This window comes from Thermobia domestica, chromosome 11 (genome assembly GCF_964235325.1).
Source record: "Thermobia domestica chromosome 11, izTheDome1.hap1.1, whole genome shotgun sequence".
Taxonomy (NCBI): Eukaryota; Metazoa; Arthropoda; class Insecta; order Zygentoma; family Lepismatidae; genus Thermobia; species Thermobia domestica.
In genome coordinates this window covers 243387143-243523214 of record NC_137464.1, presented here as the reverse complement: position 1 = coordinate 243523214, position 136072 = coordinate 243387143, and the positions used below count along the sequence as shown (strand labels likewise).

Sequence of the window (136072 nt, the reverse complement as noted above, 5' to 3'; positions counted from 1 at the left end):
CAGAGGTGATTTCTGAGCAGCGGAAAGAGGCTGAAGAGCTTGCAAAATAATATATTTGTAGTTGTCAGGCCATTAGAAGCAGGAATATATGTAGGTTGATCTACCTTCTGGTTGGAAATCTCTTACCAGAAGTGGTCGCAGGGCAGCCGGATTCATATATTCTTGGTCCTTAGGCTATAAGAACGAGGATATATAATTTGACCCAACGTCCTAGTGGTCACTTTCAACCGGAAATGTTCAACATGTATCTCCTGTTAATCTCCGAAACCGGAAGTGAGATCGGAAAATGGATTCCATATATGAAATCCTAATTGGAGAGAGACAACAACGAATGAATTTTGATCTCGATTTGGCCACTTCCGACCGGACGTGACCTCTCGAAATCCAACTGGAAGTGCCCAATCGGGAAGAATTATATTCGTTGTCGTCTCCGTCCGATCAGACTTTCAAGTATGCAATCCGTTTAACGACCTCGTGTCCGGTTCCGGAGATGAATGAGATGTTACGCAACAGGTGAAAACAATAGGTGACCTTTACTCACTTTCCTCGGACCCTTAGCGGTCGAACAGGCCTACGCTGTATCACGCTACTTCCAGCAAAGGTCACTGCCATACATGAACGCCATCTACCAGGTATATGCCTTACCACCCATGAACCATGAACTTCATCACTTCCAATTTAGATTATGACCTGTACAAATTACTGTACTTAGCAGTGAATTACAGTACTACTACTAGTACTCCGACTACTACTAATAGTAATAATCCTATACCAGTGATTCTCAACATAATTCCGATCATGACCCCCCGTACTGCGAAACCCCATGCCAGCGACCCCTTTATAATTTCTGGGTTGTAATAAGTTTACGTGGGATATTTAATATACCTATTACGGATATCTCACTATATACATCTATTTCTATAATAGTATTAAAGCGCATTGTCACACAGAACCGTCGCGCCACTGCGGAGAAAGTGACGGAGGAATTCAATCAGCACCTTCCCCACACTGTTTCGACAATCACAGTCCGCCGCGAATTACATGACATGAAATTACGGGGTCGTGTTGCACGGGCCAAACTTCTCATCAGGGACCATAACGCTTTCGCACGCCGCAAATGGTGCCGCGACCATGCAACTTGGACCGTTGAGGACTGGAAACGTGTGATATGGTCGAATGAGCCTTCCTAACCTGCTTTTGTGTGGAGAACGCCCAAAGAAGCTTATGATCTGCAGTGTCTCCGCCCAACTGTGAAACATGGCGGCGGCTCGGTGATGCTGTGGGCCGCCATATCACGGTTTTCATTGGGTCCTGTGGTCACACTTAGCAGACGAATCACTGGCAACGATTATGTCACGATTTTAGGAGACCACTGGCATCCTATGGTCCGGATGTTGTTCCCGGACAATGACGCCATCTACCAGGATGATAATGCACCCATTCAGACAGCTGGCGTTGTTGCAGCGTGGTTTGAGTAACATCGGGAAGAAGTTCAACACCTCCCCTGGCACGCGAAATCCCCAGATCTCAACATAATTGAACATTTGTGGTCCGTCTTGGAAACACGACTCCGGCGACGATTTTCAACTCTATCCTCTCTCACAGAACTGGCCGATGCCCTGCACGAGGAATGGTGTAAAATTCCACTTGCTACCATTCACGACCTCTATGCCTCCATCCCACGTCGCATCAAGGTTGTTTTGAAGGCGAAAGGTGGCCCGACACCATATTAATCCGGTAAGTTGCAATTTCGTTCAGGTGTTTCCATTTTTCTGATCACCATCTGTAAATGGTAACATTGTATGATGGAACATATGGTAACACAGGCGACAAAGCTTACATTTGTGAAGATTTGTTTCGTTAATACCAACTTGACACTAATCTAGTAACATTTGGTAAGCTCTCTATGGCGCCAGTCGGTTTTGTTTCTGAATTTCTGAAGAGGGCAATACATTGTACATTGTTTTTTGTAAAATAAATACTTATGAATGAAATAGAGCATTGTCTCTTATAATTCCTATAGCTAACTTTGTTGAAATTATCAGGTACATTTTGCGTGAGCTAATACCATGTAAACATCTGTGAAAAGTTAACGTATATTTGATTACAAAATTTCAATAAAGTAATTCTTTTCCACACAGTATCACTCATAAGAGAGACGTATATAATGTGCTACTACTGGTATACAACGATACCCAGCACAAGTGTTTATAGTCGCACAACGTTCACTAGCACAAAAATTTCAATGAAACTTGAAGTGTAAATACAAAAAGATGAACTTATGATTATATATACTCTAAGAATGATATAGGTGCATGCGTCAACATTACAACAGATTTCAGGATAGGTGTTTTTGTAAAATCTGTGGTTCGAAATATGTTCCTTAAACAAAAGAACAAATAAAATCTAGAAACAATATTATAATTATTTTTTACAAAAAATATCAGCCTGCTAGCAACGTAGTGAAACATGACTAAATAGTAGTTATGTTTAGCTTGATATTATCTATCGCTTTGGTCATTATGTGACCGATAGATGACTAGATTTTGGGGTATTTTTTTTACCACCAGCAATTAGCGTTGGAAAATAAAAATAAATTGTAACAGTAGTATTGTAACAGTAGTTTTTTCTAATGTATTCATTTTCCTCCAATAATAAGAACAACCTATTTTCAAGTAAAACAGCACAATATTTGGAGAAATTTTCAATATTAGTGAAATTCTACTCTAATGGGTGTTATGACGTGGTGTCACGTCAGAAGGGCCCGGACAAAAGAGCGAGGACAAAAAGGCCCGAGTCAAAAGGGCCCCGCGACAAAAAGGCCCAAGTCAAATGGTCCTGGTCATAAGGGCCCCCGGCAAAAGGGCACGAGTCAAAAAGGCCTTGCGCCAAAAGGGCCCCGAGTCAAAAGAACCTCGCGATAAAAGGGCCTCACGTCAAAAAATCCTGAGATATAGCCTGAAAAGCATGGGAAATATAAAAATGCTTATTAGATTAAAAGTATTCAGTGGACACCACCTGATTTGTGTTGAAACAACGTACATGTGGATCTGTATACAGTGTTAGTCAAAGTTATTACGACAGCCCTGTTACGATTCATGAGAACAGAGAAAAGTGTTGCAGGTAGGTATTGATCAGTGCCGTGTCATGGTGCGGATGAGCGGGGCAGAGGCCCTGGCTGCCGAAGTAAGGTGGCGCAAAATTTGGGGAGTAAGAAATAAAAGGAAAGAAAAGAAAGAGGAAACATTACTTGAAATATTTTAGATCAGTAGCTCGTGTTACTCGTGTTAGGAAAATCTATGTACACCCAACCACAAAAGTCTCTCCCCCCTAAGTGATCTAATTCCATAACTTGGGGTCCAGATAATTTGCAGTTGTCAGAACGCCTGGACAGATGCAACCCAATTTACACGTAACTTTTCTTGGCACTGACAACAGTTGGTAGCACTGAATCCAGTCTTTATGCAAGTAAAATTGTGAGTAGATGATGCACGAAACATTTTTACATTCTGAAATGAACCTCTCTGCTTCAGAGCGTGTTGTCCAATGAACATCATATGTTAATTTCAATATTGTTGTGTATGTAATGTATTATTTCACTATATACTGTATATTCAAAGAAATAAAAACACTGATCACACATGAATCAGAAAATGCTTGAAAGTAGACGAAAATATCAAATCTATAACAACTGCTGGAAATAAGTTAGTAAATGATTGCCTTCATTATGAGACCTTCTCCAATTCTCCTCATTCCAACATTTTTTTCTTTCTGGAGGAGAGAAAATCTTGCTTGTCACACTAAGTATGTATTGAAATTGAAATTGAAACATTTGATAAAGTTAGAACCTGACCGGGATTTGAACGCGGGCCCGCCGAATATAAGTTCAATGCGCTAAACACTTACCTACCTCGTCACTTCATCTTTCACGTAAACTATTAGCTAGTTAAAAGCATTGCATGTAAGACTATACACAAAATACTCGTACTAATACTCTTATAAGGAGACGTTCCTTATGAGTGTCAACTCGAGGTTTCCTTCTTTAACTCAAAAACAAGTGATATAGACCTTCGTCAATGAGGGAAATATCGCGAAGCGTTCTTCAAGATGAGGCTACCTCATTGTTTTTAACAGGTCCCGATTTATATTATTGCAATTCTTCCTCACCGTAACTTCTAATTTCTAAAAAAGAAAAGCCGGCAGACATTATTTTCACATTCTTTGAATTGCATCAACACGTGTAGAAATAGTGTGTGCTATGTTTATATAGCATAGCTACTAGTTTAATTTCTTATCTTTGTATCAAGTGTGAAAGCAGAGAACTGCCATTTAAGTGACCCGGGTTCGAATCGCAGCATGAGAGTTATTTTTTCTTTATTCGAAGGTATTGTTTACGTAATATTGTAATTCTATTATTATTATTATTATTATTATTATTATTATTATTATTATGCGTATAACTGCATGAATTTCGATGGCAACTGTCGCCGAATATTAAAAAGTGAATATGGTAGAACTAAGAAACAAAGTAAAGAGATGCGCGTAATTTTATCATAAAATTATATGGCGCAACGAATTTTATCTTATCGCAAACGGTTATGGTCGAATATACACGGTTAAAGTAGCACTCTGTTGATTAAATTAATAGAAGATGCTAAGACAAGTATTGGCTACCGGCAGAAAAAAATACAGTGTAACTGCAAGTCGAGTACGTACTATTGTACAGGAGTATGCTCAAAGACCTTTAGAGAACTATCTTCATGGCTTGGCTCACAATTTTAATTTGCAATCCACGTAAGCAGTTTGAGACAAATGTCAATCGTATTTGGCATTTGGAAAGTTAAGCAAAAATGATGATAAACTTATGTCCAATATAAGTTGGAAGAATTTCAAAACAGATTAAAGTAGCCAGAATTTTCCAATGTAAGTTCACATACTTTATATATCTGAGACTTGGAACTAAAAGATCTAATGTCAACACGAAGTAGTTTGGAGTATATATACTATTCATATTAACATTTGCTTTTCTTGCAAAAGAAAATATCCATTTATAGGCGCTAAAATTTAACTAACATCTCATTTTTTGCCAAAAAGTGACATTGGCCATCTTAGACCCGAATATATATATATATATATATATATATATATATATATATATATATATATATATATATATATATATATAATTCAATCGACAAGGTACGAAGATTTTTCTTTGTAAGGATGCATGTTAAGTAAGTGCTTTTCAAATATAATAAATGTAATATGTTTATCTCAAAAATACTTTTTGTTAGTAATGTCTTTTTTTCACACTTTTTATCTTATTGTAAGGCTTTATGCAACATTGGTACTTCTAAAATATAATGATCATAATGTAATGTTAATCAAAGTCAAGTTGTTCAAAAATATACTGTAATGTAAAATAATACGTATAAAATCTGATCAGATGCAACAGTAAATATAAACAAATTCTATTTGTTTGTAATGTTTGTCATTTGTCTTTCAGCCGTTTTAAATCCTTATTATAAGGCTTCGTGTTAGGTTAGCACCGTTAATATATAATAAGAATAATGTAATGTTCACCGAAGTCAAGTTGTTAATATTATATATATCTATATATATAATTTGATGAAATTTAGTGGCGAAAATATATATAATTGTTTTAGTAAGATTTTTTTGTTTATAATATACTTCTTGTTTCATTATTTTTTATTTGATTCCATGTCAGTAAGGTCTAGACAAAGAACGACATGTACAGAAGGGGTCGTCCTCAATGCAATATCGTATATCAGTGGCTCCCAATCATGTTTACCTGGCACCCTCAATGCAAGCCCGTAATTCTTCACACATTTCTTACCGCTTGTTGGCTACACGTACTTCTTTCTGATCTTTTACCTGATTTCAGATGCACCATTGAATTTTCAATTCGATAATAATAATAATAATCTCAATATATTTATATTTCCTCTAGCAAGACTTCTGAATACCTTTGTAGTCCAATATTATTATTTACCAGCTGTATTCCTAATTAAACCACAGTTCGTATTCAAAAAATATTTTGCATTCCTACTTTTAACATCTCTCTTATATCATTCGTAATATTTCTAATTAAGAATGTAGTTTATTTCTGTCAGTAGCTTCTGCACTTCTGTTCTTGGAAATAACATCCCATCAATGTGGGTTTTCATCGCTTCAATAGTGGTAATTTTTTCGGTTCACCAGACCATATAAGCTAAATATCGCTTCATCAAAGAATACCGGAGGGAGGGGCACGATGGTTCAGTGGTGAAACGCTTAGTTCTGGTGTGTAGGACTATTGGTTCGATTCCCGGCCAAATGAGGTGGTGGACAATATTGTATACATGAGTATTCCCGGGGTACCCTCGTTTCCTTTTGATTTCACCCGTTCTTTCATCATCATTCACTTGCTTTAATCATCGTCATCCTAAAGGGCATAATGTGGGACGTTAAACTGACAGTCTGAAAGTTACCAGAGAATACCATGTCATTTACGACAATATTGCTGTCATCGACATTTCATACCATTACTTCGCAAAACTCAATGCGGTGATCTAAGTCGTCTTCCGTTATTTCATGCACTAAGTGCATTCTCCTAGGGTTTAAACTTATACCGCCTTATGCAGAGTCGTTTTGACGTATGATTAACGTCATACTAAAGGTTAGACTACTGCAATTAACATATGCTAATCGAACTCTTTAGTATGGTACTAATCATACTTCAGAATGACTTTACATAAAGAGCATAGCGTACAAAAATTCATTGCGCTGAACTCTGGGAAACACCTAGCTTGTTAGCAACTCTGGTTATCAATGAATGCGGAATTTCCACAAAAGATTGTAAATTCAAAGAAACAACCAAATTGCTACATTGTTTCGGCCTTGCTGATCGCATGCGGTACCTTTCTGCAAAACATCCAATGGTCTCTTAGGCAGTTGACTTCGAAATTGGGTCACGTTCGGAAAATGTAGCATTAAATAACTGTTGTACCTCTGTATATGATTTCTTCCTATCTTATAACCGGTGTCACGTCAGAAGGGCCCGAACAAAACGGCGAGGATAGAAAGGCCTTAGTCAAAAGGGGCCCAGTCATAAGGGCCTGAGTCAAAAGGCCCCTGGTCAGAAGGGCCCCGGTCAAAAGGACCCCCTGACAAAAAGGCCCCACGTCAAGAAATCTGAGATATAGCCTGCAAAACTTCAGAAGTATAAAAATACTTATTAGATGAAAAATATTACGTGGACATACCTGTTCATTTGTGTTGAAAGAACATACATGTGGAAAAACAATATAGGGTTAGTAAAAATGTTACGACAGACCAGTAATAACGATACGCGTGGACGGAGGTAAAGTAAATATTGCAGATGGTGGATTCTGCGATATTTGATATCACACAATATCTTTTGAATGGAAAGAGGTGGGTTTGTCACATCAATTTAGGCTAGAATGTTCCCACAGATGAGAAGAACTCATTTTTTAAAATCTATCTTCATTCGTTTGCGAGATAGGGTCTACGTTTCACATTTGTATCTAGTAGACCAAAGTATCTGGACAGGCAAAAGAACACGTAGGCGTAGAAAATTAAAAGGTTGCAGGTATGTTGATGCGAAAACTGCACTGGGTGAGGGCGTGGACATAATGACGGCCATCTTGGATTCCGCCATATTGGATGTTACATAATATTTTTAAATGGAAAAGAGTATGTTTAGCACATCAATTTCGGATTGAATTTTCCCACAAACGAGAATATGATTCATTCTTTACCAATCCTCATTCTTTTAGGAGGAAAGTGTGCTATGTTTGACATTAGTGTGTAGTAGACAAAAGTATCAAGACAATAAAATAATGTGGCGGAGGAAAAGCAAATGTTTCAAGTGTGTGTTGTTGCAAAAACTACATTGAATGCGGATGTGGACACTGTTGCTTACATAAATATTCAGATATTATTAAACAAACTACTATAAAATGTCCTCTAAAATTATTTTATCCCTCCAAGTTAATACAGTTAGTATTTAATAGCAAACACATAACGATTTATAACTTTCTTTAAGCATTTCGGCATCGTTGTTACAATTTTCCTGGTGTAGTGTGGGGAAATATTGTTCCAATCTGTACGTAATGCTTTTCTCAAACCTTCTTTCACCGTAACTCGTATATATTGACCTGACGTTGCAATTCGTTCCAAAGATTCTCAATGGGATTAAAGCCGGTACTGTGTGGTGGGGTATAGCGCACTTTTGGGCAGTTTTAAAGCAATCTTTTCTTTCCAACATATATTTTTGGATCAATATCTTGATAAAATTAGAAGTCCTTCTAAGAACGTTAAGATATATTTCTTTTATCAGATTCCCATCAATACACACCAACTCTCCAATGCCTGGTGAACATATATAACCCAAACCATTACACACCCTCTTCTGTATTTTACATTAGGCTGGAAGTTCTTGACATTTATTTCTGTATTTACTTGTCCAAAAACTATTATTCTACCATCATATTCATTTTGGTTTAACTTAAATTCGTCGATAAAAAACATTGCCACCAGTTTTTCGGTTTATTTTCAAAAGCTCTAGATAATTTAAGTATCTTATATTTCTTAATTTGGGTAATACATGGTTTCTTTCTAGCAATTCTACCATTATATCCTTCCCGTATTAACTCTACATGGTACAATACACTGACCAGAAGAAACATCGTTATCACCCACTACTATTTGAACGACGTTGTTGAGCTCTACCAAATATTCGAAACTACACATTAAAAGCATTCTATTGCTTTATAGTCGTAAAGTAACAATTAATCATAAATATGCTTACTATTAAAATATGTTATACATATGTGGTAACTTCTCAATATTTTACAAACGCAAGCAAATGAAGAGAAACGTTAAGAGAACAATGAAGTACTATTTATTAGTTACCTGTCTAAATACTTTCTTCTACTAGAAACAAATGTCAAACTTAGCACACACTATCGCGTAAATGAATAGAGATCGTTCAAAAGTCGACTCAGTAAGGGATGCGCATGAGACGAGTCCAGACAGAATTTTCCTGAGAATGTCCGAGTCGAGACACAACTCTTCCAATAGAAAAATGCACATTTTTCGAGTCGAGACATCACATTTACAGTACATTTTTGAGACGAGACAGCCTCAAATCTTGTCTCGCGCATCCCTAATTCAGATTATCGTTTGTAGCAAGATTCTAGCCTAAATTTATGTGACACAAGTACCCCTGTCTATTTGAAAATATTTTATGGTATATAATATGCGGAATTCAAGTTGGGTGCCATGATCATTTAACGCAGTTTTAACACCAATACCAACCTGTAACATTTACTTTTCCTTTGTCCATTTGTCTCTTTGTTACTGCCCTGTCATGATACTTTTTTCTATTAGATGCATATGTCAAACTCTGTCTCATAAACAAATGGTAATGTGTCAAAAATGAGTTCATATTCACATTTGTGGAAATATAAAGCCTAAACTGAAGTGTAAGATCATAGCCTTTTCCATTAAAAAATGTGCGATCCGCAATATAGTGTAATTCAAAATGGCTTCCACTGTGACCACACTCCAAGCCAATGCAGTTTTTGCAATAAGACCAATTGCAACATTTGATTTTCCTCCGTCCACGCGTGTCGTTATTATTGTTCTGCACAATACTTTTGACTAACGCTGTATGGAGATCCACATGTATGTTCTTACACCAAAATTAAAGAAACGTTTTCAAGATAATATTATTCATATAATACGTATTTTTCTACTTTGATTCAGAGGCAGAAATTGAATTTTAGAACTAAGGGAACAGTCATTAATAGATAGTCTGATTGGGCTAGGTCTCGAGAATACAAACTCAGAGATATGATATGATTTTCAATTTAGACTCCTTTTCAGCAGCGAAGCTGTATGAGATGTGGACCTACTGATTAACGTGGAATTCGAAGCACATGAGATCCCGCCGGGAATCGAACCCGCGTCTTCCACGTTTACAAACTCAGAGAGACGCGGTTGAAAGCAAACTTTCATCGAGAACCGACTTAAGCGATAGGGATTGTTGCAGAACAAACAGCAACTAAACAAAATTAAGATCACCATTCAAGTTACCTTTTCGTCTCTAATAACCACCGATATTCTTCCTTGTATTGGACAATCACTTCTACTTACTAAGGTGGCACTATCCCCTCTTGCATCTTTGATTTCCACTTCTGTTTTGAATTCAGGCTTTCTGGCCGTGGGACCATTTCTACCCGGGCTCTTTTCACTCAAGCCCTTTTTGCGGGGCCCTTTTGACGTGAGGCTCTTTTAACTCGGGCTCTTTCCTCGAGGGGCCGTTTTGACGCGGGACCATTTAGACTCAGGCCCTTTTGTCACGGGGCCCTTTTGACGCAGGGCCCTTTTGACGCGAGGCCGTTTTGACCGGGAGTGTTGACGCAGGGCCCTTTTGACGCGGGGCCCTTTTGTCGCGGGGCCGTTTTGACTCGAGCCTTTCTGTCCTCGCCCTTTTGTCCGGGCCCTTCTGACATGGAATCCACGACGTACACCACACATTTCTGATGCCGTTAGGCAAAGCATTCTATTATTAGTTATTCATCTGATCTGCGGCACTGTTTCCTTGCATATTACATACTGCACATTCGTGCGTTCGATGTGTCTTTTCCTTATGTTGTAATGTCAGCAGAAATACGTTTGCTTTGAAAACAGAGCAAGATACGTCTTTGGTGGCATCCTTCTGTAATCCGTAATGAAATTGTACACTTTGGACTAAATGTTATGTGACAATTTACCAGGAGTACGTCTTTGTTGTTAGAGGAGGAAAGTGCTACTTTTAACAGCTATTATTTTGTATTTTTTTTTTTACTAACCAATCCATCTTGTCCTTTTTTCACACATGCTTATTGTCGACATTTTCATCTGGTTCATCGAAAATAACTTCTTGAGCATTAATGCAGGTCATTCCACTGCAGAGCGTTTGCAGAATTTAGTACAGAACAGTCCATTTTCTCGACCTTCACCTCTTCTGGAACAATCACTACGAAGAGATATTTTACATTGACATAAATTTGATTCAAGAGCTCATCAGGTACCTATGGAAAAGTTGTTAATACAGGAAACAATTTGCCAGTTTTCACATACCAACCGCATTCTGTGGGTTCGGGCTTATTTCAAAACCGTAACTGGACTTGAAGGTATGCAACTTCAGACATTGGAGGTAGGTCCCAAGATCAAAGGTGAATAACAATGACAGTCACCCAAGAGTTATACATTGCGAAGGAAATCATGATCCTCACCTTCCTTACCACCGTATAGTCTTACCAAGAATTTTCCCCCTGTAGCCATTATAAATTCAGCATCTTGATTTTTCCATTAAAAAGAGTTAGAGAGAGAGTGAGCTAATTTGTTATCTGTTAAATCAGTTTGAGAGCAGACTTTTTGCCCGTCTTGAAAAGAACTGATGCTGGGTCACAGTCTATTAATGTATGTAATGCAGGTATCGAAAAAGAAGGAGGTTTCATTTTCTTACTAATCATCCGTAATCGTAACACTAAATTTCCCTTGTGGTAGATTTTGGTTTTACGAAGTACAGGTGATTTTCTGGTTTAGAGCGTCCTGTCATAATTGCCAACAAATCACTGTCTTTTCCAACAAAAGCAACTGACTGCTGTGTAGCATACATATCAATAGCTGTCGACACGGTCGTTTCATCAGCATCTCCTTCCACTTGCAAAAGGTTGATGTTCTGAGAGAGCAACAATGGAGTAAGTTTTTCAATGAGATGTGTCTTATTTAGTGAATTGAAAGAGTTCGCTAGCAAGACGTGCATAAAATCACTCCATAGAGAGGTTGGAGACAGTTAAGGAATGAGTGGTTAATCATATATTGTCAAGAAACTCTAGCTTTTTAACATCAGGTTTGTCATATGTTCCTAATAATACATTCTTCGTTGCCAAAATCTTGATTCCCATATTAACTTATTTGGCACTTTAGAGACTTTGATTGGAACTTCAGTCACTGGAAATTTCAACTACTTGTGGAAGTGTGCATATTCTTATTCCTCCCGTACTATTAAACGTATTGTGACAATAAAGTATCCTTGTATTAAAATCTGCAGTGTCAAATGCGAACTGAATAAATGAACTTACTTTCTGTTGACTTCTCTGCATTTATTTTTGAATATTTATTCTTGTTCGTCTTATATTTTGGTATGGGACACTTATTCCAAGACTAGTAAAAATATCTATCAGTTACCTAGATACGTAGTGACGCAGGCAGTGTACATTTATAGTTAGTTTCAGGGGAAAAATAAATTATCTAGTCCGACAACCTGAAAGAAGCTGAGCTATCGCCGAACGCTTATGGTTAGCCTCTGAACTGTCATCGTTGTTCCTCTTCTTTGTTATTTCACGAATCAAAAGCTTCAGTGATTTAGGAACCAGTTCATCACCACTTATTGTTTGTGATTATCAGTGATTACGAACACTGTAGGGATTATAAAATACATTTTTTTCTCTGCTGCTATTTGATGGATAAAGATGAAATTTTCTGCTTAAGCCGAACATAAAATAGGACACATAAATTAGTATTATTATTCACGTAATTTGTAGTATTGCCACTCTAAACTCTTTAAACTAAAAGAGTCGCGAAAAGGGAATTTTCGAGGAAAATATTCTTAAATATCCCTTAAAATGTGGTGCAATCTGAAAATCAACAAAATAAGGTGGGTTGTATATTATCGGTGGGTTTAACTTGAAACATTATGATTGCTTACATGCTGGACTTACTAAACTTCAGCCGGAATATCATCTGCTTTTTCTATGATTAGTCACTCACTGGGAGTAGTATTTTAGGATATCGAAACTTTTAGATCAAAAGCAAATGAACCGCCTTTTGGTGCTTTGGTTTGATAACGTATCTTGCCCATAAGGTGTAAAAGCTCTTCACTACTGTAACGAGGTCTTTCCGAGGAAGGTTTCTACTAAAAAAAAAAATCGATAATTTTGATAATTAAATATTACATATTTGCTCGCGTATGTTTGGTAAGGGGGGACATATTTTGTAGAGTGGTTAACCTATCTTTAAGTATCTAACTTAATTACTATCGTAGCGAAAAAAATGAAAACAATTTTTAAAAACTTCAAAGATAAATTACTGCCTTCAAAAATATGCTGAGGAAAGCATAATTTTTTTTAAAGTAACCGAAGCACAAACGTACTAAATGTACGAAATAACTCCCATAAAAAATGAACCAATTTCGAAACAGTCGCCGAAAGGCAACAATTAATAAATTGGTTAAAAAGAAAAAGATAAGTGCGCTAAAACCAGAAAATAATAGTAATAATAAAGCGCTCAAAAGCAGAAAGTAATTTATGATTGTTATCAATAAAAAATTTTCAAATCGTGCCAAGCTAAACATGTTAATGCTTCATAGAATTACCGTCCAAATAATTTAATTTGTTATTAATTTTTGTAGAGCAGAACGTGAAGAGACTTTACAACTAACAACAAAAAATTAATTTCTGCACTTAAGTGCAACATTGTTATTATTGTCTGTTTATTAGCGCTTTTAACTCGGCAACGGTGTCACGTGAGCGCAGTGCTCACTCTGGCATATGTTTTCGTTTCAAATCCGCCCTAGTGGGGTCACAGACTTGAGACGCCGTCTAGCTGTCTCTTGATATGTTTTGTGTATAAGAATGAAGTGTAACCTTTTCATTCTCTTCCATTGGAGTAGCACTGGCCTTATAAAAGTGACAATACGTAATTTGTGAGCGCCACGCTCACCTGTCGACCGACGGCGTGAGTGTTTTTTTCTGAGATCATGGATAATAACAAGGAGCAGATTCAGCTATGGCTTGCTAAATAAAGAAATAAACTGTACGATATGCTGCCTCTGAAGTGCCAATCTGTGGGAAACACATTGTCAGCATCTGCTGGAAGTGTAATGGGTGATGTCAAGACAGTGATGAGACATGGAAAAGAACTGCGTCTTATTGAAATACCTACTGTAGTACCAAGAGACATACGCAGAGTGTTTACACTAATTTATATCTTTAATTTCACTAAACATTTTCTAACTCAAAATATGTATTGTATGAACATATGAGGAGCATATACTGAAAACTCGCTATAATTATATAAACATTTTTTAAGAAAATGTAATCCTTATGTGATAATGATAATAAAAATGTAATATTATATGATAATGATAATTAACTAATTGTATTGTTCATGGGATAACAGAAATTGATTCATAAAAACTTTGATAGTAAAAATAGATATAATTTATAATAAGAAATGGTTTTGAATAAACGCATTATAATTTTATTTGCGATTTTATTTTATTAGTAATAATAATAATAATAATAATAATACATCACAAAATGTCAACATATAGAAATGTGTTCAAAATAAATCCCATGTAAAATCATAAACAGCCATAGAAACGATTAATATCGATTATGTCGATTGTGTCGATCGCTCCCACGTTAATATTTTTCTCCTTTTAGTGCTATTCTTGAAGTCAATTCGATTTTTCAAAAATATTTTCTGCTTTTTAGTACATTTTTGATCTCTTATTTTTCTTTCATAAAGTTTTCTGTCAGTGTGTTAGATATTAGATATATCTGAGATATTAGATATATTGTTAGTGTACAATTATACTTTGGGACTAGTATTTTATTGTATTCTAGATACGAAAAGATGCACTCGAAAGTATTTACAGTAAATAACTAAGCTTTCCGTAATTGAAAGTGAAAATACAAATGAGTGCTTGGACGGTTATGAGGTTGATGAAAGCTATGTATAACTTATCTAATCCTAACTATTAATGGTAGCGTTTACGATGTCTTGTGCCACGGAAAATGAACTTGATGTGTCGTGGTAATAAAGGAAAAGTTAGGAAAATTAATCGGAAAATTTCACTGCAAATCCTGAAAAATATTTTTCATTGCTCTTGCAGGAAGAGAATATGATTATCATTGAACCGTTATCCTAAGATAACAAGTGTCTGCCATATAGCATTTGCCTGTCTGTCCCTTTATGGAACTCCGGTATGGAAAACTAGTTTTCTTTTCGGCAATAAGATCATCACACAAAATCTTAAAGACACGATTATTTAGAGCACTTGATTACAAAATTGACAACATTACAGCCAATAATATGCCTGATTCAGGTTTTCGGGTAAAGTTTTTGGTCTTAAGTCTTGCGCGTGAATTAAGCAGTGAGAACCAACAAGTGTAGGATTTTTATCCTTTACGAGCTTCACAAATCCAGATAGCGAATCTAACATTGCTGGAGTTCTATCAGTACTGGCAGCTCTGTCTCAAAACAAATCATTTGTAAAAAGATACTGATTTGGATCAGAACTTTTGGATGTGTAATGTACCATTACAGTTGAAAGTAATGGCAACTTTTTTTACGCACCCTGTACCTAGTAATTTTTTTTTATTCTATTTCGGTTTAATTACACAATTTATTTACTCTCTTTACTTCAAATTAAATGTAACGAATCGAAAGGTTTCATTACCCAGATAGCATGTAAGCTTAAATCAAGGGTCGCTTTCCCTTGATTTTGGCTTAGCAATGTACAGTTGATGCCACAAGCGACAATGAACGTTTATTTTAGCTTGTTTTTAACTTGAAAAGAAGCTTGAATGCGACAAGCGACAATCAACGTTTATTTTAGCTTGTTTTTAACTTGAAGAGAAGCTTGAATTTATCAACTTTCTACTAAGCCTATTTCAAGCTTGATTCAAAACGCTTGACGTTTGTCGGTTGTTTAGAAAATGGAGCCATCTGTAGGATTGGTGAGTAGTCTTAGATATTTGGCGCTTGATTCCTTGATTTCTTCCAAAAGGTAAACAAAGGTAAGCTCTGTGTATAAAATGTAATAGTAAGCCCTAATTTAGTTTTAGTTACAAAATAAAAAGGTGATTTTTGTTTTAAACTGGCGCGCTGAGCGCTTTTAGGATTTTATACACTAGTGTTACTTCATTACTTTCGAAATATGGATGGAATTTTATGCTTATACTTTTTTTTTTTTTTTTTTTTTTTTTTTAGTATGTGTTCATCCGTATAATGTATACAGTTTTTATCCATTGGATTCTTTAATGTCAGTGATGGCTCTTGACAATTAACATCAAAATGGGCGCCCGAAGGGGAGGGCAGGGTAGGACCCGGGCCCCCTTCTGGCTTACAAAAATGTATACGTAATATAGCAAATATAGCATCCATGGAGATGGGCTCCTCCCTAGAAAAAATTTTTCGGGCGCCCCTGAACATCAGTACAAAAATTAGAGGGTTAACTTCAGCAGACGGCTTTACCATATTAAAAATTTATAGGTGGAATACTTGATAACATGTTAAGGCATTACTTTAACAGACGGCTCTACCATATTTATATCGATTTTGTGGTCATTTTTCACTAGATTTAGGATAATACTGTTACATATAGATAATTTTGGAACTTGGGGGCCGAAATCAGGTAAAATCACCGTGTTTACAGGAGAAATGAGTTGGTGTTACGTAACTGTAATTACTAACAAAACTAACCAAACCTTACCTAAATCATCAAAAACACAGAAAATATAGGAAGAAAGTACGAATTCAGGTAAAATCACCATGTAAAAATTATTGCGGATATTTTATGTATTTTTTCACTTTCCTCGTTTATGTGCATATCCTCCCCGTCGCTGACATGCCTGCTCTCTACGGACGCAGCCCCTCGCTCCGCTCGGGACCCCCTACTGCGCTCCTGCCCTGACTCGGTTAATGACATTCGTGCTTTTTTTGGTGGCCACCTAGCACAAGTTGGTTCGTGATTTATTCAATAGCTCCTCATTTAGTGGATATTCTACAAAAAGAAACCGGAAAATGCAATGTGTGAACATTTGGTAGAACCGTCTGCTCGAGTAATGCCCAAGTATCTTAACCCAGCCTAAGCTAAGCTAACCCAAACTAACTTAACCTACCTAAACCAAAAAAAAGTACAGAATATATAGCAAGAAAGTACAAGATTTAAGCAAAATATTGCCCCCCCCCCCCCGCCAGTTCCAAAAATATGCCGTTACATAACACTTTACGTAGCATAGCTGAGCGAGCGAAGGGGAATAGAAGCCCCGCACGGCTCGTTTTTTTCCTACTTTTTAAGTTACACACGTTTGGCATTGCAACCATTGCAGACGGTCATTTTCCAAAGCTTCATATGTACTTACTGCCATCTCATTCCTTGCTTGCATTCATCTGCCTACCGCCTTGTCAATTAGATCCACCAAAACATACTTAATTTCCCATTTCGTAGGATTCTATATACCAGATACGATTTATTAAGTCTAAACACATTAAAATAAGTTATTTAATTAGGTAGAGCCATCTGCTAAAGTTAACCCCATATTAATAGTGAAGGTAGTTAAATGATAATGTAAGTGTTTTAAACTCAATAAATTCTATGTGCAAATTAGTATACATGGGAAAGTAAGTATATTATGGAGGAGCTATTTGCCAGGGCGGAAGGCGGTTGAATACCAGCAAGGAACGAAATGCCAGTATTTGTATGTTAAGTTTTGGAAAATGACCGTCTACAATGGCTGCAATGCCAATCATGTGTAACTTAAAAGATAAGGAAAAAATGAGTCCTACGGGGCTTCTAATCCCCTCCGCTCGCTCAGCTGTGGTTCGTAAAGCGTTTGTAAAGTAGTGAAATCTAGTGAAAAAATCAACAAAATCGATATAAATTTGGAGAGCCGTCTGCTAAAGTAATGAAAATTACGTTTTATCTCTACAATCGAGGAGAAAACTGCTTTGAATTAATACATTGCCTAAGCTTGCTTGTTTTAGCTTTCACCGATACACTACAAATTTTAACTAATGTGGCTTCCCCAAGAATCGGTACGGATTATATTTAAATACAGCAAGCCTGGACATTTCACTCATTTTAGAATGCATCATGCCTATTTTCGTTCCTTATGTTTTTCCATATTTATTCGGAGGTTGGTGGCAAAATTGAAATAGTTCAAATGAAGAATATAAATACTTATGTCCGACTTTATTTGGTAACAATTACTTATTCTAAGGTATACTTCATCAATCTTAGATTAAATGATATCACTCATTTCATCGCTTTACAATAAGTGCAAGGAAAGGTTCGATCAGGTATGGACTTTTGGGTTTAGGGTAAAAGAACGATGAATTTCGAAAAATTACTTATTAGATATTAACAATAACTCAAAATGGATTATTACGCGAAAATAAGTTGGCATATTAGTTTGAGGTTTGTAAGGTAAGAAGTCGAGGGTGTAAGTTTGAGGAAAACTGGATTTTTCGCTGCATACATTTTAATCTTTTATCCTCTAAAAACAGTAAGTTTTGTCTCTTGATTGAGTTTAGTGGTTTTGTTTACTTTTTTTCTACCAGCTGAAGTCTGAATCTAAAATCTCAGAAAAATATTTGCAATCTGAACGGATGTAATAAAGAAATAATGCTATTTTTCAGGATTGGCAAAAACCGTGTTTTTTTTTTAATTTTTTTTTCACTTAAACCGGAATTTTTGCTTTAAACCAGGTTTCTTTTATTTAAATAGGTTTACCTTAGATTAAAATAGAGTAACCGTTGCGCCCCCTTTTTTTAAGAGTAAAGGTAATTTGAGGCTGATGATTCGATTGAACAAAGTCGCAACCTCGAGAAATGACCTCAACCCACTCAAACTAGAGGTCATAGGTCAACTAGTTCTGCAAACGATTTACCAGTACATCATAAATTATTCAGCAGTCTACTCCTTCAGCATTGGTTAAGCTTGAATTTTCCTTGTCGGAGGCATGATCGTCCACAAGTTGAGTGCGGGTGGGATTCGTGAAAAAATACTTTTTTAACTTGTCTCTTTAATTGTGATTTTATTTTATCAAGTTTGGAGTTCCCGCCGAACTGCCTCTAGTGTCTGTCACACTAGCGGACGGTCAACAAAACTTTTCCACAGAAGCTGATCAAGTGTCTAAATTTATAACATTGGAAAGTAGATCGACGAAACTGAGATTTCTGTTAGGTTTGACTGGTTTGTTAATAATAATAATAATAATAAAGGTTTTATTTAGAAAGATAGTATGAATGGTCCAGAACTATTAGTCACTTCTGGTATTGATTAGCAAATTAAATTAAGCCTATATTTCTGACTTTGACTAAATTAGATCTTCTGTACTATGTAGTCTTTTAAAACTGTCCATTGATTTAATGTGTATAACTGTAGAGTGATTCCACTTTGCAGTTCTTTCCCTTTTGGTTCTTAAGTGGCTCCTAAAATATTCACAAGTATGCAAGATCACTGCAACGTATTTCTATCAGTTGACCTCCGTGGATGATGAGTCTGTGGATTTATCACCTTTGTTATCAAGGGATTCTGGTTTCGAGTTCAAATGAAGAACAATATCTCTCGAGTGCAAACTGAGTAGTGGTTCGGATCTCACTTTAAGCTGTAGGTCCCGTTCTTCATAACCCCGTTGTTATGTCCTTAACCATAGAAAGGCGAATGTTGGTCAAATTTACCCGCACTTTCTTTTTCTCTTTGCCCGAACAAATGAATTTTACGTTTGAATTTTTTTGTATTTTCTTCTGTAATCTAAACTTAAATTTAGTTTTATTAGAAAACACATTATTGTGGTAGTTTTTTTTTTAATAGCGCAGGTGACTAAATACATCTTTTTTAGCAACTTAGAAGTGTTAAGAGAAGTACAGTTTTACTTTAAAAGGATCATTGTAAACTTATCTATTCTTTGAATGGATGACTAAATTAACATAATCTACTTTTATACATTGAGCAAACTTAATACTCTCAGGTTTAGTATAGTAACTTGTCTACACAGGCTAATGTATTTAAAGCTACTTCATGTCTGCTAACCAAATGCGGTAGTAGTCTGTACTGGGACTTATATTTGTAATATGTCCTATTAAAATAAAATTTCACAAGTCTTAAAATAATTTTACAACTCACATTTATTAGTAGCAGCCATTAAATAACTTTAAAATACATTAGTAGGGTTAAAATTGGAATTTACAACCGCGAGCAAAATTGCCCCCCTTAGTCTTTCACGTGACCAATTATAGTTTAGTCTTCCTAGGGTTAATGTTAAGATACACGGATGACTAATGATAGTGAATGATTATGAAGGAATTAGTGGCATGAGAACGGGAAAACCCTCACGAATATGATATTGTCCATCATAAATTCATGAGGCCGGAGATTGAACCAAAGATCCGTCGCACCAAAAGGCTACGTTCTACCTCTGAGCAATCGACCCTTTCCTTTCGCAGTGCTGATGAATGACGTCATACTCTAATGACCTGCTCATAATTCTCCAACGTAGTGGTCTTCTACACACGTCTTCCTAATTGTTCCCCACTTTTCTTCCCCTAGATTTCTGATTAAATGAACAGCGAAATCATATTAAAATAAAATCTTTGAGTTTTGTCCCACGGTTATGCGGGGCAGCATAAAGGAGACGGTGATGATGAGAATGAATTAAATGATGGAGTGAAAAAAGTGGAGGGGAACGATAGGACCCTGAGAAAACCCACGAACACGGTGTTTGTCCACCACAAACGTACACTCATGTCCAAAATTATTGTCGCATGTCTATAAATATGTTGTTTTACGAATAAAATTTGATAACGAATTCGCCCTGTATTTCTTATAATGTTGGTATGTGCATAATCGGCAAAGACATGTATGTGGCAAATTTCATGTCAAAAGAGCAGTAAATAAGAATAATAAAGCGAAAATAAAACTTTCTTGTCCATTTGTTTTACTTATTCTAATTTACGTGCTTATAATTCTTTCCCTATAAAATTTTCTACAAATATACATTTCTCGATTATACACATAGTATCGGTATTAAAAGTATCCTGTAAAATCATTATCAAATTATATTCTTACAAGAAGACAGTTATAGATATGCGACAATCATTTTGGACATGAATGTACATTTTATTGTTTCAATGATTTGTGAAATAGTATATTTTCTAGTTATATTAACACCTTCAAAACAATATTTCCTAAAATTTATTGCAGATATCAGAATGGTATTTGGCCAAATGCAATCTACTTTAGCTGACCTTAGTGAAAGAGTATCTTCCGTCGGGAAGAAAGTCGACACACTTCTAAGTAATGATGTGAGTGTGAAAGCAGACTCCATAAACGAAGAATCCGAAATTCTTGGCCTTCTGCCTCTGCGAATGTTGGATGATTTTCAAACATTTGAGAGAAAGCTTGAAGATCCTAACTTCGGAAAGAAATATGTAAGTGTCCTATCAAAACTGTACAAGTTATGAAGCAGGTTTCAAATCTTTGTTATATCTTTTAATTTACGTCTTTTTGGAACATCTCTTTTTTGACTAAATGTTAGCATCAACTCCATTTTGGCCAATTTAGCCATTATCATGTGCATTAGCTATGGACTATAATTTTGGCAGTAGCGGATCGTAGTCTGTACAAGCACCGGTTGCAATGTTTCAATATCAAAGGTATGTAGGTACGCGCAAGTGTTCCCCTCCCCCCCAAAAATATTCAGGAAATATGAAGAGGAAAATCTTTTAAGCTGTATTTATATATTATTGATTAAATTGTTTCTCTAATACTGATTTAATATATAAGCTATTTCCTTTTTTTCAAACAACCACTATCAATGTACGTTTATACACTATTTATATACAAAACCTCTACACTCATGTTATTGAACACGAGATAAATCGAATATATAGTATGTACTGTAAGCCATGAATGATGGCGTTAATCCGAAAAGAAGAAAAAAAAGCAAGAAAATTCCATGCACGCAGTTAAACAAAATTATTTAATTATATAATCTATGCATTATTTTAGAATGGAAGGTCTTTCTTCGATCTTTTGGGCTTCAAATTTTCTATGGCTTTATTGAAATCTGAAATGCTGCTCGCCAAGTTTCTCTGAATAGAAAGCATCGCTACCGCAAAATATTTTCCGCCTTGTTTTCTTTAGGGTCCAGAAACACCTCTCTCCTCCGACAATATGCATTTTGTTAGCATTTCTTTGTATAAATATACGGTACAAAAAGTCCATTTTCAGAAACCACGTACTTTTGTCTGTAAAGAAGCATGAAATCTAAGATGTTTTCCTTCGAAAATGAAAAAAAAGTTTAACATTCCAGCAAATTAGGCTAAAGAAGACAGATGAGTATTGGAAGGGAATGATTTGATATTAATTTATGCTGTCCGCCGGAAATCGAACACAGAATCATGTGCACGAATGACAGAGCTAGGAATTAGACCAGTAGTAAGATATTTTCTTCTTCGAGACTCGATCGATCCCCCCCCCCCAGAATAGGGTTTTTAAAAAAATAAATCTTATCCCAAGAATTTTCACTTTTGTATTATAAATGTTAAATAAAATCTATTGACTTTGAACGACCGCCCCCCAAACTTTCAGCTTGGATTCGTCCCTGCTACCACCAGACTTATATTTGTTCTTTGCGAGTTTGTTTTGTGAATAACTTCTTTTTTCCAAGCGTCTGTATCTCCCTCACCCTATGAATTGAGTCAAGCGCTGCTAAGCGGAGAAATTTGTAACTATTACAGAAGCTGACCAGTTGCGGAAGAAAGGCAACCGCAAGAAAGCTATACGGGAAGATAGGAGCGATGCAAGAATAAATCCACTTCCCCATGTTAACAGATAGGAGCTTGCTGCCATATGCTCGATATTACTGCTTCCAGTGGCAACGTTCGCTGCCACCGGAAATGTAAATCTTTCTCTTTCTTTCCGTTTTTTTTTTAATTTACTTTTTTCAGAAATGCATCAATACTGTTTTTGCGCTCAAGAGCAGAGGTTTATTTTTTACTGATACACTACATTAATACTTAAAAATAGTTTTAGTATTAAAAAAATATCCGGTTGCACAACCATGCAACATATAGTACCAGCCGCCGCTGAATTTTGATCAACTTGCCATTCATACTTGCTAATATAGTCACTTAGGCGGCAATTAAATCTTTTGCAGTCAATTTTTTGTTTAGAACATATGAAAAACCTAAAAAAAAGTAGTTTATCTTGGTATTTTTCTAATTCTTCTGTTTACAACAGCACTTACATTGTCACAGTAGGTTAGATATCTTTTATCAGTCTCACCTATCCGTCACGGTAAATTGGGATTACTGAATCTGGTTTCTCCATAGTCAGTTGTTTGATTAGTTTCTAGTGTATTTTTAGTTTGGGTTGGGTTTTTCTTGTTAAGATGCGTGCATGTGTATGTATATATTTTTGTGATAGATCAATAGTGTTATCAAGACATACCCAACATTTGAAGTTGAAAATAATTAAAGAGATTTTATTACTTCTTGTCAATGAAGGAACAAATTATATTGTGAAACTGTTTGATTTGAGGATATCAAAAGATAAATAATATTAGAACATCTTTGTAAACTAGTAGACAAAAAGTACCAAATTTTTACTTTCTTTGTTCCTAAATTCTGTTACCTATAATTTAAGGTAAGTTGAACCATTTTTAGCTAGTTTCTGTGCGTCATTTACCTATTTTCTGACACTACTTGTTGGCAGCACTGATTAACCCACTGTTTCTTGTTACTTTTGGAAGTGTATGTAATTTCCATATACATACATACACACACACACACACACTCTAATTCAAACGGACAATGGTCCTTTTAAATAACCGAATTCCGATATAAAGCTGAAAGTTACAAAATAAATCCCAGGCAAATAGTTTTTGTTAGTCACGTAGCCCATTTGATACGGCCTTCCATGAAACTCAGAACTCCACGCCCTTTTTTTTCACAGTTCACATTACGGTATTTAAAAATTAATCTAGTTTCATTCATGCTTCGTTATTTTTTCTCCACTGGTAAAAAAACAACAATACGGACCCTTATATATATTGTTTTTCTTTTCGATTTCAGCATGCATTAGATCTAAATAATTTCCTTTTTTTCAGGTAAAAGTATTACTGTCAATTGGTGGTAAGGATTTAAAAGGTTTCGCTCACAATGCAATAAGAAGAACTTTGTGCGACAAGCTCGCAATGGAATTCTCCTACTCTGGCAGGAAACCAAAGATCATGAAGCAAAAAAGCACACCTTTCGGTCCACCCAAATGTGTAAAAAAGATCCACAGTAAGTTGATTTGAAAAGTTGTGCTGAAATATTTAACTTCATTTATTTATTTATGCTAGTAACCATACAAAATTCCAGTTTGCTAATTACTAAGTTTTACTTCTCTCGTACTGGACGTGTGTTCTCATATTAGTATGTCCCAAGCAATCAGAAGTAATTCTTCATGAATAAAGTATGCTTTGAGTATTTTAGTATGCTTTTACTGTCAAGTAGTATAATATGTAAATGTGTTCACCCTTACTGGGTGAATATAAAATCTGTGTAGAATATATAGGAAATTCAATAACTAATCCAACACTATGTTGTAAACAAAGCTTTACTGGTAAAGTACACATTTAAACAAATCTTTGCTTGAAAAAGCATTCAAAAATAATTTGTAAGGTGTACGGAAAACCTAAAACCAAATAAAATTCCAAGGTATGAATGATTCCAGGGCTAAATAAAGTCAATAGTGTCAACGAATTTAAATTGAAGTACAGTGTAGGAATCACTATGTGAAGTATAATTTTGCACCAGACTTTTCGTGTATACCTGTAAATTTGATACTGTCTACCACACGAATGTAACTTTGAAAGAATATAACTTTGTTGGGTTGGCAACACTGTTAGTCTGGTAGTATTGCCAAACTGTGTCCCCTGTCGATATTTTAAAGGTGCAAAATTTCAGAGCTCTTTGTCTAACACTAGAACGCAGATAAAACACTAGAAGAATATAGCTTTCGAAGTTACCATAATTCCAGTATAAAAAGAGAAAAGTTGAAGGCTTTCAAGTCGGCGAATAGTCAAACTTTCGTCTTTCTGTCGTCTTCGTCTTTCAATTTTTCGTGACAACGAAGTTAGCCAAAACCTAATGTTTTTTTTTGTAGTGTTATTTAAGGTGACTTGAAACGTTGACTCAAAACCATATCACCACTAAGGCACCGGAAGAAAGTCTTGTTACACTTGTATATAAAAATGTAACTTTTCCATTATATAATATACCAAAAGTGTGGTGAAAGATAACTTTCTATAGTACCCTTACATAAAAATCACGAAATAGGGGCCTAGCTTAAGTGACTTGAAAAATAATATAGGAATTAGTTTCAGCTCTAGGTATCCACGTTTACAAACCATACCATAATTCCGTAAAGCTATTTAAGAGGGAAATTTATTTCAAATGACTTTTTTTTAAGAATAAAAATCGCTAGTATTTGCTTGAAATTCTATCTTTCTTTTCAGCTGCTGTTCGTAAGATGTACACCGACGCAACAGAAGAAACGGTGAAGGAAGTATTGGGTCTTTGGCTGCAGCAGGCGAAGCCTAGACTACTGCGTAGGTAAGTATAGTTTTACCTATTTTCCTTACAATCACGAGAGAGATCGGAAAGTTCTTACCATCACTAAATAAGCTAGGGATCTGCAACTTAGTGAAATGAGATAAAATGTTTACCTTGTATATACTTATTATTTTATTATCCCTTATAATTTAGCAACTTGCCTGTTACTTTCCTCGGAGGGTGGAAATTTGAACTTAAATCGAGATTCATTACTGTTTACATTTTTATTTTCTTGTCTTCTGGAAGAAAGTACCTCTGTTAGTTTAATTTTATTTTTTGATTACTCCTATCTGCTGATGAATTTTTTTAAGACTAACGTTTATTCCTTGATTAATTTTGGTGTTGGTTAATACTGAAGGAAATTTCATTTTTTGAAAACTGCGATGTCACAGTAATAGAGAGATAGGCACTTTCTGTTATGTTTGCCTTCTAAAAACATTTCCTACCTGCTGCATGAAAAACAGAAAGCAACTAACCTCTTTTTGTCTTGACTAATTTTAGTGTTATTTTACATCTTTTCTATCTACTGAACGAACTCATCTCTTGAGAGAAAAACTACAATACCACCCTCTTTCTTGATTGATTAGAGTTAATTACTTCTTTTATATACTAAATGAAACCATCTTACATTCTGGAAAACTCTGCAATGCCATTGTAATAGAGAAATATGCAATTGCAGAATCTTTCAGACGATAAGATTATTTCGTTTAGTATAGAAACAAGCAATAAAGCACTATAATTAATTAAGATACAGAATGGTATTGTAGTTTTTTTTCCTTCTCAAAAGATAAGGTTTCATTCAGGAGATAGAAAAGAAGTAAAATAACATTAAAACTAATCAAGAAACAGTTTTTTTTCCTAGAAGATAAAGACTTCAGCAGTTAGAAAATTTTGTTAAGAGACAAAATAATAGTTAATGCACATTTCTCTCTTACAAAGACATTCCCGAGTTTCCCGGAAGATAAGACTTCATTCAGTATGAAAAAGAAGTAATCAATACCAAAATTGAACAAGAAACAAAGGTTAATGTTTTATCCACAAGATAAAGACTTAATTCAGCAGTGGCAGTAATAAAAATAAATTTAAATAAAAAGTAAGAGTAGTTTTTCCCCAAAGACAAAAAGATTTCAATAGGATGGAGCACGCCAAAGTATGCGTATGCGTAAACACTCAATAACAAATTACCAGGAAAATAAATAGGGAGACATAGGTCTTAAAATGCATTCAGAATTTGACTGGATTGAAGTAAATGAAGTGATTTGCCTGCTTTGTGCCATGTACACTGAGAAATGTTTCTGCTTTCAAAGATGGGATATAAAGAACTAGGTCGATAGGTCGCAGGAGTATTTATTACTTCTCTATAATGAATTGTGAAACGACGCTAATGATTCCGACACGACGTTCCATGAATATGGGTCAAATAAAGTTAGTGTTATAGTTACGGTAATGAGTCATCCCTTCTTCATTTGATACGTATGATGAAGGCAATATGCATGTCTTCCTATCAGTGATTCTTGTGTTTTGAAAGAATGAAACGTTGCAAAGATGTATTCCTCCGCTGTAAGGCTCAGGATTGAAATCCGTTTGTTTTACTGTCACAAATGAATCCAGAGAATTGTTGCTCAACACCTCCTTACGTATTAGTCACCAGTAACTTTTTTTATATATTTTTAAAGAGAAATATTTCATTGAACCTCTAAGGTATGTTCCAAACTCGTTGCAAAATGGTACGAAGTTGTCCGTGTACACGGTACCTATTTTAGTAAATTCTTACTCTTTTCCTGTAAATTGCGAACTACACTTTCCCATGCGTTCTGTTGTACATTACGCAGGATAACGCCTTGTAGGTCATCATCTATCATTTGTGTTGCTCCGTGAAGAATACAAGGTATATAGGTTCACACACTTATGGCCTATCTTTCCTGTGAATCGTGAGATCAGATTGCATTTCATACAAGGTATGGAGAGAAAATTAAAGAAATACGTAAATATTTGTTCTTCCATCCCTCAGTGATTTCTTATATCAGTGATCACTTCGTTTGTTTTTCGTAACGCCGTACTTATACAACAGTACCGAGTGAGTCAATATGACATTTTCTGGATTTATCTCAATTGATGCTCTCACAGAACAACGCACGTTTTCAGCTAGGAAAAAACTTCTACTGAAAATTTACTGGCACTAGAATATTGAAATAGGTAAAGTGAATAAATACCATGCAGTGGTACCAGTGATGAAACGGGTCACATACTTCGTGACTCGTGATCACGAAGTAGTCAGAGCCCTGACCCTGTATGACCCAGACATGTCCGTGCGATCCCGGGACGACTAAATATCAGACTATGGGAGAGTATGTTGTAATTGTAACAAACGCGATTCTTTCCTTTCAAGTGTTTCTTATGAGTGATCGTCAAAATTTAATCGAATAAGGCTGTAAAACGTAAAATGTAGAATATAAGGGATTCCGCTGAACCGAAATAGTGTTTGCGTAAAGTTTGTATATAGTAGTGTTTAAAATTACTTTATTAATTTTCAGTATGGGAATATGAATTATATTGTATTTGACAGTCAAGATACTTTGAATATGAAGTGTCACACTGCAAATCTACATCTGAATAGGTGAGCTCGATTAGGAAATATAAATTCACTATAAGAATTATACCGTAATGCTATAGAGATCATATTTGGAGTGCTTCCAACCCATGGATCACCAGATCTGAGAAACGAGTGCCAGACTCTGTTGCCTTGTGTGGCACTTACTTCAAAGAATAATAATGTATTTTAATGAAAGCGTATTTATAAGGTAAACAATATGAATGTTTTCTTTTAACTGTGCAATCAATTACATGTTTTTCAGTACGTATTTATGATCGTTATTTTGCAGAGAACGAAGAAATTCAAAACCTGTAGTGGAAGGTGACACCGTTGAAGTTGAGGAAACCAATTAAGGAAGTAAGTTAGAAATAATACAAAAAATGTAAATAAGTTCAATAAATAACATTGTAATACAAGCTGATTGTTTTCATGAAACCTTATATCAGTTATTGCGTAGAATGTAGGGATAATTTATTTCAATTATGTAGCAGCAGGATGCGAAATAATAACAGTTATGATCGGGAGAGATAGGAGTAGATAAATAAGTAAATAAAATGCACTGGAAAGTTTTGAAATGAAAATTTCATATATTGAACATCCAAAATTATTGAATTATGTAAGGTTAGGGATAATGTTTAACTACTAGGTTGTCCACTAACTGCACAGATTTACTGTAAATAGTTTGTATACTTCTGACAGTGTCAGTGTCACCATATCTCGCCAGTAAATTATTGAGGATGAATTTTCTTCCAAAATTTTGAAGTGTGGGAATGGCCATCCTCAGTATTTCGCACCCTGTGTAGCAGTGGTTCTAGGATTTAATTTATATTTCTTTCCTGAAATCTGATAATTTAAAAGTTTGCTTAGCCCTTGACGTTTGTCTAGTGGTGTACGTCTTTGCTGCGCCTAGGGTCGTGGTTCATTCTCAGTGGAAGACCTTACAAACACTGAACGCATTACTGCGGATTCTACAGGTCAGTGTCTCATATAAAGCTTCGTGCTCAAACGGGACGCTGAACTTCAGCATCAAACTGTGGTTAATGGTAAACTAATTGGATGCTGATTCACCAAGGAACTCAGGAAAAGTGTTGCTTTCTATATTGAGATAAGATACTAATCTCAATAGACTGGAGTATGGGGTATATATTCAACACCAATGTTGTGTGAGACATGGATTTATAATTTAACATGATATCTCAATAATGTTACTCAACAGAAATAAACCTAGTGCTGCAAAGACGCATAATGGACGAAGGAAAGAAGCATAATACAGATTGTGAAAGTATATATATATTTTGCTTTCATTTTGACCGAACTCAACTATTCTTTTTCAGAACATTGCTTATGTAGGTTTAACAGTTCTTTCGTCCTCACCTTTACGTTTATTTTTGCAGAATTGTTGTCTATATAAGCTTGATTTCATTTTGTATAAGGTTTGAAGTGAGGTCCAGTAGTGTCAATCTTGATACAGATTTATTTCTGCACGTGAGAAAATGATCCATCTGGTTGGCGTCATGTATAATGTTTGATGTGAAGATTAGTATAATGTTCAGTGTGTAAGTTACATAAATGATGGTGTGTGTTCTTTTGTCATCTGAGGGTGTTTGGATATTGCCACCACTTTATTGGCATTCTTTTAAAAATATTGCAGAAACCATAGCCTACTACTATGTTTACTATTAATAGTAAGTATGGTATGGTTTCCCCTATATATATTACTTTATATATAGGGGATAAGCTGCACTGATAAGCCTGCAATAAACGAGACATATTAAGCATGTGCTAAACTTGAAGTGAACAGCTTGAAATAAGCTTGAGGTGACAAGCCTGTAGCAAGCATTATGTACCAAGTTTGAAATAGACTTGAGGTAACAAGCCTGGAGCAAGCATTATGTACCAAGTTTGAAATAAACTTGAGGTAACAAACCTGTAGCAAGCATTATGTCCCAAGTTTGAAATAGACTTGAGGTAACAAGCCTGGAGCAAGCATTACGTACCAAGTTTGAAATAAACTTGAGGTAACAAGCCTATAGCATGCTTTATGTAACAAGTTTGCAATAAGCTTGAACTGACAAGCTTGAAAAAATCTTGCAGTACAAGCCTACAATATGCTTGTCGCCTGTCAACTTCGTCGCTTGAATCAGCCTTAATATACGCTTACAGACTTGTCGTAACAAGCTTGGGACAAGCTTATATCCTTGTCACGACAAGCTTATATCATGCTTGTGGCAAGCTGTTTCTGCTATCTGGGTAGTAACCATATTCCCACTGAATAATATATTTATTTATATTTTGATTAAGTGTAAATCTCATTTTCGCATATACAAGTTGAATAGTAACAAGGTTTATCAGGCCGACGTCATACCAAAAAATAATTCCGTCATTGGATATAAATTTTCTTAATTTCAGACGAATGTAGAATTCAGTCAGGTACCTAATCTTTCCTTCACCCCCTCTCACTAGTCCATAGTCACTTTCAGATCCGGTTATATCTGGATTTGCCAAATTTCTATTTGTTTTGTAATTTCCGCGGATAAAGGTTTCGTCCTGATTGGTGGAATTTTCCAACCCTTGTCGTTTTCGGCGCAATGTTATTATAATAATCGAAGACACATTACGAGGTGCAGCTCGTGATTTCTTCTTCTACATATCTGCGGTAGAAGGACGGAAATTCTAACTATCTCAAGGTAATATCCAGTTAATTTCATTGATAAACGCTATATGATTATATAGGAGCCTGTAAATCTACACTCTCGTGAAGTGAACGTAAAAAAATAAATGAGAAATAGGAACCAGCTTTTCAGACGCCATATTGCTCGTCATTCAAGCCGAAGCGTAGACAGTTTGTAAGATTTTTGATATTTTAAAACTCAGTTAGGATTAGGGAAATACGACCTGGTTTCGTACATATATTATAGTGTGTATAATAAATGTGATTTTTGTTATTATTATTCAGTAAGTGCATGTACATGGTAGGTTTCATAACTGTAATACTAATCAGCAGAATGGCAGCTTAAGCTAACAAAAAGGGGCTCCTATTTCTCTTTCCAAATTGAACCATTTCTAGCGGGGGAATGGGTTAGTTATTGTTTGTTTTAAGGGCCTTTTCCCCTCTCAGGGGAAGGGTCCCTCAATAAACCTCGTTAAGGTGCCCCCAGGGCTTCAAATTCTAGTAAATATGTTCTAAATAATTGGTCAGGTCAATTGGACCTAGGGTTAACTCTTCTCATTTTGCCCCTTAAAGTTTAATAGAGCCAACTCTATATACCGACAAGGAGTAATATGTTTAAAGGTGCTTGCCTTTAATATGCATGTTATTAAATGATGCTTGTCTAGTTAGTAGTTTTATGTGTAGTATTTATAGTGGTGTGTGTAGTTAATAGTTCTGTGAGTGCGTGATTTCTACTATTAGGACGGTGTAATTCACATGCGTTAGTTTAATACCATTTGTCTAACTCAAAGCACACTAAACCAGAGTAAATATTAGATTTATGTTAATAAGTACAAGTATATATTTCAGTACACGGTAAATTATGCCTCCACTACAGCGCCATCGTGTCCGTTTTCGGTAGTCAATTGTTTGTTGACATTACGACATCGCATGACTTAGTGATCTAGATTGTTTGATTTTGGCCATTTATTCTCAAATTACATCCCGTGGACATGGTTTTCGGTTCAGATGAGTATACATTCATATAAGATAGCATGAGATCTTACTGTACTGAAAATTACAGCTTGCTAGGTCAAGTAGCAATCGAAATATCCACTGAAATAAAGAATGCCTATTTTCTTAATAGAGGTAAAGTCCATATGCTGCTACTGTTTGTTTCAAAATGTAGTTTTAAATTCTCTTTTCCCGTGGCTGTAGAAAATTTCCATTGTTGCTTTAGTTTTATCAGCAAATCAGAAATAAATTAATCGTTGACAATTTAACTTTCAGTAAATACACGTATGATTTTTTTTAACTGCTGAGTAAATACGATTTGGGTGCTTCGAAACAAAGAGTCCGTGGTTCGATGAATGTTATCGTGTAGTAGTTTGAGCGTGATAGATTGTGATAATTATATATTTATTAGTGTGTAATATAAATATGTGTATATCCTGCGTGTAAAATGTATGAAATACGGTGTCTGTAAAATATTACTTCGCGCGAAAATGAGTAAATAATGAATGAATTTAATGATATATTAGTAATATGATATAAAATATGAATGAGATGATATGACACCTATATTTAAATGGATAGGCCTAGTGTATGTTATATAGTGAGAATATGAATATGTTTACTAAAAATCTCTCGCGTTTTGACTTCTACACCAGTACATTCATACAACCGAGTTTGCTATTTGGATAGTAGAGTGTATTTGGGAATTGTGTGTTACTTCGCATTTAAGGACCTCATATTAACAGCCCCGGATCTTAAGCCTTTCAACAGATAGGGTAGCATCATGTGGGATTTACTTTTAAAGGTTGACAGAAATGATAATTAAAAAAAATAACTGCTATATCCTGTGATCATCGAGGTCATTTGTATCTTTAACGTTCATTGACTCTCCGAGATTTTTTTCTTCGTTGCGTACCTTATTTATTGTGCAGTGTTCATATAGGTAACACCCAGTTCGGACTATCCGATTAAATCAACCGCTACTAAATTAATATTTATGTCATTTGCGTACCCGGACGTCGACCCATGACCCTCTTAAGTATTTTCGTTTCTTTTCTTAGTTTAATTAGTTGATGGAAATTAACGACGTCCCAGATTTTGGCATGTCTGCGCAGGGTAGCCATCGGTGATGTTTGGTCATTGAAATCACCGATCCAAAATTCAGTTTATTTTTAATTTTTTTATTTTGGCAAATCAGTAGTTAGGGATAACTTAGCTATTACTTTTACTCTAGTTTCATTACTGTCCTTGAACCTTCTTAGTTCTTCTGAGGGGTCGAATACTTTTTTTACTTACTTAGAGATTTCAAAATTGGGGACGCAGTTACCTGGTCCCTTCCCCCTCTCCTTTTATCCTGCTGGTCTGGGCAGGATACGGGGCTCGGATTTCAATCTTACAAGCAAACTCTTGTGGGATTGGGGTCTGATGGACACAGACTTGCATCCTTGGCAGCAGGACCCCCCTAGTTTACGTATTTAAGTAAACCATCCTCTTTCGGCATATGTAAACATTTTTGGCTATGAGTTGTTATATATTTAAATTCGATCACTCTTCTGTGTAGTGAGTAGTACTTTAATCTTTCTCCTTTCGTTGGCGCCGCTTTCTCTCTCTTGTCTCTTTCTTCCTTCTTACTTCGAGATTTTTTTTAATTTCCAACCTCGCCCCCGGTTTTGAAACTCATGAAAACATACAATATTCATATCACTTATTTCGATCGTATGTACTAACTGAGACATCGAGGGATACAATTCGTGGAGGTATTTCAGCACAACTCAGGACCATTTTCGCGATATTCAATCCACCATGGGAAGAAACTGACGAGAATGTACACTATGCTTTCAGATTCCCAGAAACTTACTTGTTATTCATTGATCGTACAAATTACATACATTGATTAATGATTTCTGGTTTTCTTTCTATTGATTGGTTATATGATGTATGTATTAGTAGTTTGGGCCCACTAGTTTCGAATAACATTGATTTTTTTCTTTCTCTGTATATACATCTATATATATATGTACTTGCATAGTTTAAAAGGTTACGTGCCTGCTCCATTTGCTGTATTTCCATCTCTTGTGTCAACTTATTAAATAACACCAACTATTTCCTTATACGCGGATCTTAGTAAATTGAGAATTATTATTATTAATTATCGGGTTTATACATATACATTTCAATGTTGCAACCTTATGAAAAGAAAAAGAATTTTGTTAGTCAGGGTTTTTGTTTTGTCTTTGAGCCAATAAAATGTGAATATTTATCGAATATAAAAAGGTTATGTAGAATTTAAACGTCGACGAAATACTGAGATTGATATTAGAGTGAAATTGATTATATTCAGGAATATGAATAAATATACATATATACGAGTATGTATGTAAAGGGCTCGGTATTTACCCTGGTTGTTTTAGGTTGCCATAGATTTTTGACACCCGACACTGACCAACTATTTGTGATATAATGTATTACCGCGTAAATTGTAATAAATGACACCTAATTGAGTTGTTATTGATATTTGTGACTATTAAAGTTGAATATCATGTTAAATACTGCATGTAAATAGAACAAGTAGCAGGTCGTAAGAAAAGTAAAAACAATCCTAATCCTTATCCAAATTTATTTTGCGAGATCATAGTGAACTCAGTAAACTACGAAACAGTGCGCCCCACCAACGAATCCTTCTATCAGTAATCTATGAAACAAATCCTCCCCTACGACTGGAAACATAACTATTTGGCTTTCGTCAGTTCAGTGACTAAAATCTCTTGACTCCACGATCTATACTAGAAATAAAAATTTAGTGATCTTAAGTTGAACTGATTTTGGTTAATAATTTAGTAATGTGAATACAGGACTTAGATAGGTCCAAAGACATTGCTCCATTTAGATATAGTATAATGGAAATAAGTTCTCAATGTCTGTGACTGGATCTGATAATTTTTTTTTAATCTTAAATTTTGAAATTTTATATCAAGTGCGTCAAGTGACGAAATGAGAAATTTATATATATATAATACGAAGGAACTAAATTTTTTGTCTGTCGTTAAGACAAATGATTAAATATTCTCATGGACACCAATCATAGTGAATAAAGAGAGTTGAAAAAGGAGTTATTATCGACGTGAGAACAAAGACTCATAAAATTGTCGAAATGTCTCCTCTTGGGACAGAGACTCAATAAAATGCTACTAAAGTGCTTTTTTTAAAGAATGATTAACCAATTATATTTTTTTCTTTCTTTGTTCACAATGATATGTATTCATTGCACTGAATCTTAAATATGTTTAATGTTGACCTTTGAATTCTCTTTTTTTTTAATTTTTGTCTTTCGTCTTTTGTCAAATATTTTTTTAAATGTAATCCAACTCTTAATATCTCTAGAAAGAGAAATGTGTTATTTGATGTTGTTGAAAGTAGCAGATTTCTGTGCATACTTATGAAACTTTTTTTTGTATCAAATTTTTCCTGTTATGTCAAACTAAGTTTTCTTTCATTGAAATGTAATAAATGTCTATAGAAATGTAGTTAGGTTAGTTTAATTCAACTAAATACAACCTGAAGTATACATTGTCCTGTATGAATGTGTGTGTGAGTGAAATGTAGGTTTAGTATTAAGTGCACCAATTCTTTTGACATATATGTGTAACTTACTACAATTAATGGTAGTTGGCAATTAGTCTTTGAATGTCAATACTAACTTAATTTAAGTTGGCTCTATGAAGGAAGCAAAAAGGACCGAAGTAACCTGAACGAATGATCATCATAAGAGAACTTCGAGAATCAAAATCTTCGACAAATAGATTTGTTACTCTGATTTTTTTTTGTGGTCGATTCTAGCATGCCATCAACTTCGTCGTTTGTTTTTTCAAATATTGGATATTAGTCTAGAACTTCTGGAAATATTGAATAAACGGTTAAATTAACTTTTCTCATCTATCTCAGAGCTAGATTGGGATAATTCGGTAGTTGGGGTTAAATGGATCTAGGTCTGGGTGTATGGGTTAACATGTGTCTACCTTTGATCACCTTAATACCAAACATTCACCCACTAGCTATTGGAAATGATCCCGATTCCATAATTATTCACTTTCCTTTACTATATTTCTCAAAATTATCCAGTAACAGTGCCTTTTTCATCCTCTTACTTTCCCTATTTTTCTTCTCTTTTCTCCCAATTTTCTCTTCTCTTCTTCTTCTATTTTTAATAAAACTGAAAAGGGGGTCGTGACTGGGAATTCTATATGTAATAAACACGGTCATGTATTTATTTTATTTTATTTTCTTCAGAAGTCCGATAAAAAGTTTTCTCATTTCGATCGAACCTAGTATGTTCGAAATTAAGAAATGGATAATATATTCCAATATAATTAGACATAAGCCTATAGCTTCATGAATATTCCCCCCACCAGGGGCGAAGGGTTCCCACTCACGATTTATTCCATGCATCTCATTTGTTGCAGAGCGAGCTTAGTATTCTTTCTCTCTTTTTCCTTTTCCCCTTTTTTCTGTTTTAGATGAAGTGTACAAACTTTATGAAAAGAACCTCATGCCGTAAGAGTCGGTGGATCACCAATGGACAACTAACGACATCTCGCCAGAAATTCGCTGCGCCGCAGCGACGATCTGCGGTGGTTCCACTTCCGTTTTGAAAATTATACCAGTAGCAGCAAAGAAGCGACGAAACGCCAATGAATCGCAAAATTACTCCCCCAAAATGTGTTAAATCACCTATATGCATGATTTCTTTACATTAAAGTGAATCTAAAAAACACTAAAGAAAGTACCACGGGATGGGCACGAAGCACCAACCATATGATTAATATGTGCGTGCTCTTCCGACTTCGCCACGGAGGCGACGAAGATATCCTCGCTTGTAGAGGGATAAATCGTTTACGTCTTTTTAATTTGGCCAATCAGAGTGCTCATTTAACTGTTAGACGATAATCGTTTGGGATCAAATAACGTTCGTCCGCCATGTATTTTTATAACCAAATGACGCGTGTCTAATTTGTTTCATAGTTCTCCCATATTCATTTTGTAATGATCGGGGACTGTTGCCATCTAAATTCATATAATTATATGCTCTCATCTCAAGATTTTTTACTTCACGATATAGAGGCTGGGGTTACTCTTGACTCCAGAGCTCAGTTTAGAAAAAAATCATCAGAAAAAACATATATAATAATAAAAACATGCGTATGACCGGCCATAGTTCATGTTGGTTCTATCGCGATTCTCCGCGAGGAATCGAAGGAATGCGAACCAAAATTAAGTCCTGGCTCCTACGTGGTGGTAATTTCAACACCCCGACTCTATATCTGTTTCGATTAGACGAAATCCTGCCGCCAATAGCACACTAGCGGCAATCTTTCGACGCGTTGCTATATCGACGATCATTTACCGGCATGTAGGCCACTAGGATTTGGCGACATTTACGGCATAAGATTTTAATATTTCTTCGATTAAGTTCTTTCCACTTACGAACCGATAGTACACTATTAAATTACAACACGTAGATATGTACATGTAATCACCTCACTGCAGGCCACAAAATGGAGATTATTGTATCTTTTCAAGCACCTGATTTTTAAAATCGAAGGCCCTTTCATTAATTTAACGTTTCACACTATTACTTGGAAACGATATTTTGTTAATTTTTTTCTGGTTTTCTTCCCCAAGTATGATTTGGGTATTGTCAAGTATACAAGGTTTCATAAGAATCTCACCAATAGTATGTGGTCTTTTATCCTTGGATTTAAGAAGAGCAAGTTCATTTGATACTCGCACCACCTTCTCAGTTTGCTCGCCAAAGATTCCAGAGTATTCCAACTTCATATGTTTCAGCGAGTTCCTCTCCACAATAAAAAACTTTAGATTTATGTTTGAAATCTGGAAGTAGACTACTGTCGACGAATGTGTTCCCATCGGACAGGACGGAGAGGATCATTGCTAAGTGCAGCATGGCACACACCACACTCCTTTCCAATGAATGTAAAACCGTATTGGTGTTATCTTCTCTTTGAACTGGGAGCTGCCATTTCACTTCACACACAAAGTAATAAAAACGAGAAACTACAAAGTCAATGCAACGTGTAGGACACCAAAAACGAACTTCTCAGATCAGAATAGCGATCTGAAAAAATAATGAAATGAACCATAGCTTATAAATGGCTCCAATACTGCAGATATAGGCAGTCAGCGTTATGTTTATTACTCAGAAGCACAATAGCGACACTGTAGTAACAAGAAAGAAAGAACCCGTTTTGATTCGATTAATAATCAGCTTCAAAGTAAGTAATGTAGATTTTACATATATTAATTGCCACTAAGGGATCCTTTCTGGCTAAGCGGCTACCGTACGCGTTTTTATAATGGGAGACCCGGGTTTGATTCCCGCCGAGCTCATGTGGTTCGGATTCCACGTCAATAAGTAGGTTCACGTGTCATATAGCCTCGTTATGGAACGAGAGGTTAAACTCAAAATCAACTCAACTCAATTGTTTTTAACAATTCCGAAGGTAAATACTATACACTGATCCGCTCGTCTTCGACATTACCTGCAATTCTTGTTTCCAAAGCTGTTTCTTAACAATTGCATTATTGTTTTTCAATTATCAAAATAGTTTTCTATATCTAAAAGTTCTAAGAAAAATTAAAAGCGACCTTTGAATAATTCATAAGCAGGCCAGTAGCCAGCCCAAAAATGTAGAGGGGCCCGGCTGACGTTAGAGGGGCCGATCCAACCTTATTATACTTCATCGCCATATAACACTTGATTTGCAAGACTACCGGCTGCCTAGACCCCCCTGGATACGGGCCTGTTCATAACTGACTTATAAAGAGCGAAGAATGTATACTGAATTACCATTTAGCATACAAAGACTGTAAATATTGTAACAAAATAAATATTGTAACGATGAGGAGTTAAAATAAATTTAACAAACGCAAAATAACCATTGAATAAAAACTGTCGTTCTATAAAGGTAAAATTTGATACTACTACTACTGATAATAATAATAATAATAATAATAATAATAATAATAATAATAATAATAGTGCACTAGGTATTCAAAAGTCTTACTGAATTTCTGTGAATGAGATTATTATTATTATTATTATTATTATTATTATTATTATTATTATTATTATTATTATTATTATTATTATTATTATTATTATTGAGATCTGAGGATTCAAAGCTCTATCAGAAGTCGCAGAAGGGATCAAGCAAAATCTACGTACGATCAACGAACTAAAGGACTGGTAGTAGGGGTTGGAAATATGTAAGGTTTATGAACATGCGGCCAGCTAAATAAAGCTGGGAAACATTGGTCTAAGGTAATAATCTTTGTAATAATGATTTGGTTTTAGAACTCATACAACTCACTGGAATTAGGATATTGCAAAATCTCTATATAATATCGATGGGCATCATTAATGACGTCATGAATGAACGACATTTTGACTATACTTCTGTGAGATAGGGTTAAAATTGAGGACGAGGAACGCGGGAAGACGCCGTTATTTCACTTCCAAAAATATTTAACTTATGTCATCCCTCACTTCCCAAAAAATTACAATGAGCAAAGATATGTACGGCACTGCGTGGCGTCATCCGTCCCCCTATCTTTTTAGATCCACTTTTATCCCTGCTGTGAGATATTTCGGTAAATAGCTTTTGCATTCTTGATGTATGCTTATGGCAAACTCTCGTTGAGTATACTTAAGTTAGACAAATGATTTACAGCTTATCAATTCTTATAACCAAAAAAAATCTGAATTTCAACAATATACGAGTAATCACACTAAATCTATATTTATTTAGACTGAAACTTTTGCCTTTTGTGCACGTTTATGCCAAGTTTATTTTAATTGTAAATTATAACTGATTTCAACTATTTAATAATAATAAACAATCATCAAGTAATTTACATACTCTTCTGAATTTAAGGTGAATTTCTCCCTGCAATTTATTGCCCAAATTATGGAGTCGTTTTGCTTTCTCGGCACAAAAGCTTTTTCTTTTTTATGCAAAGGAGTCACGGGCTTTCATTCAGTTCAAACTTTACCACCCTCTTCCTTGTCTAACGGCTTAGCCTTGAACATCTGAAGATTCAATAGACCTATCTAGTGACGAAAAAGAAGATAGATCTGTACCTCATATAATTTTTAGTGTAGCTTATAGGTCTATATATACCTAGCATGTACTGTAGATGTAGTTTTGTAAGTCTTTGTTCAAAAAATAGGGGATCATCTTGCATCCAGAATCATTTTGGATTCTGAAGTATATAGTAACTCGTACTGGCTTTATGGTGAAATACCAGTGTGTATATTGTTCTGATGTGAGTAGAAAGCTAAGAGAGGATTATTTATCTGGAAATCTTTGTTCCCGAAGTTATGTGACATCTTAGAAAAAATATTGTATTTATTTATACATATTTCTGGACATTATTGGCATCTAAGGATGATGTCCCTCGGCGAGCACACTATGCGTAGAAGTGGGGAAGGAAGCAATTGGCCTTCTTACTGTATGTTAAATACCATTCCAATAATTGCCTGGGGTGAACGAGGAAAACCCAAGGAAAACCTGACTCAGAATGGCTGAATTGAACAAGCTGTTACACCTTTTCGATTAAGTATCTCCAACAGGAATCGAACCCGGAACTGCGGCACCAAGGGCGAGAGTGTGAGTAACTAAACTAGGCATGATTTCAGAACGTGAAGAAAAACTTCAAACTGAAAGCAATCTACATAGCCTCCATTTGTTGGCAAAGGTCCTAATGGAGCCTTGCCATTTCTACCACTCATCTAGAGATAGTACAAAATAGTAGTAATAATAATATTTAAAAAGTAGTAAATATCATCTGATGTACTGTATAATTTTTCACTAAGAAAAATAAATCGAAAACAGTGTTGTTACAAAGTATAAGATTGACCTTTTACGTATTCCTGGCTATTATCATCTTTCGAAATCGTACAGTAAATACACACACATACCCACAGAGGGAGAGAGAGCTGCTGTAGCGTAGTTTGCAAGACACCTACCTGCCATCTTCTACGCGCTGGTTCGTATTCTCGTCCCAATGTAGCTCTGAAGTTCACATAGCATGTTTATTTGGGGAAGAGTGTAGTGCTCACTACATTAACTCCATGAATGCCAAGATCAAGAAAGTGTGAAGCCCGCTGAGTCCTTGAGCCTGTCCAGAAAGGGTTTAATAACCGATGGGCGGGATAGTATTAAGAATTTAAAAAAGACTGTGTTGGTTTTGATCCCTTGTTAAATTATAAGTCTGTCTCGTATAGTCTGGGTGGTGAAAAAGGAACGTCAACAAACGAACGATCAACAAACTGATTTTCAGCTTGTAGATCAGTGTTTTGTTTGAAAATGGGCTTTTTGTTTAACGTTCCACGCTTATGTCCTTTAGGCCAAAGTAGACGGATGACTAATGAAAGTGAATGATTCTGAAATTTTTGTATGGGAGGGTAGTACACAGTGAGACTTCGTACACAGTGAAACATTGGAACTATTTCTATTCGTTTTTGTTTTCCCGCTACATATCTCTCATACTATTTCGGAAATGCTGGAGCCATTGTGTTGGTTTGTTGGCGGGCAGGTGGTATCAGCGAAAAAAGACGTTGCAGCTAATTATTTGTTTTCATATGCTCATAGTTACTATTTTTATAATTTTGGCAGTGTGTTATGTTTATTAATTTATTGTTAATAATAAATATTTCGAAGTTTGTCTATTCGTCATTAGCTTCTGTGATAAATATGATGAATAATTGGGATTTATTAAAATGCAAAGGAGGTAGTAGGGATTTTTCGATTGCATGTCCTCTGGTGCACACTGAGACAGAACCTAATGGTACATAGTGAGACGCGTTTCATTGTGTACTGCTTTTTCGGAAAGGCTAAACGTTAAAAAGATAAATTGCAAAAATTTTAAAAACAAGCTTACCCTACCACAATTGGACATAGATACAAGCAGTGACGAATTGGTACAAAAAATAAACAGACTACTAAATTGGCAGTAGAGGCATTCACCTCTAAAACCACGCAGAGAGTAGGATACGGCGAATTTTGGTCATGTAAATTAGGAAGATTAAGAAAAATCGTATGAGCAAAAAGAAAAAATTACCAAGCCACAACAATTCCAGATTTGAAAGAAAGAAGACTCTTAGCTTATAGAAATGCCAAAGAAGAGTATGAGACAGAAATCACAGAAGCAAAGAAAAGAAGCTGGAAATTATTCCTAGCTAAAAGCATACAACTTGATTGCGGATTTCCATACAATTAATAATGAAGAAAATAAACCCCTTAACACTTTACATGATAAGAAAAAAACGATGGATCTTATACAGTAACTAGAAGGGAAACCATTGAAAATTTAACATAGAATTTTTTCCGAAGGATATAATGGAAAATGAAACAGAATATCAGAAACGAATAAGAAGAAAATTCAAAGAGCCGAAACAAGTAGAACAGGTAAATAATGAAGACATGGCAACAAATGAAGAAATCGAAAACATTATTAGGAAACTAAAAACAGGAAAATCACCAGGATTAGATGAAATTCCAAATGAAGTCTACACGAAAAATAGAGAAGTATGGACTCCGCACCTAACAAGACTTTCCAATTTACTACTACAAAGGCAAGAGGATTCGGACTCATAATAAATATTTCGAAGTTCGTCTATTCATCACTAGCTTCTGATAAATATGATGTAATAATTGGGATCTATTAAAATGCAAAGGAGGTAGTAGGTATTTTTCGATTGTATGTCCTCTGGTGCACACTGAGACAGAACCTAATAGTACACAGTGAGACAATTTTTGCTTTTTATAGAAAGTCGATGGTTACTAAAGTTACTTTTATGTACAAATTAAACATTTCATGAGAACAAGATTTTCAAGAGAACTGGGGAGCAGACGAGTTGACCAAAAGTTACCAAATTCGGGTCACGGGTACCAGGCCACAGACCAAAACAAAGCGTTTTTCTTTACATTTCGAACCAGTGGGTCTCAGGGGGCGTTTACCGGGACATGTAAAAGTAGTAGAAAATGACCGACATTAGTGTCAAATTCACAGTTTTCGCGATCGCCGCGATCAATGGTGAAACTCCGATCGCATTAACTTCCAAATTCTCCCCTTCGATTGCGGGCCAGGGATCACCGAGGGTGGGGGATACCGAGACATGTAAAAATAATTCAAAATGACACATATTGGTTTCAAATCCATAGTTTTCGCGGTCGCTCAAATCAATGGTGACACTTCCATTAGCGATGACATTCAGCTTCAGCTACCATTATATGTCGGCAATCGAAGGGGAGAATTTGGAAGTTAATGCCGAGACATGTAAAATAATCTAAAATGATCGATATTAGTGTCAAACCCACAGTTTTCGCGGTCGTTGAGATCAATGGGACACTTCCATTAGCGATACCTGTCAAACTCAGCCATCATTGTATGCAAGACTTGAGTCAACTGCGGGGGCGGGTACCGAGATAGGTAAAATTAATCGAAAATGATTGATATTTGTGTGAAACCCATAGTTTTGTGTACATTCTTTCTGTTTAGTAATACATGGTTTTATTGTGGTTAAAAACAGGTTAGTTAATGGTTGTATTAAGTTTAAACCGTGTTTACTAACACAAAATAGATTTTTTTAGAAATATTTATTGTTGTTTCATTGTTCAGTTTGTTTACATACATAATCTGACCCGTCCGAAAACGGGCATAACAGGTAGTATATAAATAAGTGCATGTATTTATGTGTGTGTTCCAACATAATTCTGATATGTCTAGAGCAAAACGGTCGATATTAGTATCGGATAGATAGTTTCGGTGTTGCTTAGGTAAATAATGTCACTTTCAATATCTACATAAGTCCAATTATGCTCCCATTAGCACCCAGGGTGGATACGGAGGGACGTAAAAAAATCCGAATCGACCGATATTACTGCTGAATCGAAAGTTTTGAGCGTCGCAAAATTAATTGCTATAGTAGTTTTAATGCCATATAAGACTAAATTTACCCCCTTAGCAGTCCTAACAGAAATGGGAGAGGCTGATATCAAAATGGTGAAAGATCGTTCGACGGTGTATTAGCGTCAAATCCATAATTATGGGGTCACTTAGATAAAGAGAGGCACTCCGGATGCCATGTAAGTTAAGCTCCCATTAGCACCGTGAAGGAGTGTCTGAAATTGTAAAAGTAATTGAAAATGACCATTGTCAGTGTCGAATCCAGAGCTTTCGGATTCCCAAGTTCACTGGAAGTAGTTCTGATGACTTTTACGTTTAAGTTCAACTTCCAGTAGGGGTAATATTATCTAGCACATCTACTAAGGAGAGTCGAAGGGAGTAACATATACAATGATTCAAAACGATTGGTATTAGTGTACAGCGCATAGTTTCGGGATCATCGAGATACATAGCAACACTTCTGGTGCTATTTAACCATTTAGCCATGTCAGCTTGATTTTGGATTAACAGGGGCGGCATCGAAGGCGTTGTTCGCATAGCTCTAAATATTTTAAGTATATGTATAAATGTGTATTCCAGCCTAGCTCCGGAATATCTGGAGCAACTTTTACCAAACGTGGTAGACATTGTACTTTCAATCTAAGAAAAAATATTGTGGTAATAAGCTACCTCAAGGGATGGAAGTTGCGAGGAATGACATGTAAAAATAATGTAAAATGACTGATCGTAGTGTGTTATCCATAGTTTTCTGCGTCTTTGAGATGAATAGTGATGCACTAAATGACATTTACGTCCAAATTTATCCTATCCCTATCTTCAGAGGATGAGAAGGTGGGAAATCTGAAATATAAAACGTAAAAAATTACTGAAATATTTGTCGAATTTATAGTTTTCGAGGTCGGGAAAGCGTTTTAATAACTTTGGAAGGTAGTTTGTATCCACTTCAAGATGGGCTTTTTAATCGTATCAATTTCCCATCGTGAGAAGAAATGATCATCTCAACTAGTATATGTATCAAGCCAATCTTCACAATCGAGAAAGTAACTGTAGATATATGTTTCGTCTTTTAAATGAAACATGTTAAACTCAGAGACGGAGTGGGTCGGTGGGTCAAATGGGTTAAGATTTGTGAGGAGTCAGTAGATTGTGGGTCAACAGGACGTGAAACACTGCGAAACATCACTCACAGTGACTCACACTGACCCACTACGACCCATTCTGCTCAGTGCATCGCAGACACCATCTTCTGAACACTGGTGAATTTGTCTACGTTTTACTTTGAAGATCTTTTTTTTTTTTTCAATTTGTACCTAATGAGAAAGGAAGTCCAGGCACTTTTGGATTTTGATATTTGCAATTGTAATAATAGCAGTAGGATTTACTACTTTTCTTTTGAGTCGCAAACTGAGAGATTTTAGAGGAGCTAACTACTGGAAAAAAATGTTTTATTAGAAGTATATCCACTTTAGTCAGTGGAGAGGATTGTGTGGATCATGGGTCAGAGATGATGACCATGGGTTTTAGTAGGTCGGAGTTTGTCACAATGGTTCAGAGTGGTTTATAGTGGGTCAGTGTGGGTCACGGTGGGCCAATGCGTCGTGTTGGGTGGTGGGTCATTGTGCGTCACGGTGGGTCATGGGTGAGTGTGTCGTGGATCACGATGTGTGGTTTAACAGCGTGTTGTGGATCAAGTTTTCATTGACCCATTCCACATCTGGTTAACATTTTACTAAAGAGGAGAGATTTCGAAGATACCCGTGTGGCGATTTTGTTCAAATTTTGCACACAGATAGTACCTCACAAGAAAGCAATAAATCCGAAACGGTTCACGGTATAACTTCATAGAACATGAGATAGAGGGATTTGTCTGATTGGCTAAATTTAAGACCTCAATAATTATTCCCTCTACAATGGAGGTTTTCTTCATCGTTTCCGTGGAGAAGTCGGAAGAGTACGCTGCTAGTAAACATAAGGTTGAAAGTTCGCTTCTACCTAAGGGTACATTTTTTGTGTTTTGTAGACACCTGAACATAAACAAATCACGCATATAGGGAATTTAACATATTTTGGGGGAGTAATTTTGTGGTTCGTTGGCGTTTCGTTGCGTCTCTGCCGCTGGCGGTAAAATTTTCAAAATGGAACTGAGGCCACCGCGGACCGTCGCTGTGGGGCCCCCAATTTTTGGCGAGATGCCGATAGTTGACTTTCTGTGGTCCACCGACGCTTACAGCTTGGGGTAGTGAACGATGTCCTTGCCTTCTAGACTTCATGACTACCGACGTCGGCAGTCAACTAGCTTTTAATATTCTGATTCAAACCGTCTATCGTTCATGTTTATACACGGTGTTGTTATAATAATAATAATAATAATAATAATAATAATAATAATAATAATAATAATAATAATAATAATAATAATAATAAGTTGTAGTAGTAGTAGTAGTATCATTCATAATAGAATAATTATATTGTCTATGTATTGTCTAGGTACAACTACACACAGAATTTGGCTCGTTTTGGTTCGACTCGACCCTAATCCGAGTCGAGTTTCAGGAAATTTTTCGCGCCGAGTTCTACAGTAGACTTCAAAAATGTATGTTTCGAGGCGAGTCTCAAAGAAAAGTCGCTCGTGCCCGTCCCTACTAAGGGAGCTTAATCGGAGTTAAGCGAAATCGAAAGTCACACTATTTACCTAAGCGACCGCGAAAACTATGAATTCGACACTAATATCGATCATTTTCTAACAATCTCTTATATGCATCCCCCTCTCATTCACCATAGCTAACCCGACAGTACTCTTTTTCAGACTATAAGAAATATGTTTAAAATTACTCTAGTCCAGTGGTTCTCGCCTTATTCCTATCACGATCCCCTTTTATGACATCCTCTTGCCAGCGACCCTGTTATAATTTGTTTCATAATAAGCTTCTGTAGGATTTTTAATATACCTATTTCTATAATGGTAAAATCCATTTCTTGTTTATAGTGAACAGTGCCGTGCCATGGTAAATCAGCGCCCAGGGCTAGATTATAAGACGATGTTCCTGTACATATAAGTGAGGTTGACAGATTAGTTGCGAAACGCCACCTTGGTTTGCTCGAAGCGCAATAAAATTTTCAAAAGTAAACCCTGATTTCCCTTGATTTTGAGCACTTTTTCATTACGTTTTTTCCTCATATTTTATACATATATACATGCATTTTCCTAACTTGAGTAACACACTTTCTCCTAATTTTGTGACCCCTTTCTTCTTCGCCCGGTGCTCCGCTCCCAACGGCATGGCGCTGCTAATGGATACAGTAAGAGTAATATATTCCATACGATGAAGATGCTGGTTCAAGATGGATGTTAAACTCCTTCATTGAAAAGGCCATTAAAGTAGCTGATCTAAGCCCACAACTTCTTGACCAATTAATAGAATAGACTTGGACAAGTTCTGGCTGATGAGGAGAGAGAATAGGTATATATGGTCTGGTATCTGCTGCTTTAAAAGTAATAATTCCATTTGCTATATCGTACCTGTGCGAAAATGGTTTTTCTTCCATGGTAAGCATTAAAACAAAGACAAGAAATTACTTATCAGTTGAAAATGGCTTGATAATGTGCATCACGAAGATTGAACCGGACATTGTTGCACTTGTGAAATTACACCATGCTTAGCTAGCTCATTAGGTTCAATTTTAATTGTATTTCAATATGCAGGTTTCGTTGCATTTGTATTTTTCTGGTATTTCAATATGTAGATTTCTTCTTAGTTTCATATCATACCTCTTCCATTTAAATTCATTTTTAAACAACTCTGCGCCTTTCGAAAATGTTTAGTAGTCATATATTTTCTGTTCTTTACAGTGTGTATAAAAAATAAAAGTATGCCTATCAGAACAAAATTCAAAATAATATTTAAAAATAATTTCCGGTATTAGATTCTAACTATATTTATCTCTTTCGCTTACCTTCGCGACGCAATTAAACCCTCTCGCGACTCTGTATATACATACAGACACTTTTATATGTATAAATACAGAAAATGAGAGAGTTGAGAGAAAGCGATTAATCCATTAACGTTTTCGATTTCTTCACGTGACAGTTTGGAGCTAGTTAGTTTTTGTCTTGAACTACGATCCGATTTTGGATATGTTCTAAGTAAAAATCACATGCTATAATGCGAATATTGAGAAGATAACCTGCGTATGAAAATCGCTGCAAATAAATACACTACATAGCTTATTTATTGCTATTACACGATTTTCTTAATTTGTATTTTATATTCACACATAAATACCGACGTTCTGTCAATACCTACATAATAATTACTTACGTTGTGAGATGATTATATGAATATTATGTATATATATAGTGGCGGATTCTGGAGATGATAAAGGGAGGTGCTAAACCATAGTTTAGCGCTTTTTTCAGTGTAAAGCAGGATTGAAGTCCATTTTATCCAGTGTATACCTGATCGTCAAGTGGTGGCTATACCCCTATACCCCCTTGGATCCGCCACTATATTTATACAACTGATGTATGTTAGTGTAATTACTTTACATAATTTTCATGCATTGAACGGGTATCGAACTCACGAACTGACTATATAAATGCTCAGGAGTGTACCACAGAGCTAACATGACCGCTCTTGGGAACTTGCTTCTAATGAGTTATAACTGAGCTCATAGGTAAATGTTCTTTTCCGTGTGGAAATCACAATGACGTAACGAAAGTGCGAATACATAGTTTCGAAATATTGTATCATACTGTATTTCAATCAATATTACTTTTTTCTAAGGTTAATACCATTTCAAAATGTCTTATTACATTTAACAGAAGACTAAACATATCTGTACAAGTTTTCCCGATTGTTAAGATTGACTTGGAGGTTCGAATCAGCAGCTTTAGTTTACTGTTTTCCCAAGATACCCGAAGTTCGACTTCGAAAGTGTTCGTCTCAAAATAGCCATCATTATAGCGTTCAATGTGTTTGGAATATCCTATAAGTTTTTATACGTGTAAAGTCAGTATAACAATTCATACTTTAAACGGTTTTTCGTTTATATTAATGTTCATTTATGAAAACTGTTTTTAATATTATTATTATCATTATGTTTCTCGCACCATTTTAAGATTTCTTTCGCGAGTCGTTCATCAAATCATTCCCCACGATACCCGTGTCGTGCAAGTAACCAATCACATGTTAGGTACTAGCTTTTACCTATTGCTTCCTGCTCACAGCTCAGACTGTTGGTAACTATGGATAGACGTACAGCATTATTTTATGGGAGTTGGAAGGCTACTCTACAACTGTAGCTAGCATGCGAGTAGGTATCCCAGTCACTACAAGAAGGCGACGGTTTCGGCGATATGGTGCTATAGGTCAGACTGGTAATTTACGATCTCCTGGTCATCCTCAAGTGTCTACCGAGGCGAAAGATAAGAAATTAGTAAACGAATCCTTTTTAGACCCACTAAGGACGTCTAGACAGCTAAGGGAAGCTTCTTACTTTCCTAGTAGTAAGCTTCTCACTTTCCTAGTAGTAAGCAGACAGTTCTGCGAATACTTCGTCACGCTGGGTAACGTGGTCGTAAAGGAAAAACTTTCAGACGAACAAGAAATTTAACGTCTCACGTTTGCACATGCGAATGTGGGTCGCAACTCTGAAAACGTAGTTTTCTCAGATTAATTCATATTCGCAACATTGAATAAGGAACGCCGTTTTGTGTCCCGTCCTAGAGGCACCCGATATGAGCCTGGATATATGCTGCTTGCTATCGCAGTGGACATGTATCTATTTCATGTTGGGGTTGGATTTTCCGTCGCGGTGCAGGACAGCTTTACAGAGTTGAAGGACTTCTGGACAGTGCTCAGTATTTAGACATTATTAGTAATATCATGAGAGACATTATGAGTACTTCTTGATGCTGTTATTTAGTTCCAGCAAGACCAGTCGCCAATATATACTTCCCGTGTGGTTCTGGAATTGTTCGGAGGACAGACTGAGATTGATTTAATTGACTGGCCGTCTCATGCAGCAGACCTCAATCCCGTGAAAAATATGTGGGCAGAGGTGAAGCGTACTCTAAGAGAGAGTTGGCCTGATGCAGATCCACCAAAAACTCAGGATGAACTGTGGCATCTTCTTTCCAGGACATGACTGGTGGTAGGGGAAGGATAGATTTGTCACCCATGTACAGAACAAGGAAGCGTGTAATAAATTCAAAAGAGTCTTGGACACAATATTAATGTCCCCATCTTAACTCACGAAAATAGCTCTTTTGAGGGCTACCTAATAGGGGGTCGAAAAAATCAAAAATTTGAGGATTCCTTTGCAATAGTGCGGAAAAATTGTTTCTGCATGTAAGTATTACCCCTGCAAAATTTCAGAACGTTAGGATAATATCTTCTGTTCTGGCAAGGTCTCTGAAGTTTCGAAAATTTGGAAAAAATAGGAAAAGTCTAAAATTTTGTAAATTTTCAATAGAATCATAGGCCCTATCGGAGTGGTACGTTAAAGTTGCACCTATATGAAGGTATTATCTGTGCGAAATTTCAAAACCGTAGAATCATATCTTATGTTCTTGCAGGGGGTGCAAAATTTTGAAAATTCGTTGAAAAATTTACATTTATCTTTTTTATTACTTTTTAATACTATACATTTATCACAGGATCTTTCAGGGTAGTAACGAAAAGTTGCATTGTATTTAACAACTATAAAAAAGTTTCAGAACTCTGAGAAAATAAAGGAACAGGCATTTCTGACCGATCGAACAAAGCGACCTATGTGCATCAGCCCGGTCGATGTGCAAGAAACGAGGGAAATTCAAAAGTGTCTCAATACAAAGTCAAATGGTCTTCTTTGTAATTCTGAAAGTAATGCCTCAATCAGCTCCCTTCATGGCTCATCGTTATCGCAGCAGAATATAAAATTCACAACAACAAATTCAACATTCTGAGAAGAAGATGACGCAAACTAAATGGAGGAGAACGCCGATGCAAGTGCACTATCTTTGCCTCGCACAGCGTCGTCCCAAATGCGAATGAAGCTTACAATTACCGCTATATTAAGTCAAAAGTTCGGGGTATCGCTTCAAATCATTGCTACAATAGCCACAGGTGTTTCGCACACCATAGGCCTAATCAAAGCATCGGATACAACGTTAGTGGTTGACAAGAGCAAAATATCAAGAGAAAGATCTCGAACAATGAAAAAACTTAGAAGTGAGAGTTTGGAAAATGCATATGTTCCTATTTTAGGTCTTTGTTGATAGACTTGATAACACATTGCCAAGAGAAAAGCTTCGCTAGAAGTACTAACAGAGGACATTAATAGAAGAACATTATTCTCTTGTGAAGGAACCCCTTTCTATCTCTGTTGGACACGTTACACTTACCTTTAGATCTAGTCTGGACATTTCTGAAAATATTATCAACTATATCACAACAGAGGTGCTTGGAGGTGTGAACAGCGTTATTGTGCTTGATTGTGATGGAACACCAGTGAACACAGGAGAACATAATGGAATACTGTGCCGCCTTGAATTTAAGTTAAGCAAATCTCTTTAGTGGGCTGTTTGCCTCATTTTTTTATTGAATTACCCCTACGTCACATGTTCCAGTTCCTTGATGGATCCACTTATGGACTTTCGTCTTACTCTGGCAGCATTGGAAAGTCTTTAGACGGCTGCGAGCAGCTTCCGTTAGGAACATATGAGCCAACTAGCTGTTCCTTCCTTCAATTGATCCATCCATTCCTAAAAATATCTGATGGATGTTGTTCTTGCCATTTCCTCAGAAATCTCTCCAGCAGATTTAGCCAAAAGCAATCTAGGGCGACTCAATGTGTCTCGGTGGGTGAGAACAGTGAACAGGATCTTACGGCTGTATGTTTCCACAACGAAACCTTCGCACAACCTGAACACCATAGTGGAGTTCATTATGACAGTGTATGTTCCGTATCAAAGTCTAACATTCAATTAAGGATGAAGCTCGACACGTTCACGAATTGATTGTGATCTCTAAATATTTGGACAAAACTCACCTCAACGTAATCGACAATGTGATTTCCCGAAATGCTTTCGTTGCATTTCCAGTAAACATTATGATCGGGTTGCTAATTGACGAAAGAACACATATTCGAGCACTTGCGTTCGAAGAGTTATAAAAGCCAGGGCCAGAGATGTTGCAACAACAGGTGAATCTAATGGTGTTCGCAAATTAGACATACATAAAATAAATTTTTAAGCTAAGGACTACATGATCGACTAGCAGATAACCCATTTGACCCCACTACCATAACATCCGAGGATTTGCAAACCATGCTGCAAGAAGAGGTTCCAACTGAATGGTCATTCATTGACTTCCCATGCCACACGCAAGCTGTGGAAAGAACTGTACAACTAGTTACGGAGGCGTTCAGGGAAGTTTTCGGTCATGAAACTGTTACGACTTCATTCGGACTATCTTGAAATCCAAAAAAGTTTGCCATCATTCAGGTTCAAGGGTCAGTATAAAATGTGAATTGTGAAACCTTCGCGAAAAATTTTCACAAACTTAAAATTGGAAGTCCATAAGTTTTATAAGGTATTCGTTTATTTTTCTGTTGTTAAAACATAAACATTAACATTCTAATGTCAGGTATTTGTATGAATGAAACATTTGAAACCTAATAACTGTGAAGTTATAAAATGTTTCTGCTTTACTTGAAACAAATGAGTTATTGTGATTTAAAAAATATGGTTCATGTACTAGTAAGAAAAATATGCAACTTCAGGCCAACTGCCACAAGAGAAAATGTTATTCCACGGTTCTGAAACTTTCTATAGTAGTTAAATACATGTAAACGTAACAATTCGTAACTACCATGAAATATGATGTGATAAATGAATAGTATTTAAAAAATTAAAAAGGTAAATGTTGTAAATTTTTCAATAAATTTTCAAAATTTTGCACCCTCTGCCAGAACATAAGATATGATACTACGGTTTTGAAATTTTTCACAGGCTATACCTATACGTAGGTATAACTTTTACTCACTACCGCGAAAGGCCCTACGATTCTATTGAAAATTTACAAAAATTTTAGATTTTTCCTATTTTTTTACCAAATTTTCGAAATTTCATAGGCTTTGCCAGAACAAGATATTATCCTAAGGTTCCGAAATTTTGCAGGGGTAATACTTACATGCAGGCACAAATTTTCCGCACTACCACAAAAGGATCCTCAAACTTTCGATTTTTTCGACCCCCTACTACCTAAACGTTTCTGAAAATATTTTTAGGAGTAAGCCACTCCTTGTATCCGATTTTCGTGCAATTCTACTAACAAAAAATCGCTACAGGCTTTGAACTCATGACCGCATCATTGGCAAGCCCGTACTCTACCAGTGAGCTAACATGAACACACAAACCCAATGTGCAGAAACATGACTTTGGATTTCCGGTGTTCGATGACAATGATACTCATATACGTTGCAAATGTTGTATTTAACTTGGGATATTCCGCAACACACACACACACATACGATATATATATATATATATATATATATATATATATATATATATATATATATATATATATATATATATATATAGAGAGAGAGAGAGAGAGAGAGAGAGAGAGAGAGAGAGAGAGAGAGAGAGAGAGAAAAGGAGATTAATATTCAGAAACATATCAACGTATTGAAACTCTATGTAACGACTTTCCGTTCTAAAGAAAACTTCTGTCTCCTCGTGACGTTAATTGGATCAGGAAAAGTCGTGTGTCTGGAACCACAATTCGACTTTGGATACTCTGTTTATACTTTACAGTATAGGATTTTTAGAAATATATTGTATTTCAAGAATGTAAATGAGATGTTGAGAAGTAACCTCTATATGACAAATAGCAAATAAATACACTACACAATTTTTTATTGCTATTAAACGATTTTCTTATTTTGTATTTAAAATGTTCAAATATAATACCGACATATTGTGAACACGTATCTCAGTTGTTATATTTTAAACATAATAACTACGTGTGTTCTGCAATGATTATATAACTGATGTAATTTAATTATTTTACATAATTTTTCACGCCTTACAGAAAATAAAATTTCATAAAAGAGGCTTTGACCCAGATGGGATCGAACTTTCAACCACACGATTTGAAATGTAATGGCTTACCACTAAGGTAACACAAGCACCCTTCGTAACATGTTTCCAGCGATGTATAACGGGCTCTAAAGACAATTACCTTCATATCCACTGCAAACGCTCTTTATGTTCTACTTTGACTTTTATTTTACTCAGGCGAGAATTACGTTCTATGTCTTTGAATATTCTTTTAAATATGGAATGATTCCTTTATATACGTAGAGCTAAATCACAAACAAGCATGTGCTGGCATTAATACAAGGTTTCAAAATATTGTATCATTAAGTATTTTAATCAATGTTGCTTTTTCTACACTTGGCAACATGTCCTATTATATTTAAAAGAAAAAAACACACCTGCAAAATTTTTCCCAACTGCAAAGGTTGGCTTGGAGGTTCGAACCTGGTTTACTTTTTTCCGAAGATACCCGAAGTTGGACTTAGAAAATTTTTGCTTTAAACTAGCAATGAAGAGTGTGGCCAACTTTAATGAGAGAGGGGCCTTATGCAGAGTCGGTTTGACGTATGATTAACCTCATACTAAAGGTTTGAATACTGCAGGAAACATGTTAGTCGAACTCTTTAGTATGACACTAATCACGCTTCAGAACGACTCTGCATAAGGCCCAAAGTATACAGTCACGAAACAAAGTATTGTTCAGTTGAAAAAATCCTTTTTTTTATAACTCAACAATAAATTAACCTATTACAGTACCGATTTTGGCAAGTTATAAAATTATAACTATCCTATGAACAAACAACAAACACATTCAAACTAATTCATTTGTTCCCGAGTTATTGGCAAAAGATAATTTGTCAACTGTCAAAAACTATTTTTTCCGTGTACAAGAAAGTTAATTTTAACTGAAATGCAACAATCTGATTTTGTCAGTTCTCAGCCTTTAACGCAAAAATAACTAGTCGCAAAGTCACGGGAGACAACCAACCTGTTGCTTTGAGTAGTATTTCAGTTTTACAGGTTTCATGCAAACGACCACTGGAGTATGTCATTAAATATAGCTACTCTTACATAGAAGAACTTAATTTTGTCTGTCTTCCGAAAGGAAAGAAGAGAAAGCCAAAGTATATATTTGAGCTGGAAACTCTCATATAACAAAGAAATACCTTCAAATCGAAAGAAAATTAAGGATTTATTAGAGTTACTGAAATATGTTTCTTCTGTATACAACTCCTTGTAAATGATTATTTGGATTTCTGTTACTGGGAAGCGGCTTAGAACATGTTATAAATGGTGAGCTTTCTTATGTTGAAGAGTAAGTATAACGGTTGTGTATCAGTACTTGTAGGATGATTAAAAAACAAAGATGCAAAATAAAAAAATAATAAAATGTAAAGAAAATAAAAAAGTAAAAGTAAAAGCACAGAAACAAAATAAGGCTACTGTTTGTCAGCAACCTTTTGCTATATGTTAAATATTTACAGTGTAATAGTAATATACCAAGCCGCAATATTTTTCCTCTCCTCTTTTATATTCTACATGCTAGCGCAACAGTCGTCTATCCAACATTAATGTGTTTTATGCTTTCATTTCCATCAAAATATCCCTCCCATATCTTGATCCTCTCAAAACTTTTTCTTGTCATATTTCCTCTTCCGACTCAACCCCTTGTGTTGGCTTTTGGTTATGTTGTACAAAAATCCAAATGTGTTTGACTTTAACTTGATTTTTCTCTATTTTTAAAAAATGTGGATTAGATCACTGATGCACTGACCCTCTCAGTTACGAAAGGGATTTCCCAAAGGAAGTTGAGGATCCCTGCTTATGTTTGTAAATGAAGATGGTCAAAATTAGCTGGAAAGAAAGAGTATTTAATTCTAAAGTAGAATTCATCTTCGTCATGTCGATGATTGAAACAGAAAGATGCAGTATGGGGAATTGTGGGATTGCTATGAGTTGTTACAGAACTCACGTTAAACACGTTGGAGCAATACCAGTAACATTAGTATATTATTGAAGGTTAGAGTAATTTATTATTAATGTATGCAACTTGCCGCTCTCCGTTGGTAGTACCACAAACAAATACGGAATAATCTTTATTGCCGAACCATACTGTTTATCTACCCTATGTGTAAGAATCACAAAACTTGGAGAAATTATTTGTTAGATTTATGCTATGTTTTTCAACATTTTGTTAATAACATGTCCACTACTAAAGAGGCTGCTACTAGGGGACCAAGTGTTCGAGTAAGGACTAAGCTAGTGATAGCTCGACCACTGCAGTCTTTTCTCCATATATAATTTTGTAAAGTATGTATGTTTTCAGATAGTCTACACCAGAACTACAGATATTTTGCGTTCCTGATCTGGCAACTACTTTCGTGTATTAGCGTAGATGGTAAGGATGTTATAAAATAGAGGTTTTGCCCATACAAGAAAATCGTGAAGCCATACGTCACAGCTTTGCCATAACTACTCTGCTCACTCCGCGCCACTAAGAACGCGATAATTAGGGCCAACAATCATGGCGGAAAGGAGAGTAGCCAATGAGACATGCCAGCTTAGAGGATGCTCGGTTGTTTTCTATCTTCATTGAGTTCATACGATGGAGATACGTATGGGCAGATCGTCTATTTTATAACATCCTTGGTGGACAATGATGATATGCTTACATCGGAGTTTGACAGTGGACGTTACTGCGAGTGCCTCGTGTATGGTGCTCCCTGAGGGAGAGCGTTAAATGGGAATTCTTATACACCTACACTACATTTACACTTTCTGTTACATTTACACGATTTCCCGATTTTGACCTTTTCCTGACTTTGACCTTTTTTCCGAACAGTGTCCTTTCTTCCCAATTGTGTCCAATATTATATTCAGTTTTGTTTCTGAATCATAAATCCTCCATGAGGTACATTTTTGACAATTTTGGAATCGTAGCAGACATGAGTAGCGAGCTCGTGCACCTACATATTTGACCGATAATGGTCTATGACAAGACAAGGCAAGGGCTACCTCTGAGCCTATACTTCCGCTATCTATTTTTAATCCTTTACTCTATAATATGCTTTTATTCGTATATTATATCCTTAATATGCTTAATCACTGCGGCCTATGTTTAGCAGAAGGGGTCCAGCTCTTTCCTCTAAAAAAAAGTTACAATATTAGTAATTTCTGTTCACATTCTGTTAGTGTAGAGTAGGATAGGTAAGCTTAGGTTAAATTAGGCTACTTTAGTTTATGTTATATTAGTGTAGGGGTCCCGCATAATTTTCAACAAAATTATAGAATTTCGCTTATATCTAATAATATTAGGTTAGTTTAGGATAGCTTAGTTTAGATTATATTAGGTTAGGTTATATTTGGTTACGTCTAAGTACTTGCATCATTCATTTCTCCTGTAAATTTTGTGTTTTTTACGTGCTTCTGGACCCCTTGTGATAAACATACTCCATAACTGCAAAAGTGTTTCTTATCTGGAGCATTAAATTGGTAAGTTGCTCCTTATTATTTTCAGCGTGTTATCCTGGACCATTTTTCAGACTAACACTAAAGGTGAGCGTTTACTTAATAAATTTCGGCACAAAATTTAGTCATACCGAGTGATATTGTAAGTCTAGTGACATTGTTTATTAAATATAGGCAATTCATTCAATGGTTCGACTGCAAGGTTCTTGAACACAGGTTCCCGTTCCCACTTAGCTGTAATAAAGACAGAAAATAATGAGTTCTGCTGGATCTAACCCGCCTTCACTCGCTAACGTTCCCTCAGCAATACTATCAATTAATTTTTTTACTTTGGTACAGAAAAGAACCAACTTGTCTATTAATCTATATGGGGGACCTGTGTTCTAGAACCTTCCCTGGTTGGGTTCCTTAAGACACCTAAAACAAATTCTCGTGCAGTTTTACTATATGGATCCATAGTATAAGTAGTAGTAGTAGTAGTAGTAGTAGGAACGGGTTGGAATCCCCGCATAGTTTGGTCGGGTACAATATATAATTACCATGATAATCACTTAAAAATATCATAGTTTGTTTTACAGTATTAAGTTTGTTGGTTGGATTAATGAGTATAGTTTTCTTAGGACTTTACATTCAACCAAGTATCGTCGTAAATATGGAAATGGATTGTTTCGAGACTACAGATAATTACTAATACTGAAACCTTCAAGATAGGGAATGTAAATGACGAGACTGGTTATTGACAATTAACAATTTTATTTATGACACGATTACCCGTCATTCTCTTTCGTTTGTAACATGTTTGTTTGTCTTGAAAATCACATTTATGAGATAACCACGTTCTTTGTGACCACGTAACTGAGTCGAGGAAAGAAACTGTCTATTACTTTCACTAGCGTGGCAGGTGGAGTTCCTCTGGCCTTTTCAGTGTTGCGGCGCTTTAGATCATCCAAGTTAAAGACACACAATGCATACACGGCTCTTGAAGGAATGCATTTGGCCCTACAGAAAGAAATCACAAGCTTTCATATTGGGACATCTAACTGACCAGGGTATATCCCCAAAGCATGAAATGGTTCTACACACAACATCATAGTAATCTTTCCATCGTGTCCATTGTTTCTTCCAGACATGTATTTGGGGCAGCTCTGCTCCCCCCCCCCCCCCCCCCGAGAAGAAAAATATTAGTCTATAATATAATAATCAATACAATAATACCATGTGAAAATAATATATGCCCCTCTGGAACATTTTTTTTCTCTTAAAAAACCCTGATCGTGTCTCGAGCGACATGCACAGTTGCCCTACCTTGCTGCAAATAAACTAATGACAAATCAACGCTCTATCTCTGTATTTCAGGAAAGTTGTCAGTAGGTTTCTGTAACGTTCTGAAGTGAGTGTGGCTGCGTTTCTGTTGTGATTCTCAAAACAGTAGGGTCCAGTAATTATGGTAGCATAAACACCGCACCTAACTGTGACCTTTCCACTATGGAGTGATTGTTCGTTGGGTTCCTGTGAATTCAGATTACTCCACTGTTATATGTTTTATCTGTTGACATGGACCTCCATTTTAAAGTGTGCGTCATTCGACATAATCGGGTTGGGAAGGATGTCTCTATTTTCTTTGAATATTTAGATAAAGTATGTACTAAATTGTTTCCGGCAAGCATACTCGCGTTTGGATAACTTACGTGCCACTTGTATTTTGTATGTATGATAATTTAAATCGCTGCGGAGAATGCGGTGGCAAGTTCTATTTGAAATTTGTAAAACTGCAGCATGTTATTGACTGAAAGCTTACAACTCTTGTCAATACTGTTCCGTACCTTTTCGATGTTTTCTGGTACCCGCTCTGTTTCTGCCTTTCCCGGGGGCTTCTTATTTGTGGCACTTTGTTCCAATGCAAAACTGATCAAATCCTCTTCGAATCGTTGACCGTTCTTTTACTCTTCAATGTCTCCCGATGTTGAAGTTCTGTCAAATCTTCTTCTACGTAGCTACTACACTCTCGTCACTTTTGAAACATATTTCAGTCAGTAAAGCACGACACGTCTCCGACCAACGCTACATTGTAACTAAAATGGTATCCTTCCTACTACACTCTACCCTATTCGGTTTTATGCTCACTGTGTGGACGTACGAGATACCAATATTGAAAGTGGTGGATTGTTTCTAACGGTACCTTTATAATATATGATGTAGTGCTTGTTTACGTAGTATTTTAATTATTGCATAATTACCTATTCTTTTTCCCTAGCTTCAATTTTGTATGTTGGAAATACAAAATATTTGGAAATGCCTCGTTCATTGTGGTGTTTCCAATCAAGAATGCTAGCCGTCATAATATTTGATTTAATTAGGGGCCTGTTTACTGTTAAAAGAAAGAAAAGAAAAGTAAAAACAATCACCTCGGCATTAGGAGAGCATGCCGACATTCAGTTCCATTCTATTTCATCAACCTTCTCTATCTGTTAATATTTTCTGAATTCAACAAATGTGACCACAATGTTTCACGTTTCTCATAAAGTATTAGGCGATCAGTGAAACTTAATATTTATATTGCTAAGGTAGTTTATGAAGAAAACTATATTGGATATAGTTGAAAGTCAATATCATATTTTCGTTTGAATCAAAGTCAAATTTAAGAGCGGAGTATCACAATAAAAAGGCAGGATATTTAAAATGTAAAATTCATTGGGGAAATGATATTATGGGAAGTAGTAGTTAGAAATAGGATTTGATAATAGAGTGAAACGAATGTACGAATGTGATTTTCATAGTTTGTTATTTCCGTTGGTAGTGTAGTTCGGTCATAGAAATAATGAATTAAATGGGTACTGGGAAAAGTTTTCCAAGTTAAAATGAAAAGCTTCAGTAGTTTATTAGTGGTTAGGTTCGGGTAGAAACTAAATTTAGAAAAGAAAGAAATGCTAACGACAAGGAATTCTGTAATTTTTGTGTGTCAATATGTGGTCGTCATAGAGGATATTCCATTGCTATAGAACATCAGATTTTTCTTTTTTCTTTCGTTTTCAGTCTGAATGTCATTTTGAGTGCTCTCTGAAATCTCGGTAGCACAATGTTTTTCTTTTTTTTGTAAAACTTAATGAACTTTTGTTTTGTATTTTCCCTGGTCTTTTATGTTGTATTTTTCTTTGCATTCTATTTATTATTCAGAAACCGCCATCATTCGTAAACAATTGAATTCATCGGTAATAATTTGAGAGTTATAATATGTACTAAATGGGCAATTTATTAAAAATTATAACACACATTAAGAATTTTACAACTGATTTTAATTAGTTTTGTAGCTTTCTTCTGTATTTTAATCCATATTTAAAGATGTACTGTGTTAATTGTTAGTCGTGTAGTACACACGCAGTTATCTTCTTTAGTTATTTGTGAACACACTTGATTGTGAAACTCCCTACGGTGTATAATTTCCTGAAAATTTCTTGGTGGATGTAAATTTTGCATCTGCGTAATGTTACCCAAAATAAGTTATCTTTCATTTAATACACGATGGAGGAAAGAAGTGTTTAATTTACAAAAGTAAACCATCGCTAGTTGAAGGAGAACATTAATCCTTTTGAACAGTGAGTCGTTTTAGATTATTGCTTGTTATTTCTTAGACGAGTTTTTTTGTTAATTCATCATTATTACACTTCTGAAGTAATTTTGACTCAAATACATTGAAATAAAAGCGAAGCTTAAAGGTAGGAATATTTTGTGATTTCTGTATTGTTCTGGTCATATATTAATGCTAATATATATTGCACGTAATCATGAGTTTAATATTAGAAAATCTTTAAGATTTACGTCCCACGCTTATGCCGGTTAGGTGATGATGAGAGATGAGTGAAATCGTGGAATGAAGAAAGTGGGAGGAAACGGGAGAACACCGAGAAAACACACGAGCACGGTGTTTGTCCACCACAAAGTTCACACGGTGCGAGCTGGGATCGAACCAGGGACCCCAAGCAACGGAGGTGAACGCTCTACCTTTGAGCCACCGCGCCCCCGAGTTCAATATTAGATTTCCAATGCGAACACAATTGGTTTAGATCACACTTAGAATTACAGGTCACATCTTTAAGTAACTATACTCTACCGAGTGCATATCGTGGGATCAAAATTGCATGCAATGAAAGAAACGGCTTTTTATTTTGTGTCGATATGGAAAAAAGAAAGAAATATTTGTCGGCGGACCGCTACATAGTCGTATACGCTCTACTGTATCGGTACACAAAATGAAATTTAAATATGTAGACAACAGGTAGTCAGAACAAACAAGCTTAAGTAGGTGCAAAGCATGCTCTTTTGGTTAATTCAATGGCTTTTGCACACGGGTACCATCTTCGTTTCCCGGTGAAGGAGCATTTGAACACATTACTATAATTCGCATTCCTTGAACTGTAGATCCACGTTATTTAGAAATTCGCTGCTGAAAAAAGCCCCTAAACGATCAAACATAATCTTGGTTTTGTGGAAAATATATACGACTGTGTAACGAAGAATGTCAAATCGCTTACTATCTGAAGTTGAAAATGTGTTCTTTGGATAAGACCGCTATTGAGATATTGTATAATGTTAATATATTTTCATACAATAATATTTGTTTAAGGAACGTTTTTAAAGGAGGAGGAAAGTTCAACTTAATTTTCAGTGTCATTGGTATTATTCTTCAGTATATACTATGTTAGGTAGCTGATTTTTGTAACTATGGTTATATGTTCCCTTTTAAGATTAGTTATAACTTAAAGAAAGCTATTGAATTTATTCTTTATTATTTTGTGTTGAGCTTATATAATTTCTACGACGTCGAACATTGGCCAATTTCATAGTTCTTAATGAACTTGAATCTTTAATGCAGACTGACAATAAGTAGCATTTTCGACTTCATTCTTTTTTTTTTTTAAAAAAAAAAAAACTTTTAGTTCATATTTCCTATGCTATATATACATCCTTTATAGGGAAGTAATTCAGAACATATCAACCCGTTTCATACTAATTGTGTCACGTTTATTGTTATTTACAATTATTTTATATGTCAGAGTGCTGCATTTGTAATAGTCAAGATATTTCATAGCAAAACGTACAAGTAAATACGTAGGTTGTATCCACTCATACGGATACGGCGAATTCATTGACTAATATGATTTCTGTGTGACCCTTTCACCATATCAAGTTAAATTGAGATGTTTAAATAGTTGTTTTAATTTATGAGATCTGCTGTAATATGACCATAGTTATGCATCTCTTCAATGCTGTTTCTGGCAAATCGTGGGTCATTTTCCACAAAATAAATATTGATTGTTCAATATTAACCAAATAACGTTCCACAAATTAAACGGGAAGAATGGAAAAATGTGCAATTTAATATCTGAGAAAAAGCATATTTGATTTTCAAGAATTTTATACCTAAATTATTTGCAATAATTTTCATTTCAATGTTGAGAAAAACCAAATAATATAGTCATATCCTTACTTTATGTGTTGTGCTCAACACGTAGATACAAGATACAAAGTTTAAAGTATGTAATAATTCAACATTCATATAAATGAAAATATTAACAAGTTCGAATCAAATCAATGTAAAAAAAATCGAAAGAAAAGCCATATTGCGCGATTGTGTATGGAACTTACTCTCTTTTCTAATCTGTCACGATTCCGAACTATATATATATATATATATACTTTTCCTTTTCAGTTGCTAGACGTGCTTTATTGTCAGGATTGGTCATTTGTCCAGATCTGATTCTGTTGAAGCAAGGAATTCGGTGTTCTAATCTCTGTTTCGCAGATTTACAGCAGAAGGTCTTTATTTGTTGCCCTGTGGATGCAACACCTATTTTCCCGTATATTCGGTTGCAGTGATGACTATTTTTATGTTGATAATTTTCGTCCATTGCACGGTATTGTGAGATTTGATGACAAGTTCGGTAATTTAAGTACAGCACCACCTGTGGCATTTGTTTCTATTTTTTCCCTTTTACAATAAAAAAGAATCACTCACAAAAGTGTATTTCATATTTGAACGGGATTTACATATATTATTTTAGGACTAATTTTTTTCTGTCTCAGGCATCTCGATTAAATACATTGGGCCCACGCTTTAGTTCAATTTGCTAGACGAATATAATACCTTGATACTGTTTAATGATTTATAAGCTTACTTTTACTATCGAGCTTCTATTGTGCTTTTGCAAGAGTATAGCATATTTGTCTTTTTTATTTCATCGTACGATAATTTTTATATAAACATTTTTTTTAGCTTTGTGTACCGTGATTAAGGTGCGTACAGGTATCAATTCTAAACTAATTAATAATTGAACTTGTCCTTTGTGGAGATTTTTGTACTTTTCTATTTCATTCACTTTAGAAAGCTCAGCATATAAATGCTATCTATTTTATCTTCTTTAATTCTCTTTTAAAAAATTTAAAAACGAAAACTTAGATAGATCATCGCACGATCATAGTTCATAAGCTAATGAGAATACTTATTGATTCAAATGAAAATGTATGGAATAATTGATAGAATGATATCAGACGAAATGGCAGAAGGTAGGAAAAAGTACATAACTTGGTTTTCCCTTACTAAAAGTCGAAATGAGGGATCCTTGAATATATTCCTTCTGATTTGTATTCCTCTCTGTGTATTCGTTTTATGAGTCATGGAAAGTGCACTCGAAATACTTATAATTTAAAGTAAGGCAAGAAAGCCATTATTATCTTTGTTTGCTGCATATGTGAATGGTTTAACAATCAATGTTGTTTGATATTACTGCAATAATGTAGTTTGATATCACCGCGTAGGTCAATCACTGCAATTAATTTATCTCTATCTAGGCAGGATTAGCAAAACTGAAGTTTAAATTTCTGTCAGAACTTGCACTTTTAAATTTATTGCTTTATTTTCTCACGTTTAATGTAATCTATTACTTTAACCGCAAATCTAATGTCGTTTTATCTCTCTTCTCAAATTTTGTATAAGTTTAATATAGTACATTAGCCAAATTTCCTGATACCAATAGAGTAAATAAATAGATATGATTTTTATTATTTAAGCTAGGTTAAACTTTTGTGATTCGACAGATATTCCTATACCATTATGACGCATAAATCGTTTAACCACATGTATCTGCGTTTTGGCAAATCAATTCTCTAAATGTTGCAGGTTTAGTAACTGAAATTGTTACAGTGACAAACATTTAATTCAATAATTCTCTAAGATCGCGGTGACTCTTGTAGAGTTCTCGCTTCTGATCTTTGGTGTAGTCCCGTGTTCAATTCCAGGTCGTGAGGGTGGGAACTACGTGGTTTTCTCTTTATTCTCCGGTTTCCTTCCACTTCCTTGATTTCACATATATCAATTTTCTTATCGCTGTCTCCCTTACCCTCGGTGGATATTCATAATATATTTATATAAAGAATTATTTACAAAAAGTTATATAGTTTTATAAAGAATTATGTTAACTTGATTTATTTATTCTTTCGTTGCTGACGCTATTGTTGCGTTCCTAACTTTCTTTTAGCACGGCGGATATTTGATTCCTTAGTTATATGTATTATTCTTAAAAATAAGAAGCATTTAAGTTTGGCTTGTATATAGGTATTAGTTCGTTGAGTACAGTGTTATGTAATTCTTTATTGTAATCTTTGATTCTTTGAGAATTATTCTTTTCTTCCAAACACTTAGTGGTGAAGACTTCAAGTCTCTAACGTAAACAACCTTTGAGTTAACGAAATGGCTTTCGATTGTTTCAATGTTGCTTCGCATGAAATTGGAATAAAATCAGAATATGAACCTATTGAAGATTCCAAGTATGAACTATGTAATAATTATCAAAACGAATTGGAAGTAAAGGACCCTCTTTCAACATTTTCTTTGTCACATTTGGAGTGTATGAAACAACGAGAAATCACAACGAAAGAAGAAAATGATATTAAACTCTCCTTGTTAGGAGAAAATGTTGTGCCTAATCATACAGTCGCTTCAGGAGATTATGAACGGAATGCAATAGCAAAATTAAATAACAACATTTGTGACACTACGGAGAGTCAGACCGAAAAGAAGTTTGAAGAAAGTGATTGTCGAGATATTGGCAGCAATTCCCAAGAACTCAGGTACGTTTATAGTATGAAATTTCTGAGAATTATGTTGTATATATTCTTTCTAGAGCTAGAAATACTTTCTGAAGTATGCTTTCTTTGTTTACTTTAAATTAGTGAAATTGAATAACAAATTGTTGAATAAATCTTTGAACACTACTTATTAGATAGCTTCAAAATGTCTTGTTGTTGAGATTCAGCGTCTTTGTTCATCATATATGAGACGTGGCCCTAAAGTCAAAACCACCATAATACATTGAAACGGTAAGGTCCTGCTATCAGAAGTGGAAACCGGGAGCACGTGCACTTCTGGTTTTCCCTAGCCACTACAAGAGTGAGGACAGCTTTTCGTTAGTTTCATTGCAAGTTAATATTGGTAGATTACATTAGTCTTCAAGTGTATAAATCTGATCTCTAATTTCTTAGTTAAATGATCTGTCGGACAATATATTTGCAATAAATTTGCTATTGAGATGGCCTGCCACATGCCAGTTGATATGCTTTGGGCAGAAACCTCTCTTGTTCATTTTAGATAAAAGAAGCATATGCACACAAAAGTTTCCTAAGGATGATAAACCTAATTTAAGCTGAGATTTTTGGTCGTAAGGATCCTGAGTGTGAATATATCCGTAAGATGTCCAAATTTTTGCCAATTCTAGAAAGAGGTGTCAGAACGTTTCTCTGGCCCATGTTATACTTGAAAGTATAAGGATTATAATAATATGTTTTTTACCGCATATGTATCAAGTACCAAAAAAAAGTTCATATGCAGCCTATTATTAGCTCTATCACAGTCATTTTAGCTGCTAGGTAACACTGTAGAATAGAAAGTCCTGCACCACTGTTTAGTCGGAGCACAATCTTATATGTCACCCAACATCTAGGTAATCTTTGGTAGGTTATTCTCTTCGGGGTTAACTAAAACCAATTTACACCCAATGTCATGAGCAAAATTTACTCAAGCAGCTGTTGACAAAGATTTGCACTACTCCTACAAGGACACAAAGTGGAAACCCTGAAGTTACCTTTTCTCAGTTAATACATTATACAAACGACACATTCTGAACCTGAAGATAGGATTACATTGCCTTCTCTAGAAAATTTTGAGAGTGAAGACTGCTGCTCACGCTTCCTCCGTTGCGACGTCCAAGTTCTTCAGTGTTCATTCGCAAAAGAAAACTTCCGATATTCGATTAATCTTCTGCGTCCCAGTTCCCGACGATATTCCCACATAACATTCAAGGAATCAGTTAAAGCCCTATGAACTCCTTTTCAAGAATTACAGTTTCCATAGGGTTATTTTTGCATGCCAGTAACTTTTTCATTAGATCTACACTCATCACACAAGAAGCAAGATTTCCATAATGAATCGGGGATTCAATAAAAGTTTGACCCATGCCGACGGACACTTAATTTTAGTGTAAGTTTTCAATTAAGTTATCCATTTGACTCTTTTTCAACATATGATTTGCAACTTTGCATTGATGACTACTTTCTTTCACCATGTTTCGTAGCAGGTTTTGGTGAATAATTTGGGGTAACTTCAAGTCTTGTCCACAGGCGAAGGCGGATCTTTTCAACGATGATATATATTTTTGTGAGGCGGCTTCGAAACGTTTGGACTGCGTTTTTTGGTGAAAGCAAAAAGAAGCGTAAACAACTTCGTTCTTTTTCACATATTTTTTCTTTATGTATATATATTTGTAAGAAATTAAAGTTGGAAACAAACTTTATTTAATGAGATTTCTAGTGTAGATGGACACAACGTCCTTGATCCGATGAAACAAGTCTGTCTCGTAACGATATTGTGAGGATTCCCACCTTTCAGTGCAAGCACATATTATTCAAGCAACACATGATATTGTTTATAAGCATTAGTACTGCGCATGATACGCATAAAACTAGGAAAACACGAAGACAACACAACTGAACCCACCCACCCAAAAAAAAAAGAGAGGGAGAAGAAAAGAAAAAAGAACCAGAAATTGTATATAAAAATAAATCCAAAGACGACAAAAATATCAGTTAACTGATCACTTAACCAACACCTGCTCCTTTGGTCGCACTGAAAGAAGAAATACTACCTTGCATAAAAATGCTGAAAGATACCATAAGCAAAGGTGATTCCTAACAACTCAAACCTCTGGAAGCTGCCATGAGCTAAGGATGTTTCCAAAAAATAAGTATTCAAAAGTTGCTACAAGACGCCCCGGAGGCTGCTATAAGCTAAAAGATTCCTATCTAAAATATTTTCTTCCTGCACTTCTCTGATCTTAAAGAAAATTTAAAATATTCACTATAAATACAAAAAAAAATACTTTATAATATTTTATAAAATAAATAAAAAGTTTAAATCCAAACTGTCATATCTCTATTTTTTGTATATTCGTATTAAACTGGATCTCCTCTGGAATTTTTAACTCATTCAGGAAATTTACGCAAAATGTTGCTAATATGTTTCGAGTTTACTCGTAGATAATTTTCGTAAATTGTGACAAAAGTGTGATTAATTGGTATAAGCTGTGTAATGTGGGTTCCTTTCAATTGGCATGGGGCGTCCTCAGGTTATGGGTGAAGGAGAAAGCCTCTAGATATGGATGTTTGCTCCAAATATATTGAATAAGCAGTCACGGAGCGTCGACAGCGCATGGTTCTCCTGCTTGGAATTTGGGTCTAACAACCTCATCCTGCAAAAAAAAAAAAAAAAGCGCTTGTTTAGAAAAATTCACAGAATCTTCATTCCAGGACATATCTTTATATGACCTCAGCAAAGTAAAATGGACAAGAGTAAAAGTGAAAATTTGGGAAAAATAACCAACTTATTAACCGCCACATAAAAGGATGCATGTTTTTTCACGTGATAAAATCAATGGAAAATATGAGAAAAAAGTTCGCTAATCAATGTAATTGAACTTTTAAAGCTGTGGATCCATGTAAAATTACAAAATATATTACGCTTGCAAATGCAATTTACATAATAAATAACACGAATAGTGTGACAAGCAGACAGGGAAACCAGACAACTTGTTATATGGTAAGAAAACAAACAATAATCACAAGCTGAATGTTTAATTGTATAGCAGGAAATCAAACGTCTGAATATGTGCCGCAGTGGTAACGTTCTAACTTACCAATCAGCTGATCTATGTTCTAATCTTCTTCAAGTGCAGTTTTTTTTTCTTTTCGTCGAAGGAACAGCCATTATTGTAATTTCAATACTGTATAACATTCTTTACACAACAACTGTGCTAATAATAATATAACTCGTAATATCAATATATTTACGAAGCAGGTTACGTTCAGTTGCTAGTCAACATTGCACATTGAAAGGTTTTACTACTGATTTAAACATCTCTATTGCTGTATGCATTACAAACATATGGTGAATTAATATTTCACTTGTAGTTCCGAATGGCTATTTTATTGCTTAAAGCAAAAAACTAAAAAATGACCTAAGCGGGAATCGAACCCGGACCCTTGGCACGTGAGCCATAGATGCTCCTTGCTTTGCCACGCCGTCACTTCGGAAATTCACGCGTGGTATCGTATAAGCGGCGAGTCGGAAATTTCAAGACGCTTTTTCTCTGATATTTTTGGCTATTGCGCTCTCCCGGTTTGTAATATTAGCACCTTAAATGTGCATTACTATCTCGCGAAAGATAGTCCCGAAGTTCATTTACCAAAGCCTGCCTTCTCATTGTTAGTATATACCTTCTTTCAATCTTTGAAAATAATTTTATTGTTTGATGTTGCAAGAATTTATGAAAATAATGGAGTAAAAAGGAATTAGAAGCCTCTCGGCGTTGCAGGTTTTCACATACAGAAAATCAGTTTCTTGTAGAAACTACGTAAACATGATGTAAATTCGATAAAACATAGCACATACTTTCTTTAGGGTATTCCACTTATTTCCAATGGTTGCAGTTGAGACCGATAAAGATAAGTTGGTGAATAATGTAAGTTTCCAAAACCTCGAAGTTGCGTTATTAAATTACTATAGTACTAAGGAGATAATTTTCTTTGATAACTTAACAGCAGTGATTTGATTTGGATACAATATGGTATATACTTTCTTGTAGGATTTCCAAGCACCCCATCAATGGAGCTAGTTTGTCAATAATTTAACGCATTTTGGTTTGGTGCAAGCGTTATCGGATTTAATTCCCGGAGGACAACAAAAGAAGTAAAATTTACAATCATTCATTTTCATTAATCATCCGTCTCATCTAGCCTAAAAGACATAACCGTGGGACATTAAACTAAAATGTTCCATTTTATTTCATGTTAGGCCATGCGTCGAATTTTTAAATGCTTTTGAGTGCTTGAAGCATTTTAATGTGATACTTGTGTATCCTTTAAATTAAAATTATATCTGAGGCCCAATGGAATCTGGAAATCAAAGGTTAACTGAATCCTCCCTTCTCCGATTTATATGCTTGCCGTTTTTGCAAGTTAAAATTCTGTTAACTTTAAAAGAGCATGTTAGGCATCTTTGCTGACACTAATTAAACCACAGATGAATTATCCTACCGAATGAATATGAGAGCGCGTATTAAATATCAGAATACGATTTCATATCGATTTATTTACTAAATCGTGTTTCATTATTGTCGATGCTGTTAGTTTTATTTTCCTAAAGGAATAAGTTACTCTTTACATATACAAAATATAATTGTATGTTTTCCTTATTTGAAAAAAGGACTAGTATACATTTTTAAGCTGTAGTGTTCCCATTTGGTGAGTCATCACTGGCCAGAAGTACAAAGCAATATTACCTCAGGCGCTTTCAAGTGTCTGTCTTACCTCTGTGTTAACTCTGAACTGACCACAATTTCTTTTAAAAACAATATTATCAATGAAATTCTTCTGTGTTAAAAAATAATAAGAAGAGGAAAGAATCGTTTTAGTTTATTTTGTCTTTATTATTATATCTTTCAGTATGTTGAAAAAAGAATCATGTTCACTGTTTAACGAAAATATGATTAATAAACTTGTGTTCATACCGACTGAAAAGACAGTATGTATTCTGGAAGGTCATATTCTATTTGGGAATACTCACGTGTGAATGAAAAGAATTTCTCATTTATGGAATCAACAATATCAAGAGACTGATTCCTGATGGGAGCTCATTTAGTTTAGAATCCCAAGGTGTAGAACCATGTCTCGTATGGTCACGGTGTTGAAAGGGATGTTAAACTCCCAATGAGCCAACTGATCAGTCTTAGAACTTATAAGTTTCATGAAAGATGATTAGTTTGTGAACTGTGAAAAGTCTCTATTAATCTACAAGCAATTTCCACGTCGCCAAAACAGATTGAAGTCACAAATCTGCGTATAAAAATTGAACGCTCAGTCAATTATTGTGACTCATAATTAAACTTGACTTTTAGCTTCCTCAAATTGTGCTTGTAGGTTCCTAGTATGAGTTTAAATGACCCATTAATATATTCTAAAGATAAAAAAATAGAACAACCAATTTGTTTAAAAATATAGGCTTGACCAATCTTTAGAGGTCAGACACGAACTAGTTGAAATGCTTATTCTTCGAACAAGAAGAATAAATTTCTGGAAATATTATTTGCGAAATATTCAAACTTCTTCCTCAATAGAATAGCATTCAACAAAGTGAGATGATAAAGATCCAGACGAATCAAACTGCTAACTATCTTCAAGATTTATTTTAAACAGCTAAAACACTCACTTACTTTGGCCAGTTTATGAACACAAAAGGGAAGTTAAGATATTGTACCAGTTGCTGCTTTCATTTCTAGAGTTGGAATTTCCGAAAACGATGGACCATGTGGTCACAAATTTGTAATGAATAGTTTAAATGCCATATTTCATCTCCCTATGATGAGAGATTCGTCAAAACTTATATTTTTTGGATTATAATTTTAATACTCCTTTCCTCGCTTAAAATATGTGTTGTATGAAAGTACTAACAAGAGAAAATCCCGGCCCGAGTTAACTAAAACGGTCATCCGGCGCCCGGTGGCGAATATGAACAGTATTTAGAGAATAATTAACTATGACTAAATGAGAAAAAAGTCAGGTGAAAATACACACGAGAAGTTACGGGGATTGAAGTGGAGTATTGAAATTCGCCAATTTTAATGTATCCGCAATCAGTCAGCACCAATGGATCGCGCAAGTAAACACTTCAGACACGCGTAAGAAATAGCCGAGCGGTTGGGGTAAATAATCGCTTAATCAGGTCTTCAAACTCCATAAAAAGTTGCTTATTTTTCATTGCGCCATCACATTCTGTTTTTCAATGACTTCCAATGCTAAATTTCAATCCGTTATTACTTATTTATTCGTGTTCACTTCCACCTCAAATTTTATACTTAGGCATAATTAATCATCCTCTAAATTGTATCTAAATTTGTCCAGTTTCCAGTGGACGCCAGCTAATCATTTTCTTCCAATTACTCATTGCATTCAAATATTTATTTCAAACGGTTCATTCGACTTCCTGTGATGAACAGACAGACAGTCACGATGTCACTTTTACATATTGACTGGGTATTTGAAACTTGCTCCACTTTTCCCTTCAGAAGTTGATTTTTAAGGACAACAGAAGATGGGCTCACATATTTTAAAATAAGGTGTTTATATTGACCTGTTCCTGTTACGATATATGTGTTAATGAATGATAAAAACCCGACTGTACCAAAGGCTAATACGGCATATTAAAAAGATAATTTTAAGTGCTTGTCTGTTTTGCTGTGATGACAAGACACAACCTTGATGTTATCATTCTTAAGTATTGAGCAAATATTACCCCTCTTTTCTACTTAATACCGAAATTTCTAAACACGGTCTGACAGGTGTATTCTCGTTTTAAATAAGGATTTAGGTTTCATCTCAAAGCGTGAGATACTCTATTTTTGGCATAAATTTTTAACCCCCTTTCCTCTGTTAGGATACGGATTTTAATATAAATGGCGTGACAACAACGCAGCCCGAAGTAGGTGCTAACTATGTTAACAAAATTCCTTAGACAACTTCTTTTTAATTTATATACTATGTAGATATAGATTAATCGTATTGCTACTGTCTTGTTATTTATTAAGTTATTTCTTGGTACGTAAGTTATTTATTGATATAAAAATGTTGTGTTGTGTTTAATGTTTAACAATACCTAGTAATTTCTAACCAGTTATCAACAGTCAGGTAGCGAATTGTGTGTGTAAGATTTGTATTACATTGAATTTAATGTGTCAAGCTTGTTGCAGATTAACCATGAATGCTAAAACATTGTTGAGTTTCGAATCTGGAGTGATTTTTTTTTCCTGTCTTTCCATTATTTTGTCAATAGCTTACAAACCACTGCCGCAAACTTTTCATGTATAGTCTTTAAGTACTTTAGGCTGAAGGAGACGAATGTATAATGAAACTAAATTCTAGTTGAAGTAAAATTTTACTTTACCCTTAACGGGAATCGAACCCGAGACTACAAGAACCAAAAACATACGCGCTAACCATTAGTGCATTAGAAAGCATATGAGTTTGCTAACAGTATCCATATAAATTCACCGTGTGTATGACGACGTTTCGTCGTCTGTAGGTCTTCCGGTCATACTGTGACACGAGTCTGACTGCCTTCAGGTCACGAAATTCTTAACCAGTTTCATCACTGTTTCTCAATAACAGTAATAATAGGGTTTCTTCCAGCCCCAATTTGTACGAACTGACTGTGGACAGATATTCTTTTCCAAAAATGGAATTTGATTCTCAGTGGAGCTCATATCTTTTGAATCCCACGTTAAGCTCATGTCCATGTCTCATATAGCCCTGCAGCTGAATGGGATGCTAAAATCAAACCAACTACTACAATTAATAGTAAACATTCTAGAAAGAGCTCTGTACATCATTTTCTTCATAATGAACATTTTCCTGCCAAACAGGACAAATATATATATATGTATTATAACAAGCATTCAACCTCCTTCCTTCCAAAAATAAAACTATTTGATGTAGGAACTTCCACCAAAACTACGTTCTAGCAAGCAAAGTAGGTTATTTTTGATATTGAAATGTTGACGTTACATGTTCTCCCTTAAATATATGCAAAGGAGAATATATCTTTAGACCAAAAAAGTCCAGCGTTAGATACGTTGATTTGTGTTGAAAAATCGGAACAGGAGCTTTTGCAGTGGGCCGCTCCCTGGATTTATCGCTAATTTAGTCAGTTTGTAATGACAATATAACCATGAGACGTGAAACCTCTGTTGCGTTCTTCATGGTTTGTAGCTCTTAACGTATTTCAGATTCTAACGAGAATCAAATTTAAGGTGTATATTTCGAGGTAAAGTGACCCTATCCATTCAAGAAACTTGTGTTTCAGTATATAAGGACAAATATTTTTTTGCTAATTTTATTGCAGTTTATTATAAACCATTGCTTAATTCTGTTATAGAATTTATCATAATATTTGTCATATACACTTCGACATTTTCAAGTATAAATGTATTAGTTGTGTTTGATTTCTTTATATAAGGAAATGTAATGCCATAGTGACATTTTGAACTATGGTCTCTGTGTTGTTAAGAACTAAAGATAAATATTTTATATCTAAATGAAAAAAAAATAGTTATATTCATTTCCAGAAATAAAGGTGATGAAAGCCAATGTGCTGACCACAGCCAAAGCAACTGAAATCCATTTCCTAGACCATAGCTACTTATGGACTACAATTAATGAGAATTCAAATTATTTTTGAACTGAAAACTTCTTCAAAATTTTTATTAATAATTTTAGAATTTGATATTAGAAGAGTTTTACGCTTGTAAAATTCAACTTCATCTTGTTAGCTTGACAATAAATAAATAAATACTTGCAGAATATCGAATCACACCTTCAAATGTAACGATATTTTTTTTAAATTGAGACCAACGAGATCAATGAAAAGAATAAAAACGGAATAGAACGAAGATTCGGAAGCGGGTCGTTGGAATGGGAGCTCTTCATTGATCCAATGAACTACGAAATAAGATAACGCAAGTCATCTACTCCGTATATACATGCAATAACCGTAAACTTAAAGCTGTGACAGTACTTCTTTTTTATTGTGTTCTACAATATTTTTATAGTGTCTTGTTGGAACTGAAAAGAGAGAGATAATGTATTTATCGATATGGTTAGGTATTGAGCTTGTAAAACCTTTAAAACATTTAATGAATCGCGAGGTGGTAGAAATGTACGTATAGGTACATAGGTAGAAAGGTACGATTTCATTTTCATAGTAAGGGGCGGAAAACATGCATTCTTTTATGTACAGATAATACTTAATCCTCCTTTCCGGTGTCATAGATTTTTCTTGAATAATATGAGAGTAGAAATTTTCACAAATGTGTTATGGATAGAGCTCAGAAACCTGCTTTAGTTGACTTGCCCAAATTCCTTGCACACTGCTTAACGAGATAGAAACAGGCCGCGCTGTTGCGAATTCTCAAGTAAAGAATGGAGGTTGAACTACTTAATTGAAAGGTTGTAGCTAATTTATAAATCCGTAGGACTCAACCCTTATTATCATCTGCTTCCACGCAAGTTTCTTGACGATTTGTTCATCGCCGGAAACACTAAAAAGGGTTTCGTTATTATTAAAGAAGAAGGGACTTGGTGCAGAATAGGCCAAGGAAAGAGGTACCGACAGCGTTTAACTTAATAAATGACATTACATAGAATATTTTAATATAGTCAAACTATTACGAATTATATGCTGATAGAGAATTTTCTTCTCCCGGGAATGATTTTGATTAGGATCTCTATGAAAAGTGTCAGGACACGTCAATTGTAATTCATATAAAGTATTAGCAGTTTATTGAAGGTTGAAACCAAGGAATCCAAAGAAAAAATATATCAATACTTTGACATCATTAGTACACGCGAAGTCTTGTATCTTAGTCGGAGAAGTATCCTGACTTTTCGCACGCGAAAACGAAGTTGTAATAACTAAATAACCGGAAATTTGAATATTCCATACTTTTCCCCTTTCCTCCGCTTCAGAAGCTGGGCCTTTGAGAACAATAAAGCCTTGTTCGGTAATTTTTAGTGAAGAGTTTTTGTTCTCTACTTCACTTCAGTAGGTGGTTTATATCACGAGTTTCTCCGTTTATCCATCATGCTTTAGATGTCTCTACAAACAGAAGTGATGGCTGAACGTTACGACACCTATGCTGTCTTTCCGCGGGACATTCACCTGGAATTGTTGATGAAGCCATTGACGCATACCTGCTCCATAGTGAGAATCGTGTTAAAGTAAGAAAGAAAGTTCCTCTTAGTTCAAAAAGAAAGGAAACACATATTCCAACAAAAGCGTCGGTAACTGGTTCGCTTTAAAATAGTTTCAATGAAAAGTTTACCAGTAATGTGGGTATTCCATATGCGACACTAGGCTATTACCTTTGGAGGAATATATTTTTTACTGACACTAACCCTGTTTAGATCACTGATATGCGAGTACCGATAATTATACAGATTTACACTCCTAATAACAGAAATAGGACTTGTCGCTGAATATTTGCCAAGTGTAAACCAGGAATATACAATTTCGATAGGTGGCCCATGTACAGAACTCTAACCGTCGGTTTGTGTATTTTATGCTGCTTGTGCAGCTTATAAAGATGCCGACGATTAGAATGCAATATCTAAACAATGGAAGACTTACAGATACCTCTTTCCAGTGAGAAACTACAATTATTCTGTTGAATATCTTTCCATATAATGCTAGAAAGTTGCCGCCTCTTCATTTGTCGCAGTGTCTGATTACTTACTACGTGCTATACTCTCCAAGTGGCAGTCTACCGAAATTTGAGGATCACATACGCGAACCAGCTGTGTGGTATTAGATTTCTGTTTAGCTGCCGTCTTTTTTAGTCTTTGGCAATGTATTTCATACTACGTTCCCTATATGTTATGATGACTTCTATCTATATGTTATGATGACTTCTATATTCTGTCGCTTTGACAGTAGCGTCTTAGATAATCTGCAACTATAAGAGATTCTATCAGTAACGGTGATACTCTTCAGACAAACGTTGTTCATAACATACAAATCGGGCAAGATATGAAAAAAAACTGGATTTTTTAGCCCACTAGCTCCGGATTAGTTTGATATGCAACGTTCTCCTTTTCCTACTTGAAATCTCTAACTTACATGTAAGCTGAATTTATTTCAGAATACAGTATGGGCATTGCCATTAAGATATGATATTGAACCTGTTTTGATAAGATAAAGACCTGACTTAATAAATATTTGTCTCAGTAGGGAAGAAACAAAATGGACAGAAACTGTGGGCGTGACAGTCATTATAACAAGTTGTCCATATCTTGGAATCCTTTAAGATTTCACACATGAAATTTAATATTAGGGCTTTTCATTTGAAATAATTAAATATACTTTCCAGCGTCTTTTAATGCTTCAGTAGAATGAAAGAGAAAGGGATAGTGGTGATTTAGAAAATGCTCGTGCAAGATGTTCGTATTTCGGGCAGTACTTTGGTTGAGATTTTTTTTTTTTTAATTTTATACAATTGTGATGTAACGAAAGATATTGTTCACAATACCTTGTAGGTAATTTGCTAGATTTAAGACATAATGAAAATTTAATTGTATTGGAGACTTAAATTATACATATTTGTTGTATATTAAAACGAAATGCTATTAGGCAGTATGAAAGTAGTTTTTTAAGCATGCCATTTCACTAAAAGAATTTTTCTTACAACATTAGATATCTAATGTGCAAATATAAGCAATTTTGGAGATACCGCTATCCCTTGAAATGATGGAAATATTTGTACTTAAAACTTAGCGTATCTATATACGTATGATTTAAAAACGGTTATAAACTATATATATATATCACAGTAACGTAAATTCGAATATCTATGATAATGAACGCTTATTTTGACGCAAGAGTCATTTTTATACGCGTAGTACTTATAGTTCAAATTCTACATTTTTGGCAGAATTATTTGATTATTTTATTACAAAAATCTATTAATTGTGCTCTTTAACGGGCTACATATATCAGCTGTGAACGTTAAGTCAAATATATATATACGCAAGTGCTGATTCGTAAGTCGTGGTAACTATTTCATTTCTAGGGAAGTGAAGTTAACTTGGTGTACATCTGTATGCGTATGGCATAAACTTCCAAATGTGGCCACATGTCGAGTATTTGAGTAGATTTATGGCTATAAGGACACATCCATTTTGAGTCATTTACTGACAATATCGTAGAATAAAGATGACAAATCGCGATCAACGTATGTATTTTAAAATATTAGTCTTCGTAAGAGACTTGACGATATTGCCATGCATATATACATGATGTAAGAGAAGACTCTACTGAGTTGAACGGTCTACTGCTGATCTGTCTGGTACACTTTTGTCCAGAATGATTATTTATGATGAAACGGTCGTTAAGTGTGGACAAGTGTTGGACAGTCTTCGAATTAGCCTAGCAAACAAGAACTTTTTAGTCAATCCATAGCCACCTTTTCAAGGAAGACGTATGCATACAACAAATGTTCAAAATGAGTGCCACATTACTTAAATCTGGTCAGTAGCGACTCTTGTCCTAAATTCGAGAATGATTATAACTTTCTAAACTGTTATTGAATTTCTTTTTCCTATAAAATTTCTTTTTTTGTTGCTATCATTTTTATAGTCCTGACTAGTGGGGACATTTTTTCTCTTTGTTTTCTTAGGTGAATATCTTAGCGGCGCTTTTTCGAGTAAATAGAATTTTAATTTCGACGAAGAATTGGTACAATACCGAACACTTAAGGAATGTGCAAATTTATCACTCTGCTGTCGAAAGATTACCGTGAAAGATATAACTGGCAAATGCTATGATGTACAGATAGAGAAGTAAAGGTCGCTGCGTAACGTATAACTTCACAGCAAGTTTTTAATCCCTAACGAGAAATACGTAACAGACTAGGAAACAAAGCCAAGTGAATTTTCTGATGCAGCACAAAACCGTTAAAGAGCAGACAAAGTGATTAGCGATTTTAGTGATTGCTTGCTTTTAGTGTACCCTCACAACCAGTACACGCCAAGGAAACAATGTGATTCTCGCAAGCCACAAGTAAAGTGTATTCTCAGTTGGGACACTCGCTCGAAAAGGTGTAAAAGCTTATTCAGGGTAGCAATTTTAAATGAGGATTTCTTGGAATTTCGTCATTGATATCAATTACCTGAACGGTACCTCACATAATAGTCGCAGGCAACGACCTTCTTTTCCCGCGTTTTCATCCTCCCTAATTCCCCGGGTAGTCTGATCGCGAAGGAACATAATCTCTTATACATAACGGTCTAACATGGTCATATGTGTCTAGAATCTAATAGTACAGTTGCTTAACCTAAGAAAAATATAGCCAGTTTTACCATTCGCATACCGAGAAATGTAACTGTAGATTGTGGTATGGTGACACATTTGAGTATTTCGATTAGGAAATGCAATGAAAAAAGTTGGGTGGTGCATGAGACGTTCTCTGTCAAATGAGGTTAAATTAAATATTACGTTAAAGATAAGGTTGGTAGGTGGCTCACAATGCCAGCGAACCAACACCTCCAATCGTGCATTGTAACGAACATCGATTCGTGAGTGAAAACCTCAGGTAAATATTACTCTTGTTTGGCTCGTGCTCGGTCTTCAGTACAGCAACTCGTAGGGTTTGTCAAAGAGATTGCACGTTTCGTCCTGGAAACGTGCTCTTAGTGGCTCTTCTTCGTACATTATAGCTATTTGTACAGTTCTCCTTGCCTAGTATTGCCCTTCTTTGTTCGCTCTTTTGCATATTTTTGTTTGGAGTTCACAAACTTTCCGGCGTTGTACCTAGGTATGTGTGCGTCAGAGCATTTGCTATGATTTTAAACTGTGATATCTTTCCACATTCTTGAGGTACTCAATATTATTTAATTTTTCCGAAATTTTTAATACGATTTTTACGACTATTCCTCTCTATATATAGTTTCCTCACTTGCATACGTTACTTAGTATGAATAAGTAAGCATCATAGTATCTATGGAAAATTTACTCCTCCCCCCATCATTTTTACCTTATTCCTTGGTGAGCGGTAGTTTGGAATTACACATGAAATTTTAATTCATATCATCACTCGAATCGATGTTTTAACTGTCTGATAAAATCTGCTTTATGTAATTCTTAAAACTTGATTATAGTTTTATCTCTAATTCGTTGAATTCCAATTTACCATCTTTCATATCGTGAAGAAGAGTATATTTTGTTCTTTGACTAATTCTGTAAATCGAAGGTTATATTGGTTTCTTTTTATTTTCATTCCAGTTATTCGAGAAAAGACAACGTAACGAATATAGCTGAGACGCATTACAGCCACAAGGAATATGGGAAAGCATTTGCAAACAGTATACTAAAACAGTTATTAACACATACATGTCAGAAACGTCATCTAACCCGCGAATGTGGGAAAGGTTTCACAGAAAGATCAAATGTGGCTATGCATAGGTTAACTCATTCGAGAGAGAAATCAAAGGGCTCTCAAGAATGTGTGAAAGGAAGAGAATTTCTTCACAGCAGTCAAGAGTGTGAGAAGGGATCCACTAAAAGCCAGAATATGAATACACAGCCATTAATACATACGGGTGAGAAATGTCATCTATGCGAAAGATGTGGAATAACATTCAAGAAAAAATCAAGTATGAAAAAGCATTTCTTGACTCATACGGGTGAAAAGCGTTATAGCTGTCAGGTATGTGGGAACAGATTCAATCATAGTTCCACTTTAAAAAACCACATATTGACCCATTCAAGTGAAAAATTGTTTATATGTCATCAATGTGGCAAAGGATTCAAACGAAAATCAATGGTAGCACGCCATTTATTAACACACACAGATGAAAAACCTTATAAATGTGAGGAATGTGGAAAGAGATTCAGGGAAAGAAAAAATCTAAAAGTTCATACATTGATACATACGGGAGAAAAAACACATGTGTGCCAGAGATGTGGGAAGACATTTCATTATGTATCAAATTTGAAAAAGCATTTGTTGAGATATGCAGGTGAGAAGTCTTACAAATGTCAGAATTGTGGAAAATGTTTCATTGATATTTCAAGCTTAAAACTACACATAATGACACATACAACTGAGAGACCTTACATGTGCCATCAGTGTGGAAAGGGATTTAGACGAAAATGTGAGGTAGCACGCCATATATTATTACATTCAGGTGAAAAACCGTATTGCTGTCAGAGGTGCGGAAAAAGATTCGTTGAAAGAAGATCTTTAAATTTACATACCTTGATACATACAGGTCAAAAACCTCATGCCTGCAAGAAGTGTGGGAAAGCATTCTCGCAACGGGCAAGTTTGAGAATACATTTGTTGATACATGCCGGTGAAAGAGCTCATAAATGTGAGGAATGTTGCAAAGGGTTCTACAGTACCTCAAGTTTGAAAATGCATAAGCTGATACATACAAATGTTAAATCTTACACATGTCATATGTGTTTGAAGAAATTCAGACGAAGATCGGACGTAGCACGTCATATATTAAGACACATGCGCGGAACCTCACATGAGTCAATAACGAAGAAATGATTCGGCAAAATCTCAAGTTTAAAAAGAACTATGATATATCAGGTAAATAAATTTTCATATATGCATTTAATATATTTATGAAAAATGAAATTTTTCAAGAACATCTTACTACACTGGTGAAAATCTTATTGGTATATATACAGTGTGGGAGATTTGGAATCTCTATTTGATTCGTACAATTGAGAAATTTGATACTGTCAGAAGTGTGGAACATAATTTTGGGGGCAATCAAATTTAAAAAATTCACATATCTTATTGTAGTATGAGTGTGTAGAACACTGAAAAATTCAACTTGGCGCCGCATTTTAAGTAGTACAGTTAGAAAATTCCACACCTACCATGTATGTCCAACAAGTATTTACATAATGAACTTTCTCATGATCATGTTAACCTATATAAGTGAGAAACGTCGTAGGTACAAATGTTGTAGCAAGCTGAGAACTGTAAAATGAAGACTGGTATACTGGGAACTCATAGATGCGAAAACAGACCTGTAAGAATTTCACTCGAAATTACATTTTACAACTCGGGTTTTATATTCCAATTTACCCGTCAAAACAAATTCATTTATCGTCAAAAGCAATTGCTAGGAATTTATGGGCTGAGCGTTAATATTCTCAATATTACTAAATTCTTCTTGGTTGAACTCATAAGGTGTGTTTCGTGTAAACAATTACAATATAAGAGTTTTATGTAAATTTTTATGATTGTTTTTGCTTTGACCATATTTCTTTATACAGTGTCATATATAGCAAAAATTGTTTATTTTCTGTAATTATATGCAGTTATTAACATTGTTTTTAAAATATAAATGGAATTGGAGATTTCTATTCTAAAGCATAAAAGATAAAAATTATATATATAATAAATGATTGTTTTTATTAAGTTTTTGAATATACTTTACGCGTTTCTCAAAATTGTGACAGAAGATTTAAGTAACACCATAGATTTACATTAGTTGTTCAGTTCAAGGATATGGTTTTAAATACTAACAAATATAAAGTAAATAAAGAAATAAGTAAAGAAACATACATTACAGTAACAGTGTTATGCTGTAAGACTTGTTAACTGCAACAGTTATTTTGTATATCTTGGATTTTAGTAGTCTTCTTTCTTATGGAACAGTTTCAAGCAGGTGTGCACAGTAAGTCGAGCTTTGTATTCATAACATTACTTAGAATTTGATTCTGGACTTTCAAGTCATTTTCGTTTCTTTGTCAGTACATTCTTGATCTCTTCTGAAAATCATCTAACTTTTTATTTTTTGTACAGAATCTAATGAAGGAAATGTTCTGTAAGTCGAGCTTTCTATTCATAACATTCCTTAGTATTACATTTTAGACTTTAAAGTAGTTTCCTTTTCTTTGTCCCTACATTTTTGGTATCTTCTAAAAATGATCTTTTTTGTATAGAATCTAATGAAAAAATGTTCTATTTGTCGGGTAATTGACAAAGATGCTGGTTAAAAAAAATTAGAAACATACCCCTTTCCGGCAAAAATAGTTTGACAAACTTCGAAACATCATCATCATATTCTTTAAATAATATTTTACTGTTAACTCCAAGCAAGAGAGTCTAAAATATTACACTTATGGTATAATTGGATCACATAAATAAGCATCTGGTCTGTTTCATCATTTTTGTTTTTTATATTATATTCACTATCTTTTATTTTTATGTGTCGTCTTCTACATTTTACTATCTACAGTACTAGTTCCCTTATAGAGGGTTGAGAGTAACAATACACCTTTTTTGTCAAATCGTTACGAGTAGAAGCCTTTGTGTCTTATATATTTGCATAGTATAATTTGGTTTCAATACATCTTTCGGCAAGCCTCGTTTATTTTTTACAACTACTTCTAAAGCCAAACGTAATTCGTCTTTCGAAATTTCATTTCCTTCATCAACTGTCAGATTTTATCCGAAAAAAATAGTATCTTGTATTTTTCGATCACAATGTCAAAAAAAAAAAAGTTTTCATTTCTGATGAGAATTATGCCCAGATCTCTTTGATAGAATGTATATTAAACTGTCATTTCTACTCATTATGGGGAGAATAGAGAAAAACAGCTGCTATTCATTATACTTGGCTCAAATGAAGTAAAAATTTGCGTATCTGTAATCTGCTAAGTTTGACTTTTTCAAATAGCACCAATAATTGTTAGGTGAAATGCGAGCAATTTTACGGGCAGACACTTGTAATGTCTGCCTGAAAAGGCGCACTAGCTGAATTATTGAGCATCTGAACTTAGGAATCATATGTGCGAATAAAATGAAACATCCACCCATAGGAGGCCTGTTTTTGAACATGATTGTGAGGTATAAACAGTGAGATGGAATTTCGGCGAAAACTAATTATCTACTTCTAATTATGACTTCCTCAGAGATTTGTAAGTTTCTTGTTTGGTAGTTGGTAACAAGTCACATGTGTTAACAGCATTTGATACCCTTAATGTTGCGACATTATGTCTAACGCCAGAAAAGAGGTGCTTTTTACGACATGTCATTATCACGGCAGTAGGATGTCTACCTTGGTGATATGTGCCGATTCTATTTTAGAATAATACGTTCCTACCGATAAATATTCCTCGTTGTCCACAAAATGACACAAATGCCTATTCGTGGTTTCTCAAAAAAATTATTCTCCGTAATATCTTTCTAGCATTTGTGAGTACGAACTTCGAACCCTATTTCAGAGATTATATCTCAAGAATATCCACAATTACCACCTTTCTTTAGAGTGGAATTAAATTTCATTCGCACTTATGGATTAAGACTTGTGTTGCTCGAAATTTCGGCTAGCGTTCTTTTTCCGTCTCTTTGTAGAATCGACCTCTCTAGCGTATTTCTATACAGACAATCGTTGTACCTCGTGCGCTATGGCTCCTTTCAGTTTCTAGTTGTTGCACGCTTTGATCCCATAATCGTTTCGAAACATAGAACATAGCTGGACATCAGAACAATGCGTGAATTAACTTGCATGATTTTTTTCACTAATGCATTGCGTTGACAATTTAGAGTGTTGGAGGGCAGCTTGATCATCTGATGAAATTGACACTTGGTCAACGGCGTCTAAAATGTTGATAATCCTAGATCTTTAACTGCGCCACATATTTCAACATCGGTTTTGGTAAACAATAACAGACTAGTATAAATTAACTAATACGTGAACTTCAGGAAGAACAACGAAATACGAGAAGAAAGAATCCATATAATTGAACATGATATCAGTGTAGGAATCTCAATAGCAGTAATTCTTTATATAGCCTTGCTTCAAGAGCCAACAGTGATTTCGTCGAACGTAAAGTATCATGAATCCAGAGAATATGATTGTCAGAATGCTATAGGATTTATTTATTGCCTCTGCTTGAGTGCTTGGTGTGAGCAGCCGCTAATAAGTGTTAATTATTCCAAGGATTAGTACAAAACAAAATTTGTACAAGATTATGCAAACTTAAATTTGTACATGGCAACTTATTGTGAAACAAACTATGTCCTTAATGAAATGTGTAACTTACGGTAACAGCATATATATTTGTTTTTATATATATATATATATTTCTCTGTCACACACACACTCTCATAAAAGTATATACGCACACTTCAAAACGGTAAAACCTGCTGTTTCTTCAGACGGAATGGGCAGCGAATCAATTATCTAAACATTCACGGATATTATCGTCATCTGAATATTAGTGATTCACATTTCGAACCGTGAAGGACAACAGAGTGGTTCATAAACCCCCAGGAAAATTTGTTAAAACACTATTTTAGAGAATGAATTAAGAGAGCGGGAAATAGTATTAAGTTCTTAATCAGCGGTAGATGATGTAACAGCCGAATGCATTTCTTTGTAGATACTACAGGTCGAAAGTGTTGTATTCATACGATGGTTGGTCTCAGACTCTTATTGAAAAAAATAAAAGCTAAATTCTTCACATATAAGACAATGTAAGAACATCGTATTTGTCTGGTGTATCGGCAGGGTTTATATCAAAATATAAAGTTAGAAAGCCGCGTGTTAATGCATACATTTGCCGCGTGTTAATGCGCATTAATGCGAAACCTAAGGTAAAGCAGGACTATGGCACAGGATTTCTACTTAGAATTTGAGATACCATATGTCAACACAGAAAGGAAGAAATCTCATACTTGGCACGAGTGTGCGAACGGATTTATTCTTGAATTCGAGAAACCACACATTAAGACATATATAAGAAAAATCAACGAGTCATGATCGTTGGAAGTGTTTTAATAATAAATTTGAAGAACCGCATGTTACCACACAAATACGAGAGGTACATATTTTCTTAAAAGTAGAAATTTCTTTGGAGAAAACATTTGAAATCCCACCATCTAGACTCGTCATAAGCGATAGTTTGTAGAATGCTTAGTAAGAAACAAAATTTCAAGAAAAGAAAAAGAAAGAAAGAAAAAAGCTTTTTTAGTGGAAAGCAACATCAAACATATATCAGCATTAAAAAAATATAGCATTACATTATGTTTAGATAACTATCTATTTACCCAGAAAGGGGAGATCTCACATTTGCAAGAAGATATGGGTAAAATAAAGACGTAAATGCGATATATTAAACCGGATATTTATAAATACACAAGAGAAACCTGTTTTTGGGTATAAAGTAAGAATTAGTCTAATATCAGAGCAATTTTGTGGTAACCTCTGTTTATACACAAAGCCGTGTAACGTCATATCTGCCACTAGTGTGATAGAGAGTTGAGGTTTGAATAATGTGGTGGTCTCATTTTGAGGAAAATATCTCAATTGACTTTCCTTGCTTGGTAGTTTATCCGTATGTGTACAGTTGCTGAAAAAAACAATCAAAAATCTGAACTTCCGAGACAAAAGATTTGTTCAATTATTAGCAAATATTATTTAATACTAAATAGGAAATCAGTGCTAAGTGTAAAGAAATGTTGACTTCATAATAATATTTTAACTCAGGGAGTATATCGTACTTTTTCCTATGTAGATCTACAACTTTGTTCAAATGTATTATACAAAAACATATCGGTTTAACATGTGAGATTGTGCATACTTTTATAAAGCTTAGCTTACGAAATCTCTGCCGCGATTCTAATTCTTTTTTGCCGTCAATCGCGGCAGAGATTCGTGAGCTAAGCTATACCTACTGGAGTACGATTCATTGTCAATTTCTTTCTGATTACATATAATGTATTAATGTACTTACAAAACTATTCCCTTCCCGTCGTAAAAATCTACAATAATCGTGTTAAAACAAATGTATACACGCTACGTACTGGCTTCCAAGCAGTGATTTAAATTAATATTCACCACTGTACCTTCAAAATTCTGTCAAGATATAGCCTCAAAATCACTGGTAGTAAATTATGTTGACAAAGCCAAAGATTAGACACCAGGGTGTTCCTAAACTATCAAAGAAAATTTTATTTAACAAGACATGTTTGTTACCAGTAAAAGCCCACACGTGTTTAGAAGTGAAAGAGAAATTATTTTTGACAGTGGAAACCTTAGTAATTAGGTACTGAATGGATGCTTAGAAGACCCATTAGTTCAAATCAAGACATGTTTATATTGAAGATAAATTTCTGAGTTTTCAATGTGAATATAGAGAATTGTTTGGTCATATTTCGGAGTGCTTTTCACTAACCGATAAAGCTATTCGCATGGGAAGTATTGAAACACATTTGAAAGTAATTTAGGAAGGAATATTTTTTTAAAATAATAATTACTTTAAAAAGATCCAAAAAATCCTGCAACGTATAAGGAGAAAGTCTTAGCCTTAAGATATGCTGCAATCAGAAAATCAACAAATGGTTGGATTTTGAACTTTTCTTGCCAGCTTTTTCAGAACAATTCAATACTGTTTGATGATGGATATATAGGTTATTTTCAATATTATGATTGCTTACATGGTGGACTTGCTCAACTTCTACCAGTATGTCATCCGTTTTTTCTATGATTAATCGCTCACTGGGAGGAGAATCCTAAGATATCGATATTTCTAGGTCAAATGCGAATTAACACCTTTTAGTTCTTACTTTTGTTTTAAACTTGTCCATAAATAGTATTTATTTATTTGCCTGTTTTGCATACAAATGAGAGTATCCTCCAGTAAGCATACAGTCGTCAAAATTACAAAATAATTACACATATGCTATAAGAAAACTTACAAATCGAGAAATACATATATATAATCATGACTCTTATAAGCTTACACATTCATAAAATAATTAACAAAATACATGTATACATTGTCTTCAAAAAGCTCACATACACATAAAAAACACACATGCAAATTGTTAACGAATAGAGTATTGTATTTATGGACGTTACTGCTTTCAATAAATAAGTGTTTATTACTTACGGTAAACAAGATAATTTTATACAGATACAGACTAGGTAATGGTAATATTTTTGTCCTCGAATGATGGGCTTGCAAGAAGTTTTTGGTGAGAATTCAAACACAACCCTTAGTGCTTTCTTTTGTAAGCGAAACCTGCTAATACATTCAGTAGAATAACCTCCAAAAATAATACCGTAACTTATTAAAGAATGGAATTTTGCATAGTACACTGAAACTAAAGCCTATGTTGTGACATTACCTCTTAGTCTACGGAGGCCGAAACAAATACTACTTTTTTTTTTTTTTTTAGTTGAGAAATATGCTCATTCCAAGTTAGTTTCGAACTAATGGTGACACCAAGAAATTTAGTTGAAATAGAAAAGTCCACTCCTTTGTTATTTAGCATTACATAAGGAATAAATTTATTTTGATGATGATAAAAATTTAGCAAGGAAGTTTTATCATTGCTTAAAACTAAGTTATTGCTACTTAACCAGTTCTTAATCGTGAAATTGCGGTGTTTAGGTTATCTTCAATATCATGTCGTGAGTTACCTGTAACAATAACATTGGTGTCATCAGCGAATAAAACAAACTTTTTATTCAACATTTCTTGGTCAAATCATTAATGTACATAAGAAAGAGCAATATATGGACCAAGTACTAATACTTGATCTTACGAGGCACTGATCTTACGATTAATTCTAAGATTTTCAACATTTTTTTGCATATCTACTAACCTTAAATCTTAGCTATCGAATGATGTTACGCTTAACAAATTGCTAATCATGTGCTCCAGGATTTGCAATATGAACTTAGTCTCGTAATCAAGGTTAAGTATCTTTTAGACTATATAACATTCTGATGTGGTTTTCTCTAATGTAATGAGCTTTTTCCATAGAAGGTTACTACTAATAATAGAACAAAAATATTTCAATAATTTTGACAATTAAGTATTACGCACTTCTTCACGAATGTTTCGTAGCGAGAAATATTTTGTAGAATTATTATCCTATCTTTAGGAATCTAACTAAATTAGTAGCGTAGCGAAAATATTAAAAAAGAAATAAAACTTAAAAGATAAATTACTGATTTCAAAAACGTACTAAAAAGCATAAAACAAAAATTTTTGAAATTAAGATAACCGACGCCAAAAATGCACTAAATGCAGGAATTAAATCTTTTTAAAAATAACTGCTTTCTAAATAAACACTAAAAGGCAGGAAATAATAAAAGCGCAGAAAAGAAAAAAAATAATAAATGCGCTACAAGAAAATAATAGTAATAATAAAGCACTTAAAAGCAAAAAACATATTATGAATAAAAATAGTTTAAAATCGTGCCAAGTCAAACATGTTAATGCTTCATACAATTACCATGGATACAATTTTATTTTAGTTATTAACTTCTAAGGCAAAACGTGAAACAACCTTATAAATAATAGTAATAAATTAGTTACTGCATTTAAGTATTTTATTATTATTATTTTATGCTTCTTATCGTTTTCATATCCTTTCTGTTTTAAAGCTTTCCTTGAAGTCAGTTCAAATTGTTTTAAAGTTTTATTTTCCTAATTTTGGAGCGTTTCTGATATCGGTTATTCTTTCAAAAAGCTTTCTGTTAATGTATTTTTTTGAATGCTGATACATTAAAGATATCATTATTGTATAATTATGATTTGATACTAGTATCTTATTGTATTTCAGAAACAGGATGTTGAACTCATAAGTATTTACAGTAAGAAACAAAGCTTAAAGAAATTCAAAGTGAAAATAAATAGGAGTGCTTGAAGGGTTATGAGGATATGATGGAAGCAAAAAAAAAAAAGTATTAATTTTCTAAACCTAACTATGAACGATAGTGTTTGCGATGTTGTAGATCACGGAAAATTAACGAGTCATGGAAATAACGAATATGTCAGGGAAATCATTACGGAAATATCAATTTGAATCGAATACATATTTCTCACTTCGCTGTTCCAGACACAGAACTTGATTATTATTGAATCGTAATCCTATGATAACAAGTGCCTGTCCTGTAGCATGTGCGTGTCTATCCTTTTATATCTTGACTTTTCCTTTAGATGAAAACAACTGGATTAAACCAGTTAACTTTAGATTACTAATGGAGGATTTCATGCTAATAAGGTTTAAACTATGCTATGCTAGTTTAGTCCTTCAAGCGTATGTACCATGTATAAATAATTTGCTTAGAATTTTATCTTCTTTTGAAAAATAATTTCTATGGGAGTCTAAATAAACTACAAGTAAATGCGAGATACGGTGACTGAGAGGTAGACGATTTACCTCTGGTGTGACGGGGTTTCCTCGATCGATTAAAGGACATACGAGTGTGTGATAAACATTATCGTGTCCATGAGACTTCTCGGATTTCTCCCTTTTTTTCCATTGTTTCACCAATTTCTCCATCCGAAGATTAACTCAATGAAGGACAGGAATATATTACACAAATAATGCGAAATCCGAATTTCCATGATCTAATCTGACATTAGTGAACGATAGAGTAATGATTACTAACACTAGTAAACAAAAACTATGTCCTCATTACTAACTGTAGAGAAGGGAAACTTGACATAACCTTTGACCATTGTATCGTTCTCGAATGTATCACGAAATTTGCAAATAATGTGCACCATACTTGTAATCGGTACATTTCCCATAAGAGTGGTCAGCAGTCTTTATTTTAAGGCATGCTATGTGTGTGTTGAGATAACAAGCATGTGTTGCGTAAGGCCCGTTCCAAATACATAATACAATAGGAAGTAAATGAAGAGTTTACACTTAATATGTAAGAATTCAAAAGAGAAGGAAATGTTTAAGGCAGTGATTCCTAATCTGGGGACACGATCCCTAGGGGTGCGAGGAGTGAGCAAGAGGGACGCAAGCTAGACAAAAATAAAATGTGAAATTTTGAATAAAACAGAATTTTCAATAAGCATTTACACTTCAATAACTTTCGAAACGCTTCATGTTTGATATTTTATCTTTCCTATTTCTATTCAAGATTTTTACTTCATTAAAAACTAAATAACTATGTAAATTATTATCTCTACAAAATTATCCAAAATAGGTATAAAATGCTATCATATTTTCACAAACTTATCAAGTAACGGGAAAGGAAAAACATAGTGTTATGTTTGACATTGCTTTTCCTTCAAATTTTTCTTGTTATTCGATGATAAGTTCGTCAAAGCACAACTGAAGTCACTATCTACTTGCAAACGGTTGCAATACGTTGATTTTATTGTGGTCAACAGTGGCGACGTAAGGCAAACTGGGGCCCGGGGCTAGTCACGTAGATGGGGGCCCCTTCTCGAAAAATCGTGATTTATACACTGCTATTTTTGTCATTCATTTGCACAATTATTATTTCTGTTTACTCCTCCCCCTTTCTCGTTGGTGTTGTGTTTAAACCATCTTAATCTAAGATATATTAAATAAATGGCGGTGATATTCAGCATCCCTGTATATTTTTTTTAATGCTCTAAAACGCTATCAGGCAGACATCTACAAATAAAACCGGCTATCACTGCACATTTTTAAACAAAGAACGCGATAGAAAAAGTATTATGGATGCAAATGTAATGAAAACTACAACCCACAACAGAAATAAGATATCAGTAATCATAAGAACAAATAAAACATAACAACAACAAAGAATTCAGAAGTTATCCTACACTTATACTATCCTAGTTTAAGCGCGTACAGTAATTACAGTAATTACAGTGGAATTAATCATCCTAATAATACATTTATAGACAAATTTAAATACAAAATGTAACAATGAGCTCAGTGGCGTATTTAGGATTTTGTTTCGTGGGGGTCATGCACATTCTCCTGAGTGGCTGTGTATATATACTGGGTCTATGTAAGTATACAGTTATTATATATAAATTTATCTATTTCGGGGGGCTTGAGCGCGATAGCCACCCCTAAATACTCCACTGAATGAACTGATATATAAAAAATGCTAATAATAATAAACCGACGCGATTTCTAAATGTAAGCTATGAATTTTCTAGAATATTGTTGTTCAGTTCCCGCCTTTGGTGTTTCTTCTGTGTGTTTTCTCATATGGTTAAGTTTATTCATGGTTTCTCATCTGTCTGAGTTTACGTTACCCAGGTTTTATTTGATTAGATTTTTCTCCTACAATTAGCCCCACTTACATTAACAATACAGTTTCTCTCCATTGATCATACAGATACTTGAACATTTTTTTTTTTACCGAACTATCAGTAAACCATGGCTAGAATACATTTAACTCCTGCGTGTCTTCTTCACTTACTTTTTAGGTTTATCTCCAGTGATAATATACGATTTATTTCGTCTCACTGCTTTCGCCGAAATACCAATGAATAGTTAAGCAGTAGAATGTTTTTCTCCTGTTTGTCTTTTTTACTATTGTTTTCAGATTTCACACTTATTTTATGATTATATAATTTTGTATTTAATAATTCAGTCACGTTTATATTTTATTATTTATGACTGTTTCCATTACCACTTACTAACTTAGTATTAGAATAGAGCCTATAACAAAAAATCCTGAATATATTTAACAATATATTAAAAACCTGTTTAATATATTTAACAATATAATATATTTAAAAATATATTTAACAATATATGAATATATTTAACAATATATTGAAAACCTGTTAATGGTATTGGGTCACAAAATATTTTTAGAATAAGGGAAGAAATACTGCATTAATTGGCAACTGTCCTGGAACCAACACATTTCAAGATATGTGTTTATGTATGTTTATATGTTCTATATTGTAGAGGGGCGAAACTTCGCGTTCATGGACGATAAGGAGATTCACACAAAACAACCTAATTTGTAGAGATCCTGGACAGTGAAAATATCTACAGAGTGGAATATCCACTGTCTTCTAATCTGAATCCAACTAAGCATGTCTGGATTTCCTTGGACGACAGGTTGCATAGCTGAATGCACTACCTTTGACCCTTCAAGATCTGAAAACTACCCTTGGGAAGAAATAGGATAACATAATCTGAAACTCTGAACAGCATGGCAAACAGATATTCGGGCTTTGAAGTCTAAAGTGGCAATACACCGTACTGATCTTCTCAGAACCACTTCATATTTATATCAACTGGTACTTCATGTCATCACTCCATAGCTCTTTCCATTTGTTTGCTTGGCGTTCCACGTCCTGTTTTTCTGCATGATGGCTATTTCCTTTCATATTTGATCAATAAAGCTGGCATAAATCAGTACTCGTATACTGGTCGTTTACTGTGGCTTGACTGCGTTAATAAGTTATGGCCGAAAATGTGATTATTCCCCTGGCACTTGTAAACCAGTAAATCCAATTTTCACTTTGACAATTTTTAACGCTGTTCTAGCATGTTTATGCTAAATTACTGCTAATAATTATCCTTTATCTATGTAAAGAAATTTAAAATAAATTTTCTTTTCAAATTTACTTTTTACACAAACATGTTTCCAGGTGATGTGCAAGCTGTTGGATACTATTCCCTGTGATGAGCACTTTTTTTTTTTTTTTTTTTTTTTTTTTTGTATCGACCCAGTATCATGAGGGAATTGGAGAACTGGCAATGGAAGTTGAAGTGCTTCCTACAGATTGCTTGTAGAAGAAACTGCATTGTAGCATCAGGGATTCTTTTACAAAAAAAGACATATCAATGTATATAGATACAAATATGACTTTCATAATAATACAACTATTTAAATATATATATATATATATATATATATATATATATATATATATATATATATATATATATATATATATATATATATATATATATATATATATATTTAAATAGTTGTATTATTATGAAAGTCATATTTGTATCTATCTATCTATCTATATATATATATATATATATATATATATATATATATATATATATATATTTAAATAGTCGTATTATTATGAAAGTCATATTTGTATCTATATACATTGATATGTCTTTTTCTGTATTAAAAGAATCCCTGATGCTACAATGCAGTTTCTTTTACAAGCAATCTGTAAGCAGCACTTCAACTTCCATTGCCAGTTCTCCAATTCCCTCATGATACTGGGTCGATACCAAAAAAAAATATGCCCATCACAAGGAATAGTATCCAACAGCTTGCACATCACCTGGAAACATGTTTGTGTAAAAAGTAAATTTGAAAAGAAAGTTTATTTTAAATTTCTTTACATAGATAAAGGATAATTATTAGCAGTAATTTAGCATAAACATGCTAGAACAGCGTTAAAAATTGTCAAAGTGAAAATTGGATTTTATCCTTTCAATATACTGTCTGTACTAGTCAGCTTGTTCCCGTGAAATTACCGAAGTTAAACTGCTCTTCTCGTGGTCAGCACTCTGTTGTTAATATTCGTTTAAACTACATGCTAAAGAAAAATCATAAATGTTTGGAAGAAAGCAATCATTACCAGCAAAGGAAGCCGATATGGTGACTACACATTTTACCTATATTACGAGTGTCAAAGCCGATTGATAGGACCTGCCTGGCACTTACTCGCCAGGCAGTAAGTAACTCGCCTCAGAATACCCCGAAGAAAGAGATAACAACCGCGTCAAAGTGTTATTGGAGTCAAACTATTATGAATTGTATGCTGAAAGAAAATTTTACTTTTCCTTTGAACGATTTAAATTTGGATATTAATGAAAAGTGTCAGAACACGATGTTAATTAGAATATTCATATACTGCATTAGTATTACATTGAAGGTCAGAACCAAAGAAAGCAAAGAGAAGTGCAATCATTTGACTCCATTATAATTCGCGAAATCTTGTATATAAGTAGAACTTCACTTGTTCTTCGCACGGGAAGACAAATTTGCAATAAAAGATAACTGGAAATTTGCAAATTGTAGATGTTGCCTCCTTTCCTCCCCTTCAGGAACTGGGCTTTCGAAAACAATGTGAGTAAATTTTTCCAGTAATTTCTAATGAGTATATTTCATTTCAGTAAGTGCCCTATATCGCAAAAAAAAAAAAAAAAAAAAAAAAATCTCTGTATACATATTATGATTTAGGTTACCCAACAAGCAGAAATCAAGGGTGTGGGTCAGGTCAAGTATATGGTCTTTCTGTGTGAACAGGAGATCTATCAAATTCTCGGGAATTGTTCATCGATCCATGAATGCATACCAGCTCCATAGAAAGAATGTGCCCCATCATGATGAAAATAAGAACTAAAGATACCTTCTTGGTTCGAAAATAAAGAAATATATATTCCAGCAGGAGCGTATGTCACTGCTGTGCATTAAGGCAGTGTCGATGAAAAATTTATTAATAATGGCATCTATTCCATATACCATATTACACCATTACATTTTGAATGATATGTTTCTTACTACCATCAATCCTCTCACGCATTGAACACCGATAATTATGCCGATTGACATCTTTACTTAAATTGAAACAAGCCTATTCACTGAACATTTGCCACATGTAAACGACAAATCCAGCTCGGGTAAGTCGCCCATGTACAGAAATCTAACCATTGGCTTGAAACTTCTCTTTTAGTTTATGTTCAATGTGCAGATTATAAGGATGCCCACAACTGGTATGAAATTTGGATAATGGAAGACTGACAGATAACCATTTCCAGTAAGAAGCAGCAAGTATGATGTTTAATACTCTTCAGATATGATGCTAGAACCTTGCCGCCCCCTCATTAGTGGCAGTGTCTGGTCACCTACTACGTCCCACAGTGCCAGCTTCGGAATTTAGCGATGTAACCCTTGGCAATGTCTTTGATACTATGTTACCATTAGATTAAAACGATTTCTCTCTTGTGATGCTTTGTGAGAAGCGTCTTTGATAACCTGCAATAAAACACATTCTGTCAGTAACAATTATACTTTTCAGACCTTTATTGTTCATAACATACAAACCGTAAAATATATGAAGAAAATAATGTAACTGAATTACTGAGCTCACTTACACCGAATTAATATGCAGCATGGGCCTTTCCCTATTTAAATTTTCGAACTTGTATGTAGCTCTTTCATTTCGAATTAGGTGTTGTGATGAAACTTGGCGTTGTTTCTGCGTTTATATTTGTCGCAGGAGACCAAAAATTAAAAAAAAAAAAAAAAGAGAGAGAGAGAGATGGACAGAAAAACTTGTAGAAGCGGCAATTATTGTAATAAGATGCTCATATCTTGGATCCCCTTAAGGTTACACACATGAAATTTAGTTTTGGAAATTTTCATTTAAAATAATGGAACGTACGTATCAGCGTATTTTAATGCTTTACATGAAATTGATGAAAAAGGCACAGTAGTGATTCAGTAAAATGTCCGCTGAAAGGTGTACGAATTTCGGACAAGACTTCGAGTTCAGATTTACTCTATTTGAAACAATTTTGGCATAACGAAAAATGTTGCGCACAATACGTTGTAATTTGCTAGAGTTAAGATATATAACTAAATAATATATATATGTTCAATGTGTAAGTTATAAGAATTCCCACAACTGGTATGAAATCTGGACAATAGGAAACTGACAGATAATTTCCAGTAAGAAGCAGCGAGTATTGTGTTTAATACTCTTCAGATATGATGCTAGAACCTTGAGCTATATATATGATGCTTTCTTATATATATATTACAATAAAATACTAGTAAGCAATGTGTAACTAACTTTTTCAAGCATGTGTCATTAAATTTTATGTTCGTTCTGATCTTGATAACGCTCCTACCATGGTCTATACAATCGAACGCCTTAGATAAATCAACAAAAATACCAATTACCTGCTTTCCTTTATTTATATCCATTGCTACATCAGAGATGAAATTAAAGATTGCAGTGTTGGTTGACTTCTGGCTTTGAAACCCGTGTTGACTTGTGGATATTATATTATTTAAAAGGAAAAAGTTATTTAGTCGCGCTTTCATTGCTAACTCAAATATTTTAGAAAAGCACGACAAAACTGAAATAGGACGATAATTATTTAACTCCAATTTACTTCCCTTTTTATACACAGGTGTAACTCTAGCTAACTTAAGCCGCGTAGGAAAAATTCCTGTCAAAAATGAATGATTTATTATATGACAGAGTTGATCTGCAATAAGAAGAGAACTTTCCTTTACAATCATGGATGGCACTTCATCCCAACTTGGAGAGCTGGAGCTTTTTAAGCTTTTTATTATTTGTAAGATTTCCTCTGGTGTAGCCGGTTTCAGGAAAAGCGACTTAGTTATTCCGCTCTGTAGCTTAGAGTTATTTTCTTGATGAGCTATTTTGATTGGGTTAAATGTTTCTAAAGTTAAGAAATATTTATTAAAATGATTTGCAATCTTATCTGGGTTACATACTACTTGAGAGTTTATTTTTATTGCATCAATTCCTGTTGTTTTTACCTTATTCATCCTACCATTAATTAACTTCCACATAGCTTTACTTTTGTTTCTCGCTGCTAAGATGTAATTTGTACTGTGTAAAAGTTTTGCTGTTCGTATGACTCTTTTGTATGTCTTTCTATAGTGTTTTACATATTCAATAAATTGAGGTGTTACATCTTTACACGTTTTTAGTTTTTTTGATAACTCAAGTAGTTTGAGTTTAGAAGTTCTAATTCCTATAGTGACCCACCAAAAGCAATTGTTGATAAACTACAATTCTTTTACGATTTGCGTACAAATACGAGGTCCGGATATATAATAAAAAAACTATAGTGCAAAAAACTCAAACCAAGTTGTGCTAGGTGGTTTCTGGAAAGTACCAATGCTATCTAACTGAATGAGAGCAAGGCGAAGCGGGGGCCCGAGCGTTAGCGAGGAGGTGCAAGCGAAGGAAACAGGCGCGTCAGTGAATGTAGTGAAAACGAATGGGTTTTGGCAATGATACGAGTTTGAATAGCACTTGTCATGGTATCGTGGTAGTAGCGCCCCACTTGTAAACATATCTTCTGTAAACTATGCAGAAATACACCGGTGGTGGAAAATAGTATCACCGGTCATTTTTCATATTCACTCACTTAGGTAAATGTTTCGCAGAAGGGGTCCAGAAGTAGGCAATACATACAAAATTTACAGGAGAAATGGAAGATGCAAGTACTTAGACCTAATACAACCTAACCAAATCTAGCCTAATGAAATTAACTAACCTAATATTAATAGAAGTGAGCGAAATTCTATCACTTTTTGAAAATTATGCTGGACCCATATACTAATATAATCTAACGTAACATAACTGTAACTAACCTGAACCAATCTAAACTAAACTAATGCGAATAGAAATTACCGAAATTGTAACATTTCTTTAAAAAAAAATAGCTGGACCCTCTCTGCCAAACATTGTCTCTCACCTATTTTACCCGTCATTAAAACATTTATAATGATTTTACACTAGTAACCCTACAGTTGAAAACATAAAATACAAGTGTATCACTTAGTATTTAATTGTTGCTTGCAAAAAATATGTCTTTTCATGCAAAGTATTAAATTTTACTTGTAAATCTTCTAAAATGTGGTGCGCCAAAAGTATACCAGCACCCTTCTAACTTTTATGCTTTTTTTTTTTTTTATTATAGAGATATCCAATTTAACAATATAGCGCCTGATATTAATCACATCCCACTATTAATATCAGTGGGATGTGCAGTGTGGTTAGCATAGTAATTCTTCAACTTTGTACTTTTATTAAATAGAACTATCCCCAGTAGCACAGTTGATGGGCCGATGTCGATCAACATGGGAATTTTTGGTGGGATCGATGTCGCTGTCGATGACGATCGATGCAGAATGGCAAACATTTTTTCGACATTGGCCAATATCGGCAAATCTATGTCGATCGACATCGGCGTCGATGTTGATCTATGTGGGTCCCATGTGGATTCTTCCAGATCAATGTTGGCCCCACATTAATCCATGTAGCCCCATCTAGATCTGCCTTATATCAACATAATCGATCTTGGTCCCTGGTTGAACAATACCGGCCTATGTGGGATCAATGTCGGCCCATCTAGATCTGCCCCATACCCACATCGTCGTTCGAGCTCCCTAGTTGACCTATGTGGGATCTATGTTGAACCACCCAGATCTTCCCTGAACCCATATCTTCGTTCTAGCTCCCATAGTTGATCGATGTGGATCTATGTGGGATCCATGTCGGCCCATCTAGACCTTCTTTATACCCACATCGTCGTTCTAGCTCCCTGGTTGACCGATGTGGAATCTATGTTGAACCACCCAGATCTTCTCCATACCCACATCGTCGTTCTAGCTCCCATGCTTAATCGATGTAGCTCTATATGTTCCTTGTAGAAAGAACGGAGCTATTCAAATGTATTTGAATCGCCCAGTACTTTTCACAAGGAACATAGAATAGGCGACATTTCTGATCTTCCAGCTTCTATACACAATTGCGAAACGTACGAGCTCAGCCTATTTCTTTTCACACTAAATGATTAAATATGAAAGTTTTATTCAAACCTGAGTGCGGATATGTTCTTTTGTATTGCATGTTGTAGATCTGGGTTGGACCCATATAGAGCTACATCGGTTAACCATGGAAGCTAAAATGACAATGTGGGTATGGGGAAGATCTGGGTGGGAGATCCCACCCACATCGGTAAACCAGATGTGACCATATAATTTTTACAGATTTAACACCAGATGGATATGTCAACATATCAGATTTGAATAGGGCCATGTACTGCATCTCTGGCGCACGCTACATGCTTGTCTACCATTTTGGATTCAAGTTATGTTTTTCTAATGAAAATAGAAGAAAATGACATCGGATACATCAGACATTTTTTCAAAATGTCACTGGTGCAAGTAGTTTTGCCGCACTTCTATCTATGGCGGATCCAAGAGGGCGGTCGGACATTTAGCGTGTTTCAGAGATGCAGTATTTAGACTAAACAAAACAGTATATAATAAAAACATTTTCAGATTGAAGTATTCACATTTTTATTTTTTTTAAATAATTAAAATAAAATTTACACAAAACATATTCCCTAACTTTTTTTTTTCGTGAACTTCACTCATTGCATAGAGGTATATATTGTACAATTGTTTTGCTGTTTCCAACATAACGAATGGAAATAAATACTTTTAAACACGTAACTTATTATCATTAATATAGAAACAACATAAAAAATGAGTGAATCTTCTCTTGCATCAACTTAATAGTTACCAAACGTTGACACTGTCTTCACCATTTTATTTCATTCCATATGAAGAGTTCGCAGGAAGGACTATGAAGGGCACGTTTTAAAATGCTCAGAAAATTCTTTCTCAGCACCAAAATGTATAATTAAGATGGTGAAAACACGTCGTAATTCGCTCACGTGTACATTCGCGAGTGGACTACGCCCTGTTTTCACCAACTATTTTGCATCTTTTGGTGTGGAGAAAATATTTTTTGAGCATATTCAAAATGTGACCTTCACTGTTCTTAACGCGTACTCTTCATATACATCATTGTTTCCTTCCACTGAAGAAGGAACCAGCTCTTGTTCCGCAACGTGTGGAAACTATTTAGTTTATTCAAAAAAGGGTTCACTGATAAGTGGCCATTTTCCTGACCCTTATGTCAATATATCATATGTATAATAAAATTAAACACGTAAAAATCATATACACTCTACGTCAACGAAAGCCACTGTAAATAAATTTATTTCAAACATCGAATTTTTCCGCTACACATCCCGACTAGGGAAACTAATATATAATCAAAGAAACTATGCAGATAATATTTATCTTTCTACTTAACCTGAAATAATTTAGAGAAAATTTAGGAAGTTCTTTTCTTCTGTAAATTATTAGTTTCCCATAAATTTTAACTTCTCAAAAGTTTTTTTTTTCTAAATCCCACTGTAAAATATCCGTTAATTCGCACACTGGTCTGTAGTGTGGACTCATCCCTTACACTTACACAGACAGCACGGAAGTTCGGAAAGCTCATTATATTCAGTAAAATATGGATGCCACTATAAAGTTTTAATTTGGATAGGTTCTTTGCAGTAAAATACAACATAAAACTTATAAAAATGTATCACTAGGAAATATTTCTGCAAATTAGCGAACTGAAAGTTACTGTGATAAATTAAAAAAAAAACTATTAATAACGGTTACTTTCATGAAGTTTATAATTCTCTTGTACTTTAACATATTATTGTCTACTATTTTATTTACAATAAGACATTTCGTTCATATAAGTTTGTTTATATCAGACACGCTGCTGAGGGTTGATCACAACTAGCCGCGGGACCGATCACCCCACGGCTTTCCCTTCGGGGTGACTCTGCAAGGTGAATTCAAGTGGTCCTTGGACTCTTGCGGGTTCCCCGCGGAACGACTGTGCATCTTCCCCTAAGTCTTGAGCCTGTTCTCTTCTCCGATTACATCTGTAGCCATCCCAATCTCGCGAACCACTTAAGACTTTCCCAATCCGTCGGACAATGTCGCTAGTTTGTATATCAGGAAATCGGAGTTGTACTGCTCCTGAAGAAGAAAAAATTGTAAAAACTCAATGCAATAATACTGTATCACCAGAAGGGACTACACATTTAAATAGCAAATGTCATCATTGAGAAATAACAGATTAATTTTGAAGTTACATAAATAAAATTCGAACGAAAATATAACTTTCTCCTAAAATACAAAGAAACCTTTTATACATTGCACAAAAAACATCCATTGTACGCATGAGCGCATTATTACGTGCCCGAAAGGCTAATCTAACAGGACATTGTCGTTCGGTGTCAAACAGAGGAAGTAGGGAGTGGAAAACGATATGTGGATGGCTCAGAATATCCACTCGTTTCAAGTCAAAAATTAAAAATTTACTTGCACGGTGCGATTAACAGAAAATTACAACTTCTTTCAGAGGCAAAAACAAGGAAAGCAATGATTTTATTTACCTGCGAATAACAGCGTTACCAATGCCCTAAAATGTCTACAAATGCCAAAAAACTCTAATTTTCTTAGTTTCATTTTTCTAGATTAACACATATTGGTCTCTGAACCCTCGATATATGACAGAAAAAAAATCTCCAAACACGAACTGCAGTAATAGAAACTGATGAATGAATATGACAAGGAACGCGTATAGCATAGCAGATACGGATCCATATGAAAGGAGAGTATCTAACGTATTATTGAATTATGTTTTGTCCTCTAGAATGACCTTTTACTCTGATGGTGATTCAAAATTTTTTTCATATTCCTGTAGTAAAATGATCACAACGAACAATAACACTTCCAGTTCCCTTACTACATATTGTTAAGGAATTCGATTCGATCCGAAGAGGAACTTGTCCTCGTAACTCTGGTATTGTTTGGGAGATATTACCGCAAGCTTTACTTTTACTAGGATAATGCGAGAATGGCACCTAAACAAAGGATTTTACTGGTAGTAATCCCCCTCCAAGATTCCTAAAAATATATACTAAAAAACGCCATACATCCGAAAGATGAAATTAGACTCTAGTATATATATATAACAAAATTCTTTAGGAACTCAGATCCTACACAGGCGAATCAGCGACACCATCGCGAATGGGGCTTTTCCTCAGTCTCATCCGTAAACGGCAGAATGCTAGGACCTAAAATTATTAGGGGCTCCGAACTACATCGTGGCGTGAATCTAGTGCACATATCTTGAAGTGAGGTCACTTTACTACCTGTTTAAACCATTCCATATTCGTCGCACGACAAAAATCGAAGGATAAATGTGTTGTTTCGACTTCATTAGACTTTTGTACGACGCATAGAAATTATATTTACAGTAAAACTTCTAACGGACATCTCAAAATAACGGACAGTTTTCAATTTCCTGGCAGAAATACATTGGGTGCAATGTGAAAATTACTTCTGAATAGCTGACATTCTCAATAACGGACGCGGATACTGAAAACTATTCCCCAGCGTCTATGTAGAACTTCCAACTAACGGACAGCCTGAAATAAAACTTTGTTATTTTCTTGAATTTCAAGCAATAATAGGCAGGATCGTTAATGTACCGCGCATTGTTGGATGTGATAATTGAACGCAAATGTCTCCATTTATTTGTTTTCGACATGCATTTAGTTTAGTATCCATTTTCAGCAAAAGTTTATTTAATCTTTGTCTGTTTGCCTTGCTGCAAGTTGTTAATTTCGAAGAGAAAGAGTATTTTGTCCGAACATAATACCATAGGAAAAAAAAAAACACTGTATTAGCTCATTATTAAACAGAAAGACATTTTGCCTACGTTATGTTGCTTATACGAGTAGTACGTTAAGTTTATACTGTAGATTTTTTTAAAAATAATTCTTCTGTCAGTGTCGTTCGATCCCTAATCGTAATCAAATGCACAGGAACAGGCTGATTTAAATCATTGTATAACCATGTCGTACATCGACATGCTGAGATCGTATTGCCCGTTTGTCTTACAAGTTCGCTTCCTGCAAAACCGTGACATCATCATAGTCACTGATTCCGCTTACCAAGGTGGAGATGGGTGCTAGAGAACTTCAAAGAAAGTATCCAGGACTTCCCGAATTCCCGAAAAGTGAAGGGACTTCTCAATTATTTGCAAAGCGAAGGCTTGGAGAATCCATGCACCTGTGGAAGTTGCCCTTAAACAATTTTTATGAGAACCCGCGGATGGTTGGAAAGGTTGTAGAAGATGGTACCGGTATTGCCAAACAAGGCATAACTGTAGACATGTCTACGACACGAGGAAACCGTAAACCATCCTACCTTATGATTTTGTTGTTGAAACACGAAGGTGCTATACAGTGAAAGCAAGATTTTCGAACTAGTATTGGATTGCATTATTATTGGTAGTAGTAGTAGTAGTATTTAAGATCCAATATGGACACCTAAATTATAAGTCCTAAGAATTCACAGTCCAAACTGCTAACGCTAGAGAAATAGTTGATTCGATTTTATTTTATTTGAAACTGCATTATTAAGAATACGTCATAATCAGCTTTAGATTAAAAAATAAATAAAATACATAAAAATAAAAAATACGTCATCTCCAATCCAGTTTGGCTGATGTACACTCATGTCCAAAATTATTGTCGCATGTCTATAAATGTTGTTGTAGGAATATAATTTGATAACGCATTCGCCCGGTATTTCTTATAATGCTAGTATGTGTATAATCGGCAAAGACATGTATGTGGCAAACTTCATGTCAAAAGAGCATTAAATAAGAACAATAAAACGAAAATAAAACTTTCTTGTCCATTTAGCAACATTTTGTTTTACTCATTCTAATTTTCGTATTTGTAATTTGTTTCCTGTGAAATTTACCTCAAATATACGTTTTCCGATTATACACATAGTATTAAAAGTACCCTGCAAAATCATTATCAAATTATATTCTTACAAGAAGACAGTTATAGATATGCGACAATTATTTTGGACATGAGTGTACATGTACGCAGCAATATAGTATAGGCTCATGACATATCTCATAAAAGAAGTCATACCTGTTCTATATAAAAATGTATGTTAAAAGAATGTGCATTGCGTGCGAAAGGACTCTTTAAAGGCACCGAAAAGCCGAAGTGTAAGTCATTGTTGGCTTACCATCACCTTGTAAAATTAATTTTGTATGCATTGCTGAATTTTGAAACATGCATTTTTGCAATAGAACACCAACGACTTCCTTTATGAGATATGAAGCTGCACTCTCTACGTTGGTTGGACAGTGTTTGAATTTTAGGCTTCTGAAATTTATTTTCCCACGCTTTCGACGGCCTGCATCTCCCAACCTATTGATCGGTATGCACATGTCACAAAGCATTTTCTTGTTTCCATGTCAGGTACCCACCCCTACATTGTTTGGTACGCATTAATTTAACAACCTGTACATCCGAAAAAGCATCTGGCCACACGAGATCTATTTTTAAAGAATAAAAGTTTTCTTTTTAAACAATACCTGAAGGATATTTACAAATACTTCGTGTCAATACGAACTTAAGAATACCACTCACCAATTTTGAAGCCATCTCTCTGTCTTAAATCTTCTTCTAAATTATGAACCACAGACAAACTGCGTAAAGGGAGCTTGTCAGCTAGCAGGTTTGCATTTTCTATAGATTGCAAAGCTTCTTTACCACTACAGGGAACTTGGTGCAGCTCATATATTTTGGCTTCCATTTTATCAACTTTACATTTGAGATGTTTCATATCTAGCTGGATTCTCTGCAGTAACTGGAATATTTTTTCAACGGCTGAAATATCAAAAGAAAGAAAAAAATACTAAATTAATACAAGACCAAGGAGGCAATGGTACACATTGTTTGAAATATTTTTTATTCTACCTTAAGATCGTGTGTGCCGCAACTACCATTAACAAAAGTCATCTAGGTTCTGACCGGCACATATCTCATATTGACCCTGAAGTCGATACCCACAGCAACATACGGGATGAATTTTAAATCACATATTGATAAAGCTTCATAATTAATGCATAAGCAGTTTTATTTTTATTTTTTATTTTTTTTTTTAAGTCTATTGCAAGAAAATTACTAATTGCTGTTTGAGGGCTTTCCTAATCATTACACCACATTCGGGTCAATTTTATATGTCTGTAGAGCATTTCAAGTGTCCTAATGGAATAAAATAGCCTGCTCGTGTCAATATCTAGGCATTCTACCGTCTTCTGCTGAGAAAGGTTACTGCAAAAACTCCTGTTGCGAGAGAATGCAGTTACATTTGATATTTCAACTTTCAAATTAATGTAGTAAAAGAATGATATGCTCCAATGTTTCTCTGCAGAACCTCCGTATATGGAACAATGTCTAAATATCGATACTAGCAGAGTAACGGTTTCAAATGGGGTGCGAGGAATGCTTAACATTCAAAGAACGTTGATCGCGTCTCTGTGGTGTGACAATTATGACACCTGAACGGAATTTGCCTAATTTGGGTTCGTTTGAATCTCAGCCAGAGCAACAATAAAAACTTAAGTGTGTGTTGGTAAGCAAGCGAAGAAACCAGAAGCGCCACGAGAGGGCATATCGGTGTGTCGACTTGTCTGCTACCTGCCAATTTTGTCTGCTACCTGCGCACAGGCAGTAAGAAAAAACAAATGACTAACAAGACGCTGTTTTGTACAAAAATATAAATTTTTCTGTTTCATGGTACAAACTTTATATCGTCAACCCGTCGGTTTAGCATTCAAAAGGTTGGGAGTTTAATCGCTCCTAACATACGCTTGCCCACAAGCCTCCTCTAATATGGAACAGAATAGTTCCAAAGCAACCATTCCAACAGGATGCGCTGCAAAACAAAATGTGATAAAACTAGAATTACAGATTATATGTTCTGAATTTTAAAGCCAAGAAGTACTTCCATTACGAAAGGAACGCCGGATCTAGAAATACTTTCGGAGATCTTAAACACTAAAGGTTTCACTGTAAAAAGTAAATCTTAGTATGATATATATGTTTTAAAATGTAATTAGTACGAAATTTATATTAGTTACACAAAAATCTATTTTTGAGGAAGAGAAGGGTTCGGACCCCCCCCCCCCCCTTCCTTCGCACGGCTTGGAACATAACAATTTCAATTTCCAAGCATAAGTTTTACCATAATTTCGTTTTTCATTAACAAAAATTGGTGATAATCTCGGAGACTACTAGGTCAAGGCGGCCACACTAAGTGGTCGGAGAATATCGATGCATTGACTACGTGCTGCCACACTCTCGAGCTAGCAGGGTTCAAAATGTCTCTAAAGAAGCAATATAGTCTTCATTTTGTTTGGTTATTTAATAATGACGACACACGTAAGTAAGCTTAGCAATACAGTTTAATCTTTGGATACTTACTACTGCCAATTCCTAAACGAGCTGATGTGAAGGTACTGTCTGTATCTGCACATGAAGTAGTGGCAACTGACAACGCTGACATTCTGCATGGAGTTTGGATTTGGGAGTGGGATGGTAAAGGTCCATATGGACTTTTACGATGTGATGCAGACGAGCAACCTCCGTTTGAATTGTGCACCATAGATGATACGTTTACCTCCGCAATTCCTCCTATAGATACTCCAAGCGACTCTGAAAGCAAGTGATGAAATTATACAAACATCCAGTTTTTACTAGACTGTTAGGTACACAATAAGCAGGTGACAACTTATGGTTTTAAAAGCATGTTTAAAATGTTACAATGATTACATCCAGTATTCTATCTGTAGGGGGATGGCTGGAACTTTCTCCTCTCTGTTTCTCGAAATACCTCTCAACCTTGGATATGGTGGAAATAAACCCCACTTTTTTGAGCTATTGATGAATTTATCCCCCTCTCCGGAAATCGCAGAAATCATACACTGATTACATTAACTCACAACGTTAAAAGATACTAACGCTGTTTATCTGCTTGTTTGATCTTGTCCTAAATAGACTCCATATCATAATTAAATGAATATTTAATGTGTACGTTATTTTTTCATTTATTTATTTATTGATGTATACTCATAATAGAGCCAATTTAACGACACAGTTTGCATTACGAGCCCGGTTTTTCTGTAGTTAACAATCATGAGAAGATAGCATTTATCCGATAAAAGGCGAAAGTATTAACAACCTCGTTAAAAAAAAGAAGAAAAACAACTAGCAAGCCTTTCATAGAAATAAATTACTTGAGACTAGATCTGAGTCTGAATGATTTGTTACGTAAGACTTGCTTGAACATAGCAAGTAGCCAATTTTGGACTCCAAATTGAAAAACTTGTTTATAAAAATAAACAAACTAGACATCTTATTTTTAGTTGTTAGGGCTTCTCACTAAGCTTGTTGTACACATTACAACAACTACTCTGCACATCTAACGAATAAATTGTTTCCAACAGGTTCATAAAACATTGTAGGTTACTTCTATCTGTCTACTATTTCAGCCAGCCTTACTTTTGAATGTTTTTCAGACGAAGTAGCAATAAACTTTCTCCAAAATAGTATATAGTTTCACATTTAAGTAACGTCTGCACTGGCATAGAATACGAAAGAACACTGTTTCTTTCAGGACTGTTTTTTAGCCCCCCCCCGGACGAAATGGTTAAAACGTACTGGAATAGAACCAGCAGAGGGAAATATATGGTTTCAGCCCCTCCGAATACTAAGAGTAACCCCCGGAACATTTTTTTCTGAAACAAACACTGCGAAAGAAGGTGAACTCCCTGGCAATAAAGAATCGCCCACGAAATCTTGATAATTTTAACTTTCACACATTTAAAAAAATATATATATTTTAAACGCGATTCAATACATAGTCCTATGAAACAAATCAGCTACGAGCTAAACTTTTAATTTGCTTTGAAATTACTATCAAGAGAGAGATATATGAGGAGACAAGCAGTGTTCTTGAACGAAATTATGAATATAAAATATATTTAGCATAATTACCTTTCCGAATAGGTGCTGGGGGACTTGGAACACTACATTCGTTAAAAGTTTCATATGGTCTTCTCTTAGTTTCTGGATATGAGTCATCATTGTCCTCTTCAGACAAATATCTTTGTGGCTTTCTGCGACATCTTGAATAAATTTCTTCGTTAGAAGAATCACTACTAACGTTTGAAGTCAGTAAAGCTTTGTCAGCCTTTGCTGTAGCTTTTTGAAATGAATCTGAAATGTTAAATAATACATATATTCTACAGTTACTGATAAGGGAAAGTAGCTGCGAAATTATTCTTGGCATGAAAACCATACACGATAAGAAAGCAACATGGTTATGGATACCCTCAGTTGTGATTTCTTTGCTAACTGTAAAACAATAAATATTAGAATATCCCAAATAAAACAAATCTGTTTACGAACTAAATACTCTTGTTTATGTAAAGTTATTCACGACTGAAATTCGAGAGTAAGAAAGCCTGTAACAGAACTAAGAATAGAAGGCCTAAGAATACTAGCATTTTTATTTTATTTATTTATTTTTTAACTTTATTTAACGTACCTTTGACATTTTCTGCTCACGATAAGATAGTGCAAGGCTGGATTTGGAGAGAGTTATACAGACCTTGTCTTTAAAGTACTATATTCAGCATTTGCCTGATTTGACTGAGTATAAGATCCCGGAAAAATCTCTAGCATAGTTAGACACAAACACACACACACACACAAACACACAAAAAGAAAAAAATCTTCTTATTTCCCTGACTGGAGCTGCTACTTTTCCCTGACTTCTTTATTTTCTTCCATATACTATTTACTTTATTTAACGTTATTTCAAAACACTTTAAGAATCCTACAAGAAACGTCATGGATTTTAAAAGCTAATTTAGTATATAAGGTCCTAACATAAAAAGTTCATTTTAGGTCATACAAATATATATCAACTCATACCTCATACCAACTTGTAATGTAAAGAGGACACCGTTTTTTCTTTTTTCTTCAATAAGACTGTATTGCAGCAATGTATTAAAATGGAAGACATTTTTAAAGCATGTTTGTCACGAAACAACTGGTGACAGGAAGCTATGAATTTAAACAAGCTTACTTTATATGAGTTTTATTTACCAACTAAGCTTCTCGAACTGTAGTCACAAGTATACAAATTACAATGGAATTAAACCTTTAAACTTTTCCTTGTTTTGACGAAAATATCCTCACAAATTTCGACCTATAGCGCTGGAGCGTCGAACAGGTCAGTTCACCGTTAGTAACCGTTATAAATGAATAAAACAGGAGCAAACGTAATCCGAAACAACCTCTTGCAATTTCCCTGGCATTTATGTTTATCTCTTGTTTCCCTGATTTTCCAGAATGCGGACATGGTGTCTAATCAGGATGACCAGCCACCGGGCTGAAATCTACGACCTACCAAATACTAAGATAACGCGCTGCTCCGTATCACAGATCTTGCATTTCAATGCAGAAAATAGTGAAATAATATTACATTTTGACTCAAAATTGAGGTATAAATACTCAAAAACACAACGAGACAGATAAAAAGAAAATACAAATAGTACTCACTGGATTGTCCATAGATTTTTATGTTCACAACTGTCCAATCCGCAGATGGCTCCTTACAGTCCCTGATCAAATTTTGAATACGCCTAACGGATGATGTTTTAGGCCAAAGGCATTCATTTTCGTTTTTAAGCCATTTACTAGGTATAACTTCTAATGCTCCGTCCTCGTCAGTGAAAGCTGCTACGCAAAACTTTTTTTCTTCCTGAGGTCATGTTGATTCTGTCTACAGATATGCTCTTTAAAAAAAAATCACAACACTGAATGAGAAAGCACTGCAGCGTATTTCTTTTCCAAACACACAATACATTTTGATGTCACTGAGGTAAGGGAAGCACGGGATATCTTATTCGACATTTTGCCGCACTTATAAACAAATACCAACTGCGAACTGCATGGAAAGGAATAATAGTCACCTTCTATCGGAACATCCAAATATATCAACCAAATGGATGGGTGATCATTCGAACTATTTGTCTCAATAATATTAATAACTTTGCCTATTTTTCCTGTAGTGAATTGAACAAAACTGTCCTTATCAACAGAGATATCAATGGTGAACCCACTATAACTCACTGCTTTATGTTCTTCACCCACAACACCTAAACATGGTCCTCCGCTATACGGTTTATTCAAAGCTAATTTTACATTTTTCTGCTTCTCGTGTTCTATTTCAGATAACCGTCTGTAGATCTGCGATAATGGTTTGTTTGGTGTTCTTAACATTCTCTTCACTTGGTACAAAAATGACTCAAATGGAAAGCAGCTAAAATTGTCTAACGTTCCAAATGTCTGTACGTCATCTACGATATGAATTAATGAATGAACATTATATACTGCACAATCTTCTCCATAAAGAGCTACCATTCTTTCAACAAACAGTTTTAGAAGTGACCTAGCGTATGATAAATATTCTTCTTTGCTTACCAGTTGTGCATTGCACAAAATGGAAATTCCAACATGTAGTAACAGAAAATGATGAAACAACTGCTCAGGCAGCACATCTTGAAAAATTACAACCCCGGTATATAAAATTATTTGCCTGAACTCTGACGCTTTAAATCTATCAATATCTTTCAATGAACGAGGCCTCCTACTGAACTCTCTTGGCATGTGATCCTTCATAACTTTAAGCTTCTCTGATATGAAAGCTATTTGGTGTCCTCCGATTCGCACTCTCTTGGCCCCTGTTCTTGTCCACAACATAATTAACTTCCGCATAACACCAAGACAAACGAGATGCATGTAGTCAAGTGGCATGCGACTTACTAGGCCTATATTTAAACCGATTAATGGACTTGGACCTTTGTGATGATTTTCATCTATTCCCTCTGCAAACGTTACATCTGTCCTCTTCTCTGCATTCATCTCTAGGTAAACAACTCGAGAGTTCACCATCTTACCTTTCTGAGTGCATCTCTCACAACCATAATAGGCATTATGACTTTTAATATTCTTTACAAAGGCTCTGGCAGGTGCATCACATACGATCATAAGTATTTGAAAACTATATCTCTCGCCAGAAGAATGAACAAATCCCTCCCTCTGCAAGAGGCATACTTCTTCGACAAAAGGTCGCAAATATTGTTCTAGTGACTTCGGTTTTTCATGCCCATAAAAGCAGGCAATCATAAATGGCGAAACATTTGTGTCACTCACCAACTGGCCTAAGATTGGCCAAAATTGTGCATTTGAACTTCTAGATATCGATAGTCCATCAATATTAACTTTAAGTTCAACAGAAGTTCCTCTACATAATTCTCTTAAATTAAATTTGTTTAAGGCATTAACAATGCCAAAGTAGCACATCTGTGAGGTTTGTACTTCAGTATGATAATCACCGAATTGCGTTCTCCTTGCTGTTTTTAACAATGTCCTGCCATCTAATGGTAAATCAGGAAACTTTTCTCTTTTCAAAATGCTCATCAGTTCACTCAAAGCATTTATCTTAATGTTATACTTTAATGCCCAGTCCTTCAGAATATTTGCGAAAGACAATGTTTCACCCTCTACATTCGAGTTACACTGTCGACCTGCACCATGCGTTTCATTCTCTTTGTCACTTTCACTGGAACCCCAATCCTCATCATCTAAAGACTGAGATTCGTCGGTGCCCTGTTGAAACCCTTGAGCGACATACTCGTAATCACCGCACACACACATTAAACCATCATTACCGTCCTGTTTTTCAGTTAAACAATCATCAACGTTGGTTTCATGGATTGAATGCACACACACATTTTCGTCTACTGGAACACGGGTAACAACAGGTGCATTAATTATCCTACGTACTTTTTCCTCTATCACAAGTTCATTTAACAGACGTTTTGTCCTCCTTTTAAGAGTTTTAGATAACGACGATCTGTTACCCGACATAATGGATCCTAAAGACGAAAGATAAAACATTACGTAAGACATAGTCGACCGTAAAGACGAAATTCTTTATACTAATTACTATCATTAGAACATAAATTAATGACATAGGGAAATAAATGCGACGCAAGCCTAAAAAAAAGTTAAAATGTGGTTTAACTGAGCATCTAGTGACGGGTATATAGCTCTTGCTGCAGTGAAATCATAACCGCGTCCAAACTGACCCCCCCCCAAAAAAATAGAACTCGAATCCTTGATCACGCACACAAAATGCCATATGCTATTTACTGTACTTACTCAGGAGACTTGAACAAAGAAAACCTACAATTTATGACCAAGGTCGGGTGTTCAGTTGACATGTAGTTAACATCAAAGTGCAGTTCTCATTAATGTTCACTGTCCTTTAAGACCTTTATTGGCCGAGCGACAGGGTTGGCAAAAACCATGTTTTTTATTGAAAAAAAAAGTTTTTTTTTGTTTAAACCACGATTTTTTGATTTAAATAATTTGCTCTAGATATATTCATATCATATATGGACAGAAATATGTTTGTTTCGCCTTGATGTTATTATGCAACAGCCGGGTTATGCTAGAAGGGGTCACATAAGCTTAAAGCGGAATAAAAACTGCTTCTCGAGTTACATCCGAGACAAATTGTCCTCCATTTGAACTCGGAACCAGGACTAATTGGCCACAAATGCGATACGTCTGCCGACTCACTCACGAAGGAACCCTGATAAAAATACGTTGTACTGATCTTTACATGCTTCTTAATATAACTGTCAAGAATCATTTCAGAAGGACAAAAAGATAAACAGTTGCACAAGTGAAACCATTATACAGAATTAAATATGGACAATTTCAAAGTACTACGGAGTACAGAAGATCTAATTTAGTTCCAGTTAGTTAACAACGACTTTTATTGGTCCAAATTAAAGAAATACGACGACTTAATTTGCATATCAGTAAGAAAAGTAAATAAAGATCAGGGTTTGAAAAAACCAGGGATTTTCTGAAAAAGCCCAACCCACCATGGCCCATATGGGTTTTTTCCGGTTTTATTGTTTTTTTTCAGGTTTAATTGGGTTTTATCAAAATATTTCAATGTCTTTGGGGTAAAAGTGTTAAAATATGATTTATATTTCAAGATTATCATTGTCACAACTTGCAACAATTTTCTATTCACTGCTGTTTTGAAAAAAATGGCCGCCATTTTGAAATTTTACGTTGGATCATCGCCAAAATATATACAGCTAATTCAAAGTACCTCGTGCTTCTACCCTAAAAATTTCGACTTAAAAGACCGAAAATTGCGCTTTGTAGCGTGCATACCCGCTATTTTGAAAAAAATAAATTGACTCCATTTTGAAATTTTACGTTGGTATGCCACCAAAATCTACACAGGAAATTTAGTGTGTATCGTGCTTGTACTCTAAAAATTTACACTTAAAAGATCAGAAGTGATTCCCTGCAATATGTGTGGTACAAGCAGACGAACGAACAAATGCAGATTGAATCATCCCAGAAGCCTCAGTAACGTTTGCCAAATATGAACACCAAATATATTAATTTAACAGCGTAAAATAAATGATTTTTATTGTTGAAGTTAACTTTCAATACCTTGTGCGTTCAATTACAGGAATGTCACGAGCACTTGTTGCAAGAAGGATCTTTCCAGAAAATTAATTTAGGACCATTAAGAAAGATATAATCCATATTTTATAAAATAAACTAGCTTTTGGCTAGCTGCATTTCTTTCCCTATTTCAACTATTTAAAAGATAAGATTTTGTATCCCAAGAAAACTCCCATTTAAATAACAAGGGAATTTCTTCATCACCCGTTAGACCCCTAAAAATATTAAAAATATTCACTTTTGGCTATTTTCCTGTCGGTTAGTCCTGGAATGCTATAATCATGCCGGAAGGGCCTAAACATTTTGGGGTGTAGAAGACGTCCCATATAAATAACATGGGAAAGATTTTTCAGTTCCCCATAAAACCACTCTACGGTTGGAAATTTTTATTTCTGATTTTTCACTTAGGTAACGCTTACAAAAACGTACAAGCATACCGAATTTAAAGATTTTATTCCAATTCTAAGTACCGGTACCTAAAAAATGAGATTATGTTTTTTTTAAAGGCCCATTTAAATAACATTGGGAAATTCTTCATCCACTCTTTAGACCCCCTCAAAATTAAAAAATATTCACTTTTGGCAATTTTCCTGTGGGTTTGTCCCGAAAAGCTACAATGATGTCAAATTTAACCATTGTAGCCCTACAGGAAGTGCTCAATAATTTGGGGGTGTAAAATGTGTTCCATATAAAAAACATGGGAAGGATATTTCAGTTCCCTATAAAACCACTCTAAAGTTGGATTTTTAAATTTTTACTGATTTACTTAGGTTCTGCTAAGAAAACGTACAAGCATACCGAATTTCAAGTTTTTATTCCAATTCTAAGTACCCAAAACATGAGATTATAGGTCCAAAAAAGGCCCATTTAAATAACATGGGGAAACTTTTCATCCCATCTTTAGAACCCTTAAAAATTAAAAATATTCACTTTTGGCAATTTTTCTGACCGTTAGTCCCAGAAAGCTACCATCATGCCAAATTTAATCATTGTAGCCCTACAGGAAGTGCTCAATAATTTACATCAGCTCATGTAGTTTTATATATAGTTAGGATGTTTCAGAATGTCTTAAAGGAAATTAAATATCTTACACCATAAAATAAATAGTTATATTGTTGAGGTATTCAGTTCCGATGCTTTGTGCGTTCAATTGGAGGAATTTCCCGTGAACTTCTTTCGGGACGTTTTTTTTTTTTTCCTCCTCCCTCGAAAATGCAGCTCCCTTTACTGTACATCGAAACTTCCACTAGTACGAAAGTTCGAATTCAGCACTTAAAATAGTAAGGGGTACGTAGTTTTCGGAACTCTGAGCATCGAGTTTCTTAAATTTGACGAATTTTTACGCTTTTGTTGGTGTTGATTCTACAGAATGCTTATTTGAAGAGTACCTACAAATAACTGCACTAAACTGTTGTTGTTGGAAAACTAAATTTTATTGAAGAATACTTGTGTTACCATCAAAGGTAAGAAATAATAATAATAGTTTTACTAATGCACTACATGTTTACTGGTAGTACCGGCATCTATGGCTTTAAACACGTCAAACGTATAAGGGACAACGTTCCTCGGCGTCGCCGAGTTGGCGAGCACACGATTCACGGAAAGTATTTTCTAAAATATAAAATTGCTTTTTTTTCTTCCTTCAAATAGGCTATAAGCATAATCCATACATTAATTTGTTACTTAATTATCTCAAGCCAAGGTAAGGGTTTTTTATTCATTCAGTGCATTCAGAACTTGATAAAGGTCTTATGTTGAATGTTGTATACCTTAACGGGAAAGCATTCAATTCGCCCAAGGAAAGTTCAAAATCTGATAAAAATCACTTTCAATGTGATCATCTTGGTTGTATCAGTAATATATTAAGAAAAAGCTCAAAAACCCAGGTGGGTTTTTTCAGGTGGGTCCAACCCGAAAAAACCCGGTGGCTTTTTTCGGGCTGAGCCCACTTGGGCAAACCCTGATAAAGATACAAATTATTTGAGTCCACTTTGGCTCAGACTCATTTATACATAAATAGATACCAAAGATACTTCTCATTTCACTAAATGCCTCTCGTGGGGTATGTAATCCCCCCCTCCACACACACACAAAGTACGGCATTTCGATGTAATTTATCAATAGTAAACATTGAAACGAAACAATATTTAGAATTTTTCTTTGATTGTAATTACATAACAATAATACCAACTACAAAAAAAATCACAAAACAAACATTTATAAACTTATGCAAAAAAAAGTTGCTTTTGTAGCATAATCATTTTGAATAATGAATGGGGAATTTAGATCTGAATATAATACGAATAATATACGGGAGTGAAACGTGATAACCCAGAAATGTGTGTTCATCAAGATTTTACAAACACTTACACTTTTACGAACATTTTTCGTTTTTTGGTTTAAACTAGTTGGTTTTTTTAAAAAAAAAAGCTGGTTTAAGCCTTGGTTTAAACCAGCCAACCCTGCCGAGCGAAGTGACGATGCCCAGAAAATGAAAACGGGGGTGCTCTAAAAATGAACAGTGACGAATTCGAATGCAACTTTAATGTATTTTTGTTGGCTGAAACGAAAGGTCAATCTGGTCGCGGAAGAAAATCGGACCAGGGGGAAGGGTAAGATGGTTCTGATCGGTGCTCTGCACGAAGCCAGGTCTTTGACTCGAAGGTCTCTGGACAAGGTGAACTCATGGTGCTTGTCTTCAACGGGATGATGATGACGTCCTAAGAATGGGACTTACAGTTTATCGAGGGATCCTCAACTCTTGTGTCCCCAACCGGCAATTGAACCTGAGACTCCTTGATTCCAAGACGACGAGCTTATCCACTCATCCACAGAGGGCACAGAAGGGGGTATAATCCCCCTTCAAAAGGGGTGTATCCCGCGTGAAACTCCAGGTCCCGTCCTTGGAAGCTCAACAACTTGTTCAAAACGTTAACTTAATTCACTCACACTCAATTACTATTCAAACAAGTTTTCCCAGGGCAACGTTCTCACTTATTTGCCAAGATCAAATTCAATGACTTTTCTAAGTTTTACACGTCACTGCTCAGAACTTCCAGTTACCCCAGTACGATAGATATTTGTACTTGTGTGTAGATACATAAAAACATATCTTTATGAACAGAAACATAATACCAAGAAAAAAATAAGGTAGCGAATGTTGCATGGAAATAAAGATAGGTCTACATCAGAATATTTCACTGTACTGTTTCCTTAACTTGTTTCATGGCTGGCACATCAGCCTGTAAGTTATTTCAAAAGAGATCTGACCAACCTAGCTAGCTTTTTTTTGGGGGGGGGGCAATTCTAGTTTCTAAGTGACAATCACAGGCTAAGTAACCTACGTGTGAATCTGTATTTTCATGGCCAATTCTAGTTTTCAAATGGCGGTTACAGGCAAACCAACGTAGTGGCAGACAGAAACTAACCTAACATGACCTAACCGGCAAGACCTTATTTTGATTATTTATTTACTCATGGGAAGGACAAAAAGAAGGGATCGATCCTTCAGGTAAAACTAGGATTTGGACAGGATGTGGCCCTGGCCTTTCAAAGAACGTACTATCCCGGCATTCTCATTGTGGGGCGGAGGAAAGCCTCAGTCAGGCCTGCGCGGGATTCCAACCCACGCTCGAGCTGCCAAAGTGCTGCGTGACAGGCGGATGCTCTTCCCCTACACCAACAGCTGGATTCAAGATCTTACGTTGCGCAGAACAGCGAAAGTATGCGCTCACCTAAAGTTTATTAAGTACAAGGAGCAAAATAGTAAATTAACTTACTTAAAATGGAGTTACAAGTTATATTTATCAACACTGTGTCCCTTGTACTTAACACAAATCAGTTGTGATGCGTGTGCATCTACCACTGTTTTATACAAAGTAAAATCTTGCTGATCTTAACCTAACCTGAAACTATGCGAAAATGTGCCAATTCGGTAGTCAATAGCTCGATAGTACCTCCATTTGTCATAATCTGTCAATTTAAAGTACTTTTTAACGCATTTTTTTAAAGTAGTAAATAAACTTGTTCCAATGTTTGGCCGTCTCGGCCTGAGCCTCCTCCTATGCTTGAAGACCATAAATCAAAATTATTCACGACTAAGTATAGTGATATCTACACATGTTTGCACCTGTAACAACAAAACCAGTACCAGATTTCTTGCATCGAGCGCGGACTATAAACTAGCCAAAATTTATTTGGAACAGTTTATGTGGATCTCTTTATCTATAGTCGACATCGTTCATGCAAATCAAAGATAAAATATGCATTCTATTAATGGAAGAAAAATAATTTTAATACTCACCTTCAATAATAAATACGATTTCGTCGAATTGATGGTAAAACCAAAACAAACAACAGTCATAAGTATATTTCCTGCTTTTCCCTCGCTTCGCACCGCTTGTGGCGCCATACGGTGTTATGGTTTTAAAACTGTGAACAGTTGACAAACAATCTGCGTACTCCGATCGACATCGATTCGACATAGATCGAGGCCGAATCGAAAAATTACTTTTTCAAATAATTGCCACAGAACCATCAAAATGTTAATTTCACGTGTTTCAAATTTATTCATTGTAAAAAGGAAATGTTTCCATGCTTTTTTCTTTTTGGTGGGCAAGCCTATTTATATCCCACGTGGGACCTATATCGGTAAATCAACATCGGCAAGCCCACCAAGTTCCCACGTGGGACCCATATCAGTAAATCAACCTCGGCAAGCCCACCAAGTTCCCATGTGGGACCCATATGGGAACTTGGTGGGTTATTGTGGGCCAGTTTAGATCCACGACGCCGACATTGGCCGATGTCGCACAAATATGGGTCCCACGTCGGCGTGCTACTGGGGATTTCACAATGTTGATAAACGTCATTCGGTCAGACAGGAAAACTCTTCACGTGTATGGCACAAAAAGGGTAGGATTTCCTACAAGATATGTCATAACATTTTTCCGAAGATAAATCCTAAGATATTTTCTAGGATTGATCTCGTAGTGTATAGCACGCCTTATTCGCAAATCGACAACAATATTGCTTTAATAGGGCGCCAATACTTCTATGTGTCACCGCGTCGTTTTTCTTTTCCAACACTTTTTTCTTCTGCTTGCTTGTACGGCGCCCTCTTGCTATCAGCAGAGATGAAGTGGGTCAGTGGGTCAAGTTTTCTGAGTGTATCGGTGGGTCGTGGGTCAACAGCATGTGACCCACTGCAACCACCACCCACCGTGACCCACTGCGATCCACCACCCACCATGACCCACTCCGACCCACCGGCTCAGTCTGATCAACCGACCCACTCTGCTCGCTACATTGTAGACAGTATCTTCTCAAGACTGGTAAATTTGTCTTCGTTTTACTTTCAAGACCTTCATTTCCCTTCCTTTTCCATTTGTTTCTGTCTACTTACCTGAGGTGAGTATATCTAACCAAGTGAAAAAAGAACTTCATGCACTTCTGGATATTGATATTTGTAATTGTAATAATAGCAATAGGACTTATACTACTACTTAGCTTTCGAGACCTGTGAGTTTTTAGAGGAGCTAACTACTGGAAAAGATATATTTTTGAATCACTGTAATATATAAATTATTTAAAAAATGAGTGTAACTAAGTGTGCCTGATCATCACGGTCAAATTGCAAAGTCAAATTAAATTACTTTTGGTATATAGTTAGGCCTTAATCCAAACTGGGATGTTATATTGCTTTCATTATAATGCATAATGTTCTAAGGAGGTAGTGAGAATCCGAATTTTTGCGGAATAAAATGAGTATCTCGCAAGCCGTTAAACTTACGGAGATGAAATTCAGTGTATTAACTCTTTATTGAAAATAAACATCCTAGCATTTTTTAAAATTCTTCTTTATGGGGGGGCACTTTCTATATATGGAGAATTTGTAGTGAGTTGGTTTGTAAAAAGGATCGAAAACGATCGATGTTATATAAGAAAAAAAATCAGAAACAAAAAAAATACATTGATTGGCTTCATATATCCATTGCTTTCTACTATAATAATTGCTGAAGCTTATATTTATTATATGGAGCGCTTACAGCACAGGGCAATCAACCCATAAAGTTGTGAGAATAATAGGCATAAAATTTGTACTGTAAGCTTAATTGCACGGAAATTTGAAGTTTGGATTGTACGCATAATTATATGGAAAATTTACACTTTTTTCCTTTTTACGTTGGTCTATTTACCTTGATTTGGAGTTTTCAAATTTCATCCTTTTCTCCACTGAAAAGTATAGATAATTCAACAAGGAAATAATTGTGTAGTGCAAATGGAAAAGGCTGAAAGTGCCAAAAAATAAAAAATCGATTTTTTGCATGGAATGTGTTGTAAACGACATCGCCAATAACCTAGAGAAGGTCCAAAGTGCCAGAAAAATTCCTACTAGTTTCTAGAGCACTCGCAAGGAGCAGCACCTTAAAGGATAAAGTACAGTTTTAGGAAGTTTTTATTGAATACTGGAAATTTTACTTTGTGGCACTTTCAGCCTTTTCCATTTCCATTACTCAATTATACTATGATAATTTAATTGAAATTCATCGTAATTTGGCACATGACAAACAGCAATGTGGTAATTGAAGGGGAAGAAAGAGGGAAATTCCCATTCACCTCTGAACAGTTTCCAGGAACCTCGTTCCCTTTCGCTTTCTAGACGGGGGAGGGAACTTGGTAATAGCATCAAACCTTAATGTGTAATTACAAAAATTAAATTTATAAACAAATAAGAAATCATCAGTTTATCAGGCTTTAATTGATAATTTATTCACAAGATTTCCTATCAAAGGCGTGGTAGATGAAGTTTCTGTTCTCCATAAGTCGACATTACCAACTGACATGGTCGATATGGAAAAGATGTTGTATGGTGATAGAAAGATGATACTTCTTGCTGAGTATTCCAAAACTGACCAAGAAAAATCGTTATCAGACTTAAGTCTAACAAGCAGATTGTCGATGAGGAGTTGCAGAAATCGGGTAGAAGTATTATCAATTTCCACGACAGAGTGCCAACGGGGATTTCCCCTTATGAATTTACAGATGACTGATATTATAAATAGACTAAGTGCTCAAACATTGTTTAACTTGTTGTTCATCAATGTTAATGGTCCAACGCTAGACAAGCTCAAAGTAGACGAGCTAGTTATTTCTTGGCTGAAGGATGGACATCATTCCGCTGCGGATGATTTACCACGAAAAAGTTCTGGAGGCCAACAGGAAATAAACCCTATTTCAGATTTATTTTAAGGTGGCAAATTACGAGTTATGGAAAATGTATACTTGTATTACTAACGGCTTATTTGTGTTATTCAACTTTGTACCTAATTTTTAGTCAGTCTCTTCTTTGCTACTTTTAGTAAGGTAAGCTACTTTGAATAAATATTCATAATAATTGCAATTACGCATATTTGTAACTTAAATTTAACGTGGTGTTTTAGCGATTATACAAATTACAATTATGAGTATACTTTATGGAGATGCTCTCACACAGGGTACCCGAGTGTCTACCTTTATACACTATGAAAAACTGATTTTTCAAGTTTTTTGTGAGAAAAATACTGTGAACTGAGAAACCATAACCTTTTCCATATTGTACAGGAGTACTTTCCTACGAATAGAAGTTTCTTTTGGAATGCGTTCAGAAATTAACACTTGCAAGAATACTCTCTTAGTACAAGTATATTTTAGGCACACACTAATTTCCCCCCACCTCGGAGTGTTTCAATTTCCTCACTGACAAACACTTTACCATTTGATATTGTAAAGGTCAGATCCACTGTTATTGTAACAGTGGTGCTTCAGCGATTGATTAGAAATTCAAACTCCGATTAGTGAAAATTTCACAGTCTTGTTTTATTACAAGTGTAAACTCTTTAGTCAGTACAGAAGAGGCCGTGGGTCGTGTTCAGTGTTGATGACGAGTCAGAGTGGGTCACAGTGGATGAGAGTGGTTCATGGAGGGTGGTGGGTCACGCTAAGTGGTGGGTCAGAGTGGGTCACGGTGGGTAGTGGGTCGTGGGTCACGGTGGGTGGTGAGTCAGTGGATCGTGGGTCAACTCTGGCTATCAGATCTTGGTGCGTGGGTCCCACTCGCCCCCTCCACAGCTACGGCTCTGTGTGAAATCATTTTCCAATGATTTACATCATTAATCATCTCCCAAGTTGCATAATTTAATTATATTGTATATAAAATAAAAATAATTGTTTAGTACTTTCTTTGACACTTTTTAAAGATATTGTAAATATTATAGTTTTATGTGTATTGATTAATATGTACGATTAGTTAACATGTATTGTAATAAAACATTTATGCTACCTGAGATCGATTACTTAACATAGTCCTCTTGAGACAGAAAGGGAATCTTAACTGTTTGTTAATGAAACTTTCAGGAAATTTTTTCTTGTTTTAATAATAAAAGGTGATAATACAAAAATAGAAATATTCATAATTACACCGTGTTTCAAAAAGAATGACCTGATTTTTTACGGTAATAATTACGGAACATGGGACGTACTGGGAAGGAAATGAATGTTGCTTGAATCGGCGTGGCGGGGGGCGCGGTGGCTCAGTGGTAGAGCGTTCACCTCTGGTGCTTGGGGTCTCGGGTTCGATCCCAGCCCCCGCCAAGTGAACTTTGTGGTGGACAAACACCGTGCTCGTGGGTTTTCTCGGGGTACTCCCGTTTCCTCCCACTTTCTTCATTCCACCATTTCACTCATCTCTCATTATCACCGTCTCCTTTAGCCTAACCGGCATAACCGTGGGACGTAAAACTTACAGATTTCATTTGAATCGGCGTGGCGTAGAGTTTCAGAAAATCGCCGTTAGATGTCAATTAGTGCGTCTTCTCAGTTTGCAGTCAGTCAGAAATAAGATGGCGTCCGCTCAACAAAAGGCGTTTTGTGTGCTACAGTTTGCAAAGACTGAGTCAGTGATATCGGTCCAGCGTGCTTTCCGTCGGCGTTTTGGCATTGGCATTTAGTTTGTTCATCCGCCCTCTATCTCTTGATATAGAAGCAGTGAAGAATAGAATTACAGCCGCCATAACTGCTGTAAACGCTGATACATTGTGTAAAGTTTATGACGAATTTAGCTATCGTCTAGATGTTGTTCGTGCTGCTGTGGTGGACACATGAAGCATTTGTAATAGCATATCTAAAACTTGAAGATTTTGTAAGTATTTTGCAATTTATCTCATTATTGTAGTATGTTTTTATCAATGCGTATGGACTTTTAAAAGATGGTCATTCTTTATGAAACACCCTGTATATCAATCAAAAAACAATAGAGGATTTTCTTGTAAGTGATGTTTGCCCATCAATTCCTTTGCAGTAATACAAAAATGCACTTGTAGGCGCAGAGCATCTAGATTATTTCCGTGGTTCGCACGCAAAGTACATTTTCCTAAAAGCAAAAAATAATTAGTGTAAGATTAGAACAATGTCATAACATGAACTACATGATACTAAAAGCTATACTAATATTCAATAGTGTCATTCAATCGGTTCGCACTGATTCGGTCGAACTTTAAAAAAAAAAAAAAAAAATCTCAGCTTCCCGGAACGTTAAAATTGTCTCCACCTGTAGATCTAGTATTTACAAAAGAAAGTTAATTCTCAAGTACTATATTTGTATGTTCTTTCCATTTCCAGCTTTTAAAGAAAAACATGCTACAAATGAGATATAATACTATTTTACAGTAACACATAATTTTTTACAGTATATTATTAAATCGAACTAATTTTGCCAATGGCCAGACAGAGTTTGTTTCAGTATCACGTAGTTGATTTCGTTATGTATAAACGAAACTTTTGCGTTGCACAAACGCAAATCGATATGAAATGTGGCTTTGATGTTTCTGTGTTCTAGCACTCAGATATCGTTGCTATATTTCAATGGGCAGAACAAACATTTCTTTAAATTGGCTAGAAATTTTGAATCTAAGCGATAATTCGCATGCATGGCTTTGGATAGGAATTTTGCTGTTACGAAACTGACATTGTATTACAGCTCTGTAACGTCGTTTACGAAGAATTTTCTTTCGGTAATGTTTGTAACTTCTTCAGAATTTCTGCTCTATAAGCATTGAGGTATACTTTTATTCCGTGTAAATCAGTTTTGCTTATTTCTATAATAATATAGGTCTAATAATAATAAAAGCAGAGAGGGTTAGAGGCCAAAACGCAGGGGTGGATCCTGGAAGTCCAAACCCCCACATCATCACTGAAATCCTTTCTTTTCTATACGTTTAGTCAAATTTTGGGAGTGATTTTATAAATTCTAATATAATGTATCCTCATACTGAATTTGAACCTCGTAAAATTTTTAGACCCCTCGCAAGATAATTCTTTCGTAGGTCTACGTGTCTGGCTCCAGGTATTAACTCTCTTCAACGAGGTATTATCAAAATATACTTTTAAGATTTAAGATATGTAGGCCTATATACAAAAGTCCTGAAAATATGTGAAGTTGAGACTTAAAGCACCACTTGACGATATTCTGCGTATGCAACTGATAATAACAATAGTCCCTATTATAATACGTCTCAGTCTGTGTATAACGCTCCTAGCCATTCATATATCCTAACTAGATAGGTGTCACTACCAATAGATGGCGCTGGCGTGCAAGCAATCACGACTGAAAAACTGCTTTTTTTTCAAATAAATTATTTCAAAATATAAGAAAGTACAATTTTGACGTGTCGTGTTCGCATACATTTTAATAACGCTCGAACTTAGCCATAGGAGCTAAATACACGGTTCTGATTGCTTGAAGTTATCCGTTTCTCGGCACGTAGCAAACATATAGCAGAAATCAAATGTCCGCTGTTGTCGGTCCTTGTGGCTGAGCGTACTAGCAAATGGGCTAGTAATGAAAGTCGTTTTGGATATGGGTTCAAACCCGACCCAAGAAAATTTTTTCTTTTAATTTTAATAACACTTTTATCATTAAAATAGATAAAAAATAATGCTAATTTGCCCTTGTATGTAATATATAATGCATAAAAAGTTATTTACTTATTATTACAAATCATAACTGAGCGAGCGTCAGCGAGCGAAAGGGGTTAGACGCCCTGCGAGGGCTGGTTTTGTTTCACCTTTACCCCCATGATAATACCACGTGACATGACGGCTTACTCGGATTGTCCAACTTTGAACCTCACCCGCTTTCTTGTAACCAAAATGCATATTTTTTAAAGGTAGCGCGTGAAAAAAAAATATGCCTCATATTCTTACGAAATGTAACCTAAACATAATTATCTTTTTATTATTATCAACACACAAAGTGACAATTTTCTTCTATTACTATAATACACAATACATGCACCAGAAGGTTTGATAATCGCAAATTACAACCAATCAGAAATGTTCTTATTGCTAGAGTCGAGCGTGAGAAAAAATGTCTCATGTTCACTGAACCAAACGTTTGGAGGTTACAACTGGTAATAATAATAATAATAATAATAATAATAATAATAATAATAATAATAATAATAATAATAATAATAATAATAATAATAATAATAATAATAATACAATCATATGGTGATAATATTATTACTACTAGCTGATTAATACTAGCTCAATTTAATATACTAATCGTAGAACCGGTTGTTAAATTATTTCAATGACATCACTGTTAATATCTATAATTCAATAGAGAATTCAGAAAATGTTCTATTATATCGTGTGCTTTTGTTTTCATACCCCATTGTAGCATGTGTTATTGTTTTTTGTTCGAGATGGACTGTTGTCAAATTTTGTATGAAGTTGGCCGAGGAAGCAACCCGCTAAGAGTCAGCTTTAAAAAAAAAATCATTGTAAAACACCAGAAGCCAAACTTTATCATTCAGTAATCTACCTCAGATTATGAACGTCTTTTGGTGATCTACCTCAGTGTCAATGCCAGTGGCCTTGGACTTTAATTTCTCTTAATCCGTTTCTAGGAGGTAAATCCAATGGCGTCGTTAGCTTTTTAAATCGGGGGGGGAGGGTCGGCTGAATCAAAATCCTCTTTTCGACAAAAGTTATGTATACAAAGTAGTATAGTTTCTTAAAATATATTTAACTAAAATCTGGAGGGACGCGTCTCCTCAACCCCCTCCCCCACTAACGACGTCCGTGGTAAAGCATTTCTTCGTTTGCAAAGTGAAATAATGCCTTTTGAAATTGCCTTTGTTCAGCGGCGAATTTCCAGTTAAGCAAGCAAGGCAAGCTAGCTGGGGCCGTAGAACTGAGAGAGACCGCAAAAGGAAAAAACATCAACCTTTGAAGCAAATGTTTTTTTTCTGAATATTTATTGACAGTTTCACGTTTTGTTTGGTTTAAATGAATTAATTGTTTTAAAAGAGTTTTATATTGCTATGGAAGTTATATACGGTATTTGCTCTATATATTCTTATTATAATAGCAACGCTGTGGGTAACACTGATTTCTGTTAACAATCGACTTTCCGTTATGTTCGCTAGGGCAATGCAATATTTAATGAGATATACCGCTACGCAATGAGCGTACTACCATAAATGCTCACTATTAAATGGAAATAAGGTTCAAATTGCGTATCTAAATCCACAAGTATTTATCTCATATTAAGCTGAATATTATTTCACAACTACAGTCCATTTGATTCAACTTGTCCCTTCTGACAGTTGCTTTCCTTTGTTTCTTCCTTCCTGCACGTGGTCATAACAATCAGCCAAGAAGGACTGTTTCTATGGCAACAGCACGATCAGCCAATTATAGTGGCTCATTTCTCTCGGTCTGCAATGGGAAACATTCTACCTTTCCGCACGTTGCCACTTTGAATATAAACAAATGCACATTGATTTAGTCGAATGTCAACTAGAGTAGTGGACCTGTTGGTTATTCAGAGCATTCTTTTTAGTTCTCTTTTGTATCATTTAATTTTATGAAACAGATTTACTTGCAGTGAATAATTTCGTGTTTCAATACCCGACGCAAAAGCTGGCAACACAGCATTGAGCACCACGTGTGCGCAGCAAGCTGTCAGAAAGTACAAGTATAATTTATAGACTATAGACAGATGTTTATTTAACACAGCCCGCTTTTAAACTATTACTTAACAGGGGCGGATCCAGGACGGACTTCTGGGGAGGGGGCGGTGGGTTGTAATACTGCTACATAGAGCTACTTCTAAGAGTTCCGAAGTCTGGGATGAGTTTTATTTATATATATAAAATAAGAAAGTTATCTCTTCTGGGGGAGCGATCGCCACCCTGGATCCGCCACTGTTACTTTATTATATTCTACAATCAAAAATAAACATTTCAAATCACGAAACGTCATACGAGGACTGCTGGAAAAGTTCCTGGAAACTACGAAAAATAAAATGAAATCTTTGAGTTTTACGTCCCACGTTTATGCCGGTTAGGCTAAAGGAGACGGTGATTATGAGAAATGAATGAAATGGTGGAATGAAGAAAGTGGGAGGAAACGGGAGAACCCCGAGAAAACCCACGCACACGGTGTTTGTCCACCACAAAGTTCACTTGGCGGGAGCAGGGTTTGAACCCGAGACCCCACGCACCAGAGGTGAACGCTCTACCACTGAGCCACCGCGGTTGAAGATTGGTTTCGATCACAGGCGAGTGATTTCTATGATATTGGCATACTAAAACTTGCTGAATGCTATGATAAATGTTTAAACAAACATGGTAACTATGTAGAAAAATAAATTAATATACAGGGTGGGCCATTTTAATTAATCCACGGAAATAACTGAAAAACGATAAAACATAGAAGAAATGTTTCAAGTACACGTTATATATTGCTAAGGGGGAAAACCAATTCCGCCAAAAGTACCCCTCCCCGCCCCCCCCTAAATGGGGGTAACGGGGGATAACTTTGAAATGTCAAATGGGAACATGGGTCGAGTAATACCTCGTTCGAAAGGTCTTGGAAAATTAAGTAAGCTGTACCAAACGATGTTCCATATTGTGCACCGGTTTCAAAATGGCCGCCATAATATGGTTCGGAAACTCCAGTACCCGTAGTATGAAAACCATGGAAGGTAAATGAATGGAACAAAATTGAAATACGTAAATATCATAGGGCATATCGAACGGTGTAGTCCCTGTGATCCCAGTGGCCTCCCTGAAGGGGTCTTGTGGGCTAACTTCAAAATTTCAAATAGTAACATGAGTCGAGTGGTACCTCGTTCGATAAATCTTGCAAAATCTAACATATTGCAGGAGAAAACGATTGATGTGAAATGGCAGTGTTCTCAAAAGGCCGCCGAAACATACTATCCGTGTCAGAGAAAAGGTTTAGTACCCGTAGTATGAAAGCGATTGGAGATAATTCAACAAAAGAAAAACTGGAGTAGCTAACTGACGTAAGGCACATCGAGAGGTCTTGTCGGGGTGACTCCAAGGGCCAACTGAAAGGTATCCGGGGCCAACTTGAAAATTTCAAATAGCAGCTTGAAGCGAGTAACATCACGTTAGATAGACAAATTAATATCAAACAGCTTCTGTAAGAAAATTTTCGACATGAGACACCGTTTTCAAAATGATCGCCAAGACATGGTGACTGTGTCTAAGAAAACGTCTAGTGCCCATAGTATGAATACGGTTAGACATAAATGAAAATAACGAAAATTAAATAGGAAAACCACGGAGGCGTTCCAAGGCTCGAGAATAATACAACAGAGATAAAAATATTAGAGTAAAATTGCCATAATATATATAGAGAAATCCAAGACCTGCAAAATAATCTCTCCCTGCGCTCTGTATGTGAGTGGGGTGGAAAGCAAAGTGAAAGTTCAAACGAGAACTCTACTTTAATTCGTAAATTAAGGCTAACCTTACAAATAGGTATGGTGTGGTTGAAACATTTGTTTGTAAGGATGACGCTGTAGTGACTAAAAAAAGAGAAACTTTTATGCAATGCGTGCTGGTTATTCAGAAAGCATTTCGGGGATATACGTACACACCGTTTCGTCCCTCAAGATCACAATATGACATGAATGCTAATAGTTAATCAAAATGTAACTGTGGCCATCCGCGTTAACTTAGTGCACCAATTCTCTATGCATGAAGTCTGCCTTCCAAACAGCATTGGGTAGGTCAAGCGTACGCCCGAACCGTTGTCCGGTCGGACATTGAAATTTTGAAGTTAGCCCACAAGACCCCTTCAGGGAGGCCACTGGGATCACAGGGATTACACCATTCGATATGCCCTATGATATTTACGTATTTCAATTTTGTTCCATTCATTTACCTTCCATGGTTTTCATACTACGGGTACTGGAGTTTCCGAACCATATCATGGCAGCCATTTTGAAACTGGTGCACAATATGAAACATCTTTTGGTACAGCGTTACTTAATTTTCCAAGACCTTTCGAACGAGGTATTACTCGACCCATGTTCCCATTTGGCATTTCAAAGTTACCCCCCGTTACCCCCATTTACGGGGGGCGAGGAGGGGTACTTTTGGCGGAATTGGTTTTCCCCCTTAGCAATATATAACGTGTACTTCAAAAATTTCTTCTATGTTTTATCATTTTTCAGATATTTCCGTGGATTAATTAAAATGGCCCACCCTGTATACAGAGGAAATAACCAAAAATGTATGGGATTATCTTTACTAGTTCTGTTTCTATTGACAATCGGACATTACTTTAAAGAATAACTCTCGTAATTTAAACAAAAGATGTCCATTCTTCCGAATTGTATAATGTCTGAACACTAGCGCTATTGTTAGACGTAGTTTCCAGAAACTTTTCCAGCAGTTCTCGTATGGCGTTTCGTGATTTGGAATGCTTATTTGTTTACATGTCTTCATTCAATTCTTACCTTTGTTGATAGACATAGAGTGGAACGTGGTAGAGGTCTACACAGGCCTAAATTTTTAGCCGGGCCCGGCCCGGCCCGTAAATTCACAATGTGAGGCCCGACACGAGTCCGAAATACGTTTTAACATTTTTGCCTGAGCTCGGGTAATAATCAAATGAGCCCGAAATAAGCCAGAATTACAAAAGCTTAATAATTAACACAAAATTGTATTTTAATTTACAGCAATTAGTTGCTTTATTTAGTACTTGTGCTTTTAAAGTTCTCCAGAAAGAACGATGCAAATATATCGTTGTACAGTATATTTACAAAGTTAGGCCCGAGAAATATGGTTGTATATTTAAAAATTCACGGCCAGGGCCCGAAATGATATATGCTTTATAGGCCCGAGCCCGTGCAGACCTCTACAACGCGGTACTCGCATTAGGCAGTTATAAGCTGTTTAAATCGTAAATCTTAAAATAAACGAACAATTGGAAATATGAACGGTGCATGTAAAATGTGAACGCTCATCAAACAATTTTTTCCCAAGGCTTCTTTGTGTTTGTATTTATTGTAATATTCTTTAAGTTTACAGTTATACAAAGCAGGATGCTGCTTGTAGGCATCAATAAGCATTTCGATTGCTTCCCGTGTCTACGTTTAAAGCAACCGCACAGTGATTTTCGTTTGTTTTCTTTGGTGCAATGTTAAATACAATAGGAATAGAACATATTTTATTTTAGACCAGTTGTATCAATGTTGTAACCATCCCAAAAGTTGCATACAACTTGATATAGCTCCCCCTTCCCCTTGACGCTCAGGTATACACTGGATAAAATGAGCTTCAATCCCGCTTTACACTGGATAAAGCGGCAAACTACGGTTTAGCCCCTCCCTTGATCATATCCTGGAACCGCCACTATATATATAAACTTGTATAAAACGGGAGGCGATAGGTCCGACTTTTCTTCCGCTTTGGACAGGTTTTCAATTTTGTACAAAATGTTTATAAAGAAATTACAGCCATAAGGACTGAAGAGTTGCTGTTATAGACAGATTTCTGTTTCATTCAAATTGCGGTTTATACAAGTTTCAGTCTGTATTATGATTGTATTCTATGTGCCAATAATACTTAGCGGCAACATCTAAGGTATAAGGATCTAGGTACAATTTCTTGAACGTAGTCTCTGGAAGATAGTCAATGTTTTTGTGACCAGAAGTGTACCATCAGCATTACTAGATTATCCTAAATCTATGCTAACATTAAATTACTCACCTCCATATACGCTAAAATTCGTCCATTTCATTCAATGGTGGTGCAGATGGAGCGGGAAGCACTTTCTGGTCTTGAAATGATAAAATTGTCGAAATTCTTGCAGACTCCCTGAATTCTGGGTTGTATGATGCTTGAGGTCCATACATTTCTTCAAGGAAGTATAACATCGAAAACGGTTCAGCAGCTAATGAACTGGCTGTTTGCGGTTGCCATACCTCCTGAGGAGATTCTTGAGCCGGCAACTGATGAGAAAAGGGATAGTTATACTCGTCCCTCATGCCATTTGTATGTGATGGAATTTCCCCTAAAATTTAAACACAGAAACAAATACGTTAAATGCAGCTTTTCGGAATAAGCATTTGCTTGTCACTAAAATACTTATACTGTTCATATAGTGAAAATGAAAAATGAAATCTGTGAGTTTTACGTCCCACGGTTATGCCGGTTAGGCTAAAGGAGACGGTGATGATGAGTAATGAATGAAATGGTGGAATGAAGAAAGTGGGAGGAAACGGGAGAACCCCGAGAAAACCCACGCACACGGTGTTTGTCCACCACAAAGTTCACTTGGCGGGGGCTGGGATCGAACCCGGGACCCCAAGCACCAGAGGTGAACGCTCTACCACTGAGCCACCGCGGCCCCCACTGTTCATATAGTATGCACTGATGAAACCATACAAAATGCAGTCCTCCCATGAAGGAAAAAATCTTTCTGTTGTGTAACGAATGTAAGTCTTAAAAGCAACAGAACCAATTATGCCAGTGATGCCAACCCGTGGGGAAAATCTCATTTTGTGGAAGTTTATGACATTATTTTTTTCGAATAGGGATAAAGAGAAATTTCGTCAAAGTTGGCAGCATATATGGAAATTTTCCTGTGTTTATTTCATCAACGCCAAGAGAACTCTCTATAACCAGGAAGTAGGCTAATAACTCTTGAATTAACATGAAATCGACGTTAATTGTCAAACTTTGTTATTTGAAAGTGCATGTTAGTGTGAAAGTGACCTATACAGGAACTTGTGAATCTCAAAAACAAAGCAACAAGAAACGTAAATTGCACACTGGAGTTTTAAAAAACAATCACGAACAGAAGAAAGTAAATTACCACACGAGAAACTGTCAATTTTTAAAACGTTGCTCACGGAATAACTGGCTAATAAGGGTTGTCTAGTTTCATTACGTTCAATACAACATTATGGCAAAAAAGTGTGTGTGTGTGAAACTGAAGATACTAAACTCTGACAGCAAAATGTGCTTGTTTGCATCAACAATTTCAATAGTCTCTTCTAATTAAGGAAAATACTTATTAGAAACTTAGAATTTACGAATAATTCACTCAAATATCGAAAAACGTAACTAATGTATAGTAGTTTCAATTTTCATATTTTATAAATTTTGAAAATTTTGTAAGTAGTAGAGCGCGTGGGAAATTTAAGAGCAAAATGGGAATTTCTGCCTTTCAATATGGGATTTTATAAGGTTCCAAGTTGGCATCACTGAATTGTATTCAAGTTCTCCATGTTGGCACTCACGAATTTGGAATTGAGATCTAATACCAGTTACAGAACATTTGTAATTGAGATGTCTGGCCAGATTTTGCTTCAAGATGTTTAACAAGATTTTGCTTCCCGTTTTTTGACTCTTAACAGAAGCAAAAAAGAATAGTAAAGTTAGTAACACACCTAGATGTGAGTTTAATTAATTGCAGAACATTGTCTCAGCCATTTTTTTCAGAATCTGGTACCGCTTTCCCTACGAATATATATATATATAAAATGCGAAAAAACAGATGAGATACTCTTGATACAGATTTGCAAAGATGCTTGGAAATTACAAATAAAAAATTTCACAATCTCCCATCTGGCTACTTGTATTCACGTAATTTTAGATTTTTATTTAGTTAAAATATAAACAAAAATAATTCATTTTCCTTTATGTAGCTTAATTGATTGCTCAACTTGTGTTCCAAATAGAAACATGCACGGGCGCCGATCCTCGGGGGGGCGGGTGACCCGGTCCTCCCAAGCTCATGTGGGCCCCCTACTGTATTTATGAATATACAGAGCCGTAGCTAAGGGGGGCCAGCGGGGCGCCCGCCCCGGGCGCTGATAGCAAGGGGGGCGCCGAACGAACAAGGAAAAAGAAAAAGTGGTGTTGGACATGAGTAAAGATGAGTCGCCCCCAGAAAGTATTAGTGCCCTATTGGATCAATATTGCTGTCGGTTATCATTGAAATACGTAGATTTCTTAAAAAATTTCTTGCTCGCTTCGCTCGCAATCCAAGAGTTTGAATAAGTCACAACAAGTTTTTACTTATTACTTAAAGAGTTATTATAGATGATTTCTTAATGACATGTGGTATACAAGGCGCCGAGTAATGACTTATAGTATACGCAGGAGCATTTGCAAAATCCGAAACGAGCAAAGTCGTATTCGGTGTTTTGACAGTGATGAGGTTGCTCAGTTCGAAACGTTTTTCTACCCAATCGGATTAATCACGAAACACAGTGGGGCCAAAGCACTGAATTCTTGACAAAAATAAGAATTCGCAATATGAAGCAGAACACTGAAAGAAAACCAATTAGTTCAGTGTGTGCAGTTGCTACAATAATATTATTTCGACATTATTTAATCAAAAACATAGAGTTTTACATCATAAAAGGAAATATTCCTTATATTCGCGCCTAAATTATATAACAGATTATATGATTGGCATAAAGAAACGCATGGGCAATATGCTTTGATTTGCCAATTTATGATTGGCTTACATTCTTACGCATGAAAGGAAAAAGTGTACTTATTCATTTTACAACTGAAGAGTAATAAAATCTTGCTCCTCAAAATTATTTCAAAGTTGTGGAGGATTCGTTATGACAATGAGGATGCAAGGACGCTTCAATGCATAAAAATTATCTCATTACAAGTTCTCGATATGAATATATTATCTGATATAGTAAATATATGATTTACAAACATCAGTAACCTGTTCAGGTTGTTTCATATATTGCATCGTGCATTACGTGAGCTCATTTCAGGGCTTGATTGGAACACTTCTGTGCGCGCGTCACAGAAAATAAAAAATAAAATAAAATAAATAAATAAATAAAATAAAAAATAAAAATACTGAATTGATCAACACCATTTTCAATATGGTTCTACCTTATGGTCCATAGATTGTTTAGCAAACATTGGCGTTTCAAAATGTCGCCACCATTAATCAAATATGTTTGACTAGAGTTTAGTTCTGTTGGTGAATGCCAGAGAAATATGACTAGATGTTGGAATCAAGATGGGTCCTGGGGACGAAGCCCCAACGAGGCCTGGGGGCAAAATTACCAGAATCGACCTATATTCAACCTTGTCACTGCGTACATGTAGAACACACGTCTAATAACCTAACACTTATTCTCACATTCATCCCAAATCAATTCAAAAGCAGCATTGCATCCAGAAGGCGGTTTTCCTCAAACATTTTCATGTGCTATTTTTCCAAAAAGTGCAAATATGTGCAGGTTTACTCTTTGCATACAGTAAGAACAATGTTTTCGCTACGGGCATATTAAAAACTCACAGACATATTATGCCATATTTTCTACTAAAATGCCATTCTATCGTTTGACCATAGTTTATATGCTTTCAGTACCACAGCATTTTCCAAATATGATATAAAGTAGGGGATTATCATAGGAATATGATAATGATATTAGCATCATTCCAAATATGATTATTGACTACGCACCACATCAACATTCTAAATATATGATATAAAACGGTACATACATGTCGGTTGTGTCACCATGTTTACCAGCCACTGAATATCTACACGTAATGGAGGAATAGTCGCATTCAAAATCAATTTCCTATTTTCTGTCACTAAGCAGCGCCTCTTCGACTTCGGCGGATAACCAAATTTACACGTCCCATGAGTTCATTGTAAACTGCTATCACTTCTTTTCCTACACACTATCTTATGTGTACACTATTAAGGTTTCATTACAACAAATTATATCGAGTCAATTTTTTACTTCATTCTTCGAGTTTTTGCTAAGAATTGCCTAGTTTGGTCCCACTGTGCGACGGTGAGAATGAAGGTATGAAAGTGAGAAGAGTGAAGAGACACATTCAAACTGCTGTTTGCGCGGGAATATTAAAAAAAAAAAGTAAACGAGGGAAACAATAACATTTTCGAACTGCAATAGAATAGGGGCTTAAGGGATCAGAACTTAGCCCAACGAAGTTCGACTTTTGCCGACACTTATCACTACCAATGATTTATTTTTAAATTTCGTTGACATATCAAATGCTTCCAATTTGGAGGAATTTATTATGGTCATTTTTTCATGAACTTTTTGTATCGCCAGCATATTATTTTGTGCATACGTGTCTAGTTGTGTGATGTTTTTATCTATCTACGTACATACAAAACATAAGTACACACACTCTTTATATATGTACGTGTTAGTGTATTTTAATATGTTAATTAATAATAAGTATCTTAAATTCGGAACTTTCATTCATTAAGAAATTAAATAATTACTATAATTTCAGACATATGTAGTAGCCAAAGTATATTTTGGATTTTAAGTACAAAAATTGAACATATTGTTCATCACCATCGATCAATACTTAGAAATTCACAAAGAAGGCTCCTTCTGAATTTCCATTACATTTTACAAAATATTTCTTACCGTAAAAAGATCGAAATTAAAATGCTATTGATGTGGTCACATAGAGAATAAAATTTAAAATTTTACATTTATTACTGGAAATTAATACTGGGCACCCATTTCGAACAATTTAAAAGCACATAGTTTTTAATGTATTAAAATTTCATTTCTTATCGATAGTATGAAACGTTGTAAATAGTAGTAACTCTTCATAACTGTTCTCCTAGTGAATCTGTATACAACCAAAGATAGTTTTGTCAAGTTTAACAAAAAGTCCAAAATAAGACTCTTCTTGAAAAAGGATACGTAATGATCGCTTTTGGTTCCTGCAATAGTCTTCCAAGAAGATTAATAAAAATTCAGTGTACCATAAGAACAAAAGCTGCTTTTCTGATATATATATATCATAATTATTGGTAAGGTGAGTGTAAGGGGCGCCGAATTCTACTTCGCCCCGGGCGCCGAAATCTCTAGCTACGGCTCTGTGAATATACAATATATATATGCTACCTTCTGCATCTAAATGCCCTCCCCCCAAATTTACAGAGAAATCAGCGCCCTTGGATACATGAATAGTATTTCGAGACCTCTAGGAGTACTCCATTGAGCTTATTACTTTTTCTATAATAACATACAAGATTAACACTTTTAGAGACAAGGAAGTTTTACAATCTTCAGGGAACAAAGAGAGAAAAAAAAGTGCTCAATTTTAGGATAATTTAACTTCCCATACAGGAGGAAACCTATTTAATGCGTTGAGTAATACTAAATGGAAAACTTAATACATAGAAGTTCACCGGGATCGTAATACCGCAAATAATGTATGCGTCAGAATATCAAATGATACTTTAGACAAAGTTGATACTTTCAAATATGTAGGATCAATATTAACACACCAAAATCATATCCACACGAAATTAAATATCGACTAAAAGTAGGGAATTCGTGTTATTATTCAGTTCAAATCTTTTGTCGTCGCGAATTCTGCTGATGAATTTGAAACTTAGAAAACGATAATCATGCTTGTTGTGCTGTA

The 136072-nt window shown here is 35.3% G+C and overlaps 3 protein-coding genes across 7 annotated transcripts; 2 read left to right on the top strand and 1 right to left on the bottom strand.

The window, feature by feature from the left end:
- Positions 1-17100: 17100 nt before the first annotated feature.
- On the top strand, positions 17101-28479 carry LOC145664866 (uncharacterized). Of its 2 annotated transcripts, XM_081731899.1 has the most exons (5): positions 17101-18165; positions 21071-21297; positions 23979-24156; positions 25374-25470; positions 28353-28479. In XM_081731899.1, exons 2-5 carry the CDS (start codon positions 21079-21081, stop codon positions 28414-28416), a joined length of 558 nt encoding a protein of 185 aa, XP_081588025.1. In that variant the 5' UTR covers positions 17101-18165; positions 21071-21078; the 3' UTR covers positions 28417-28479. The 2 variants fall into 2 exon arrangements, with proteins under 2 accessions (XP_081588025.1, XP_081588024.1); XM_081731898.1 differs by having other exon boundaries at positions 17102-21297.
- A 28304-nt stretch (positions 28480-56783) lies between these two features.
- Positions 56784-81844, top strand: LOC145664865 (uncharacterized). 2 transcript variants are annotated; one of them, XM_081731897.1, is made up of 3 exons: positions 56784-57294; positions 64967-65394; positions 79700-81844. In XM_081731897.1, exons 2-3 carry the CDS (start codon positions 65015-65017, stop codon positions 80973-80975), a joined length of 1656 nt encoding a protein of 551 aa, XP_081588023.1. In that variant the 5' UTR covers positions 56784-57294; positions 64967-65014; the 3' UTR covers positions 80976-81844. The 2 variants fall into 2 exon arrangements, with proteins under 2 accessions (XP_081588023.1, XP_081588022.1); XM_081731896.1 differs by having other exon boundaries at positions 56784-57357.
- A 17415-nt stretch (positions 81845-99259) lies between these two features.
- Positions 99260-117834, bottom strand: LOC145664864 (uncharacterized). Of its 3 annotated transcripts, XM_081731894.1 has the most exons (5): positions 117592-117834; positions 107712-107933; positions 106140-106370; positions 104301-104540; positions 99260-100812 (listed from the first exon to the last, which is right to left on the bottom strand). In XM_081731894.1, exons 1-5 carry the CDS (start codon positions 117770-117772, stop codon positions 100583-100585), a joined length of 1104 nt encoding a protein of 367 aa, XP_081588020.1. In that variant the 5' UTR covers positions 117773-117834; the 3' UTR covers positions 99260-100582. The 3 variants fall into 3 exon arrangements, 2 of the variants coding, with proteins under 2 accessions (XP_081588020.1, XP_081588019.1); XR_014127533.1 differs by lacking the exons at positions 99260-100812; positions 104301-104540; positions 106140-106370 and adding an exon at positions 109284-111664 and having other exon boundaries at positions 107818-107933; XM_081731893.1 differs by lacking the exons at positions 99260-100812; positions 104301-104540; positions 106140-106370; positions 107712-107933 and adding an exon at positions 107966-111664.
- Positions 117835-136072: the final 18238 nt, after the last annotated feature.

What these genes read in the sequence shown, in the direction of transcription:
- LOC145664865 (XM_081731897.1), top strand. Translation starts at nt 65,015, where the DNA reads ATGGCTTTCGATTGTTTCAATGTTGCTTCGCATGAAATTGGAATAAAA. An exon ending in AGCAATTCCCAAGAACTCAG is followed by an intron (nt 65,395 to 79,699) that starts GTACGTTTATAG and finishes TTTTCATTCCAG; the next exon opens with TTATTCGAGAAAAGACAACG.
- LOC145664864 (XM_081731893.1), bottom strand. Translation starts at nt 117,772, where the DNA reads ATGTCGAATCGATGTCGATCGGAGTACGCAGATTGTTTGTCAACTGTT. An exon ending in AATCGTATTTATTATTGAAG is followed by an intron (nt 111,665 to 117,591) that starts GTGAGTATTAAA and finishes TTTCGTCTTTAG; the next exon opens with GATCCATTATGTCGGGTAAC.
- LOC145664866 (XM_081731898.1), top strand. Translation starts at nt 20,974, where the DNA reads ATGAATGTACATTTTATTGTTTCAATGATTTGTGAAATAGTATATTTT. An exon ending in CTAACTTCGGAAAGAAATAT is followed by an intron (nt 21,298 to 23,978) that starts GTAAGTGTCCTA and finishes CCTTTTTTTCAG; the next exon opens with GTAAAAGTATTACTGTCAAT. An exon ending in AAGCCTAGACTACTGCGTAG is followed by an intron (nt 25,471 to 28,352) that starts GTAAGTATAGTT and finishes GTTATTTTGCAG; the next exon opens with AGAACGAAGAAATTCAAAAC.